We start from the raw sequence: 101,664 nt of genomic DNA, 5'->3' as shown, positions 1-101,664 counted from the left end.
GTGTTTTCATTTAATATTTTTTGAACTTCATTGCACGAACGCTGCATTCTTCAGGGTGCCGTTCTTTGACCGGCGCTTTTATAATAATTCATATGACAATAGATACTGTTTATTATTTAATCTGCTCGGGCGATATAGCACCATATGAACTTCAACAAAGGTCCATAATTTTTATATCTTATCTACATGTAATATATTCTGTAATAAGTTTACTCATTCTTGCTAATAATTAAAGCACGCCAGTTATAGATGATGGTATCGTAATTTTAAAAAGATTGTTTACTACACTTTGTACAAAAACATATTATACATGTGTTTCTGCAAAGTATATGAGACCCACCATAGTGTTCATAGACCATTTTTAGATGTTTTAAGTGTCTAGATCAAAAATCGGTAAAAACCATACTCTACATATATATAGTACTATGTACGTAGACTACTGAAGCATGGTCTATGGACACTCTGGTGGGTCATAACTATATAAACTGTAACTAATTCTCAGATCCCTGTGTATGAGACCCGGACACGTCCCACTGGTACTCCGTTATGGCTAGACCTACATGTACATTGTACATGAAATAATCACCAAAACTACTAAAAACTAAAAAAAAAGTGTGCGTTTTTACCTCTTAAAGTATTGTTTAGTTCCATGTAGAAGTGATAGCAAACTGTTTCCTGACGTGTCCGTCTATATTGTGAGTAAAACTATCAGCGCCCGGGATCGCGAGTCCTCTAAAAGTTTGACTAACATGCATACATATGTATGTAAATGTGATTTTTCCCCAAACAATGTTTCAACAAAAACTACATTTGCCACGTACATATGTAAATGATTCATCTCCAATTTTCTTTCATTCTGGCATTTTCCTCTCTCATACACTAGAGATTACGTTTTGTTGTTTTTATTATTACTAATAAGAAGGGGGTGATTGGGGGGGGGGGGGGGTAAATAAGAAAAAAAAGAATGAGAAAGAGGAAGATGGTAAGGGGGGATAAGGGTATGATGAGGGATGGAAGTATGTTGTAAAACTATATAAACTGCTAATTCTCAGATCCCTGTGTATGAGACCCGGATGCACCAAAACTACTAAAAACTAAAAAAAAAAAGTGTGCGTTTTTACCTCTTAAAGTATTGTTTAGTTCCACGTAGAAGTGATAGCAAACTGTTTCCTGACGTGCCCGTCTATATTGTGAGTAAAACTGTCAGATCGCGAGTCCTCTAAAAGTTTGAAAATGTGATTTTTCCCCCAAACAATGTTTCAACAAAAAAACTACATTTGCCACGTACATATGTAAATGATTCATCTCCAATTTTCTTTCATTCTGACATTTTCCTCTCTCATACACTAGAGATTACGTTTTGTTGTTTTTATTATTACTAATAAGAAGGGGGTGATGGTGGGGGGGGGGGGGGGGGGGGTAAAATAAGAAAAAAAAGAATGAGAAAGAGGAAGATGGTAAGGGGGGATAAGGGTATGATGAGGGATGGAAGTATGTTGTAAATGCATGCTTCCAAGCTGATATTGTGAAATACTTCTTCTCATGTGAGAATACAGAACTTTGTTTCGATCAGTATATATAGAGGATATTCCTTACGTTGTTATGTTTCGTCGAGTGTATGTTGACACTGTAAATAATTTTCACGTGTGCGAAGCATCGGTGAAAAAGATGACATATTACTTGTACTTCATCAAGATATTCATCAAGAAACAAGGTAGGCCTATATTCCATTATCGCATTTTGTACATCTTTATTCTGGGTGTGAACTACATATGTAAGGCCCACTGACAATAGTATGGTAAGTGTATATCAACTTCAATTATATGCGATTTTGCCGCTTACCAATTTACACCGATCGGGCACATTTAAAGGGAGGGGGTAGGGTAACATAAGATAATTTAATGCAAAATATTTATGCCACAGCAATTAAAAATGAAAAATTAATAGGAAAGATGCGCGTAATATTACAGTTTTGGTTTGATATTTCAAGAAAATATGTTCCCGCCAAAACGATATTTCACGGTAAATGCTGTGTTCTGATTGGTCAATATATTGAGTGGTATTTTCACTCGTGTGAACATACATGTATTTTCACCGTAAAACTAAAACGAAAGCCGATTGAGGTCATATTTACGTTGGGGAATTGGTTTATTTTCTCGTTATTACGAATTTTAAAGTGGTTATTACGAGAAAAAGTCATAATTACGGAAAAAGTCGTATTTACGAAAAAACAGTCGTATTTACGAGTTTTAAAAGTCTTTATTACGAGTTTTAAAGTCGTTATTACGAGAAAAAAGTCGTAATAACGGAGTAATCCAAGAAAGAAAGACATCGTCAATTCAGTCGATTTATCAAACTTCTGTAATAAACATTTTCTTGTGTCCGTTATGTAAAATTGGGGGTTTCAGTGGGTTCCGCTTGGAGGGCCGGCATCAACATACGACCAGGAAGAGTGATATCTTTAGCATCATTTATTGTCGGATTTGGTTCTAATCAGTCCCTATAAAATATACAAATAACACTAATTAACACACAATCGAACGCACTCTAAGTGAGTACACCCACACTTACAAAACTCTCATTTAGATTCGGAGAATTAAAATATTATTGAACAATTTCACACATCTCCACAACAAATACAAATATCAGATTACGAGTAAAATTAAATGGATGTTTGATATTATTATCAAACACAACAACCTACACACTACATACCACGACCAAATAATACAAAATTATCATACTCGATCGGCAATGATCGATCGAGGAAAATATATAAAAGGTTACTGATATATGAAAAATAGATAATTTACTGATTTAGAAAGATTGAATTAGATATTCCAATAATTTACATTAGCCTAAACTTATTTGTGAAGTAAAACCATTATTCACTTACCCCGTGTATGGCACAAGCAAGGACTTATATGAGAAGGATAAGTCACACTGGGTTTTTGGGAAGAACAACCCAGGAGCTTTTGTGTTTGTGCACTGACCGTGACGTTGGGCGACGACTGCTTTTCCTGTGATGTCCGCCGGCGCAGCCTTTGATGTAGCTTGCGGGTGCGAGGGTTACCGTCTTACTTTCTGAAGCGGGGTCGTCATTTCATGAGCTGTCGTATTTTTTTAACGAAAATTTAAGACATATATTCTAAAATTTCCGTCCTTAAAGCAAGTAATAAACGTTGTGAAATTTGATAAACTTTACATTGGTGTTTCGTTTGACTCGATAAGACAAGTATTTTTTGAGAAAAACGGTTTTTATTCCCGGTTAATAGGCGTCTCGCGTGGTGTTTAGTAATGTAAAGAGACAGACACGAATCCTTCTTACTTATAAATCCTTGGCAACGACGACAAAGATAATTGTCCTGTCTATCAAGAATCCCAAATAGAAGTGAAGAAAAGAAATGAAGTAAGGCGGGAAAGGAAAGAAAGAGTTAACGCGCATGTCGAAGTCAAGTGGTCAATGTCCGTAACATGTATATATACTATATGCATATCATGTCCAGTATGCCTAATCGGGGCCTACTATCCACTATTCCACATACAAACTTACACGCGACGAAACCGAAAGTAGACGCGGACTTACGGAAAGAAATACAAAACACTGACAAATTCAATTAATATAATAAATTAATAACATATTAAATAATAAATAAACATTCTCATTTACCAGGGTGTCACAGTTATACTTTTTTATCAACTTTATATTATACTGTGTGATCTGCAAGCGCATGTGCATAGTTTTAGTATATTTGAACATATGAATAAAAGCATATTTAATAGCATCGCCATTTCCGATACCCACAGCACTAAGAATAAACCTTCCAATGTGTTTTTCTTTCTTTCTTTTTTCAATTACTATATTCATTTCACTCCGTGCCTCATCCTCGATACTCCAGGGGTTCCGATCACTTACGATCTCTACACCCCTGGACTATCTCATCGTAAAACTGGAGGCAACAGAACAGAACAGGTAATTTAGTCCTTTGATGTACATCAAAAGAACCGTATAACGGTACACTGTGGTTGACTATGTGGCTTTGAAGTTGGGCGTCGCTCTCTCTGTAGTCTTCAAAGGAAATCTTTGCTGGTCTGTGATTGGTCAAATATTTTCAGCTGAGCTGCCTTCAATTTCACTATGAGATAGTCCAGGGGTGTAGAGATCGTAAGTGATCGAACCCCTGGAGTATCGAGGATGTCCGTGCCTAAGATGTTCTCCATTCCCTCCTGCTTGAATGCACCTGTATCTTTTGCCGTCAACATGAACCAGAAAGACAAAATCAATGTGTAGAATAAATTTCTCAGTGCTTTGACATATACAATTTTAAGTTTCTTATCTTTCGTTATTTAAGTCAATACATTTATTTTTCAATTTGGCAAGCATTTAGCCATGGTAAGGACCATCCTGATACTCTAGGGGCTCTTATCACATATACGATCACGTGTACCCTGGACTATCTAGGATGGGCAACAACGTAAATCATAAATATTTAATATGTAGCATTTCTATCTCCAATTTAAATGTAATTGTAAAGGACACGTGGAACGGTGTTATAGATTTTTTAACCGGTATAAATTTTTTTGTCGGTTCTGTAGGTCTAGTTGATCCTATTATCGTACAGTAATTGGGGGAAATAGTTAGGTTTTTAAGTTATAGTTGAACATTGTCAGTGAGTAGTTGTTAGAATTACAGAGGCTAATCTTTACTAGTAATGGGATTTGTCTGACACTATAGGTGGTAGTTGTTAGAATTACAGAGGCTTATCTTTACTAGTAATGGGACTTTTCTGATACTATAGGTGGTAGTTGTTAGAATTACAGAGGCTTATCTTTACTAGTAATGGGACTTTTCTGATACTATAGGTGGTAGTTGTTAGAATTACAGAGGCTTATCTTTACTAGTAATGGGACTTTTCTGATACTATAGGTGGTAGTTGTTAGAATTACAGAGGCTAATTTTTACTGGTAATGGGATTTGTCTGATACTATAGGTGGTAGTTGTTAGAATTACAGAGGCTTATCTTTACTAGTAATGGGACTTTTCTGATACTATAGGTGGTAGTTGTTAGAATTTACAGAGGCTAATCTTTACTGGTAATGGGATTTGTCTGATACTATAGGTGGTAGTTGTTAGAATTACAGAGGCTAATCTTTACTGGTAATGGGATTTGTCTGACACTATAGGTGGTAGTTGTTAGAATTACAGAGGCTAATCTTTACTGGCAATGGGACTTTTCTTATACTATAGGTGGTAGTTGTTAGAATTACAGAGGCTTATCTTTACTGGTAATGGGACTTTTCTGATACTATAGGTGGTAGTTGTTAGAATTACAGAGACTTATCTTTACTGGTAATGGGACTTTTCTGATACTATAGGTGGTAGTTGTTAGAATTACAGAGGCTTATCTTTACTGGTAATGGGATTTTTCTGATACTATAGGTGGTAGTTGTTAGAATTACAGAGACTTATCTTTACTGGTAATGGGACTTTTCTGATACTATAGGTGGTAGTTGTTAGAATTACAGAGGCTAATCTTTGCTGGTAATGGGATTTGTCTGATAGTATAAGTGGTAAATAGTTGCCGTGTTCGATTGATAGTAGATCTAATGTTGTACACAAAAAATATGTCTATAGACGATTAGCAAGTTTTTATCAATTTCCACAGCGCCGATAGCAAGTGTTTCTAATGCACTTCCAAAATATGATAATAATCTATTGGCAAATATGGTAAACATAGTATTATTCTTACAGTTTCTAGCAGAATATTTTTTTTTTAATTGTCAGCGTCAAAAAGAGAAATTTCGATAATGGCAACATAGATCTTTGTTTTATAAATTTTTATTAAAATTTGTAAAAATATCTTTCAGCTTACAAGGTACACTTACTTCTCCTGAAACATTAATATCAGAATGTTCCATACATAGACAACATTAGGGTAACTCATAGGTGTTTATGGCTTTCAACAAATTCTACCGTAATATCACTAAAACTTACAACAATATGATGTTCAATATTGGAAATAATTCGAGCTTCTGAATCACATGATATCTAAATAAATTAAAGGCCCACTTAAACTTTCCGGAGCAAAATTTAAAGGTTTCTTATAAATATTAATAACAAGAAAATACATTTCGATGGCCTAAGATGAGGTAACAACACCAAACATATACAAGATTTCCTGCATGATATATGACAACTGTGGAGATTCGTTTTGCTGTTTTGCGGTCAGGTACATTTATAATCGACTACCATGCGGTTTTAGGACGACGGTGGGAAACATAAGATGACCGCGTTATTAAAAATCATTCTTCTATTATATTTCAATTAAATTGTTTAGAAGATGATGATACGACTATTATAGACAGTTAACTAATAACTTTTGTGACTCTACAAAATTATCGATCTTGTTTTACATTCCCATTTTAAAATTTAAAAGCCGGTTCGGAAAGGTAGTGGATCTTTATTATATAATGATTTTTCTTGTTCTATTAATAGATATTGAACATCAATTTGAATCAACACATTAATAAAAACATGTGAATATAAGCATAACATTGTTTATTGAGCATGTGTATATTCTCTACACAGGTTACTTATTTCAGATGTGCATGGATACATGTACAGCATAATACTTAAGTGTGAAAATATAATGATATAATACAGATTATATCTAGACTTAATTCAAAGGTTTTGTGAAGGTATATAACATATATTTTTGACACTTAAAACTTCTGGATATTTTGTCTTAATCATCCTTATCATCAAATATCTTTTTTTTAATTAAGTCATTATACCATATTGATATGTATTTCCATATAAAATTTGTCATTAAGATAATAGAAGATTGAATTGAATGCAAATTGAGAAAATAAATATTATAATTAAAACCTATGCTATCTAAAAATTTCCAATACACATAGGGTATATAATATATAAATTGTACATATATACTGATATGTGTGTGATTCTTTGCAAGATATACATGTACACACATATAATTTCTTTTAATTCAACTTTTGACTATGCTGTACACTACTAAACACAAATTCAATTGTGTTGGCAAGAGTGAAATTAAAAAGATCCTGTCATTCATAGATACCAGGTAAAATTCCAGTAAAATACATTTAATAGCATGTATACAAACAGGAAACAAAACATAAACAAAACAAACATGACTATGTATAACAGCAACATCTAAGTCTGTAAATATGTATCACAACCAATTCAAAATATACCTGCATGTATACTACTTTCTTTCCATGTAGATCAGATCAATTAAATGTAAAAGAAAACGAGATTATCACAACATCAGAAGCTTCTGAACAATGTAAATAAGAAAAATATAGTATCTTAAAAAACAAGAGGCCCATGGGCCTTAACGGTCATCTGAGTACCTTGGCAATAATCATATAGGAAATTAATTAGATATAGTGTCATGGTTGCCATCTTCGATTGGGGATCAACCAGAGATGTAACAACACTTTGTTGGGACCATGTCAGGCTCCTTTCATGCAAGTTTCAGCCAAATCGAACCGGTAGAACTTGAGAAGAAGTTCAAAATGTGTTTTCAAGATGGCAGCTGTGGCGGCCATCTTGGATTTCGGATCAACCCGAAAAATAAGAACACTTTGTCGGGACCATGTCAGGATCATTTCATGCAAGTTTCAGCCAAATCGCACTGGTAGCACTTGAGAAGTTCAAAATGTGTTTTCAAGATGGCGGCTGTGGCAGCCATCTTGGATTTTGGATCGACCCGAAAAATAAGAACACTTTGTCAGGACCATGTCAGGATCATTTCATGCAAGTTTCAGCCAAATCGCACTGGTAGAACTTGAGAAGAAGTTCAAAATGTGTTTTCAAGATGGTGGCTGTGGCGGCCATCTTGGATTTCGGATCGACCCGAAAAATAACAACACTTTGTCGGGACCATGTCAGGATCATTTCATGCAAGTTTCAGCCAAATCGCACCGGTAGAACTTGAGAAGAAGTTCAAAATGTGTTTTCAAGATGGCAGCTGTGGCGGCCATCTTGGATTTCGGATCAACCTGCAAAATAAGAACACTTTGTCGGGACCATGTCAGGATCATTTCATGCAAGTTTCAGCCAAATCGCACTGGTAGAACTTGAGAAGAAGTTCAAAATGTGTTTTCAAGATGGCGGCTGTGGCAGCCATCTTGGATTTCAGATCGACCCGAAAAATAAGAACACTTTGTCGGGACCATGTCAGGATCATTTCATGCAAGTTTCAGCCAAATCGCACTGGTAGAACTTGAGAAGAAGTTCAAAATGTGTTTTCAAGATGGCGGCTGTGGCGGCCATCTTGGATTTTGATCGACCCGAAAAATAAGAATACTTTGTCGGGACCATGTCAGGATCATTTCATGCAAGTTTCAGCCAAATCGCACCGGTTGAACTTGAGAAGAAGTTCAAAATGTGTTTTCAAGATGGCGGCTGTGGCGGCCATCTTGGATTTTTGATCGACCCGAAAAATAAGAACACTTTGTCGGGACCATGTCAGGATCATTTCATGCAAGTTTCAGCCAAATCGCACTGGTAGAACTTGAGAAGAAGTTCAAAATGTGTTTTCAAGATGGCGGCTGTGGCGGCCATCTTGGATTTTGATCGACCCGAAAAATAAGAATACTTTGTCGGGACCATGTCAGGATCATTTCATGCAAGTTTCAGCCAAATCGCACTGGTAGAACTTGAGAAGAAGTTCAAAATGTGTTTTCAAGATGGCGGCTGTGGCGGCCATCTTGGATTTTGATCGACCCGAAAAATAAGAACACTTTGTCGGGACCATGTCAGGATCATTTCATGCAAGTTTCAGCCAAATCGCACTGGTCAAACTTGAGAAGAAGATTGAAATGTGAAAAGTTTACGGACGGCGGACGGCGCACGGCGCATGACGACGGACGAAAAATATAGTATCTTAAAAAACTTAAATAAAACATTATTTACTTTAACAATAAAAGCGATGATACTGTGCATTGTCAGTAATTGTAAACAAGGAATATACATTTTCTTTGTAACTTTAAAACCGACAACATTATGATAATATCACAGACATAAATATTAAGGACGGAATTTCATTCTAGTCTATCAGAGTTACTTCCCTGCATTTCACTCCCATTTCGATAAACCTCAGCCAATTCCGGTGATGGCCGAGGCTTGCCGAATGCTTTCATTCCTTCAGTACTGATAGAGTGATACAAAGGGAAGTAACTCAGATAGATCAGAATGGTACAGATATATCATTTACCAGCCTAAAAGGCACTAATGAATAGTTATTAAGAGATGAAACTTTTATATTAATTATACTCCCTCCCCAAAAGTGAAGTTAGCAAGGGTGGGGGATATAGTTGGCCTACTGTATGACAGTTTTCGACGTTTAGTAAAATTTACATATGAAATACAGTGTATTTTCTTTCAAAAGGACACAAATCCTTTATTACTTGGTTTGTTTGACAACTGTATAGATACCAATTTATATACGTAATATTTTCAAGAACATTTAATAAGTATACAAATATATACATAAGATACTGTAAATAGAAAAAAACAAACATGATAATTTCCACCATATCACTAATTGCTTATACCTTTCAGAGTAAGAATACAAAAAAATATAAATATTGCCAATCTAGTCTATAAATATTACAGACAAACAATAGCGTCCTTATTTGAACCACAAGTCTCTAAGCCTAATACTTGTTGAAGGTGTCAAATCTCTGGGTCTCTTGCTTAGACACAGCAAACTCTAGATTGTGTCTTAACACTTAACCCTTTTGAGTTGAGGTCTTACCGATGAAGGATAAGATCATTTATTTGAGCTCACATGATGGTCATCATGCTGACATACAACAGGCCTAGATTTTAAATTGGTTCCTTGCCCATTTTGTATTTAGAAGAAGTTGAAAATAGAAATTAAGTATAGCTAGTGCACCATGAATTATATAATGGACAATGCATGACGGATGGTGCCAACAAAACTAAAAGACAGTCACATTAGATCAACGAAGACTTCATCTCTCTTTATATAAAATATGCCAATCAATAGCTAAATAGACTACTGTGTAGACATTGGGAAAAAGTATCCCATATCTTTAAGATAGTTAACAAATAGCTGGAACCTGAACACCTATATCAATACCATTTAAATTACAATACCAGGTACATAAAAATGTTGATCAGCACCATTTTTACATGTCAAAATAATACTACCAGCCGAACTATTTTCAAGTACATAACAAGTTTGAATACAACATTTGTTGCTGATACACAAGATAAAGGTGAACATTAACTGAAGACTACATGTACATTCAAAATTCAGTGCAACTTAATACAGTATATACTGGTAGTGTGTTTCAACAGATTTAAATACATGTACACAGGCTAGAGTCATGAAAATTCTAACAATCAGTCATAGACAGGTTTGAAGCCACTTTTGGAAGTTCCCCCAAAGTTTACAGGAGCGTTGTTACCGACAGGTCGAGAGTTCCTGGGTATAGAGCCCTCTCCCTGAGTCAGGGCCAAGTACTGGGAATCATCATCCTCCCGGCCTGTTAGGGCAATGTTACGTAGATCAGGCATCTCGGCAAATGGCAAGTACATTTCTCCTGTAACGATGAAATCAAGGAAATAAATCATCGGTTCAAAAAATTTCTAACAACATTTATTTATTATAATACTAATTATGTGGGCCTATTAAAGTTCTCATTGTTTCTTTATTATGACTTTTCATCAATGAACATGTTGGTAAATATATACATAATGTAAACCAATGATTCCATTAGTTGTTTCCATTTCTAATTTAATTCCCAAACTTCCTTGTATTGATCTGTCTAGAGTTACTTTTTAATTGCTTTGAATGCTAAACTTACCATAAGGTAGTCCTTTTTCTACGCGGTCTTGCTCACTCTCAAAGAATGTTTCATGATTCTCCCAGTGTTTATCACAGGCAGCACATAGGAAGTTAGAATTGAAATGGCCGCAGGAACACCCTTGGAATTATATCAAGAATACATCATAATTACTAAAGCTATAAATAAGCTGATTATGTCTTCATTTATAATATGAGAGCAAACTATTTCTGTGATGAGCTTATAGTTTTAAATGTGAAATTTCTTTCAGAACAGAAATTAAATGTCATTTTCAAATCAAACCTGCAAAAATTTACATAAGAGTACCCAGTACTCTCTTAAATTATAGCTCAGTTTATCAGTTCTTAATACACCAAATGTGTGTGATACCAGGTATATGTTGGGTCATTTGCTGTCGACCAGGCTACACCGATTTGAGCCCCAGTCTGACTGAGCATTTTTCTGCTCCTACTGTAGATGGTATAAACACAAAGTGTAATGGTTGTAGACAAACCTCTAGATTTACAGCGTCTTGAGCCAGCAGCATCATGTTCCTCGTGTGTATGTTTACACCGACACTTGGCACGCCATGTACTAGGGTCAAAATCTCGTCGTCTTTGGTGCCAGAACTCGCCGACATCTTCTGGACGGGACGGTATCCACACAAACGCCTGACACTTACAACCACCCTGTGCACATTTCACTCGAATACTTTTTGCTGTAATAAATGTAATTTCATCACTTTATAACATACGCTTTGTACGTTGATTTCATAAAAAGCAAACTAATGTTTCCTTGTTAATTTGACTCCTGTTTAAGGTACATTGTATATCTAAGGATGGTGATCAAACATACAATTTACCGTCGATTAGTTCCACCATTAACATCATATATTATGATGTGATTTTTGTCACATATATCACATATCATGGATTTGATCATCCTAATTTCATGATAAGTGACAAATCTGATGCTATGTAAGCCATTTACAGTCAAACTAGAAAAAGTGGTGTTTACAGCCAAATGGTTTGACACACCAGCTAGGTCGAATATGTTGGGTTTGGCTATGTGGGATCCCATGATATCTTTATCCATCTTTATATAGAGGTGACAAAGACAGAGGCCAACTAGATTTTGGCACTCTTTCTAAGATCTTTAAGAAGAGAAGTTTTCTCAGAAGATCTTCCACCTCATAGATGGAAGAGTTTCCAAAGCAGAAGAGCTACAAATCCAGTGATCAGAAGTAGTATTATATGTAAAAGTAGGAGAGAACAAATCGACTTAGGCTCAGGCTTTACCTTCCATATATACAAAGAGAATGAAGTGAAATGTTCTGTATTTGAATCTGTTTCAGTGGAGGCCATGAAAACCTTTCCATCCACACTTACCTGTGTATTGAGCATGTTCTCCCAGTAGGTGACCACAGAAACACTTGGACATCTTGTTCACACGTTGACAGTCATGTTTAAACTCAGGACAACGCCATCCTATGTAGATACCTATAAATAAGATGGAAAATAATCAATGTTCATGTATTTACATTGTACCACATAAGATATTAGCCTAAATCAGACTGATGGATATGAAACTGATAAACGTATTATGACTAGTTGTTAGTCTGTATTGGTATATAAAAGAATTATCTGCCCTTGCGGGTAGGTATTGATTATGACGTCATCAGTTTATGAGTGTAAGAATCATCATACTTTTCTGAGAAAATGAAGTGAATTTTGCCCACAAAACAATGATGTCACAATAAATACCAGTCTGAAAGGGAAGTAACTCTGCAACATGTAAAGACAGAATAGCATTGGATGTACAGAAAATCATTTGATTTACATACACAATATCAGATACTGACTCAAAGAAGTATTTTCATAATACAGGAAACACAAAATGCAAAGAAAGTAACAATACAATTAAAACAATAGTCTGGACCAGACTACAAATGACTGCAGCATGGCCTTAGGCTGATTAACGTGGGTAAACGACGATGGTCATATCACTGGTTATTATCTTTTACCTGTCTTCTGAGCTTCTAGTGCAGCTTCTGTCTCCGGGTCAAACAGCTTCTTCATTCTAGGAGCAAAGTCCTGGTTCATAGCCTTAGCAAACGACACCACATCATAGTTTTTGGCTGGTTCTATCTTCCTCATGGTGTAACCTGAAGATGTACAAAACCTTGTCAATCTTGGCTCATCCACAGTTAAAAACAATTACCAGGGGTAGGCCAAGCAACACCATGCATAGAAACAACGAATAAAATCAATTAATTAATACACAAACATTTTAGAATTGAAAATTAATATAAATTTTACTGGTTGTGTTAGTGCTCGATCATTACAGTGGTAACTAACCTTCAGTGAATAAGTCCCCATTTATTTTTTTTCCATTGACGACTCACTTGTGCATGTAGTTGAAATAATACATTGTAAATATTTTCTCAAAATCTAACCTAAGTATTCTGTGTTGAACCTGTCTCCTATAATAATTTTATTCATTAGAGTTCATAGTGGGAGCTCTTCTTATATGCCACTATAGGGGTAGAGTTTAACAATTTTCTGATGGGTGTTACACTTCCAACCCCAATACTGATTTAGCTGCAATGCTTGAGATTATAATTAACTTGCTCACCCCTGAAGACACATTTAGACTCTTCTAAATCAAAGGCTAAGACCAGCCCATTTTGGAAATTCAAGAGTGAATGAGTTGAGAGCTATATTGGAGAGAGCAAGTAAATATATAACAAACTGAAAGCATTTTATTTCAACTTCATCTGAACACAAACAATTCTGATGTGTTTTAATATTTTTTGCTCCAAATGCTTGGAAAAAAAAAAAAAAAAAAAAAAATCAGTCAAAACTTTGTGTCAAGAAATCTGGGCTAATTAACTATACCTTCTGGGACCAGCATGCCTCCCTCCTCTCTCATTGGGATTGGCTGCATTCCCTTAGGAAGCTGCATAGCTTGTCGATTCCCACTCCCTCTCACGACCAACGCCTGGTTACCTGCTGTTCCTCGGCCAGAACTCTACAATCAAACATATATCACACATGTAAATGAAAAGAATAATGGTAATATCAGGTAAATCAAAAATATTACATAATGATCAGGAGACATAGTCTTGGCATGTTTGAAATACACATACAGGTATGTTTATTAGGCCAAAAAAATAATATGTCTGTTTAAGGTTACCTGACTGACCCTAATCTAAGAAAAAATTAAAGGTCTGGATTTCAGTCTCAGACTCCGGGTCTGGCCATTATTTTAGAGTGAAAGACACTTAAAAAAAATCCGACCGACCGACAGACCCTATTATTTTCCAATGTAACCCTAAACAGACATCTTTTTTTTGTCTTATTACTGGTATTTCTTTTTATTAATTATTTTTATTTTGTTTGAAACACAACCACAAAGAGTACTGCAGACTAGTAGACTTTATCATGCTGATCATAACGTTATACAGGTACAGAGACTGTCACAGCATGAATGCTATCGGCTTTAAATGGACCCCCTGGGGTTAAGTCAGAGAAATACCTAGGTAAGGTATCTACAATTGTAACACCTGACCGATTATCATCTCAGGTAAGGTGTCAACTCTGGTGGTGGGGTTTGGAAGGAGGGGGAATAGCCTTGTGATCACGACAATAGGCCTGTGTGCCTAGAGTTGCTACTGAATTTGTTAAAAGTATCACATTAGATATAGATGCATGTGTAAAAACTAAAATTAGTGGTATTTATAAGCAAGTAATTAACAATACATGTAGATAATTGAATTACACTGTTGAAGTACAATGTATCTGATTAAATACTGACTGAACTAGTAACACTCAATAAAGTCTCATAGACATGCATATTAATATTACACTAAATATTTTTAATGTGTGAAAAAAATAATCAGACAATTGCAAGTTTAAAATAAGACAGAAAAGCAACTTAGATTCTATATTTGATACACTGTCTAAGGTATGTCCATAGGTAAAAATCCCAGGTACCGGGTATCTACCACAGGTGTCTGCCCATTACCTGTAAATATATAAAAGGGAGGGGGGGGGGGGTATTATCACACCTGACTGAATAGTTTACCTATAGTTTTAATGTAGTGCACTACAAGTTTAAATGTTGCGTACGTAGACTAGTGCTCTCTATCATTTTATTTTTTATTTAAATTTTTTTTTTTTCCAAATTTTTCTGTATGTATCAGACATCAGCACAAAAGTCATTTATTATCTTCATTCAATTAATCATCATCATCATGCATCTACCCATTCTATATACAGCATCATTCAGTAGGCCTAATCATCATATCATCATTAACAAATTATATTTGATTATCATCATCACCACTCAATAAGCATCATCACTATAGCTGCATTTATGCACATTAACATTATCACTCAATTTGCATCATCATCACTCTGCTTAGAATATCATCACTACATACACATGCATGTATTTTAATATCATCATCACTGTTATCACAGATATCATCTTGTCATCAAACATAACATTACATATGACATCATCAGCCGCATCTATATCATCCATAAAAATGATGATAATTATACAAGGTCATCACTGTACACTGCCATTTATTATACAATAATTTAAAACACTGTCATTTCTTATACTGTAGAAGAACAGGGAAAATACACATTCCTATGGAGTGCTCCGACCAGGCATCGAACACAGGTCTCCGTAGTGGAAATCTACGGCTCTACCGACTGAGCCAAAGAAGCATGCTCCGTCAGCTGAGTGACAGAGACCGTATTTAACACTATGTACAAGCCACACCGACCCGCTCCTTTTACACTACTCCCCCTGTTTTTCTTGAGATTTCCTAAATCTCAACCCAAGACTCTTTAACCACCTTTAACCAATTCTGCAACAGGAGAGGAGAAAATGTAGCAGCCAGATCGGGCGCTAATGTAGAAGAACAGGGAAAATACACATTCCTGTCAAGTGCCCCGACCAGGAATCGAACCCGGGTTTCCGGTGTGGAAACCTACGGCTCTACCGACTGAGCCTAAGAAGCATGCTCCGTCAGCTGAGTGACAGAGACCGTACTTAACACTCTGTACAAGCCACACCGACCTGCTCCTTTTACAATACATTAGAAAAAATGTCATTCACAATGTAATTAACATGTACAATTTTGATGATGATGATGATCATGATGATAATGATGATGATGATGATGATGATGATGATGATGATAATGATGATGATGATGATGATGATGATGATGATGATGATGATGATGATGACGATGACGATGATGATGATGATGATGATGATGATGATGATGATGATGATGATGATGATGATGATGAATCAATCCATTGATTTATTTTTCAAGTTAAAGGTTAACATCATTCCAGATAGTTTCTTGCTAAAATCAGAGTAGGCTAACTTAGCCAGTACAATGAAATCATGAGCAATATCTATCAACAGTGAAAGGCTTATCTTGTTACTAAACTTTGAAGTTATCATTTTCAATTTATTTTAGAAACTTACTGAATTGTTGTAAGATCTTGTCATACTATTTAAAAGCAATTTACCTGTTTAGGCTTAGCCCCGCTTCCTGATTTCTGTGTTGGTTTCCTACTCATTTTGTAATATAAGGTCTGTTTTAACCAAATTCATCAATCACTCTTCTGTAAACTGCTTGCACTGTCCTCCATTTGTAAACAATCGTTGGTAGCAAAGGGAGCAAACTAAAATCAGGACACCTTACATTAATCCCTCCCTCAGGAATTAAAAATATATTTATGTCATGATTAAAACTACACCTGTTTTCTTTACTACTTTGAAATTACGGTTTGTCTGTACATGAACAGTAGATGTAAATAATGGCACTTGGAGTAGTCTAGAAGACAAAGATATATGTTCTGGTTACGGAGCGAAGCCTAGCGGAGAGTAGAAAAACTACGCCAGGCAATCCAGGCTAATCCGGATGTTAGCACTTCCCAAATAACAAACAAGCGCTTTCGTGAAAGCGATCAATGTCTGCAAAATTTTGCAGAGGAAACATTTTATCAACATTTAAGCAATCGAATATGGTTTAGAAAACGCTTAGAAACAACCCTGGCAATCATGGGATAGGATTTATGAGACTCTGCAACTTTAAGGAAATGCTGAGTGTAATATTTCCTGATACGACGTCGGTGTCTAAAAGACATTTTCGTTGAAGATCAAAGGACTTAGCAGAGGTAAAATTGGGTAGGAGTCGAGTCGTGTGCACGTTATTTACCACTGTGGTATGTACAAAAAAGATCGAGAACATTAAACCAAGGACATAGATGACAAATACGTCCTTGTTTTAACTAATTTTCGAACTTTGCTAGCGAAAGAAATATTAAACAGAGTTAAATTTTGTTTGACTTTGTAGTAGGCCTACCTTCTGGTAAAGACAAAAATGGCTTCACTCCACTTTATCGTGAATGCATTTCCATTTCTTTTTACCAAATTTTTGCATTCGTTTCTTATCAGATGTTCAATTTAGACTTAAAGCAAACTGAACAAAAAAACCCAGAAAAATAGAGGTATTAATGGAAATTCTATCTGTCTAAGGACGTATATGAGAAGGATAAGTCACACTGGGTTTTTGGGGAGTACAACGTAGGAGCTTTTGTGTTTTTGCAATGACCGTGACGTCGGGCGACGACCGTTTTCCTTTGATATCCGCCGGCGCAGCCTTTGATGTAGCTTGCGGGTGCAAGGGTTACCGTCTTTCTTTCTGAAGCGGGGCCGTCATTTCAAGAGCTGTCGTATTTTTTAACGAAAATTTTAGACATATCTTCTAAATCTTACGTCCTTAAAGCAAGTAATAAACGTTGTGAAAATTAATAAACTTTACATTGGTGTTTCGTTTGACTTGATAAGACAAGTATTTGTTGAGAAAAATGGTTTTTATTCCCGGTTCATAGGCGTCTCGCGTGGTGTTTAGTAGTGTAAAGAGACAGTCACGAATCCTTCTCACTTATAAATCCTTGATCTGTCTTTTGATTTTTGTAACAAATAAATTCTATTGTAATTAAGGACTTGAGGAATGGAAAAATGGACACCAGAGATGGGTTCAAATCTATGACATCTAAACGTTATACAGGTCCTCTACTGGTATAGGGTTGGATACCGGTACCCGATAATGATACACATATCGTTACTTACTAATTTTAAAAAAAATACTGGTACAGTACATACTACTTTAAAATGTACTGATACTATAATCAATATATGAAAATAATGAATACATGATTTAATGATTGATGAAATTCAACATTGGCTTTATTAGACGAAACCTCAAAATTAATTAAAAAAAGATTAAAGAACAAGCATACAAATCTTTCTATATCTATATATGATACGTTGTAGAACCCGTTTCCGGTTTTAACACAACGGTAGAGAGAGAATCTTACAGGGCATGTTTAAAAGCCTCCAATGTTGGGGGCACATACTACCTTTTCCTCTAAGTGGTTCCAGTCAATGACTGTACGCACAAAGAAGGAATTCCTGTATTGCTAACAGTTGTGTGTCGGTACCGTGAGGGGTTTTGAATTTCTGGTGACATTTTTTTCAACAACATTTGTGTTGATGTGATTTTCGTAATACTTAGCTTTGATGTTTCTTTTGGGTCGTTGTTTTGTTAAGTACTGATCTGGGGGTATTGATGGTAGCATCCCCTAGTCTTCAGTAGGTCCCACACTTGAATATGCCTGTACAGTGTGGGACCCATACATTAATAAGCTAGAAATGGTCCAAGGCAGAGCTGCTTGATATGTCACTAACAGATTCCATAACACCTCAAGCGTTAGTGACATGCTTGAACACCTAGAGTGGCCTAGCTTAGGGGTTAGAAGAAACATGCACGGCTTACTATGCTTTTCAAAATCACTCACGGCATATATATATAGTAGCTATTAAAAAAGACCAATACTTGACCTCACAGTTACGCCCTACCAGACACTCCCATACACTTAAAGCTAGCTTGCATACCAAATACATTACTGTAGAACTGATTCTCGCAAACACTCCTTCTTTCACCGCACTATTCAAGACTGGAACTCTCTTCCGCAAGATCTTGTAATCTCAAAGTCGCTTGACTCCTTCAAAACTCGTCTCTCATCTCTAATTTAATTATTTTCTTCTCTTCCCCTGTTCATAGCCACACCTTCAACAATATCGACATGATCTTCAATATGATGAAGTAGGTCGATTATTTGGTAGATGTAGATGTAGATGAGAACATGTAAAAGTGACTAAATGAAGGAGAAAGGCACTGTGTGTAATAAGAACATGATATTTAAGTATTGAAGTTCTGTGAAAAGTCTGCACAACAACTTGTGCGTTAACAATATAAAATAAAATGAATTCTATATGTAGTATGTTAGATAACCAGAATATTTCTTCAAAAGTATCAGTATGCCTATGGCCATTTTTTGGGTATATCGTTTCATCGATACCAGTATGGTTACCAGGTATCATACCGTTTTGTTCTTAACAGTATCTATCCCTATCTATTGGGTATCCATTGAGATACCCTACTGCATGGCTATGGGCCCTTTAAATTTGATTTGGTTACCTTTTGATTCACTGGTTTGTTTTTTTTCCAGAGAAGATGGCTGTAAACACAAATATCCATTCAAAGTTTGGGGAGCACTTCCACTCCAGCTGGGTATTGGAAGACTGTGAAATGATAGCGATGCCCAGTGGAATGGACGGCTGTTATCAGCGCCTACTTAACAATAAGGAGGTGACAGAATTACCTTTACAAGCTATCAACTTACGAGGACCAGCACTACCAGATTTTGATAATGACATTGTTACAACAGACGAACAAGAACATTTGATTAATGCCTTGCTGGGCTCCCAACTCAATATAGCTAAAACTGTATGCAGTTTATCAAATTTTTCAAAATCTTTAAACAAAAGACTTGTAGTCCTGCAGAGAATATATACAGCTGTTTCTGTTAAACATCATAACAAGTTATGTCTTACTTCTTCACAAAATGACAAATCTGAGGTAATAGAAGGCAGGCGACCGGGAAAAATGTTTGAGAATTTAGGAGGAATGGCTTCTTCTCCATCAGAATCACAGAGAAACACAGCTTTGTTGGAACTGGGTGTCAAAACGGGGTTAAGTTTGTTGTTCTCATTACTGAGACAGAATTGGATGTTAGCAGGAAAGTTGCAGCAGTTTTGTATCTGTAATGATATTTTACAAACGGCTATTTCTGTGGTATCATCTTTCCCGCCACTGTCTCTTGCCAATGAAGCTAAGCTCACCCATTTAGGTATTGAATCTTTGAATGATGTTAACAACTTCTTACGACAAGCAGCCAGTCCACAGTCAGGAGCCGATTTAGAGGGTCAGCGCCTCGCTTCAGAACTTATGATATCCCTTGCTGCTCAGCGAGGCTCACTTTGTTACGTTCTTGAGTGGGTTGATATGGCATTACATACATCTGTAACAGTTCTGTGTGACCAGAAGGGACAGGAGGAAAAGCCGGAGGCAGGGAAAATCAACTGGCAGTTCTTCACTAGCATCGTTACACAGATGATCAGTTCAGTGGTAATGTATTTTTCTGTCACAGATCAAGTTTTAAAATAAATGCATTATTGTAGATGTGAGAGTATAAGTGAGTTTTGTGAAAACAAATATCTACCAGGTCAATTTAGCCTTTAAGATTGCCAGTATTTCACTGTGGACTATCACAGGCATTTATGTCGAGCAAGAGCCAAAAATAGAAAACACTAGTTTCAGAAATACATTGTACCTGTTATCTTTGGACATGTAATTGACATAGATCTATATACATAAAAGTATGTATGAACATAATTGTAACTGATAAGATCTGAACTACCTAGTGCTGGGTTGTAAATTTTGTGATGTAAGAAATTCTATTGACATTATTTACAGGGAGGACCACCCACGTTAAGCTCTATGTTTGCACGGAATCCACCTGTAGATGAGAATGGACTAGTCCCTCTTTACCTAGCTGCCGTCGTACTGTTAGAGGAGGTATACTCTGTAATTCTACTGAATTTATTGCAAGAGATCTGATCAAAGATCAAATGAGCATATAAACAGTGTTGCACCTGATATTAGCCTACATTCTTTTAAGATATCCTTTTAATTTGTGATATTTTGGCTCTATGAATTCAATGGAGAGGAGTCGGATATAATTTAGGAGAAAAGAATGAGAGCACCAAACTCATGGAATAACTTTTTTAGGAATAATTAACTTTCAATCTGAAATCTTTAGTGAAATCAGTGAGGTCACGATAAAACTATTTTTTACATGGTTATTAATCAGACAAATTTTATACTGCATACCAATATTTTTGTTTTCTTTGTTACAGCTGTACAGTCTGGCTGCTGATTATGAGACTAATTGCTGCCTTGGACTTGATGAGAACTCCAATAACTCGATGACCTCCAACAGTAACATGGGAGGCAGCAGTGACGTGTTTATCTGGGGTAGTAACAGTAGTCACCAATTGGCTGAGGATCGACAGGAAAAAATACTCTCACCGAAACAAGCTTCAGCATTCACCGACTGCCAGCAGGTAGGCATTGATACTTTTCCTGCTCATTTGTACACATTGTCTACAGGTTTATTAATAAGTAGGCAGTTATTTCTCATATTCATCTTTTTCACATAGTCAGCAACAAGCTGAACTTATTCACCCCTGGAATTGTATAATGAACTGGTCTAGTCTTTGATTTAGAAGAGCCTTGGGTGTGAATTGGTTAAGTAGGTAGTGTTTTTCTTGTTCAACTTTAACATGTTCGGTAGTCATCAAGTTAAAATATGCAGGTATTTCCCAAGGTGTCTTTTCTTGAACTTCTGCTATATAAAATAAAAATCATGCATTGTATATATATATATATTATCAGTAGGATATTAACTACACAGTCTGTGTATAATTAAAGTACATTTTGTTAGAGTAAATGAGACAATGGTGGAGTGCTCATCTGTTACAGATCGAGGCTGGTCAGTTTTGCTCATTTGGTATCCACACCGATGGATCGGTCAGTGCCTGTGGTAAGGGTAGCTATGGTCGACTAGGTCTGGGCGACTCTAACAACCAAACTACACCGAAAAAACTCAACTTCGAACCCAGCAGGAAAATAAAGAAAGTGTCATCCTCTAAAGGTTCTGATGGACACACCCTGGCTCTGTCTACAGATGGTGAAATATTCAGCTGGGGAGATGGTGAGACAATACTTGAACAGATATAAGCAAAATAACAAAGACAATGAAATTTCTTAGCAAACACTATCACCCATCCATTGGCTCTTCAGGTTATCAGACAAACAGATATAGACACCCCCTGTGTTGGATACAGCATAGAATAAAAGAATTATTTCTTTTTGTCTAGTAAATACATTCATGTTTGATAAGGTGTTCAAATTTCTTACAAAAATAAACTTTTCAATTTATGTTTTGTGAAACATTTTTATTGCTTCAACAAAATAGTATGTAAAAATATGCACATGATGATGCATCTTCATATATTGCTGAGAGATCAATAGAAAGTCATTTCTGCAAAACAGTTTAATTTATGGGTATGATAGTTTTTATTTACTTTTGAATTCTGTAATTAAATTGTCAATAATGCCAAGTAAAGATACAAGTCATTTTGTGTATTATTCTGTATTTGCATATTACATAGTTATCTGCCCTTGTGAGTAGGTATTGATTGTTACACTATGTTTTCATGTCGAGTGTAACATTATATTTTCAGAGAATTCAACATAATTTTTGCTCACAGAATAATAAAGTCACAATCACTGTCTACCCACAAGGGAGACAACTGTAATAATCAAAGACAGAATAGTGACTATTGGCAGTAGACACTATCAAAGACAAGATAGATGTTATCTAGAGATTTCATGAACGCCAACCATGTTTTCATTTATGCTGTATGAACTTAGTCTTAAAGATAACATTACAAATGGTTCAATTAGCCATGGATTTATTATTGGTTTGTAGGAGACTATGGTAAACTGGGTCACGGGTCAAGCTGTACGGTTAAATACCCGAAGATTGTCCTGGGACCGCTGGCTGGAAAGGTGAGGATTGTCAGCAGGTTACTGTGATAATAATCTTAAATATTTGATTGATTGAGTTTTATATTGTATGCGATTACTATCTCCCTGGTAATAAGTAACTGTGAGTTAATTCTGTCGATTTTTTTGGTTTGTTTAACAATTTTGTTTTGTTGTTATTAGATTGTGAAGAGTGTATCAGCTGGTTATAGACACAGTGCGGCTGTGACAGAGGATGGTGAACTGTATACCTGGGGTGAAGGCGACTACGGCCGGCTAGGTACATATACCAATGATTGAATTTGTTACTTTTCTGATAATATATTTGAGCATTGTGTTGCTTTCATTAGGCAAATGCTTATATTACCGTATTTGACCCAATATGCGCCCAGGGCATTTAAAAAATTTTAGAAATGGAAAGGTGCTTAATAAGGCAGAATTATTGCAAACCTTTACAGTTTTGGTCTTTATATATGCCCGAGCAAGCCTCAAAAGGGGGAGGGGCGCTTATAGGGAAATGGGTACGTCTTGGGTCCAATACTGTAAATATTTTTCATTAACATTTAGTAAAGCATATCACATGTCGAGTTGAATTGTTTAACTGGTTTATGAACCTAGATAGTATTGAGTCACAACTTATCAAGTGGACTTTGTAGCGAGCCCTGCAGACTGATGTCTGTAATCAGAAGCATAAGTACATGATGGTATAACTAGTGGACCACTACCAGATGTAAAACACAGATCTTATTGCACTTTTTAACTTGTATTACAGGTCATGGATGCAGTAACGGTAAGAGTTTCCCGACTCGTGTGACTGAGATAGGCTGTGTAGGCCAGGTCAGTTGTGGAGGATCGCATACCATGGCCATATCACAGGACGGAAAACTTGTCTGGTCCTTTGGGGGTGGAGATAATGGTAAGTGTACAGATGGACAACTCCCTTTTAGGATGCTCTGCATATTTGTGATGTATATAGAGATTAGGGGAAATGCATCAAAAGGGCACATTTACCTCAAAATAGCCCCCATACATAAAGTTCACCAATGAATTTCTCAATAATTGCATAATAGTTTAGTTACAAAAATGTTATTGTGACAATATTTTGCTTAATTTTGATACATAAAATTTTTTAATTACATTTGATATGTGCAACAGGGTGCAGGATTTATAATAAATTTAATCACTGCCTCTGCCATAGATCAAACTCGAGACCTCTGGAGTATGACGCTCAACCAATCAAGCTAAAGAGAATATGTAATATTCCATAAGATTTCAATTTGTTTGTTTGTCTACAGGAAAACTAGGCCATGGAGACACCAACAAGCAGTACAAGCCAAAAGTGATTGAAGCGTTTGCTGGTTTATATATAAGGAAGGTGGTGTGTGGGAGTCACGCCTCCATGGCTCTCACCTCTACAGGACAAGTAAGTATAATATAAGGAAGGTGGTGTGTGGGAGTCACGCCTCCATGGCTCTCACCTCTACAGGACAAGTAAGTATAATATAAGGAAGGTGGTGTGTGGGAGTCACGCTCTCTACAGGACAGGTAAGTATAATATAAGGAAGGTGGTGTGTGGGAGTCACGCCTCCATGGCTCTCACCTCTACAGGACAGGTAAGTATAATATAAGGAAGGTGGTGTGTGGGGAGTCACGCCTCACTTACAGGACAGGTAAGTATAATATAAGTGGTGTGTGGGAGTCAGCTAAAGGCGTAGTTATAAAGAAGTGGTGGGGAGTCACGCTCTCTACGGACGGTAAGTATATAAGGAAGGTGGTGTGTGGAGTCACGCTCTCTACATAGTATAATATAAGGAAGGTGGGTGTGGAGTCACGCTCATGGCTCTCACCTCTACAGGACAGGTAAGTATAATATAAGGAAGGTGGTGTGTGGGAGTCACGCCTCATGGCTCCCTTCACAGGACAGGTAAGTATAATAAAGGAAGGTGGTGTGTGGGAGTCACGCAGTTCATGGCTCTCACCTTCACAGGACAGGTTGGCGTAATGTAATCATTGACAAAGTGCATGTAAAACTGATAAAAAAATCTCACAAATTTTGTTTGAATCGGGGTTATGCGTCTGTGTTTATTGTATGACAAGAATGCTTGTAAGCAATAATTTAAAGATATAATCATTTGTAAGTATGAAAGAAAAAAATAATATCACATGGGTCTGTCAAGTACATAATAACCTTCATGAAAGATTTTGTACTGTCAATATTTGGTCTATGAGAGGATATATAAGGGAAAATATAAAATTAAAAAACATATTTACTGGTACTCGCCTTCATCACCTATCAGAGACCTATGTTTCACCTTTAGAGATGTGAGAAAGATAGAAGTTAATTATAGCATGCTCTTACTCCTGCTATAAGAGGTCTTATTTTAGCTGAAGATTATAGAAATGTGTGACCGTCTTTGTTACAGCTTTATGCCTGGGGTTGTGGCTCCTGTCTTGGCTGCGGGTCTGAAGACTTTACTGCCCTTAAGCCTCGCCTGGTGGAGGACTTACAATCCAAGAGAATTGTAGACATTGCCTTCGGAGATAGTCACTGCCTGGCATTGTCACATGGTAGGTAGATGGTTCAGCTGTTTGAAAAAATGAAATGGCTTGACCAACATGAAATAAAGTGGTGGAGAAAAATACTTAAAATACTAATTAAAATTATATAATATTGATATATTATGTTCATAAAATGATTAAAGGAACGTGTTAGCTTTTCAGAGAATACCAAGTCAAATGCCATACAGGTCATTGTCAAGTGTTTTTTACAGATTTCAAACAATTAAGTTTTAGTAGTTCAGGATCATTTGGACCTATGTATTTAGAAATTATTTTGCTGAAGACCTCGAAAAGTGCAATTGAAACTTTTTGCAACATATGAATTTCATATGCTTAATGCTTTACAAGCAACTATTCAGACAGGAAAATATAAATTTGGTATAAACATAATTAACACTATAGGTTTTCTCAAGACATTCCTGATTCATTCCAATTCTTCCGATGCTCTTTTATAAATGTAGTAAATATTATTGCTCCTGCTTGACACTCAGTATAAAGGAAGTGGGCCACTGCATCAAATGTATGTATTCCTTTGTATTTGTTGACATTAAGGTGCTCACCTGGGGTAGTGATGCTATGTACATGTATGTAACAATGCTATGTATCCCTATTTGTAGACAGTGAGGTATTTGCCTGGGGTAACAATGCTATGGATTCCTATTTGTAGACAGTGAGATATTTGCCTGGGGTAACAATTCTATGGATTCCTATTTGTAGACAGTGAGATATTTGCCTGGGGTAACAATGCTATATATTCCTGTTTGTAGACAGTGAGGTGTTTGCCTGGGTTACGATGCTATGGATTCCTATTTGTAGACAGTGAGATATTTGCCTGGGGTAAAAATGCTAAGGATTCCTATTTGTAGACAGTGAGATATTTGCCTGGGGTAACAATGCTATGTATTCTTATTTGTAGACAGTGAGATATTTGCCTGGGGTAACAATGCTATGGATTCCTATATGTAGACAGTGAGATATTTGCCTGGGGTAACAATGCTATGTATTCCTATTTGTAGACAGACAGGTGTTTGCCTGGGGTAACAATGCTATGTATACCTATTTGTAAACAGTGAGGTATTTGCCTGGGGTAACAATGCTATGTATTCCTATTTGTACACAGTGAAGTTTTTGCCTGGGGTAACAATGCTATGTTTTCCTATTTGTAGACAGTGAAGTGTTTGCCTGGGGTAACAATGCTATGTATTCCTATTTGTAGACAGTGGGGTATTTGCCTGGGGTAACAATGCTATATATTCCTATTTTTAGACAGTGAGGTATTTGCCTGGGGAAACAATGCTATGTACATGTATTTATTCCTATTTGTAGAAAGTGAGGTATTTGCCTTGGGTAACAATTCTATGTATTTCTGTTTGTAGACAGTGAGATATTTGCCTGGGGTAACAATTCTATGTATTCCTATTTGTAGACAGTGAGGTATTTGCCTGGGGTAACAATGCTATGGGCCAGTGTGGTCAGGGCCACGCCCAGAGTCCCATCACACGGCCAAAGAAAGTCCTGGGTCTTGAGGGTGTTAGTGTACATCAGATATCAGCGGGGACCTCCCATAGTGTGGCCTGGACCTCGCTCCCCACCGACAGGTCTGTAATATGATCTTTCCCACAGTATGTGTGTAGTCCATTACTTATGCCTTTTGCTGTGGCTTAGTTCTTTTTTCTTTTATTTATAAACTCTTGTTTTCAAGGATATAAGATAATATAATGAAGCTTCAAACTCTCAATTCATATTTAGAACTTGAAAAAAATAGTCTTTTATAGGCTGACTGCCTTTTAATTTGGCAAGGTTAATAGTTTTCCATTAATTTTGGATCTGAGCTCTTTAAATATTTATAGTTTTATGAAGCTTTCAAAATGCAACATTATGTTTAAACCTGTATTAATAATTTTATTTCAATTTCCAAACATTTCACTACCATGTGTTAAATGTTATTAGGATTGTATGTCAGATATAACTGATGTATTTGTTTATAGACATGTAGTTGCGTGGCACAGACCATTCTGTGTAGACCTACAGGAGGCCACGTTTGCTACACTGAGATCATTCCTGGAGCATTACTGTGATGGCTTCGACCAGGATAAGCCGCCCAAACCCTTCACAACCAAACAGTTAGTACTATAAAGACACAAAACCATGATTTCGATCAGTTCAGTTAGGTATTAAATTTCACAAGTTTGGATGAATCCTCCAATCAGTTGAAATTAAAAATCCAGCAAATAGAAAGAACTATTATACTGTATTTAAAATTAGTGTCTTTTTAAATATCTCAGAAGTTTGTGGTATAACGTTGAGTCCAATAATGTCCCTATTTATATTGCAGTGATCATCACCATTTTGTCCAGCTTTGTCTGAAGATGTTGGGCACCCATCTGTCCCTGGCGGTAGCTGGAGGGATGACCAATGTGTTTCTGGGTCAGCAAGCTGCACCAATCAGAAATCTCCTGTTCAGACTTATAGACACTAACATGCCAGCTACCATACATGGGGTAAGTCCATAGGTTATGTATTTAATCTGCAATGTAATTATAATACACACATGTAGCTATGAATAAAATCAAAAGTTCTTCGAACAATATGAGAATTGTAGTATCAGAGAAAAATATGACAACAGGTCCCTTCCATAAGCAAGGACATCAGCATTTGTTTGACTAGTCTCCTATTCTTGTTCTTCTCTGAAGAATAGATATGCATGTCAGAAACTATAATTTCTACTGATCTAAGTATTTTATAGGCTATCTTTCAATATGTAATGTTATATTTGTGATGTTAAAAGAGACAGTGATTGTTTTGTAGATTGTGACAGAGACCCTTTCTGTTGGAGCTCCATTGCTGCTGCCACCCCTTAGGGAGAGAATGGAACTTCTCCATTCACTCTTACCACAAGGGCAAGATAGATGGGAAAGTCTATCACAAGGGCAGGTAAGGTACCATGGCATTGAGATAATAATAAATTATCATGGTGTTGAGATACTAAGTCTTTTAGTTATAAAAACATTGAGATGTGATTTGATTCTTGTCTAACTCATAAGTGAAAAACGGAAGAAAATAGGTTTTAACTTAAGGTAAAGTTTTCATGATTAAAGAATTAAGGTTCAAACAAAAATTACCCGGTAAGTTTTAGATATTGAATTTTGACAATGATTACCCCATTTGCATACAGTATGTAATGATCAGTATCCAGCAACTTTGAATTTTCATTCTTTTGTGCTGTTACTAAGAAAATCTTGAATCGATATGTTTCCTTAATTTTGTTAGCAAATGCAGCTAAGTATAATCCTGACAAGTCTACAGGATAACGGACACATCGCCTCACTGCTCGGCTTCACCTCTGACATGGGGATGGTGGCAAGTCCACGCGAGTTTGGTATGTCTGATCTTCAGCTGGCGGCTATCCTGATGAAAACTATCCTCCGGAATCTGGCACATGAAACGGTTAGTTCTGCATAAATGGTAATTGAGAAATGTCAGTGTAGTTGGTATAAGTAATTAGTAAATATAGTTAAAACTGTAGTTTTAACTTGCAAACTCTTATGTTGCTAGACTTTTTGCTAAACCCAGCAACCTCTTATACCAGGCAAAGGCCCTACAATTGATCTATTACATATTCTGTCTTTGCATATTACAGAATTAGCTCCCTTGAGTGTAGGTATCGATTGTTATGTCATTATTTTGTAAGCACAATTCATATCGTTTTCTCGATCAATACCTACCCACAAAGGCTGATCACTCTGTAATATACGAATGCAGAATGTGTTAATGATAGTTTATAGGAAAATTAAGTTAACACGACTTGATATGTTGTATAACAGGAGCAGATTAAGTTAAAGTATGACCTGATTTATTGTATTTCAGGAACAGTCCTTGAATGAGTATGAGAAGAATTTGGATAAACCAATGGAGGGGAATATACATCAACCCCTAGCACCCCCTCACCTACATATTCTGTTGTCTTCTCTACACAAACATCTACTGGCCTTCTGTTACAGTAAAGCCAACAATGACCAAGTGGTGAGTATACTCAGAATAGAGGGACAGGGGAGGGATTGGGTCATAGTGTACTCAGAGTGGAGGGAGAGGGACAGGGGAGGGATTGGGTCAAGGACAGGTGGTGAGTGTACTCAGAGTGGAGAGAGAGGGACAGGGGAGGGATTGGGTCAAGGACCAGGTTGTGAGTGTACTCAGAGTGGAGAGAGAGGGACAGGGGAGGGATTGGGTCAAGGACAGGTGGTGAGTGTACTCAGAGTGGAGGGAGAGGGACAGGGGAGGGATTGGGTCAAGGACAGGTGGTGAGTGTACTCAGAGTGGAGGGAGAGGGACAGGGGAGGGATTGGGTCAAGGACAGGTGGTGAGTGTACTCAGAGTGGAGAGAGAGGGACAGGGGAGGGATTGGGTCAAGGACAGGTGGTGAGTGTACTCAGAGTGGAGAGAGAGGGACAGGGGAGGGATTGGGTCAAGGACAGGTGGTGAGTGTACTCAGAGTGGAGGGAGAGGGACAGGGGAGGGATTGGGTCAAGGACAGGTGGTGAGTGTACTCAGAGTGGAGGGAGAGGGACAGGGGAGGGATTGGGTCAAGGACAGGTGGTGAGTGTACTCAGAGTGGAGAGAGAGGGACAGGGGAGGGATTGGGTCAAGGACAGGTGGTGAGTGTACTCAGAGTGGAGAGAGAGGGACAGGGGAGGGATTGGGTCAAGGACAGGTGGTGAGTGTACTCAGAGTGGAGAGAGAGGGACAGGGGAGGGATTGGGTCAAGGACAGGTGGTGAGTGTACTCAGAGTGGAGAGAGAGGGACAGGGGAGGGATTGGGTCAAGGACCAGGTTGTGGGTATACTCAGAGTTGAGGGAGAGGGGACAGGGGAGGGATTGGGTCAAGGACAGGTGGTGAGTGTACTCAGAGTGGAGGAGAGAGGGACAGGGGAGGGATTGGGTCAAGGACAGGTGGTGAGTGTACTCAGAGTGGAGGGAGAGGGACAGGGGAGGGATTGGGTCAAGGACAGGTGGTGAGTGTACTCAGAGTGGAGGAGAGGGACAGGGAGGGATTGGGTCAAGGACAGGTGGTGAGTGTACTCAGAGTGGAGAGAGAGGGACAGGGGAGGGATTGGTCAAGGACAGGTGGTGAGTGTACTCAGAGTGGAGAGAGGGACAGGGGAGGGATTGGGTCAAGGACAGGTGGTGAGTGTACTCAGAGTGGAGGGAGAGGGACAGGGGAGGGATTGGGTCAAGGACAGGTGGTGAGTGTACTCAGAGTGGAGGGAGAGGGAGAGAGAGGGATTGGGTCAAGGACAGGTGGTGAGTGTACTCAGAGTGGAGGGAGAGGGACAGGGGAGGGATTGGGTCAAGGACAGGTGGTGAGTGTACTCAGAGTGGAGAGAGAGGGACAGGGGAGGGATTGGGTCAAGGACAGGTGGTGAGTGTACTCAGAGTGGAGAGAGAGGGACAGGGAGAGGGATTGGGTCAAGGACAGGTGGTGAGTGTACTCAGAGTGGAGAGAGAGGGGACAGGGTAGGGATTGGGTCAAGGACAGGTTGTGGTGTATACTCAGAGTTGGAGGAGAGGGACAGGGGAGGGATTGGGTCAAGGACAGGTGGTGAGTGTACTCAGAGTGGAGGGAGAGGGACAGGGGAGGGATTGGGTCAAGGACCAGGTTGTGTGAGTGTACTCAGAGTGAGTGGAGGGAGAGGGACAGGGAGGGATTGGGTCAAGGACAGGTTGTGAGTATACTCAGAGTGGAGGGAGAGAGCAGGGGAGGGATTGGGTCAAGGACAGGTGGTGGTATACTCAGAGGAGGGAGAGGGACAGGGGAGGGATTGGGTCAAGGAGGTGTGAGTGTACTCAGAGTGGAGGGAGAGGGACAGGGGAGGGATTGGGTCAAGGGACAGGTGGTGAGTGTACTCAGAGTGGAGGGAGAGGGACAGGGGAGGGATTGGTTCAAGGACAGGTGGTGAGTGTACTCAGAGTGGAGGGAGAGGGACAGGGGAGGGATTGGGATCAAGGACAGGTGGTGAGTGTACTCAGAGTCAAGGAGAGGGGACAGGGGAGGGATTGGTGGACAGTGGTGAGTGTACTCAGAGTGGAGAGAGAGGGACAGGGGAGGGATTGGGTCAAGGACAGGTTGTGTGAGTGTACTCAGAGTGGAGGGAGAGGGACAGGGGAGGGATTGGGGTCAAGGACAGGTGGGTGAGTGTACTCAGAGTGGAGGGATGAGGGACAGGGGGGATTGGGTCAAGGACAGGTGGTGAGTGTACTCAGGAGGGAGAGGGGACAGGGGGAGGGATTGGGGTCAAGGACAGGTGGTGAGTGTACTCAGAGTGGAGAGAGAGAGGGACAGGGGAGGGATTGGGGTCAAGGACAAGGTGTGTGAGTGTACTCAGAGTGGAGGGAGAGGGACAGGGGAGGGATTGGGTCAAGGACAGGTGGTGAGTGTACTCAGAGTGGAGGGAGAGGGACAGGGGAGGATTTGGTCAAGGACCAGGTTGTGGGTATACTCAGAGTGAGGGAGAGGGACAGGGGAGGGATTGGGTTTTACAAGGCAGGTGGTGAGTGTACTCAGAGTGGAGGGAGAGGGACAGGGGAGGGATTGGATCAAGGACGAGGTTGTGGGTATACTCAGAGGGAGGAGAGGGACAGGGGAGGGATTGGTCAAGGACCAGGTTGTGGGTATACTCAGAGTGGAGGGAGAGGGACAGGGGAGGGATTGGGTCAAGGACAGGTGGTGAGTGTACTCATAGGGAGGGAGAGGGACAGGGGAGGGATTGGGTCATGGACCAGGTTGTGGGTATACTCAGAGTGGAGGGAGAGGGGGACAGGGAGGGATTGGGTCCGCAAGGGCAGGTGTGAGTGTACTCAGAGTGGAGGAGAGGGACAGGGGAGGGATTGGTCAAGGACCAGGTTGTGGTATACTCAGAGTGGAGGGAGAGGGACAGGGGATTAGTCAATGACCAGGTTGTGGGTATACTCAAGTGGAGGGGACTGAACGGTTGGTGAGGTGTATACTCAGAATGGAGAGGACAGGGAGGAATTGGTCAAGTCAAGGTGGTGAGTGTAACTCAGAGTGGAGAGAGGGACAGGGGAGGGATTTGGGTCAAGGGACTTGTGTTAGTGTACTCAGAGTGGAGAGAGTGGGGGACAGGGGAGGGATTGGGGTCAAGGACCAGGTTGTGAGTGTACTCAGAGTGGAGAGAGAGGGACAGGGGATGGATTGGGTCAAGGACAGGTTGCTTGAGTGTTACTCAGATGAGTAGGAGAGGGACAGGGGAGGGATTGGTCTCAGGGATTGGGTCAAGGACAGGTGGGGTGAGTGTACTCAGAGTGGAGAGGAGAGGGACAGGGGCGAGGGATTGGGTCAAGGACAGGTGGTGAGTGTACTCAGAGTGGAGAGAGAGAGAGGGACAGGGGAGGGATTGGGTTCAAGGACAGGTTTTGAGTGAACTCAGAGTGGAGGGAGAGGGGGGACAGGGGAGGGATTGGGTCAAGGACAGGTGGTGAGTGTACTCAGAGTGGAGAGGAGAGGGACAGGGAGGGATTGGTGGTCAAGGAAGTGGTTGTGAGTAGTACTAAGAGTGGAGGGAGAGGGACAGGGGAGGGATTGGGTCAAGGACAGTGGTGAGTGTACTCAGAGTGGAGGAGAGAGGATCATGGGAGGGATTGTGGTCAAGGACAGGTTGGTGAGAGAACTCAGGAGGGAGAGGAGGGACAGGGTCAAGGACCAGGTGGTGAGTGTACTCAGAGTGGAGGGAGAGGGACAGGGGAGGGATTGGGTCAAGGACAGGTGGTGAGTGTACTCAGAGTGGAGAGGAGGGACAGGGGAGGGATAGGGTCAAGGACAGGTGGTGAGTGTACTCAGAGTGGAGAGAGAGGACAGGGGAGGGGATTGGGTTCAAGGACAGGTGGTGAGTGTACTCAGAGTGGAGAAGAGGGAAGGGGGGATTGGGTCAGGACAGGTGGTGGTGACTCGATTTGGAGGAGAGGGAGGGGACCAGGACAGGTGTGAGTGTACTCAGAGTGGAGGAGAGAGGAACAGGGAGGGATGGGTCAAGGACAGGTGGTGAGTGTAGGTCAGAGTGGAGAGGGGACAGGGGAGGGAGGGTCAAGGACTAGTGGGTATACTCAGAATGGAGGGAGAGGGACAGGGGAGGGATTGGGTCAAGGACCAGGTTGTGTGAGTGTAACTCAGGGTGAGGGTGGAGGGGGTATACTCAGGGGGGACAGGGGTCAAGGACCAGGTTGTGGGTATCAGAGTGGAGGGAGAGGGATAGGGGGGGGATTGGGTCAAGGACAGGTGGTGAGTGTACTCAGAGTGGAGGGAGAGGGGTTGGTTGAAGAACCAGGTGTTAGTATAGATAGGAATGTGGGAAAGGGAAGGAATACCAACAGTAACTCTAAGTAAAAAATAAATATAAAAAAAGATAAGGATGTGATGACCAGAAGATGGGTTTATTTATATTGGAAACAACAACCAAATGGTCTACATGGAGAAGGGTGTACAATCCTAATTTCTAGGTGAAGGAGGCACAACTGTAACATGGGCAAGGTGTAAGGGGAAAGGTCCGATGGATACTTTGGATAATTTATTTGATAGTCAGCCTATTACCACTGTCAGTAATTCAGCAGTTAAAAATTGTTTCTAGTCACCATGATTCACATATTTAAATGAGAACAATAACATTGAGTTGCCATACACAAATGAAGAAGCTATTAGGCTCCCATATTCCCAGAAGCTGTAGTTTTTGTGAAAGAAAAGTTTGTGTATTACAAATGACACATCAGTTGTAATACAATGTTGCTGATAGTTGTGTGGTTTCCTTTTATCCAGATTGCACCAGCGATATCGTTGCTGCATCAGCACATGTTTCTCATGTTACCTGTGGCAGAGAACATTCTAGAGAAGGCGTGCAGTGTTCTGACCAATACTACCAACTCACTACAACTGGTCAACTCTGTCGCAGGTATGGACAGCAGTGAGCTGGAACATTTAGTGATATGTATAGAGATAAACGTGATTTAGAAGTTGAACTAACTATCGTGTATAATTGATGATATTTACATATTAAGCTTTAAAATAGGTGTTAATCTGAATTTTAAGGAGCCACAATGTATTTTTTTTTGTGAGGCCTGTTAAACATAATTTCGGTATATCAACATTGCCTGCTTCTATGGGATTGCTAAGTTTGTATGAGCTGATAAAGCCCAAACTACATCGATACCAGCATTGCATGTCTGGGATCAATTTTAAATGTTGCATGTCTGGGATCAATTTTAAATGTTATTCCTTTCCAAGATTCATGGTGTCTGTATATTATAATTTTGATTTTATCTATTATATAATACCTCATTTCTTGTTTCTATTCAAATAGAAATGGTGTACCTTATATTTATTACAGTAGATGTCATACATTTTTCGTTTTTCTCCTTACAGAAGTAGTGTATCAGTCCCCAGCTGGAGCGATGCTGTACCACATGTTACACTCCCTGTTGTTACTGCCAATAGACCGTGTCCATCCTCTCCTGCATGACCTCATGTCCGTACTACCAGTGCTCGATCGTCTGTGTAAAATGTTGCCTGTGATCAGTGAACTGGAAACTATGGAGCTGGAAGGAACTACTGAAGGTAAACATGGTTACTTTGACACAGATACGGTGTGTTCCATCAGATATCCATGATTATAAGACTCTTTAATATGGGATGTTCCATCCGAGGGTATTACTAAACGCAAAACCTATGGCTGAGGGTTTTATCTCATTAATGACTCTACATAGTCATTTTATGACTTATATCTCTTATTATTTATTAAATATTATTACAAAAGCAAAAATCTATTTATCTATCATACACTGGATAGAAGCGTTGTCATGTAGTAGGTATATTAGGTATGTGTTCAGTGTTAAAAAACAATTCCCATTTATCATATGGACTGAATTATATGAATATTAAATGCAATATTTCTTTCTTAATTCAGATCCTTCCAATCAGAAGAAGAGTGACTTGGACAAGTGGGCGTGGCTTGTAGACATGGAGCGGACCTGTGCTACTCTGATTGGCCAGTGCCTCGGTGGTATGCTTGTCGGTGTACCTCTGTCTACACAAGAGAAAAACTGCTCCTTCTGGCTGGAGAAAACTCTCTTTGGAAATGGACCAGAGATTTCCCCAATCCAGCTTGGTAAGTTTCAGACATTACATTTAAGATTAATTAAATTCAAGTGTTGCTATGGCTTAAATCTGTAGCTTTGAAAGAACAAAACTGTTAAAAGATTTAAAGTAGTCTTTGGTGGTTTGAATCAGTTTGTGGATCCCATGATATTTTGCACTATGTTTTCTATACCATATTTTTGCGCGTATAGTGCGCACCCGCGTATAGTGCGCAGGTACGTTTTTGAGTTTTATTTTGGAAATTTTTTTTTTTACAAAAAAATCTAATTTTTGCATCTTCATTCAAAACGTTTTGCATAGGCTCCAAACACTCTTATAGAACAAAATCAAACTCTTCCTATTGTTTATCAGTGCCTAAAACAACCTTCTGTTCATTAAAATTAACTGGCGAGAGGAGTTTGACACGATGATTGACACTTTGTTTACACAGTACTAGCGACAGGCCTAGTTAGCTTGTAAATTGCCGGTGACACTATATTGAGGTCTCAACAACGATGTTTTTACAATCAAATAATTAATCATACCTTGTGTAATTCCAAGTGGTATCAATCAAGTCTATTGTGTATCTGATGGGCATTTAGATTTAATTATGTCCAAGATATTAGCTGGAAAGCCGACCGAGCTAGGCTAATCAACCACAGGTGGCCGCCATATTTGAGTACTGACTGCACACTTACGTATTCTCAATTATTTCAATCAGTAGGCCCTATTGAAATCAAGATGAGATTTTACAGAACCATTTCAAACGATGGTAATAAGAGTGTATTTGACAGCCATACCATCATTTATAGTGCCGATTGGTCAGTTTTAATGTAAGAAGGTTTTAGTTTCGTATTTAATTTGCTGACTCTGCATGAAGCCATTACACTCACTTCCGTAAACATTTGCAAGTTCAAAAGTTTTCACATGCTGGCGAAATATATTTATAAGGTAATCAGTTTAATGTGACGAATCAATTACATACTTATACATCGTTTCAAGCTCCAGACTACATTTATTAAGCCATTTAGATTTGGAGATATACCTTACTGAAGATTCACGATCGTAACATGTGTCCGGTCATGAACACATGTGCTCCCAAAATGGACTTTCAAGAAATTAAAGATATAAATTTCAAGTGAGCTTTTCATTTTATATTGAATATATGCATTGAATATTGACTTAAAGATCCAAGTATTTAATCATAACTCTCAACATGTACAAAATGTTAGGCTACTGCACACTTTAGCTTGGACCTGCCGGTCGATGATCATGACTCAGGGCCAGTACTTGCGTATAGTGCGCACCCCAACTTTTCACTTGATAATTTATGAAAAAAAGTGTGTACGCACAAAAATATGATATTTGGAGCATAGCATTGCAATCTAAAGCAACATTACTTCTGATGTGGCAATGTCAAGGTGTTAAATGACTTATTCGTTCTATACATGGTTACAGTACATATTTGACCCTTGTTTTACTTTCTTTCTATCAGAAAAGTTTATCAGCAGTATATTAGAGTGTTCCCAAGGACGACGGACGGAGGTGAGCGGTTTAGAACAACTCGACTTAGATGCTGACACCATCTCACTGGTAGAATTATGCTGTGGTTTTAAATCAGAAGCTAACGACACCTTGTGGGAGACTATGATGGACCATGCCAGAAGACAAGGTAATTGATATCAAAATAATGTAATTGTATTGCATTAATTAAAAATATATTAGCTTTAGAGGGTTCACACATCAGCATTAGATCAGCTATTTTGTCTTAGGTGTGCTGTGTAAAGAAAAAAAACCAAAACATTGTTTTACAGAATTTATAATCAAGTTATTCAATGGTGGTTGTTTAAATCTGTCCGGTTTGTATCTGTTACTTTAATGTACTCCAAGATAAATCTCCCTGAAGACAAGTTATCTTCAATCTTTTCTATATATATGATGTTAATTACTGTTTCTGTTCCTAGACTGGCACACCAGTGAACTTTCTGAGGAAGTGGAGTTGGATGCAGTGTCGCGATGTCTGTTGGCAACCTTACTCAAGCACTGTAATCTCACCAAGGTGGCACTACACAAGCGCAGGTAGTACAGGAGAAATTATATTACACTACTCAAGCGCAGGTAGTACAGGAGAAATTATATTACACTACACAAGCGCAGGTAGTACAGGAGAAATTATATTACACTACACAAGCAGGTAGTACAGGAGAAATTATATTACACTACACAAGCGCAGGTAGTACAGGAGAAATTATATTACACTACACAAGTACAGGTAGTACAGGAGAAATTATATTACACTACACAAGTACAGGTAGTACAGGAGAAATTATATTACACTACACAAGTACAGGTAGTACAGGAGAAATTATATTACACTACACAAGTACAGGTAGTACAGGAGAAATTATATTACACTACACAAGTACAGGTAGTACAGGTAGTACAGGAGAAATTATATTACACTACACAAGTACAGGTAGTACAGGAGAAATTATATTACACTACACAAGCGCAGGTAGTACAGGAGAAATTATATTACACTACACAAGCGCAGGTAGTACAGGAGAAATTATATTACACTACACAAGCGCAGGTAGTACAGCGCAGGTAGTACAGGAGAAATTATATTACACTACACAAGCGCAGGTAGTACAGGAAAAGTTAAGGAGAGTTAAATTTAGATTTGAATGATTTTTAGATACAGTAGGCAGTGTAATTCATTCTTCAATGATCCTAAAGCCATATATCTGATTTCTTTTTGCTACAGTACCATAGGAAGTGTTGAAGATATCTTCCAGTATGTGTTTAAAGTTAGAAGCCAGCTGCATGAACTAAAACAGATGAAGAGTTTGTCTAGCAGTAAGGTGTTGGAATCACCTGTGTCTGATAAAACACCAAAACATGAGATCTCTGACTTGTCACCACGGGAAGCACCAGAAAGGTCCGAGGGCATTGTGAAGTGGTCGGAGGTGATGGATGAGGATGACGAGAGAGGAGATGATTGTTCTGAGCCTTTGTCAGGTCAGTCTTTATGATGTAAGGCAAGCTTTATTTAGGAAATCTCAACATTAGTATCCAGATTGTTATCTATGATTACTGGACAGGTAAGTTGATACTATCTATGATTACTGGACAGGTAAGTTGATACTATCTATGATTACTGGACAGGTAAGTTGATACTATCTATGATTACTGGACAGGTAAGTTGATATTATCTATGATTACTGGACAGATAAGTTGGTATTTAATGAATGTTTGCTATCCTTGTATGACTGTTTAATTGAGGTTTTAGTCAGTTTAATGTACTTAATCATTCAACTTTATAGTTGATAAGGTGACTATGAAAAATTTGACCCAGATAATTCATTAAATTTGCTGCTGTCCAGTTGGCATTCATACTCCCATAATTGCGAATTAAATGCTGTTCAATGCTTATACAATGCTTAAACATATACAATGCTTGAACTTTATAGATGATGAGGGCACTATAAAAGATTCGCCCCAGGTGATTCGCGAGCAGTCTTATGAAGATTCCTGCCTCGACTACCAACAGAGATGTCTGTTCCTCCTGCTGGGAGTCAAGGCCGCTGTAGCAGGTAATTACTTAAAAACAACTAGTCACACAACACTGTCAAAGTTTGCTTTTATGAATGACCTTGACCCAGTGTAAAGATTTTAATTTTAACTGAACATCACTTATAACATACATGTTGAAGTGACCATGGTTGTTTGTCCAGTAACTGATTGAAAGGAAAAGTTAATTAATTTTCAATTGTATATTTATGAGAGGAAACTAAACAGTGTATCTCAATACAAAATTAATTTTTGGTAAATTAAATCAAGATGAGATTTTTAATCTGCATCTAATGAATAAATATTTCACCAATCTGTTAAATGACCTTTGCTCTAAGATATCATCAGACTAACCTAAACATGTTAAATGCAGGAAGTGAGTAATTCAGGCCCATTTGGCCTCTTGTTGTACCTAATGTTACTTTGTCCTTTTACAGGTACCCCTACCCTTTCCTACAGCAATACATTTTCTGAAGAAGAAGTTTCTCTTCCAAGTAAGTGATTTCCAAATTTTCTCACTGATACCACAAAATTAAGTCGCTGAGTGTATAGTTATAATGTTCCATACCATGTCCTTTGCATGGTTTTCTTACAAAGTTGATGAATGCTAAACAAATTTGTAATGACATATTATCAGTGAAGAGAAATTCTTTCTTTGATCTTGTCATTTTGAATTTATAATTTTTAGAAGAATTGATTATGTTCTCTCATTAACCATTTGACAAAATATTTCTAATGCAGCAGATCCGGTCCATTTAGTCACTATAGAGAAAAACAAAACTATTAAAGGTCATTAACTACTTTTCAACTTATATCAAAATAAGGGGAAATCATCTATTACTATAATTATAGATTATACTAATGATATTTGCTGACATGTTTAAATTTTACTTGTAGAACAAAACTGTTCCGAGGTCAGTGTCACTACTACCCCAGTCAAGAGAAGGAGGGGCAGTGTTCCAGATTTGGTACTTAATTTTCTTTTTGATAAATAATACTTTTACTGACATTGAGCTTTTTCCATAGAAAATTCATATACTCTACTTTAGGAATGATCAATTCTAAGATGCCAATATTGAGCCATGTAACTTTCAAAACCTTGTCAGTTACGTCATCTCATTGGAACTCAAGATAGAATTATGGTAAAGTTTCACAAAAGTGAGACTACCACTAGTTCATCTTGTACAAAGAAGGATCAGTAAAGACCATGGAGTGTTGTAAATTGTATGCCAGGCATTTGTTATAGGTTTGATGAAAGCAAAATCTCTTGTACATATAGTATTAGGTTTTCTTGTGTTGTAGACAGAAGAGGAGAGCCCGAGACAGAGAGATGGTACATCTACACCAGTTTACAGTCCTGATGGTAAGTCTCTCCCATCTATTACACCTCATATATAGAGAATACACGGTTAGTATCTTACAATACAAGTTTTATTTTGGTACTTGATACGGAAAGCAGAGATGATTAGGAAAAACTTTGTCATCTCAGCTTTCCTAAATCTCACACAAAAATAAACCTTGTATTGTAAGATACAAACTGTGTATTCTGTTTATCCTACAACGATTTTCTTATAGATGACATTCAAATCAAAAGCAAATTGCTGGTACAATAGGTTTATATCCTCACTGATGTACTCCTTTCTTGAGGAATTCTATCATTAAAAGTTAATATCCCTTGAACCATTCAGCATATTGTTTTACATTATGGAGTTGAAAAATTTTGGCTGGTCAACCCATGGCTTGCCGAGGGTTGACAGCCAATATCTTTCATGAGGGTCGAGATATCCCTGTCCACTTGACAGACCCATGTTTGAATCTTTTTCTCCCATACTTAGTGGAAAAAACACAGAATTCCAGTTTGTTTCCAGCTATTTCATTGCGCCATTAATTATGTAGGAATGCGTAATGCGTCAAAATAGATGACGTCATCAACAATGCACACTGAGGTTACGCAGCATTTATTGATGACGTAACATTAATATCTAGCGCGTGTGAGCTGTCTTACACTCCCTATGCAATACAGAGTTATCTTTTCCCTAGCAACCACGGGATATCCCTGGGAAGTATGGGAGAATTAAATTGTCTGACATAGTTTAATGTGTTTCCTTTTTCCATTTCAGCGAGCTTCAACATGGGTTCCCTACAAAGAGTGAAGGAGATTTTGCGTCGGTTACGCTGGCAGCAGGAGAGGGCGACAGGGTCTGACATTACCAGCAGCGCTGTAAAGGATCCAGAGAAAACCTTCACTGAACAGGTCGCTACTGATGTATGTAAATTTGTGACGGGCGAGACAGGAGAATCTCCTCCAGGAACTGAAACAGAAGGGATGGAATCCAACCGGAACAATGACCCTAGGGAAATAGCAGTTGCACTAGAGCACCAACAATCTAGGGCAGAGGTAGGATAATGTAGGACAGGGTTAGAATTGTATAGGGCAGAGGTCAAATAATGTAGGACAGGGTTAGAATTGTATAGGGCAGAGGTAGGATAATGTAGGAGAGGATTAGAATTGTATAGGGCAGAGGTAGGATAATGTAGGACAGGGTTAGAATTGTATAGGGCAGAGGTAGGATAATGTAGGACAGGGTTAGAATTGTATAGGGCAGAGGTAGGATAATGTAGGACAGGGTTAGAATGTGTATAGGGGGACAGTAGGTAGGTAAGGATAATGTAGGAAGGATTGAATTGTAGGCAGGGTTAGAATGTATGGGCAGAGGTAGGATAATGTAGGACAGGGTTAGAATTGTATAGGGCAGAGGTAGGATAATGTAGGACAGGGTTAGAATTGTATAGGGCAGAGGTAGGATAATGTAGGACAGGGTTAGAATTGTATAGGGCAGAGGTAGGATAATGTAGGACAGGGTTAGAATTGTATAGGGCAGAGGTAGGATAATGTAGGACAGGGTTAGAATTGTATAGGGCAGAGGTAGGATAATGTAGGACAGGGTTAGAATTGTATAGGGCAGAGGTAGGATAATGTAGACAGGGTTAGAATTGTATAGGGCAGAGGTAGTGTAGGGTGAGATAGGGCAGAGTAGGATAATGTAGGACAGGGTTAGAATTGTATAGGGCAGAGGTAGGATAATGTAGGACAGGGTTAGAATTGTATAGGGCAGAGGTAGGATAATGTAGGAGAGGGTTAGAATTGTATAGGGCAGAGGTAGGATAATGTAGGACAGGGTTAGAATTGTATAGGGCAGAGGTAGGATAATGTAGGACAGGGTTAGAATTGTATAGGGCAGAGGTAGGATAATGTAGGACAGGTTAGAATTGTATAGGGCAGAGGTAGGATAATGTAGGACAGGGTTAGAATTGTATAGGGCAGAGGTAGGATAATGTAGGACAGGGTTAGAATTGTATAGGGCAGAGGTAGGATAATGTAGGACAGGGTTAGAATTGTATAGGGCAGAGGTAGGATAATGTAGGACAGGGTTAGAATTGTATAGGGCAGAGGTAGGATAATGTAGGACAGGGTTAGAATTGTATAGGGCAGAGGTAGGATAATGTAGGACAGGGTTAGAATTGTATAGGGCAGAGGTAGGATAATGTAGGACAGGGTTAGAATTGTATAGGGCAGAGGTAGGATAATGTAGGACAGGGTTAGAATTGTATAGGGCAGAGGTAGGATAATAGGATAATGTAATGTAGGACAGGGTTAGAATTGTATAGGGCAGAGGTAGGATAATGTAGGATAGTAGGACAGGGTTAGAATTGTATAGGGCAGAGGTAGGATAATGTAGGACAGGGTTAGAATTGTATAGGGCAGAGGTAGGATAATGTAGGACAGGGTTAGAATTGTATAGGGCAGAGGTAGGATAATGTAGGACAGGGTTAGAATTGTATAGGGCAGAGGTAGGATAATGTAGGACAGGGTTAGAATTGTATAGGGCAGAGGTAGGATAATGTAGGACAGGGTTAGAATTGTATAGGGCAGAGGTAGGATAATGTAGGACAGGGTTAGAATTGTATAGGGCAGAGGTAGGATAATGTAGGAGAGGGTTAGAATTGTATAGGGCAGAGGTAGGATAATGTAGGAGAGGGTTAGAATTGTATAGGGCAGAGGTAGGATAATGTAGGACAGGGTTAGAATTGTATAGGGCAGAGGTAGGATAATGTAGGACAGGGTTAGAATTGTATGGGGCAGAGGTAGGATAATGTAGGAGAGGATTAGAATTGTATAGGGCAGAGGTAGGATAATGTAGGACAGGGTTAGAATTGTATAGGGCAGAGGTAGGATAATGTAGGACAGGGTTAGAATTGTATAGGGCAGAGGTAGGATAATGTAGGAGAGGGTTAGAATTGTATAGGGCAGAGGTAGGATAATGTAGGAGAGGATTAGAATTGTATAGGGCAGAGGTAGGATAATGTAGGACAGGGTTAGAATTGTATAGGGCAGAGGTAGGATAATGTAGGACAGGGTTAGAATTGTATAGGGCAGAGGTAGGATAATGTAGGAGAGGGTTAGAATTGTATAGGGCAGAGGTAGGATAATGTAGGACAGGGTTAGAATTGTATAGGGCAGAGGTAGGATAATGTAGGACAGGTTTAGAATTGTATAGGGCAGAGGTAGGATAATGTAGGAGAGGGTTAGAATTGTATAGGGCAGAGGTAGGATAATGTAGGACAGGGTTAGAATTGTATAGGGCAGAGGTAGGATAATGTAGGAGAGGGTTAGAATTGTATAGGGCAGAGGTAGGATAATGTAGGAGAGGGTTAGAATTGTATAGGGCAGAGGTAGGATATGATGTAGGAGAGGGTTAGAATTGTATAGGGCAGAGGTAGGATAATGTAGGAGAGGGTTAGAATTGTATAGGGCAGAGGTAGGATAATGTAGGAGAGGGTTAGAATTGTATAGGGCAGAGGTAGGATAATGTAGGAAGGGTTAGAATTGTATAGGGCAGAGGTAGGATAATGTAGGAGAGGTTAGAATTGTATAGGGCAGAGGTAGGATAATGTAGGACAGGGTTAGAATTGTATAGGGCAGAGGTAGGATAATGTAGGACAGGGTTAGAATTGTATAGGGCAGAGGTAGGATAATGTAGGACAGGGTTAGAATTGTATAGGGCAGAGGTAGGATAATGTAGGACAGGTTAGAATTGTATAGGGCAGAGGTAGATAATGGGAGGTAGAATTGTATAGGGCAGAGGTAGGATAGGTTGTATAGGGCAGAGGTAGGATAATGTAGGACAGGGTTAGAATTGTAAAGGGCAGAGGAAGGATAATGTAGGACAGGGTTAGAATTGTATGGGGCAGAGGTAGGATAATGTAGGAGAGGGTTAGAATTGTATGGGGCAGAGGTAGGATAATGTAGGACAGGGTTAGAATTGTATGGGGCAGAGGTAGGATAATGTAGGAGTCAGTTAGAATTGTATAGGGCAGAGGTAGGATAATGTAGGACAGGGTTAGAATTGTATAGGGCAGAGGTAGGATAATGTAGGACAGGGTTAGAATTGTATAGGGCAGAGGTAGGATAATGTAGGACAGGGTTAGAATTGTATAGGGCAGAGGTAGGAATTAATGTAGGACAGGAGGTATAGGCAGAGTAGATGTAGAGTTAGAATTGTATAGGGCAGAGGTAGGATAATGTAGGACAGGTTAGAATTGTATAGGGCATTAATGGGCTTGTAGGCAATTGTGATTAGGACAGAGGTAGGATAAATGTAGGATAGGCAGAGGTAGGATAATGTAGGATTAGAATTGTATAGGGCAGAGGTAGATAATGTAGGACAGGGTTAGAATTGTATAGGGCAGAGGTAGATAATGTAGGACAGGGTTAGAATTGTATAGGGCAGTTAGAGGTAGGATAATGTATAGGATAATGTAGGACAGGGAAGGTCAGTTACAGGATAATGTAGGACTAAGTAGGATTAACTTGTAGAATTGTTTAGGACAGAGGTAGGATAATGTAGGAATGGGTAGGATTGTATAGGGCAGAGGTAGGATAATGTAGGACAGGGAAGGTCAGTTACAGGATAATGTAGGACTAAGTAGGATTGACTTTTAGAATTGTATAGGACAGAGGAAGGATAATGTAGGAATGGGTAGGATCATATCAGATAGGAATAGGATTGTAAAGGGCAATGGTAGGATTATGTAGAGCAGTGATAGGATAATAGGGTTCTGCAATGTCCCCTATTAATGGAGTTATTACTTAATTTGTGCAGGTATTAGGCGTTCACACTGGCGACAGTTCTAGTTAGGACTGGGTAGGATTGTGTAGGGTATTATTGTGTAAGAAAAGATGTGTCGGTTTCAATGTCTTTGTTTCTTCTTAAATTGTTATCTGATTAATGGACATTTTTGTGGTGTTCCCTATTGTTCTGAATGGCTGCTGTGTTATTTTATTTGGGTATCGTGGAAATAGTAATTGAAATGTTTATTGAAATTATGTATTTATGTTAAATTTTCTTGTTTCACAGTCTCGCCTGTATGCCCTGAATCAAATAAAGGAGTTGCTATCGACACAAGGAGACAAACAAGAGCTCGGTAAAGAAGTGTCTGACCTAACACCTACCACTCTACTCTGTTCTGCCCATATACAGCTACTCACTGGCTCATTCAGCTTCTGTGGACCAGTGGATAGTTCTAGTCAAGGGGCACAACTCTACCACTACCAGGTACAGTTTTGGCATTTAATTACGTCATGCAAGGATATGATTCATAAGCTTACCTCGTTTATGGACATTTAAAATTGTGCTTCTACAGTATTAAAAGATTGTACACTAAACAAATCTGTTTTTAGACAAAAGATATTATGGGAATAATTAATCTCAATCACTGAAAATGCAAAGTAGCATTTTTAAAGCAAAAAAATAATTCTGAACTTTAATACTAATAAGAATTTATCAATTTATTTAGAGATTTGATGAAAGAAAGAAATAATTTGTTAAAATAATCATTGGCTTTCAGGATGAGATAAAGGCTGCCAAGGCTAAAACACAGGAGGAGATACAGCTTGCTGTTCATCAGATCTATGAACTCCTAGTCAAGGCTCTCATACAGACTGACAAAATGGAGATTGTCGGTGAAGGTGAACTCTTAGATCTATTGATAAAATTCTGCTTCAAATTCTGGTATATACCACTTTAAGTTACTCAAACAGTACATCAAATAGAAATCAACATGATAAATAATTGGGTTGGTGCAATGTATTACAAGAAAGTATTTTATCTTGATTTTGAAAAAGTTGTTATACTGTAATTTGTCTATTTAACCAGTTTGTTTCTGTTGATATATAACAAGGCTATCTTCTGACATTCTTACATTGTTTTTAAGTTTTGAAAATCTCATATATTGTGAGGTTCACATCAATGAATTTGTAAAGATTAAACAGTGTAGTTATGTCGTGTTTATTCAGGAGTGCGTCTGAAGCTTCTGCTGTGGACAATCTACTCCCTGAGTATGAAGTATCGACCGGCCGATATCTCATTGGCTGTATCGTGTGGACTCCTGCCCCGACTACTGAGTCTGACCCACAGTCATACCTCCACATCGTCTATCATCCCGATATCTGGTCAGGGTCTACAGCACAGCCAGCTTAAGGTTGTGGTCAAGATGTCTAGTTCACATCTCCTTCGCCTCATAACACTCACATCAGGGTAGGTGGAGTAACTTTACAGAATACACTAGTATTTGTACTACGTTTAGCATACAATAATGTATAACATGCAGTGTCTGTGTGTACTTTCTTTCCTAGTTTAGAGTTTTGATAACATTTTGTGCATAGCATTATTCAGCCATGAAACAATAGTGACAATAATATATAAAACTAAATTTATTTTCATATTCTTGGTCTCACAGCAACCAGAAAAACATTGAAGCTTTCTACACAAGAAACATTTCATGTTTACAGTAGCTTGCTGACCGATGTTTATGATTTTAGCTTGTAAACTGCTAAACTTGGATCTGGTGTTATATGATCTGATTGTGTCTCAGGTTGTATGCTTGTAAATTTGGATCTGGTGTTGTATGATCTGATTGTGTCTCAGGTTGTATGCTGGTAAACTTGGATCTGGTGTTGTATGATCTGATTGTGTCTCAGGTTGTATGCTGGTAAACTTGGATCTGGTGTTGTATGATCTGATTGTCTCAGGTTGTTGTTTGATCTGATTGTGTTTCAGGTTGTATGCTGGTAAACTTGGATCTGGTGTTGTATGATCTGATTGTGTTTCAGGTTGTATGCTGGTAAACTTGGATCTGGTGTTGTATGATCTGATTGTGTTTCAGGTTGTATGCTGGTAAATTTGGATCTGGTGTTGTATGATCTGATTGTGTTTCAGGTTGTATGCTGGTAAACTTGGATCTGGTGTTGTATGTAATGGATAATTCCGAAAACCTGTCCATTATTAGAGAGAATGGATAGTACCGAGCCCGCAGGGCGAGGTACAATCCATTCTCTCTAATAATGGACAGTTTGAGGAATTTATCCTACTTAAAACCCATCATACCACTACTCACTACCTTGCGTACCCTGTTTCAGAATGGGACATCCCATTTCAGGAATTGCACAGGTGTGTCACTCACCTGTGACAAATAATGGACTAACAGTGTTGAGATGCATGCACAATCATTTAGTTTTACACCTTTGGAGGTACAACAGTGTTTTTGAACATGTCGGATAATGATATTACCTTGCCCGGCAATCATTTAGGGATGTACGCAGCTGTGATTCAGATGATATAACGTTCTAACTGGAGTAATTGTTTGCCTGTTTGAAGTGACCTATTTATTCGCACAAGGATAGGTGCATTGTCTAACTTTACATCAAATACATACAAGCAAGGTGAGTTTTCCCTACAATTTAAACATAACTGTTTTTCCTAAAAAAAATGACCATACGCATGTTATAGATATGATAAAACAAATCCATATCTAATTGCTATGATAGCATTGCACTGGTATACTGTGAAACCTGTCTAATCCGACACCGCGTGGGAGCAACTTGTTTGGTCAGATTATTCAGGGTGTAGGAAAGTCAGATATTGTTGTATACTATTGTTGAATACGGAACAGTTTCAAATAGGATGTAGGGAAAGCAGGTGTCAGATTAGACAGGTTTTGCTCTTAAGTATATTATGTTTAACCATAATCATCAGATTATATGTTATAAAGGATTGTGAGATATCTGAGCTAAAAAACTGCATATTATCCCAACTCAGTCAAGATTCTAGAATTCCTATTCCTCGTCAATTACAAGTTTTAAAAATATGTAACAAATAATAATGCAAGACTCTAATTATGTTTTTTTTTTTTTTAATTTTCAGAACAGTAACAGCTAGGAAGGGGAAGTCATAATTTCAATGGAGGAGTGAACATAAATGTAAAATTTGGGATTGTCAAATAAACAGTTTGGTTTTCCTTACAGCAGCGTTTTTTTCCTTTGTTCAAATTAGACTGTCCATTATTTTGGGGAATAATGGACAGTGGCCCTATAATAATGGACAGTGAGTTACATAATGGACTCCGAGGTGTCCATTATGTAATATAATGGTCATATACAACAAAGGAAACTTTACTAGCTGGGTTTTAAGATCTGATTGTGTTTCAGGTTGTATGCTGGTAAACTTGGATCTGGTGTTGTATGATCTGATTGTGTCTCAGGTCGTATGCTGATAAACTTGGATCTGGTGTTGTTTGATCTGATTGTCTCAGGTTGTTTTCTGGAAAACTTGATCTGGTGTTGTTTGATCTGATTGTGTTTCAGGTTATATGCTTGTAAACTTGGATCTGGTGTTGTATGATCTGATTGTGTTTCAGGTTGTATGCTGGTAAACTTGGATCTGGTGTTGTATGATCTGATTGTGTTTCAGGTTGTATGCTTGTAAACTTGGATCTGGTGTTGTATGATCTGATTGTGTTTCAGGTTGTATGCTGGTAAACTTGGATCTGGTGTTGTATGATCTGATTGTGTTTCAGGTTGTATGCTGGTAAACTTGGATCTGGTGTTGTATGATCTGATTGTGTCTCAGGTTGTATGCTTGTAAATTTGGATCTGGTGTTGTATGATCTGATTGTGTTTCAGGTTTTATGCTTGTAAACTTGGATCTGGTGTTGTATGATCTGATTGTGTTTCAGGTTGTATGCTTGTAAACTTGGATCTGGTGATGTATGATCTGATTGTGTTTCAGGTTGTATGCTTGTAAACTTGGATCTGGTGATGTATGATCTGATTGTGTTTCAGGTTGTATGCTGGTAAACTTGGATCTGGTGTTGTATGATCTGATTGTGTTTCAGGTTTTATGCTTGTAAACTTGGATCTGGTGTTGTATGATCTGATTGTGTTTCAGGTTGTATGCTGGTAAACTTGGATCTGGTGTTGTACAAGGTATAGTTGACCTATTGTGGACTCAGTTGACTAGTATGCTGACCTACAATGATGTTGCCCCTCCTCAGGACTCATCACCTGATAATGAAGATAATGGTTTGTATAGTCTTCTCTTAGTATTCAGTTCCCTTATCGAAAATCGGTCCAGACACCGATTTCTAGAAACAAAAAGCTTTGACTTCAGTCAAAACTTAAGTTATTTTCATTATGTAACCTATGTTGAAAATTGACTTTAGTCTGTTTTTAAACCAGAATTAGGATTTGAGGCATGAAGTTAACCTCATCAATGTCATGAAGGACATTGAAATTTGATTTACTATCCTGCATTGTTGTTAAATCCTAAAATATATAAAGGGTAACTCAGTTTTTACTATGAGCAGATTGTGTCATTTGCCATTTGAGTGTTTTCTTTGTAGTTGTAATTGGTCACTACCAATTTAGCTACATATGTTCACAATTTCTTTTTCTAACTGCATGTATACTATTAATGATTAAATCCAGGAATGCCGTACAAGGTGAAATCACAGATCCAGTTAGCCAACTTCATGCTATTTCTCAAGCGTGTAGCCTCTACCAAGACTATCTTGAAACTTCTTTCTTCAAAACGTTGGGTTTCCATGTTCCTTAGCCTTGCCCAACAGAAAAATGGGAAGAACTCGGGTATGTACCAGGTATTTTATGCCTTGGATAATATGTATTTATATATTTGTGCCATTATATTGTGGAATCTGGGGGCAGGTAGTGTTACCATGTCTATCCTTTTACATCCTGTATGTTCCCCTTTGATTTATGGAGGATCATTTTATAGACATTTCTAGTGATAAATCATCATTTACAGAAAGTGATGATTTTCTGTATTACATTTAACATTTATCAGAGTTTCTCATAGTTTGGTGTCAATGACCCATGGAACAGGTTCACATGGTTACACTGCCACAGTATCTACAATCATTGTTTAAGCATTACATGCAACAAATCAGGTGCTCTTTTGTTACAACTTGCTTTGATGTCAGTGATTTGTATTGTCAGATTTCACTGTTAAGATAATATTTGTCTACAGGTCAGGATACTGGATATAGTCTGAGGACCAGACTTATCTCTGTAAACCTCCTTGAGTCTGTCCTGTTATCATGTGATGCGAGCAGTGATAACGAAGATCACAAACAGGTACATGGTTATAAAATAAATGTGTCCATTACACCTATTACAACTGTGGGATCTATATATATACTGAAACCATGAATATCTTTATTTATAAAATTAATTTAGTTATACAATGTGTGACTTTTCTTTATGAGCTGAAGGTATTGTAAAATAAAATTTGAAGATCGTATAAAATGCATTTCACAGCCTTTATCTCAATCTGTAGGATTTCCCTTTATAAGGTGAATCAAAATGTTTTAGAATATAATAGAAAAACTATTTATTTATAGATCATAGAGGATATATTTCACAGTCTTGCTCTCAACATGTGGGATATCCCACAGCGTAAGGCTCTCCAGCAAGCAAAACAGAGGAAGGACACCCTCCTACAGAAACTGACAGACTGTGAGAAAAACCTCCATGATCAGGGACTGGAGGAAGACAAGACTACGATACAGACTGCTAGCTTTGACACAGAGAAATGTCTCAACTGTACAGTAGAGAACGCTCAGACCCTGGTACACAGTGGGGCAGGCAAGGGGTATGGGCTTGGTGTGACCCCTATGACTTCTGGCTGTTACAAGTGGAAGGTAGGCATGGAGTCTGGTTACATTGAGACCAACAACATGGTGATGAGGTTAACAGTCACTTAAGTAAATACTTGAATGTATAAACTACGTTTGGCGTTATTATATTTATTACCTTATTTAAGGTGAAAGGTCAAATTTACATATTTCCAGTGAATCAATTCAAGGTTAAAGGCCAAAGGTCACACACAACCAGTGCCATTTTCATTTATATTGTCAGACTGGTTGGACCTAGTTTTTGTTAGTGAATTAATGAAACATCTGATGATTCTATGTTAATTTCAGACGAACCATGACAAAGCTCTGATTGGCCTGTATCAGGGATTTATACATGAGAAATAATAACGTTTAAAAACGTTAAACCTGTTGGTTTGCATAAACCAAAACATGCTAGTATATATATGTTTGCCCGTTCTCACTTGATTGTGTTACACAGGTACTGATCGTGAAGGAGTGTAAGAACAATGAAGGGACGTGTGTGGGAGTGTCTCGGTGGCCTGTTAGTGACTACACCCACAGGAATTCCTCAGACATGTGGCTGTACCGGGCCTATAGTGGAAATCTGTACCATGGTGGCGAGACGGCACAAACATTACCTCCCTTTACACAGGGCGACTACATCACAGTACTCCTCGACATGGATGCTCGTACACTCTCATTTGGAAAAAATGGAGAGGTAGGAACAAAATGTAACCTTAGAAAGTCAAAGAAGCATGATGATGATTCTTTTATTAATACATGTTTGAAGGGTGTTCAAATTTTATGAAGATTTAGATTTTATTCATTACCGTAAATTTGGATATTTTGGATGTGGTCATATTTTGGCTTATTTGGCGTTTGGCATGAAGGCACCAACATTTTATCACACCAAAATTTGGCTACGTAATTATTTGTTTATATATAACGATTTTAATATATTGTCATGCCATCTATTAGGTATGTCAACACGTACTCACAGGTAAATTACTCGATCACTTTACATAAACATACATTTAAGGTACATTCTGTCAATCGGAAAAATAACGCTTTCTGCGCAAACATGTACATATAATTACATGTCTGACTATAAATCCCTTTTATTGAAGACCAATATTTCAAAATTGTCTTTGTATCAATAAGGCTTCAAAACTAGTCACTAATCAGTTTTTCATGGTTGCGGGATCTTTATGTATAGACAAAGTAAATCTTCATAATTGTTTTCATTTATCAAATCAAGTTATCGTCCAAAAATTATCGTGATATTAGCAAACACCTAATTTAAATGCACCAAAATTTAACCACTTATTTAGATACAAAAACACCAAATTTTCCCGACACCAAAACATCGCAGTTTACTGTATGCATAACATTACAGTGTATTTATAGAAAGTGAATAAATGTAGAATTTCCCAATGTACATGTCAATCTTATACACAATACATGTTCATGAAACAATATTGTGAAAAGTTGACTTTCAATCTTTCTGGAAACCTTTTCATGGGAACACCAAGTACAGACAACAAAATTAACTTGGCAGTGTGATCTGATAGCTTGCCAGCATTAATGATGAGTGTAATCTTTTGCAGGATGTGAAGCTAGCGTTTGAGGACATAGAGGCATCCGAGCTGTACCCATGTGTAATGTTCTACAGTAACAACCCAACAGAGAAGGTAAAAATGACTGACATGCAGCTTTGTGAGAGCACGAGGGACCTGTTACCAGGGGACCCCTTATGTTCTCCAGAATCTGTCGTCATGATAGAGGCCAATCTGAAACTGCTGCGATCTCTACACCAAACGCCAGCATGGAATAGTCACATCAATAAGAAGATTCTTCAACAGCTCAGCATGGTGACCAAACTGGAGAAAACAGCACCTGATTCTGAAGATGGTAATTATACACCAGGAGATTTCTAGTTGTCTGTGGATAGGTGATCCAGCAGGGGCTAACATATTTGCCTTTCTCTAAAGCAGCCCGGGCTTATTCGCAGATCAAATGTGAAAAGAAGCAGGGTCACCTGCACAACCATTTGGTTTTCTCTGATTATTTTGATTTCTTTCTTCATCCACAAACCTGGTTATATATCGGCGAAATATGCTGGTCCTCTGAAATTTGGTTTACACATGTTACCACTGTATTATAGAAAAAATTTGTCAGATTTATTTTAATTTCCTCTTTTTAGGAGAGATTGACAAAGATAAATCAGAAAATGCAGATTTAGGTGAAGACATTGATGAAAAGAAAGAAGAGAAAACAGAGAAATGTGATGATGAAAATGGAAAATCTGGTGGGAATACGGTCCTTGATTTGAAAGACAAGGATACACTACAGTTACTGTGTCATGAGGTTAGTGATATTATTGATGATTGTATACCTTTTTATACTGATCATATAGAAAGTATTAATAATGATAATGCAATTAACTGTCGTACACACAAGTTTGAATCTCAAGTGAGGCTGCTGCCAGGTACTGACTGTAGGTTAAAGTTTTTCTCCAAGTACTCCAGCTTCCCTCCACTTTCTAGATCTAGCACATCATTTAATATCGCTGTCTGTTTATAGGACATTAAACAAATCAATCAAACTGATTGATCTTGTATACTCCAGTTCCCATATAGCTTCTGAAAAATATCTTCTTTAACACTGAAAAATAACATTCCATTTGACAATGCGTTTCTCTGAATATTCTCCTGTTAGTGCGAAACTTTTCAGCCTCTCATCATAGATATGTTTCAATCTAGGTCTGGCCAAGCCTTGTTTTGATTGGTGGTCTTGACCCTGGACTTAAGGTCGGAGGTCGCTGTATACATCAGACAACATTTAAGACTGGGATATTGATGGGTGTGGCTCGAGACGGAGCTAACGCTGCCAAGGTCCAGTGGGACGATGGCGATACTTCATCCAGGTTAGTTCACCTAATAGACTACTAATCAGGTTAACTTCCTTCTGATCTTTGATCCAATTGAGATGGGCCTATCACTTTCCTTACAAGATACATTCTTTTAGATATATATCTTATATGAATTATCGCTTTTAATTTATTTTTGACTGATAAGATATGTGTATCTTAAATATAATTCTGTTTTTGTTAGAAATGAAAAATATGGATAATGATATAAACATTGTTGATTCTATCCTTTATGGACAACATATATGATATTTTATCCTTCTATATCAACAGTGATGCCCTGCTGTCAAAGTTAGAAGCGAAGGAACCTCTTCCATTTGATGCTGAATGCCTAACGGGTATGACCACTAGCCATCTTGAAGCTCTGGTTAAATTATCATCTTTAATGGATGAAAAACCATCACTGTCGTCGGAACCCAAACCTTCCCCAACAGAACCGTCTACCAACAAAGAGGAGGCTGCCGTCAGCTTAAAGACTCAGCAGCTTCAACAGCAACAGAGTGTACTGGAGGAAACTAACGCTTTGATGAGAAAACTTGACGAGGACATCGCTCGAGTGTTAGAAATGGAGATGCAGCAGTTAGCAGAGTTAGACCACAATGCAGATAAACGCAAGGCTCCATTAGTTACTGCCGAAACATTTGACGATTCTTCGGCAAGTAACTGTACAGCTTCACCGCAGGTGTTGTCACCTCGGGACGACATTATACCAGAAACCAGAGAAACGTCGGATATGGAACCAGATATGGAGTCCTATATTTCAATTCCAGACTCATTACTGTCTAAAATTCCTCAAAGTTCTTGCCCATCCTCAGTCTCAGAAAAGCTCCACACTGAAAAACCTCAGAGAAGTAACTTTCAGAAAGTTCCATCTGTCAGTACTGATGTTACTGTATTAGATGAATTACACACAATCAAAACATCTTATGTACAGGTCACAGCCCTGAAGGCTTTACACACTATCCTACTTAATAACAAATATATAGAGATGCTTCTGGTGCCCAAGTCAGATCTGTTGTCAGATAGAAATAAGGCACTAGTTGACGGGACTGTGATTCGCAGGGATGAAGATTTCAAGGTGACCCTAAGGTCGTTCATGAAGAGGATGGTTCAGTTAGCTCTGAGCCAGTCAGGACTGTTGAGGGTTTTCTCTGTGTTAGAACTAGAACGAGCTCATGCTGTTCTCTACAAGATTATCACTACATCCAAAGCAGAGGAAGATATCTGTATTTCAGAAGTCAAAGGTGAGAACGCTGTTATTGATTGAATGCTGCACTACCTTAACATTGTAGTTGAGATACTGACTCAGACAATGCATTGCATTGTTGAATGAGATATGTAAATATTATGTATTTCTTTCATTTGAATTGGTATGAGAATGTGATGATTTTTTTTATTATTTTTTTTTTATAGACAAAGTACTGAAAATGTAGCATTGGCTGTACACAACAACGGAAAATTGTAATATTCACAATGACATTGTTTTAATATCGCATTTGTGCTAATTTTGTACATGATCTTGAGAATGACTTGTTTACTATACTCCCACCTTGGGGACATTTTTTGTTAAGATTACAAATATAACTAGTGCCTTTGCGATGTTTCCTTATGATCTTGTACATAATCCTGTTAACAGAAAAATATGACTCAATGACAAAAGAAAGAGAGAAAAACTTCAGTGCTAAGAAAAAGCCCCAGGAATTATGTGACATGATTGGTTCAAACCAAGCACCATCCTCGACCCAGTTACCCAATATAACCCCTGAGGAACCGTCCAATCAGGACGAAGATCAGGAAAACTTTCAGCAGACATCAATTCTACAATATGTTAGAAGAGGGTAACACTAATATTGCTAACTCTTATTATCATAAAGTCATTTTTGTTGCAGGAAAGATTATTGTATTCCAAAATATTGAAGACGATCATACTTGTTGCCCAATTTCTTTTCACTGAATTTGAAATTTGTATAAAGTGATGTTCAGCTATCATATGGCTTTAGTGTAGTACATTTAGTTACGTATTTTATTTAATAATACAATCATTTGAAATTCAAGAAACCGAATAATTTTTTTTTAAATCGCCCTAATTTAGAAAAATATCATTATCATAGGACCTTAATTCAAACTGTGTTGGACATCATTATTGGATAATTTTACTTTTTCAACAATCTCAAGTGACAATCAATACACTAGAAAGTAGTAGATCTTAATTAGATAAACAAATGGCTTTTGTAGGTCAGATGGTCCACACAGTTCATTCTCACGACACCTGTTTAGTCGTCGCGCACGAAGGGAACGTTCTCAGTCCACAACAGCCTCGCGCTACTCACTGGTGCGTGTTCCTCCTGCTGCCCCACCCCTCAGGCCGTCTCCACCTCCACCCCAGAGGAAGCCTCCACACCTTCCCATCAGGACGAGGTCACCATCCCCTCCACCACCTCGCATCGCTATGTCTCTGTTGGAGATGGGCTTCTCACTCAATGCTATCAAGAGAGCACTAACAGAAACATGTAAGAATAATCAATGTTTGGATCTTACCATAAGATAGTTTGTGGTTTAGTACATATTGGTGCAAATTTTTGACATGGCAGACTTTTTGTCTTAACAGACAAGAAAATATGGAATAATGCTGACATCAATGTCTTACACTTACAGACAGAAAGATTAAGAATAAAGATTCGAAATCATGGGACATGATTATAGAGCAATCTATTGTTGGTTGCATTGATGAAAATTTAAATATAGGAAAAACTTCATCCATGACTTTCTTGAAATTTGAATACAGGTAAGAATTATTTTGTATATTCTTAACTTGAGTTTAATTCTTTCACATTGATTGAACAATTGAATTCTAGGCGTAAACAGAAATGAAGTATCTGCCCATGGTATAAACACCCTGGCCATGTGGATGTTGGAACATCCTCTTGATGTACAGGAGCCTGAGGAACCGGCCTCTAAAGTGGCTCGAGAATCTCTACCTGGACAGGAGACTTCGACCAGTAATATCATCAGTGAATCCCAGCCAACAGAGGATGACGTGAGGGATCCTTACAGGTATAGATAACGGGGTTTTGTCCCCATACCTTTGTCTTGAGACATTGTTAGCTATCAAGTATCTAGAACCTATAACATTTTTTGCCCCTTGAAGAGTTTAGAAAGAAGGAAAGCAGGTCTTTAAATGCTGCTGTACATTTCTATATGTCACAAGCTGTAGTCACTTTGACTAAACACTAAAATGTAGAAATAAGGAATACCACAGCCTCCCAAAATACCAACTCTGCACACCTGCCTACAATTGAAATTAAAGTAATTTCGAGAGAAGGCTAATATAGGCATTGCCTGTTGCACAATCCCAATTGTAATCATACAAAAAAATATTAAGAAATGGAAAAAGAAAAATAAGTAATGGGAACATATAGATCTCAATAGTTATTATTATGTATTCATAATAAATGGGGCCGCAGTGGTCAAGTAGTTTAAGATATCCATCTGGGTTTCGAGTTCAAAACCTATTTTGGGCAGTTGCCAAATACTGACCGCTGGTTTGTGGTTTTCTTTTGGACTACGGCTTTTCACCACTAAAAGACCTAGCACATTCTTAGATAACCCTGGCAGTAATTAGAATGTTAAACTAATGAAACCAAAACCAACATATTACAACTCCTCAGTTGAATGACAAGTTACCTACTTAACATAGTTTGGTCTTTAAACACCTTTATGTCTTTTCAGTATGTTATTACCTAGCCCTTTATGCCTTTTTAGTATGTTATTACCTAGCCAGGGGCGTAGGAAGCGGGGGGGCAGGGGGGGCAACTGCCCCCCCCCCCCCCCCCCTCCCCAGGACGGGGGGGCAAACATGTCTTTTTGCCCCCCCATTTTCGCCGACTGAAATTTTGTAAAAATGCTTATTTGAAAGAAAAAAGGGTCCTCCTACACATTTTTCGTACTTCATTTTAGAAAATTTTCCGCTGCGCGGCGCATTTCCTAAAACGTTCAAGCACATAATGTCAAACCTTAAATAGTAAAAATTCAATACACACGAACTAGACTAAAAATGTCCATCAAGGGATTCTATGCACTATTTTAAAAAATGTCTCTTAAAAGATCAATTTGTTTATATGTCTTAGCGAGACAATTAATTCATTTTCTTATGTTACACAACAATGTGCCGATGGTGTGAAGCCGGTATATTCCGATCGAGTAGGTTGCATAATGTTATGACGACACAATTATCATTTCTAAATGCAGGTAGCTTTAAATCGAAAAATTACCATGTTAAGAACGCTTTATAATCATTAAAATACATTGTAAAACTCATCTCAGCCATTCTAAATCGTAATTTTTTCTCGGGGGAGACCCCCGGACCCCCCAACACCAAATTCTCGCGCCCTTGGGCGCTCGCAAATTCATCAAAATGCATCGTAAAACTCATCTAAGCCATTCTAAACCGTGATTTTTTCTCCGGGGGAGACCCCCGGACCCCCCCCCCCCCCAACACCAAAATCTCGCCCTTTCGGGCGCTCGCAAAATCATCAAAATACATTGTAAAACTCATCTCAGCCATTCTAAAATACAATATTTTTTCCCGGGGGTCACCCCAGACCCCTAAAACACCAAAATCTCGCGCCTTTGACGCTCACACGCTAATTTGGCCAATTTTCGTATTCGTTAATTTCCTTTTAGCGTCCCCGCTGGCTATAAATATATGAAAAATTAACATAAAGCATATTTTACGTTGGGGGGGGGGGGTGTTACAAAATATTGAGGACCTTTGCCCCCCCGTTACGTTTCATCTTCCTACGCCACTGCTAGCCCTTTATGCCTTTTCAGTATGTTGTTACCTAGCCCTTTATGCCTTTTCAGTATGTTGTTACCTAGACGAATCTCCTTAGAGGACTTATTGAATGAGTCTAGTGATGATTCAAACGAGGAGCCAGACACTCGTCGTTCCCGGTACATCAGAAGTCCACGTCCAATCTCTCGCACACGTCATGTAGACATCAGGAGCTTTCTATCTAATACAGGTACTCTTTATCATTTACAGTTTAACAGATTTGATTTACAGTTTTACTGAACATGAATTTTCCACTTGTTTAGTGTGATATACAAGTTTTTGATATTGAGTACCAGCTAATATATTTATGATTTATTAATAAAAATGTATTCTCTAAACCAACTTATTTTTACAGTGACTTGATTTTGCATTCGTCCCAACTTCATCGGGTTATGAAATAAATGTTGTTTGTAAACTGATGACAGGAACCACTTCCCTCGATGAAGTTAAGAAATAGTGACATCAATGCCCATTGTTTAAGTGTACCTATGGTTGACACTTTTTTATGTAATAATTTAATTTAATGCATTTTAAAGTAAGTTTGTTTATGGTAGCAGGTTTGCAGCTATTTATGCTACATAAACCATTTAAAAATTTCTCTATACAATAGAACTCAATTTATTAAAGATCTGGATTACATGCATAAAATTTTAAATCCTTTCTTAAAATTTCATAATTACAGCTAATGATCGCGAGTTAGAGCGTTCAGAATCTTTACAAATTGGAGGTGAGGGAAACAGAGCGACAGACTTGTATGAGAGAATGTCTGAGAACCACGGACTAAGTGACACATTTGATGCCCTGTGTAGTGATATTAGTAATATGACTGACGACTTGTACAATCTGGAAAATATTGATGACCTTTTCCCAACACAGGCGGAGTCGACATGGGATCTCATGAATGCAATAGTAAGTACACTTATAATGGTGACTTATTCATCTTGCTCTTTGAAATTTCTTTTCTATCTCTTCTACAGGTCCTTGAACCAATAGCAAATAAAGTATTCTTCTGGAATCTTCTGATAATATGTAATTTTGTATAATAGGGAAAATGATAAAAAGCTGTTCCTGTCAATGACATTGGAGTCTTTTTCTTTGGGGATCTTTTAAGCTATGGCAAATAAAAGATAGCAACCAATTAGTAGCTCTTAAATTCAAAATTCACATTCTAATATTATCAAATGATCGAATACCATATTCTTATATGTATCATGAAATACTGGAATACCATTTTGATAATAACAGAGAATGGAGTTTGAGGCAGACCCTACTGTGGTGTGTGAACTCTGTCAGCAGGAAAGTGATAACATCCTGGGACACTTACTGCTGGCTCATCCTGGCTGTGGAAGTGAGTAATGTTTTATTATGTCAAAGTTAGTGTTGTGTTGATGGTCAACCATCCAGTGAAATCATGCACATAGTTATATATTATCATATTAATGATGGTATTGACCACAGCTTGTTCTCCGGCTTATACATGTACAAAAACTGAATAAATCATTCAAAAAAGGCCTACACCACTTATGTTCCGTTGTAACTTATAATCCAGAAAAAGGTATTTATTATAGTATTGTGGTAGGATTTTTGTATGTACAGACATACATACATGTCGTGAATTTCTGTTGGACCTTAATACAAATTTATTTTGTACTGTAATAATTGCAGTATACATTTGTAATTTCACAGGGACCTCATGTAACAGTGTGTACAATAGTAATGGTGTATTTGGTGTAAATGTGTGGCCGGCTGTTTGTGGTACGGTCTATAATCCCTGCTACGCCATGTGTAGTCAATGTCGAGACAGACAAAGGGAGCTTCATGGCGTCAGGGGAGGTAACTCTGACCAGGACCGGACAGATGAGCATGATGAGGCTGTAGGCAGCTCTACCCAGAAAGCACCAGATCTTCTCAATGCTGTAGACTACACAGCTTTAGGTAGGCTATTTATCACTTGTATTTGTATCATATGAAGAATCTAAAGACTAAATGAGTAGAACCTCGTTAACTCATTTACTGTAACTAGAATGTGCCAGTTAATTCAAGTATTTTATTGAGCCCGACTAAACTTTTCATTATAAACTTGAATACAAATACTCCGATAACTTAAAGAGTTACCATGGTCCCACAGACTTATAATTAGCGAGACTTAAAGAGTTACCATGGTCCCACAGACTTATAATTAGCGAGACTTAAAGAGTTACCATGGTGCCAGTTAATTCAAGTATTTTATTGAGCCCGACTAAACTTTTCATTATAAACTTGAATACAAATACTCCGATAACTTAAAGATTTACCATGGTCCCACAGACTTATAATTAGCGAGACTTACAGAATTACCAAGATCCCACCGACTTATAATTAGTGAGACTTACAGAATTACCAAGATCCCACCGACTTATAATTAGTGAGACTTACAGAATTACCATGGTCCCACTGACTTATAATTAGAAAGACTTAAAGAGTTACCATGGTCCCACCAACTTATATTTAGCGAGACTTACAGAATTACCAAGATCCCACCGACTTATATTTAGCGAGACTAACAGAATTACCATGGTCCCACAGACTTATAATTAGCGAGACTTACAGAATTACCATGGTCCCACCAACTTATATTTAGCGAGACTTACAGAATTACCAAGATCCCACCGACTTATATTTAGCGAGACTAACAGAATTACCATGGTCCCACAGACTTATAATTAGCGAGACTTAAAGAGTTACCATGGTCCCACAGACTTATAATTAGCAAGACTTACAGAATTACCAAGATCCCACCAACTTAAATTTAGCGAGACTAACAGAATTACCATGGTCCCACAGACTTATAATTAGCAAGACTTACAGAATTACCATGGTCCCACCGACTTATAATTAGCGAGACTTACAGAATTACCATGGTCCCACAGACTTATAATTAGCAAGACTTACAGAATTACCATGGTCCCACCGACTTATAATTAGCGAGACTTACAGAATTACCATGGTCCCACCGACTTATAATTAGCGAGACTTACAGAATTACCATGGTCCCACCGACTTATAATTAGCGAGACTTACAGAATTACCATGGTCCCACTGACTTATAATTAGCAAGACTTACAGAATTACCATGGTCCCACAGACTTATAATTAGCGAGACTTACAGAATTACCATGGTCCCACCGACTTATAATTAACAAGACTTACAGAATTACCATGGTCCCACCAACTTATAATTAGCGAGACTTACAGAATTACCATGGTCCCACCAACTTATAATTAGCGAGACTTACAGAATTACCATGGTCCCACCAACTTAAATAATGAGGCTTGAATGCAATTATCTATTTCTTTGATATTTCATCATTTTATTTATAAGGCTTTCAAATATGGTGACACTATTTTATCATGCTGACAGAACAAGAGCTACAGATGGGGTGCCAAGGGGGAACTCTTCTAGATGAGACAGACAATTTGTTACCAAAGCTAGGTATCACAGACTGGAAACCCTGCCCTGACCCCCTCAAATTCACTGACATGGATCCCTTGGGGTCTAAGCTGGTACAGGCTGCAGCCAACACTGGTGCTTCTGTGTGTATGTATTCAATCTTAAAATCAGGATTACAAATCATTTTTAGATTGCTACAGTAACTTATATTATCTTCAGCTTGTGGTGAAAAAATAAATTGTTTTTCACTCACTCATTAAATATATAGATTAACTTGGAGAAGGTGGAAATACTTGACTTGATAAAATCCTAATTAATTTTTAAAATTGCCCTTAAAGATGCTCACCGCCGACAGAGCATAAATGATATTCATCATTTGAAAAATAATTGGTGTTTAATCGTGTATATATCTGCTTAATAAATACAAAAAATAATATAAAATGATTTATTTCGCCTTTGGCGCATGCGCAATAAAATTAGAAGCTCAAACTTTTCAATGGTGGTAATGATGTAAAGTAAGTAACTTTTGTAACTGAGGAAAAAAACTAAATCGTCTGCTCCTGTTTTTGATAGTGAAAAAATACCGTTTGTCAGCGGTGGAGCATCTTTAAAGGATTTGAATTGATGGTAAAAGTATAAATAGTAAAAATGGTGAAAGAGTTTTGCACAACTGCCTGAGCATGAATCATATTACTAAACTTGAACCCTATCATTGTAACAGGGAGCTTGCCTCAAAAGTCTCGCCCAGACAGTAAGTACCGCACACTAGGAGAACAGGCTACCAACCTGAAGACACCACGTGACCGACAGATCGCCCTCCAGAGGATCACCTCGACCATGCAGGTGATGCTGGCACGGAGTATTGTGATGAAAGCTCTGTCTGTTCTGGCCAGTAGGTGAGTGGCATGAAATTGTGACAATATTACAACTGATTACTTTTATCTTCCTCAAACCATCATCATTATGCCAGGGGTTATTATCACTGCCATTATACTCACCTAGTTTTTTTCTTTTAAAATGCCTTCATTTTCACTATGACATAGTTCTGGGGTGGATATAATGAGTGATAGTAACCCCTGGAATAAAATGAATGCCTGAAAACAGCTAAGAGAACTATTGCTATGATGCCAGTTTCATCCTCTAGTTTGTCTGCAGCCCTTGAGTACATTGGTCTGTCTGATATTTGTTTCAGTGATTCGTCCTGTAGCTTACCTGCAGCCCTCGAGTACATTGGTCTGTCTGATATCATGGTGATTGTGCAGCTAATGTGTCTGTGTGCCTCTGGTAAGATCAGCAGTCCTAAGTCGGCCAGGACCCAGGACAGTTTACAACACCTCACCAAGGCTCTCGGCTCTCTGGTACACAACAACCAAGTCTCAATGAAACAGCTAGTCAAACTGTGTACACAGGTGAGAACAGTCTCGGATTGTAAGGTTAACGAGTGTACAAATGTCTTCATGTGTTTCATAACAAAGTTAAAGTATACATGCATCATGATATGTTATTAAGAATTCATAATATGAAAAAAAAATATGATGCATTTGATAGAATCTATTTAACATATCCTGTTCAGTTAAAATGAAACACATTTTAATTTATAGGATATCATGGAAACTTTATAGGCACCTTACTTGTAGGTTAAAGCTTTTTCAAAAGATTTCTTTTGTTTAATCTAAAACTTACAATATGGACATTTTCCTGCAATCAGAAATGTCAACATCAAGGATATGTGTTGTGTGCTGTGAATGTGAATTGTATATATTTGTAGGAATTGCTGTATGCCTCTATGGGGAAATGCAGTGGACATCGTAGCAGTGCGGGTGTGGTTCGAATGAAGATCCCAGGGACGTCCAAACTAGCTCCGTTTGAACCTTCCATGTTTACTGTGACACAAGCTCTTGTATCACTTCTAACTCGGAATGGATGGAACCACAAGATGTCTGACATGATGTCAACCACACACAAATGTAATTATTTAACCATTCAGATCAAAGGATGTGGGAAGATAATGAAAGTAACGTCATTTGAGTATGATTTGTCCTAGCTTCTGATGATTTTGATGTGATTACGGATGGACTGTATGACATCACAATCACTGTAAGGTGGATCTAACTGTACTCTGTAAACATAATTTTCTGTCTTAAAACATATTGATAAGGATGTCCATTTTCATTTTGAGGTCTATGTTTGTTCCTCTGAGTATAAGTATGAAAAAAAACCTTTGTTTCTTAGAAGTGCCATGGTTAGTCCCAAGCCAGTCTTAATAGAGGAAAAGGGCTATAGACTCCAGTTGAGGTTAACCTAAATCTTAACTTTAAACAACCTTACCAGCCTTAGTTATATAGTAGGATTAATGTTGCAGTTACCAGCTTTAGAAATAAGTATTAGCAAATCACAAAATTAAGCATGATCTGCGTCATGGGGTATGAGTTAAATCATCATATTGAAAAGACTTTACACACCCCAAACGACTGAGCAATTGGACATAGATTTGTCAAATTGCTTGTAATAAATTTAAATAAACATTGTAGGTATCAAGTAAGATCACTTGTTAGATATGAAGTCACTATTTATATATCCTAGGATGTTTATATATTGTATTTCATTGTAGTCCCTAGACCAGCTAGTGACCATACTGATTCCCCAACCCACCTAGACAGCCCCGGGGTAGTGCCCCCACCCCCAGAGGATGAGGGTATCCACCCACTACAGTTAATAAATGCCCTGGCTGGTTGTGTGTTGTCCACTAAGCTACCACCGTCACACAAGGAGTGGGCGGTCAAACAGCTGCTCCAGTCTCTGTCATCACACAGCGATACCACATCCCGACCTGTCAATCAAGTTGACCTTGGAGGTGATCTTCCCCACTGTCCGGTGTCCAAGCTCGAGGGACACCAGAACAGACTAGCTATATGTAAATGGAGCCAAAAGAAGTCAATGCTTGCTACCAGGTAAGATGTATACACTTTTTAAACATTGTGATATTCAGAGATGGTCGGTCTATTGGGGACAATACATTACTGTAACGTATGTAATATACGTAGGTCAAAGGTTTTACGATTTTATCTAAAAAGAAGAAAATTTAATGAAGGTTAATTAAGGTTTTTTGTGATTTGGCCTTCAGAGTATATTTGATTCAACCATTGGTCAATATTTTGTGAATCAAATTTCCACAATCTTAGCAAATGTCGCGCCATAGCGTGAAAATATCCTACAAAACTAGCTGGCTCTGATGGTATTAAAACTGAATACTTCATACTACATATACTATGATATTTTAATGAGCTTTAAAAATGAGACACATGAGTGTTTACAATTAGAATTTTAATGATGTTACCTTTTAAGAGGAAGATATAATGTATATTATTCAATATTCATTTACATAAATTTGTATTTTACCTTGGTCAGTGGCTATGATGGAACTTTACGTATTTGGAGCCTACCTAACAAGACCCATCAGTTCCTACAGCAGACTTGTGTGTTTAACCGCGGTGAGGATCTCTCGGGGGAAGACTTAGACGGTCATCTGTTAGGCAACGTGTGCTGGAGTGCTAATGGTCGCCTAATTGCAGGGTCAATGGACAATCTCATAAACGTCTGGGGAACTGGAGGTAGGTCATCTGGATATTAGATGGGAAACATACACTTCATTGAGAATATTAAAGTTGTAAGCTTTCGATCAACAAGATAATCTTGCCTCAACTTCAATTAACCAATGGTATAAGTTTTAAAAAAACTTTATAATACTCTGTTTTTAAAGTTAGAATTAATTTGTGTATCATCCAATTTTCATTTAAGATCATATCAAAGGATGGTCAATACTTTATTTCCTAAAACTATTATAAACTTTATTTATTTTATTTCGATTTTGAGACAATGTATATTATTGAATCACTTTTGATCGCCTGAAAGTAAATGCATGAGGGGTCTTAGAGTGGGAGTTCCCAAAGAAAACCCTAAGGATCTGGTAGGTAACCCTTACCTTTCCACGTCTGTGCTGGAGATTGGTCCCTGGTTGGTTAGATGAAAGTTGAGTACCTTAACCACTACACCACTGATCACCCTTCACAGATGAACTGTACCTTCCATCTTGTTTGTACCCAGGTTCCAAGGGTATCCTGGATGTCCAATGCCACTGGGTGTCGGCTCTGACCTGGCCCACCAACAGAAGTATGATCGGCGGCTGTCTAGGCATGACTGTTGATATTTTACTGGTGGGTAGACTTGATGGGTCCTTGGCTGCAATAGAGATTCTGGGAGGCTCAAGCTTCAACCGTAAAGAGCTGGAACACTGCAGGCGCAAATCAGGTAAACTGTAATTAATACTGAATAATTATGTAAAAATTATAAATTATTGAGCTTGCTTGCATGATCTAAAAAATATTTTCTATCCATGGACAGGGTGATAATATAAGACTCTTTCATATGTAGATATGGATATTCTACCCGAGGGTCACAAAATGTTGTAGAAAATAGTAATTTTGTTGACGCTGTGACGTCACGAGCCTTTATTGCATGGGTAGCCATACAATACAGCTTCAGGCGACATGAGTGTATTGCCCTGGACCGGCCAGTATTACACATGTAGGTATGAGAGAAAATTATGTTTGCACCTACCAGTAATCTGTGTGTTAGAGCCTTGACACTTAAATTTACTTTTGTAGCGGTGACTATGCTGGCATGGTACGATGAAGATAGAAACTTTGCTGCAGCCTACAGTGACGGAGTGGTTATCATTGCTAACCGCTCCGACTTTGAAAGTCCAGTGTCAGCAGAGGCACATCAGGTAGGATTGATTCACCATGTGGGAGCTTTCTATATAGACAGATCTTATTCAGAAACAGAAACTATACGTCTTTCTATATAGACGGATCTTATTCAGAAACATGTTTGATTCTGGATATTGAAAGTCAATGGTGCTATTTCCTCAGAGATACAAGACGGTCTCAGGCTTCGTGAAGAGATTTGCTTATAAATTAGTCTATATTTACCCCCAGATGGTTATAGGCAGGTAAAAACATATCGCCATCTTGGATTTTGAAAGATATCGTTTGTTCTTTTGTTGTTGTACAGGAAGAATCTCTTAATATTAATGATAAATGCACACAACCTGTTATGTGCTCATTTGATTATGAGTATGGTCTATTTAAACAATGCAGTTTACTTTGACTGTAAGGCTCCGATCATAATGTTTTTTTTACATCTTTAATTCAAGAAAATAAAAAATTAACCCGCTTTAAATTGCTGATTACTTACATAACAGGGGGACCTGTATGTCGCTATATCTCTTCTATTTCCTCTAAGTTGGTTTCATAAAAAAAAAACATAGAATATCAAATAATTTATAAGGAGTTAGTTTTGCATTCCTGTAAATCAATTTTATAGTTATTCTGCATATGAGTGAATATCAAGAAGTTTATACACTAATTATTGAACATTTTTGTGTAGAACTCTATCAATGGTCTTTCCTGGGACCCAACGGGACACTTGCTGCTGACATGTGCAGAGAAGGACAACTGCCTAAAGGTGTGGCGGCCTGGGAGGGAAGGATTGTCTCTGATTTACCTCCTACCTGACTCTGACCCGGTGTGTTCAGCCTTATGGTGCAGCGTCCCAGGCAAAGGCGAGACAAAGCACCTGTTGTTAGCAAGGTAATGCAGCCACTATGGGATAAATTTCACCATACAAGTTTTAAAGGACATTTCATACATACTTTAGTTTGAATGAATGATATTCATCATGGATCTGCTAGTAAGTGAGGTTAGGGATAGGGGTGAGTCTGAGAGTAAGGGGGGTCATCAATGTTAGCAGTCTTTCCATCCTTATCCAATTTAATACAACAAATCTGCTGTTGTTGTAAAATATAAACGGAGTGCCCGTAGAAAACCCACGTGATCGGGCAGGTGACCCCTAACCTTTTCACGTCCGTGCCGGGGATCGAACCCCGGCCGGCTATGTGAAGGGCGAGCAGCTTAACCACTACACCACTCGACCACCTATCACTGTTGTTGTCACCCAATAGGATCTGTTATAAATGTGTAGATGCCTTTTTCCTGTTGTAGTGGTAACGAGTGTGGGAAGGTAACCATGTGGACAGTGCCACAGATCCAGTCTACCAGTCAGACACAAATCACACCTTTTGGTATCAGGAGGGAGACTGTGTACGAGGTAAGTCAAGTGTCCTCACATATTAGGGGTACGGACAAAAGCCACCCCCCCACCTCCCATCCCCACCCCCTTTTGTCCTATACTCACATATTAGATGTGTCAATCTTATTGATATCGTAAGAATTCTTTTAACTTTGTTTGTTTGACCTTTAAGGCCCATTAACAACTAAGGTCATCTAGGGCCAAACTCCATTAGTATCAATGATCCAGACAGAATATAAACAATGATTGCATGTAAAAGATCAGGATAAAACAATTTTTAACAATAACACTTTTGTTATGTATTGGGTGATTATGAGGTCATAATCAATATATGATGTTGCATTCTGACAGAAGAGTCATACTGTTACTATCAAGTTGGATTTCCACTGTCTTCTCATGACTATATACAATGTACTAAAGACTAAAGTCTTCTATTCGTATCATTTGACATCTGCCAGGATTGAGTAAATAAGACAGGATTTCAGATGACTATGTGTATGTTCAATTTTAATGTTAAAAACTGAATAAAGATTACAAATAAAAAGAAAAATAATATCATAGAATAAAAACAACTGGCAGATTACTCTTTCATCTGGTTTGTTGGCCTCAAAGCTCGATTTCTATGACTATCCACAGAACCAGGACATGGAATGTATGGATGAAGTAAGGAGTCTAAAACCTGTGAGGACTTTACATGGACACATGACCTCTGTTACCTCTATGACTTTCAGTCCTGACGGACTGATGCTGGCCTCAGGGTGTACAAGGGGATGGGTCAATATCTGGAGCCTCTCGGTAAGTCGTTGTACTGGGAATAGGATTGTTAATATGGAATCAGAGAGTATAAAAAGTTCATAGTAAGAATGTGAAGAATAAAAATTGACAAAATAATCAACTTTATGTTGTTTGTATGCACATTCAGATTTTCTCATTGGTTGAGTTTGATTTTCATATCTCATTAGGAAAAAATCTGAATGGTGCAAAATCGTGACATTGTCTTATGAACATGGTTATTGCATATTGATTTAAATAGAATCTTACAAAAAAATATTGATGTAATTTTTATTGATTTCATAAAGCTTCAAAAAATACTAATTAATAAGTATCCCACATACATGTAACAGAATCATACAGTTTGCTTACAAATATTTGTTCTACCAGAATGAGCTAACTGATTGATATATATATTTTATCTTTTGTAGGATGGATGTTTACTCCAGACCCACATTGAGAATGGCATGGTTAATGATCTGTGTTGGTACGCTGACTATGGACTTGCTGTTTGCTTCAACAGAATCAAGGTCAGTTTATATGATAATTGTTAATAATAAAATCAGATCTAAATGTTGATTACTGCTAAATACCGTTTTTACATATAGTATGGTTATCTCCCATCGGGAAGGTATCAATTCAATTGTGACATCACTTTGTGTAGTTTTTAGCTCAACTAGCCCAAAGGGCTGTTGAGCTTATGTCATGGCCTGGTGTTCGTCTCTCGTCCATCTGTCAATATTTTCTTTAAATGGCTACCAGTCCTAAAGTTCTGCATGGAATGTAACCAAATGTGGCCAGAAACATTCTTTGGAAAGGACTTTGGAAAGGAGAACAGAGTTTGTATAAATTTTGGCTTTGACCCCAGGGGTGAGGCCCAATACAGGAAATAGAGGTACATGTATGTTTGTTAATCTTTTAAATCGCTACTAGTCATAGAGTTCTGCATAGATTTTGATTTTCTTAATAATAAAGAGCAGAACTGAACTAAAACTTTTGTTTTTGACAGGATGTGGTGATACTACATTACACGGCTGAGCTCCATCAGAAGTCGCGCTGTGTGGCCATGGCCAGGAAGAAACTCAAACAGCAAGGCATTGTGGGATTAAACCAGGCTCCCTGTCTACAGAGCCTCCTACAACAAATCCCCACCATGTTACAGGACCAGTATCTATATGAAAAGGTGATATAAGAACCTCAGCTCATAGCTGTTCTATTCTGCCATGTCATAAGGCCATATTGTTATTGGTAAATACCTGACTGTAAACCATTGTTCTAAGTCTAAAAGGATAATAACAAACCTGTGGGGACCAACAAAATATCTTGGTTATAAACATAATTTGTTATACTCATATCACAAACATCAATACCTTGTTTTGGAATGGAAAATACTATGTTATAACCATGAATTTGTTGTAAGCATGTTTGTTATAAATATGTTTTACTGTAGATTGTTTTAAAGTAAAGTGGGACTGTGACACGTATATGAAATATAATTATTTTTTACAAAAAATACCAATATATATGTTCTCAGTACACTTAAAATAAAAGGCTGAGATCCTTTTATCAACAATTATCCATCTTGTCTAATCCGTTGTTTTTGTTTGTTTCAGCCGATTGTGGTGTCTGGCCAGCAGCTGGTACACAGCCCATACCTACAGTGTCTGGCAACTCTGGGGGTGGGGCTATCTATAGAGTATGTACTGTGTCACACCCACACACTGTTACACCACCAGCACAGCTCAGAAGGTAAGATAACATGTCTGTCTATCCTGGGGGTGGGGCTGTCTATAGAGTATGAACTGTGTCACACCCACACACTGTTACACCACCAACACAGCTCAGAAGGTAAGATAACATGTCTGTCTATCCTGGGGGTGGGGCTGTCTATAGAGTATGAACTGTGTCACACCCACACACTGTTACACCACCAACACAGCTCAGAAGGTAAGATAACATGTCTGTCTACCCTGGGGGTGGGGCTGTCTATAGAGTATGTACTGTGTCACATCCACACACTGTTACATCACCAACACAGCTCAGAAGGTAAGATAGCATGTCTGTCTACCCTGGGGGTGGGACTGTCTATAGAGTATGTACTGTGTCACACCCACACACTGTTACATCACCAACACAGCTCAGAAGGTAAGATAGCATGTCTGTCTACCCTGGGGGTGGGGCTATCTATAGAGTATGTACTGTGTCACACCCACACACTGTTACACCACCAACACAGCTCAGAAGGTAAGATAACATGTCTGTCTACCCTGGATGTGGGGCTATCTATAGAGTATGTACTGTGTCACACCCACACACTGTTACACCACCAACACAGCTCAGAAGGTAAGATAGCATGGCTGTCTACCCTGGGGGTGGGGCTGTCTATAGAGTATGAACTGTGTCACACCCACACACTGTTACATCACCAACACAGCTCAGATGGTAAGATAACATGTCTGTCTACCCTGGGGGTGGGGCTATCTATAGAGTATGAACTGTGTCACACCCACACACTGTTACATCACCAACACAGCTCAGAAGGTAAGATAACATGTCTGTCTACCCTGGGGGTGGGGGCTATCTATAGAGTATGTACTGTGTCACACCCACACACTGTTACACCACCAACACAGCTCAGAAGGTAAGATAACATGTCTGTCTACCCTGGGGGTGGGGCTATCTATAGAGTATGTACTGTGTCACACCCACACACTGTTACATCACCAACACAGCTCAGAAGGTAAGATAACATGTCTGTCTACCCTGGGGGTGGGGGCTGTCTATAGAGTATGTACTGTGTCACACCCACACACTGTTACATCACCAACACAGCTCAGATGGTAAGACAACATGTCTGACTAAAATACCTTCTGTGTTAGCTTCAATTTTATTTAATGTGATAAAATGTCTTATAGCTGATTATTTTTACATTTCTAAGTAAAAACAAGAAAATTAAGTTTTATTGGTTTTACTCTATCCATTAATCAATGTTTCATGGATCAAATTTTGGAGATGAAAAAAGAAAATATCAATTTTAGATAATTTCTCCATTAATTTTCTGTTTGACATAGGCATGGGACCCTAGTCCTCATAGAGAAATCCCTTAACAGACGCAATCAACCATGGTCCTCAGGTGTCGGACCACATGGTAACGTCACCACATAGTGACACTATAATAAGTAAGATTATAAATGATTAATGATGATTTGTTTCCAGACCAGGATCTGCTAGTACCAGAATGGCAGTGGCTCCTGTCTTTCTCTGCAGCCATTAAATCTGCTGACGCCCTTACCCGCCGTACACAGTTCCCAGACTCCTTTAAAATCCTCAATAAGGATACCAGGAATGGAGGATGTGTTCCCATGGTAACTCATTTATATCAAATTAAGTATATCTACCAATACTACAAAACAGGACATTGGAAACCTTTGTCATTAATTAATATTTTTCATTGATATTTAATTTACAGTAAACTCATTATGTAATCTTGCTTTATCCTACACCTACCCAAGTAAATAGAGGGGTCTTACAATGATGTAGATTTTCTTTGCAGAATCGTTTGGTTTATACTTTTGAGAATCTTCTTTCTCTACTACAATGTATGTTACTAGTAATATTGTTTTTCTGCAACAATATGTTGTGTGTGGCTGATTGATCATTATGTTTATCAATAAATAAATCTTTGATGAAATTTGAGATCCCTGTACTAAAGAAATAATATTTATGTGAAGATTAAAAATCCCATACTTAATTACAGGACAACAGTTGCTGGGACTTAAACATGGACACACAGATCATGTTGTGGGCACTACAGCGTCCCGAGGACTGGCAGCTAGGGGGAAAGTGTGAGGTGTTCCTGTGGGGCAGTGGGCGTCATGGACAGATCTGTGAGGGCGGCAGGGCATCTTTTGTACCCTCTAAGGTGTCCTCATTCTCGTGTGCACAGAAGGTAGATTTTATCAGAAATTAGCATCTTTATTTGTGAAAGGATAAAGTTTGGTATGGTTCAGACACCTATATTAGTGGTATGAAAAAAAAAGAGTTGGCTAATCAGAAAGCCAGATTTAGTATGAAAACAAATAAAAATTAATGATATATGATTTAACAAAACAGACATCTGAACAGATCATACAGAACAGTCCACTGTCATTGCCATTATTGTCAAGGAAGTCAAGATTCCCTGTAAGGGCATATTGCCCACTAAGGAAAATACACTGCATCTTAACAAAAATTGGATTAAAATTTTGTAATTTTGCATGTTTTGTACTGAGAGTAAGTGTTCAAAAGATCAGTAAAAAGACTAATCAGCTAATTTGTTTTCCAGGTGGTATGTGGACAGAACTGTACATTTGTTATCCAGAACAATGGTACTGTGTTAGCCTGTGGGGAGGGTAGTTATGGCCGCCTAGGTCAGGGGAACTCTGACGATCATCACACCCTAACTGCTATCTCCTCACTCCAGGGTAACTAAGATTTTTGGATAATGCTGGGAAGATTTTTGGAGACATTTTGTATGCCTCCCATATGCAGTGGGTGGCATATAATAGTGTTATCAATGTCAGCCCCGCACCATCTTGTATATGGAGGCAGACATTTCTAGTTTTAGGAATCTAAGGGAACAAAGGGTTGAACCAAATTATGGGCTTCAATTCCTTATAATAAGTAGAATTACAGATGAATTTATTGCAAGCCTGCCAGGTATTTATCTTACGCAGATTTTACTACACTGAATACTACTTTGAAGACAGAATATTTCTTCCTTTACCAGGGTTTGTAGTGATACAATTGGCCACCTCAGTGGGATCAGATGGGCACAGCCTGGCTCTTACAGAGAGTGGAGAAGTGTTTAGCTGGGGCGACGGTGACTATGGCAAACTGGGGCATGGGAACAGTGATCGGCAGAGACGTCCACGACAGATAGAGGCCCTTCAGAGGGAGGAAATTGTGCAGGTAAGGGCAGACAGACATTAAATATGGAGGAAATTGTACAGGTAAAGTACATCAATAGAAATTGCAGAAGAAGCAAATTGCCTCAAAAATTATATATAATGCATGCTTTCTGACAAATTTTTTATAAAGAAGATGTAATTAGTTTCAGACATTCATAGTCATTCTTTCCAACGTAAGTTAAAACAGTTTAATCAAGGAGATAACGACTGAAAGCTGTTGTGTTGTACAAGATATTATTGTATAAAATTTGAATATGATATATATATATGATTAATACATACTACACTTTGTTTTGTAGCTTTCCTGTGGGTTTAAACACAGTGCTGTTGTGTCAGCGGATGGGAAGCTGTTTTGTTTTGGTAATGGAGAGTATGGACGTCTAGGACTCGGTAACATTGTCAACAAGAAGATCCCTCACCGAGTCACAGCACTGGATGGTTACCAGATTGGATTTGTAAGTTAAAATGTCTCTCAAAAAGAGTATTGTTTTCCATACAGAATTGTATTGAATGCATATTATTGATTTCAAATAAAATTATGATGGAAGATGAAATACTGAATGTGCCAACACATGCTCACTTGGCTTATTGAAAAAGTAGATACTGCTTAGCGCAGAATCAATATTTCTTGGTTTTCTATACAGAGTGTATTCGTGCAGGTTAAATTTCAGTTTCCCAATTCCTAACATTCTTTGAACTAATGTTTAAGATATGTTAATGAATTTCTGAATATTAAGCTGGTGTTTAGAATTTTCAGATTTCAGTGGAAACCCAAAAATAAGAAAATAACCCACCTGCGATATATAACAGCTTATACTGTATGTTATGAAAGTTATTTTGTCTCTACTTCCCAGTTCATTAAGATGAAATGTGTGTTGTATGGTACAGGTAGCCTGTGGGTTAAACCATACCCTATGTGTGTCAGTGGACGGTGCCAATGTCTGGGCCTTTGGCGACGGAGATTATGGTAAACTTGGTCTGGGGAACACAACGGGTAAACATCTACCGACCAAGATCGAGGCTCTACAGGGTCAGACCATTAAAAAGGTGGCGTGTGGAGCGCAGTTCTCTGTGGCTCTGTCTAAAGATGGCCGTGTGTTTACCTGGGGACAAGGTAAAAAATGTTTACCAATGTATAGAACCAGTCAATATAGCTGGATTTTACCATTTTCAGTTAACTGACATTGTCAAGTTTTAGGGGGATATAGATGAGGGGAGAGGGTTTGTAAACTCCAGACCTTGTGTATTTCAGTCAGATCAAACTACATATCCTAAAATAGGAAGATAGTTATGCTGGATCAAGTAATCATCTGTGCATATTGTTTTTCCACTTTATATTGGAAGATCTAAAATGAACTTTGTAGTCTTAAATTGACCACATTACATGGCCTTCCATCAAGTAATATGTTTATAAGTATTATGTTAGTATTTAGAGATGAAATTAGGCTTGGTTGAAAGAGAAATGTGTATGTAACTGTGTATCATACCTCCAGTATTTGAAGCCTTCATTTAGTTCATTTATTAAAAGTTACCAACTCTAACCAAAATACAGAGTTCCTTGAGTTGTATGAAGCCTTTCTGCTTTTTCATTTGATAAATATGTTTGAATTAAAGACCGCCTGATTGGCCAGCCAGAGTTCAGAGGGCGTGGCCACATGAAGCCTCAGGAGGTGACGGCCTTGTCAGGCTATTATGTGGAGGATGTGGTATGTGGTGCTGAACACACACTGGCACTGACATGTACAGGAGATGTTTGGGCCTGGGGTAACAACAATGAAGGACAACTAGGTATCGGCCATACCAACTCGCCAGTACGCGAACCACAACTGGTGCCCTGTCTCACTGGCAAAAACATCAAACAGGTGAGTTTTCTGTCAAAGGAACCGCTCATATATGAACTTTAGGATGGTTATGACATATGTGTACACCTTGAAGCAATTGATTTACGAATGTTTATAAAGGTTTACCTCACTATAAAATTTGATTCCCAGATATCTGCGGGCCGGATCCACAGTGGGGCCTGGACAGCCCAACCCCCTCCCCAGAGGAAGCCAGGTGTGCCCCTCCCCCTACAGCTTGGGATCCCGGAATGTATCCCCTCTCAGTACACGGCTCTTACCAGTATCAGTCTGGACGACATACAGGGGCGATTCAAACTCCTACATCACTTCTCTGACCTGATCTACTCGTCCTGGAGACTGCTTCCACTTACCTGTACACAGGTGGGTAATTAACAGACACTCAAAAGGACTGTTTTCACTTCTAAATCAGGTGCAGAACTGTATGGACTATACTTGGAAAATTTCTATAGTGCATATATATATAAGTACAAGTATATTGAATGTACTAATCAGATATAATGACTTTATGAATGTCATATCAAACCACTGGAAGACATTATCCCCCGCTCTCGCCTAAACAGGGGATACTAATTTGATTTTGCTCATCTGTCTGTCTCTCCATCTATCACACTTTCGTTTCCTCTCTAAAAACTAAATGTTGATTGATTCAATGAAATTTGGTCAGTAGTACGGCCAAGTTATTATGCATTTTAATTAGAAAGCTTTAAACCTGATCAGCTGATTCTGGCTAAATTTGTGCAGTGGATTCTCACAAAAGTTTGCAAACAAAATTTATTTCATTACCTGATGAAGTTAAAAATTTGTTACATCAATGCTTATAATTATTTTTTTTAGACTACTTGATAACATCAAATATGTTTAAACGTACGATTCCATTGATTTTTCAATGGATTATTTTTTTCTAAATCAATACGCATAGTTGACTGATTTTTTCTTATGAAGAAAAAGAATCTGCCAGTTAGAAAGTAGGATTTAATATGAAAACAAATAACATTTAATTATAAAGGGATGAAGCAGGAAATATAAATTTCTGGAAATTAATGACTTAAGAATAAAGTTCCACCCAACATAGATGTTCCAAAATACATACTTGTACTAGACTGTGCAGAGAGTAGCATTTTACATTTTACATTAGAGATATATTATTCTGTTGTATAGTCTGCCCTTACTCGGTACGAGGCTGGAATGATGGGAATCATAGATGGGAGATTACGACCACTTCTGTCCCCAAGGGTCTACACACTGCCCCTTGTTAGGGCCATAGGCAAGACGATGGTACAGGGGAAAAACTACGGCCCACTCATCACTGTTAAACGGCTGTCTACCAGGTAACAAATCAACATTAACAATTAGCCAGTCATGAGTATTGCTTACAATTCCATACAAAAGTTAGCATAAAGCTGTCTGGAAAACCTATTTCAAACTAATACTTGGGTTTGGAGATACCAAAACAATATGGGTTAAGTATGATATTTACCTTCATTTAGTCACACCTTCAGGTGGTTGTGATGTCACAAAAATCACATCAAAATTTGACATCACAATTACCGAAATGTGGGACCAATCGACGGTAAATGGTACTTTGCCTACATCGTATGTGTGTCTCAATATTGACATATTGGAGCTACAAAAGATACCAAAGTTCTTACATGGATGTGTTCCATAGAAAAACAGACGTAGTATATTGGTAGGGTTTAGTAAGTTAAAATGAGATTTTACCCACTCACATTTAGTCTAGTACTGAGTTGAAATACCACATTTTAACAAAAAAAAGATTTCCCTGATAAAGCAACATACTTCATAGAAAAAATTACTGAATGATTTGTTTAACTATTATTATAGGAGGTCTTTGATTTATCAGAGATAGAGAAGCTTCACACAAGATAAAACATTTGATAATTATTCTGATAAATTGACTTTTTGTGACCAGGGGTAAGAAGTGCAGGCCAGTGTTCTCACAGATTGCCCAACAGGTGGTGAAGCTCAAAGCAGACGACTTGAGACTGCCTGCACGAGCCTGGAAGGTGAAACTGATTGGAGAAGGTGCTGACGATGCTGGAGGTGTTTTTGATGATACAATTACAGAGATGTGCCAGGTAAGATTGGTTTTTAAAATGCTAGAGTTTCTTTATTTACAAATTGTTGTTACAGTTGACCTATTTTATGACTCAAAAGAGTGTAATATCACAAATCACACATTCCAACAATAATGGAGCGGCATCATGTTGACAAAGCAGGAACATCACTGTTAAGATATCAAAGCAATGATTTATTAAAACATAATGTTACTAAATAATGTCTTTGCAAATTACTGAATTGTGCTCTCAACTTAAATTGACTTATTGCCAGGCAGCCACGCCTCGTGCTCACACACTCATATGTTTCATTCGGTATCATAGTAAACATTGTAGCATACACAATACAAGATACAAAGTCACGTCTGATTTGATTGACAGCTGGTGATCCGTCAATGGAAGATTGATAAGGGAGATAATTCTTGATTTCATAATACATGCTATGATCAGTCTGTGACGTTAATTTTTTTTTTCGCTGCTAGTCCTTTGGACTAGTTAACCCCAGAATTTGACTTGTCCCACTATTTAATCACTAGTCCAAATTAAATACCCGTATACAGTCGATTTGCTTCATCTTTTGTGCCAAACAACAGTCTGGATGCATTTGTGAATGAAATTCTTACGAAATGATGCATCCAGATTGAAATAATCGCATACAGAATGCACTCAAAATGTGTTGCAATTGACCACCGCTCTTGTAAATATAGTATTTACAAATTTTAATACTATAAGGGTACTATTAGCACTAGTCCAGCAGTAAAATTACTAGTCGTTGGCATCGGACTAGTGCTTAAAGTCGCAGACTGTATGATATAAGATTGGGATACACAATGGTCATTAACAGGTATTGTTTGTTTCTTTGATAGGAATTAGAGACGGGAGTAGTTCCTGTATTGATATCAACTCCAAATTCTCAGAATGATTCTGGAAACAACAGAGATCGGTAAGTATTACCAAAATATCAATATGTAAAACACATCAGTACATGTCACTTTATAAACAGATTTTATACACTGTCTGGTCCAGTGTTCTTCCTTAAGGATTTATTCCAGCTGGTCCTAAGGACCGGCTGACCCTAAAAGTTACTGGTCCTGACTGAAAGTGACTGGTCCTAGACTTCTTACAAAGTTACAATTCATCCTTATTGTTTATAGCAAAGTTATAGTTTTACTAGTGTTGGAAATCGGTTTCAATTTTATGGTCGATCATCAGTTTTGTGTAACGAATCGATGATCGATTAAAATTGATTATATTTTTCTTTGGTCTCACTGAAGGCCGTGTACGTTTTCCAGGAAAATCGTACAAACTTTCTTCTACACATGTTGCCATGTCTCAGGTTGCTTATGTTTTCACAAATAAAATTACACTCCGCTGAATGTCTATAATACTTTGTATGCGTATGCGCTCTTCAATTCATTTGGACGCTTGATATTTAAAATATGAGCGAAATTACACACAAGCGATTGATTACAACATTTCTTGTGTGTTTTACTGATTGGCTAATCAGACACTTTCGTTTATAATGATGTCGGACAATTCTGACGAAATTTGATTTCTTACTCGGTTAAATACTCCAAACCAACGATACTCAACGAACTCGATTAATACTGCTACACCACTAAGGTTTACTAACAAAAATGGTTTACTAACAAAAATATCCACATATCTGTTTTATTATTATGTGCTCTCAACAAAGTTGACTGAAAACCAGAATATTGTTTTTTTGTTTTGTTCAGTTTTATCTTCAACTTTTCAACAATTCTACTGCCACTTTTGTTTTGTATATCCTCTATCTGGACCAAAACGTTGCCGGTCAAAGGACAAGTTACATGGCATAAATTGTCTGCCCTACTATAAAGTTGCCGGTCACTGGCAGATGGATAGACATTATTTTCGAACACTGGTCTGGTCACAGGTAATTAACCTTGTCCAATGTCGGTCATCATCTCAAAGACCAAACATTCACTATTTTGATTAAAAATCTTAAAGGTAATATACACAGTAAAATTGTTACTTTGATTAGACATTTGTCTACAGTCAATCTGCTTTGTGTCCAGATTGCTGTTGAATCCGTCCCTGACTACAGAGGAGGACCTGGCTTTGTTTAAGTTCCTTGGTGTCCTGTTTGGAGTAGCCATTAGAACAAAGAAACCACTGGACCTTCACTTAGCTCCCTGTGTCTGGAAGTTACTGGTCGGCATCCCCCTAAAACACGAGGACCTGGAGGAGGTAGGTACAGATATGCAGACAAAAAGGACGGCAGTGCTTTTCTTTCATACCTACGGGTGTAATACTAGCTGGTCTAGGGCAATACACTCATGTGGCCTGAGGCTGTATTGCATGGCTACCCATGCAAAAAGCCTCGTGACGTCATGGCGTCAACAAAATTTATATTTCCTCAGTAAAATTTTAACATTTTTTCACAAACTTGACTGGTTTTACTAAAATATATGCAAATAAAAGAATTTTTGTTGAAAATATCACGTAATTTCCATGTATAAAAAATTGACTTTCAACTGTGGATTTCTTCGAATTTTAATTCAAAATGGCGGGATATTATAGTTGTAAATTGCAATAAAATGTCGAGGTATGGGAGAAAAATACTCTTTCATAAGTGGATATGAAGGATAAGGATATTCTACCCTCAGGATCACAAAATCGGGTAGAATATCCCTATCCTTCATATCCACATATGAAAGAGTCTTATAATCTTATAATGGTTCTGTGAAAAGGAATTTCTAACATGCAGACACGAAGGACGGCAGTACTTATCTTAGAATGGTTCTGTGAAAAGGAATTTTGTTACAAAATGGGTTGATATTTACTATGTTTGGTTTGTTTGGTTTTACGTCCTATTAACAGCCAGGGTCATGTAAGGACGTGCCAGGTTTGTTGGTGGAGGAAAGCCGGAGTACCCGGAGAAAAACCACCGGCCAGCGGTCAGTACCTGGCAACTGCCCCACATGGGATTCGAACCCGCATCCCAGAGGTGGAGGGCTTGTGGTAATATGTCGGGACATCTTAACCACTCGGCCACCGCGGTTGTGTTTACTATGTAACACTAAGTTTAAAAGTACATTTGATATAGTGCACATGGGAAAGTAAAACAAACAATAGATTGATAGGTATAGATATGTGATAGTCAAAAGCAGCAGTGTTGGCTTGCGCAGTATCACGTAGTCTGTCATCTTGGGAGATGATATCCAAGATGAGCAGGGCGGACCCTGGACTTGCAGTTAATCAAAGCGGTCAGCTATCCAGCCAACATGATAATGCAGCAAAGCGTAAGGTTTGCGTTAGATAGGGATTAGAGATTTTGGGCCGCACATGCCTTTTTAATATATGCACAAAGGGGCGGGGAGCAGTAGGTGTTAGGTTGATAGGTATACTTGGATTTTAAGGTGTTAGGGGAGCCAGGCGATATGCGGGGGACTAGGAAACAACGATATGTAAAAACCAATGGAAGTACTATATAAAAAAACTAAATACCATGTGTATGTGTTTTGTCACAATTTCTAACATGCAGACAGGAAGGACGGCAGTATCTTATAATGGTTCTGTGAAAAGGAATTTCTAACATGCAGACAAAAAGGACGGCAGTACTTATCTTATAATGGTTCTGTGAAAAGGAATTTCTAACATGCAGACAAAAAGGACGGCAGTACTTATCTTATAATGGTTCTGTGAAAAGGAATTTCTAGCATGCAGACAGGAAGGACGGCAGTACTTATCCTATAATGGTTCTGTGAAAAGGAATTTCTAACATATTCCAAATCTTCTATAAATGTGTTTATCAGTATCAAGACACATGTTACATTTACCATAGTGGCCCTATATGTGGAACACCTAGCACAGGTGAGGAGAAAATGTAGTAGCCAGAAAAGGGCTCAAACATGGCACCTTTGAACTCTAGTTGAATGCTCTACCAATTTAGCTACATGGTTACTGATGTTCGACCATGTCCAGTCGTGCTAAATATATTGCTTTCCTCTGTTTTTAAAGCCTTCCCCTTGTAGACACATAAGACACTTATACCACTACTGTGGGTATTTTGTTGGTCGCCAAGTTTGTAACAAGAGAGGAGAAAATGTAGTGGCTAGACCGGACACAAACCCTGAACCTCAAAACACTAGCTGGATGCTCTACTGATCTGACTACCTGGTCACAAATGATTGTCTCAGTCCTTTCCATGCAGTCCCGCTACATATATAGCTCGTTTCTATGGAGATGTTGTTTAAATGCCAACAGCTGTTTCAGTAGCGTCTAGTTGTTTATGAAGGATGTTACATAGTTATATGTTGATCATACATATTTGTATAAAAGAGCCAGGTTATTGTTAATTCAATGAATCATTTTATTTATAACCATTGTTTGTTTACAGGTGGACCATCTCTACATACAGAGCCTGATTGGTATATCTGACATACACAAGAGTGGTGTAAACGAAACTAACTTCCATGAGGTACATATTTCTGTTCAGTTAAAAAAAAAAAAAAAACCTTTATTGAATACTATTGACCTATAGCCATCATGCTTCGTCCATTGTCATATGCTGTTCCTAAACTTTTCATTCAAACGACTTCTTATCAATAACTGAAAGGCCCAGGGTACTGACATTTGGCCTATGACATGCTGGGATAAACATCTACCAAGTTTGTACAAAATAATGACCTTGACCTTCATTCAAGGTCACAGGTATCAAAATGGCCAAAATCTTAAAACAACTTAATGTGTACTTCAGTTTTACTATATGATGTTTTGTCTAATTAATAGTCAGATAAGCATTAATGCTTGGGCCTCTTGTATTATACATTTTGCAACTATTAATTTTCACTATTTCATATCACTATGAAATATACGAAATATACTTGTAATTGCAAAAGATAACATTTTTAGCCCACCATCATCAGATTGTGGGCTTTTCAAATCGCTTTTTGTCCGTGGTCTGTCGTCCTTCCTTCCGTCCGTCCCTCCATCCGTCCGTCCGTTAACAATTCTTGTTATCGCTATTTCTCAGAAAGTACTGAAGGGATCTGTCTCAAATTTCATATGTAGGTTCCCCTAGGGCCCTAGTTGTGCATATTGCATTTTGGGACCAATCGGTCAACATGATGGCCGCCAGGCAGCCATCTTGGATTTTGATAGTTAAAGATTGTTATCGCAATTTCTCAGAAAGTATTGAATGAATCTGTCTCAAATTTCATATATAGGTTCCCCTAGGGCCCTAGTTGTGCATATTTCGATTTGGGACCGATCAACAACAAGATGGCCGCCAAGGAGCCACCTTGTATTTTGATGGTTGAAGTTTGGTACTGCTGTTTCTCAGAAAGTACTGAAGCGATCTGTCTCAAATTTTATATGTAGTATGTTTGCAAAAGTTTTAAAAGCAGAGAAAAGATCCCTCTTTCCATTGTCAGACATAGATCATTCATTGGTGGGCGCCAAGATCCCTCTGGGATCTCTTGTACTTTATGATATTAATATTAAGGTCATCTGAGATGAAGTCTCAAGTGAGGGTGAGATTTTAACCGACTTTACAATGCTCTTTCTGTATCAGCACTCAGGTGATTTTCAAGGCCTCTTGAACCTCTTATTTGTATTGCATTTGAACCTTTTTTTCATTATAACTTAATACCAGAAGCCAACTTGATTTGCACTCGAGAATTAGAAAAGCTACAAATCAACGAAAGCTGTATTCTTAAAGTAGAAAAGGGCAAATCGAGTTAGGCTCTGGAGATATTGTCATGAGTCTAAAAGTAACACTATTAGAACCATTGGCTTCCTTCCTTCCACAGTTCATTCCACTGGACACCTTTCTGGGACAGAGTTCTGATGGTCGACTGATACCAGTTATTCCTGGTGGAAGTACGATTCGTCTCCACTTCCACAACAGACGGGACTATGTTGAGGCCGTTCTGAATTACCGACTCCATGAAATGGACAGACAGGTAAGGTTATGTCAAATTTATGGCATTTGTAGTATGTATATTTTATATCAACAGATATAAAGAAAGATGATGTGATAGATATTTTCATTATGAAATAACTCCTTTGATCATGCTACAGGCACAAATTGAATGGAATCATTATATGCATTCGGCGATTGGTCACGTCTGACTTAATAAGCCCAGCCCCACAAAAACAACACTGACAGTCGTGATCACTAAGATGTAACAGGGTAGTATCATGACCTCTTTACTTACGCACCGTGTAAAGAACAAACAGCTCAATATTTTGAAGTTACATTTTAACTTTACATATAACCACAGCTTACAAACAGCTTGGTAAGTAAAATGTCGGGAATGCCTGTCAAGGAATTAAGCACTGAAAATTTAGTAAATTTGTACGGAAGTCGAGATTTTTCTTCATTCCGTCCCTCATCAATTTTAATATAAATTCAGCGGGGTTGAGTTCAAGTGAAAATGGTGGCACTCTCCCAAGGTCGCAGGTATTGCAGAGTCGTCAGACTTGTCACAGAACACATGAACAACTCTAGAACAAATAGTAATACCCTACCTCCACTTTGTTCCTGGTAGGGCACTGTATAGTATGGCATCTGGCTCTAATATATATTTTTCGGATAATATTCATATGTAAATGATTTGTTCTAACAACTATACTTAATAATCTATTCTCAAACCTCCTGATAATGTTTCTTCATCTATAAGTGGTAAAATGGAAGTAAACAACATGCATAATTCTTTTCAAATATACTGCCATCTTTGATTTACCTGAAACTGTGAAGAAACGAAACACTTAACAGGTCAAAGGTTTTGCAGTTAAAAAGGTTTATTAGGGAAACTGAATAAATGAAAACATCATTTGGAATTTACCCAAACTAAATTTCTAAAATTTGAGTTAAAAGTTCTGTGACAATAGGCTATATTTCTGTCATAGTATAAATTTGAACGAATACTTTTGTCCATTGACTGTACGAAACCGGGTGAGCCATTGAAATGTGCTTACAAACATGCTTCAGACATGAAGATGGGTGAATAAAATAACCGTTTATGTTAGAAATGTTGGATATTGTTGAATTTAATTGTAAATTTACTTGACATACATGACATAGTATTATTTGCACCTCTGGATGTTTTGTAACACTACGGTCAATGGGACAGAGTCAGTTTAATTCACGGACAGATCTGTGGACTATGTGTGGGGAACTGACATTATTGGAGGAAATTGGTGTGTTTATAAAATTGTCAACCAATAAATACAAGTGCTTGACTTCCAGAATAAATTAATCACTCCATTACATGCACTCATGTGTATAGGTGCACCGGTAACTAGGCCATCCACATTTAGAGAAAGTAATACAGCCGTGCCTTTCGAACTACTCCCCCGTCGATAGTAAACATTGCTGAACTTGAATTGTTCTTAAAATTAAAATGAGCCTGCTATATATGACAATTAATGAACATTACATTGCAAAAACACAATAAACAATTCATATTGTTGTCTTCATATAATAGTCTTCATGTAGTTGATGCTAGGATAATAACCTAATGATTTCTTCCCAAGAAGCAAAGAATTGTCTTTTTGTCTAATTTGGAACTGTTATGTTGACAGGCAGCGGCTGTGCGAGAGGGCATGGCATGGATTGTACCAGTTCCACTAATGACGTTACTGTCTCCGCGGGCCCTGGAACAGATGGTGTGTGGAATGGAGGACATGAATGTGGAAGTTCTCCGCAAAGTTGTCAGGTAGGGAGGATACATATGGTTATATACATAATTGTAAATGTAAACTAAGGTAAGGCATCCGGTAAGGCTAGTGATATACTGTATAGACAGATATTTTTACAATGATGATATTTTTGTGATTTTGCAGGTCATTACCAAGGTCACAAAATTTTAATCCATAAAACTTTAACAATTTGTAAATTTTATTTAGTTTAATGATAATATTAAATTTAATTCACTTTTGTTAAACCAAATTACAGAATTTTGATTTGCTAAAATTAGTCTCCTAGTTTTAGGTTCAAATCATGATAATTTTGACTTGCAAAGATATATATATATATCCTATTGATCATCAATATGTCATGATTTTGTGTTTAATAGATACCGCGGTATAGATGAGAAGAGTGATGTGGTACGCTGGCTATGGGAAGTTCTCGAGTCTTTCAGTAATGATGAACGTATCCAGTTTCTACGTTTCGTATCGGGAAGGACAAGATTGCCAGCGAATCCCTCCGATATTTCACAGCGTTTCCAGATCATGAATTCTGACAGGGTTAGTATCATCAGTTCAGTCTACATCCTTTATATGAGGACTGATTGATTTATACTGTAGCTTTGTGTTGAAGAATGTTAGCAGGTATTTCCTTTTTCAGCCATACTTTATTTTCACAGACTATTTGCAAAAGGCTGTTTTGTTGCTATTGGTTGCACTTTTCACCTGGTAATTAAACAACTTGAAGGCAAGTGACTTTTGCAAAAATGACAAAAGAGCAGTGATTCAGTACTTGGTGATATGGTAGTAACACTAGGGAATGCTGCCTCTCCATACAGTAAGAAGATAAGTAACAGAATTATAGTGTAGTAGGAGGACGATCCACCTCCTGGAAAGTCTGTCACTGTTGCATTCTTAGCCTGAGATACTCTGGCCCTGACACCACAAATGATCAATACTTTTGGATCAAATATGGTAAGAAACTGTAACTTTATGTTAAACAAGATGGTGTGGATTTGCTATAATTATTTACTTTCACTTTCAGGGAGTAGATTGCCTGCCTACATCACAGACGTGTTTCTTCCAGCTTCGACTGCCAGCCTATCCTAGTCGTGAAGTACTGGCTGAAAAGTTACGATACGCCATATACAACTGCCGGTCAATTGATATGGACAATTACATGCTGGCACGTAACGTGGAGAACGATGGGCCATCTGATGATGATGGGATGGATTACATGTAATATTTCCAGACAGGTGTTGTCAATTTAAAAATCATCTGTGGATATGGCAGAAAAAAAGTAATCAAAATGATTTTATATGCACAGATACTGAACATTGATTTATGTTTTTGTGGACTGTACACAAAGAGAAAGTTATGTCTATTAGTGATGTTTCTAGCATAATATTACACAGTACAGAATGATGTAGACTGGGCTTCAGTTAAACCAGTTAGAACATCTGTCTAGAGAAGATCTGGGTTTCTAGTCTTAATCTGGACGTTAAAGTTTTCCTTTTCTATTACTTTTAAATAATAATGCATACGACAGAGACGTACCGCAACGATTTGTGGTGATTGTGAGTGCAAATGGATTATTTGTCAGTCAAGCATGTCTGTACCTTTGATGTTGGAATGTACCGTATATATATTTTGTGATATTGGTGTGTTGTGTATATTTTTCTTTACTAAATTATTTTGGTATAAATGTACTAATTTATTTTATTTGATATTATTTAATAACAAGCTGTGATATCGCCAAGATTATGAGAGAGAGAGGTTCGTTTTCAAGTGAAGTTCACAACTAATTATGCATTAAGTATTTTAAAGGACTCGACTTCACATGAAAAATATAAGAAAAAGACGTTTCCTTTGTCCGATACTTAGTTCTTTCTATGGGCTTTGAAAGTTAGACATTGCTTCTATATAAATTTTAAGTTACTAAGGAATAAGATTTCCAGTAATTGTTTTTATATAAATTCTATGTTACTAGGGAGTAAGATTTCCAGTAAGAATATTCTTTTATTCACCACTTCTTCGTGCCTGCTACAATGAAGATTTAGTCCATTTTAGTTAAAAGCTATTGCCGTAATCATAACTTTGTCCTTGTCAAAAAACTGACACAAGTGTACATCAAAGTATTTAGAATTTTCTCTCATTAAGATGTGAACATTATACCCCCGCAACAAAAAGTTAAGGGGTGGGGGGGATGTTACACTGGAATTGGGTTGTACAGATTTTGATCAAATTTGGTACACGGAACCCTAAAGGGCTTCAAGCTGTAATCTTTGCTTTTTATCAGCTAAACTAAACATTGTCCTATCATCAGAGACTGAATTATTACAGGGATAACAAGAGGAAGTTATGGAATGTTGTTTGAAAATTTAAATATGATGAGTGAACTCAGTGAGGTTATAAAATGTATGGTGCATCAGTAACAATCTGTACTGCAATGTATCTACCAAATAAAACTTTGAACACATTTCATTTAGAATTTTTGTTGTTGCTAAACTGGTATCTTGGTTCTCAGGACTTTACCTTTGATTTTGACTTGGATGTCAAATGTGTTTAGGAGTCCAAATCTAAATTCTTTTTAAATCCAAGGATCCATTTCAATTAATTACACTTGTAATTTGCATGTTAATTCATAATACTGTCAGGGTAATAAAGAACTGGTTTCATGGACACACCAAGTCGCAGTCATATAAAGACAGATGCCAAGGAGACACTGCAAGTGACTATATTTCTGAAAGTGTTTTTCAAGATTGAATAGCATTTTAACAAAATACATTACAAAGGGATCAAATGACAGCAATTTTTTATTCTTCAATATTGCACAAAGTTATCACAAAATTACAACATTCCAGACACTGAGGCTAGACATGTATACGGTAGGCAATTACAAAATCAGCAAACAAATGTAGTTATAGGTAATTACAGAGATATCTGGTTATATAGTGAGATTATCAGGTTTTCATTGATGTGGAAGGTGGAGACATTTTTTAGTTAAAGAAAAACTGTAATCTCACATAAGCTGCAGTTACCTTTAGGTATTGTGTCTGTGAAAATGCGATGGCTGTACATGTGATAGGTATATAGGCTTTGGAGACATCATCAAAAGGTACTGACAAGATCACAGAACTGATCATCGTTCACACATGTTCCATGTTCATTGTACCATAGGATTTCAACATTTTTTTTTATCTCAAATTTGTCACTGAACTTTACTCTAAAAACCAAAAATGAATTTGTACAAACGACATGGTACATAATATACATGTGGAAAAAAATATGTGGTTCAAAAGTTTTTCAATTCCTTCATTTTGACTTGGTCTCTCTGCATGCATATTTCGGTATATTACATCCTATGATATTACAAGAAAAGACTCTTTAATTTATTTTTGGGAAATGTTTCATTTATATATGATTTTGGGACCCTCTAATTTTGGCAATTAATAAAGATAAAAAGGATGTATGAAAAAATAACTTTAGATTAATAACTGCAGTTATCTGCCCTTTGTAAAGGTACTGATGGTTAATTTATGATCATGATCAGTTTGCCTTATATTCAAAATGATGTCTTATCTCATAAAAATAATTACATAGAACTCGAGGGAAACGCAATATAAGTGTTACAATCAATTCTGGTTTCAGGATAAGATAACTCTGCATCAAGAAGGCAAAATAAAATGGCATTTTACATTTAAACTAATTCATCCCCGAAATTTGAAAAATGGAATATTCCAACATCTGAACTAGAAGAATCTAAATGTGTGTTTAGGGGTGACTAGGTTAAATAACACCCTCGTGTTCAAATATATATGCCTTTTTTTAACATACCAATTGTATTCCCTCAATACATGTACAGCGGCACACACTTTAATGGTCTATTACCATAGTAAACAGGGAGATAATTTGTTCAAATCCATATTAAATTATTTCATGGCACATGTACAGATTGAAAATTGGCATAAAGCTACATATATTCAGCATTGTTGAAAAGTTCAATTTGAAATTATGCCATATACACGACATTTGAATATATGTGTATTACACATATATTCAAACATACCTATATGTTTGAACATATTATATGGCATTACTTTTTTCACTAATTTGAATTTTCCAACAATGCTGAAAATATTTCAATTTCTAATGTTCTTGAAAATGACAGGTGTTCATCATATTTTCAATAAAATACATTTAAAAGTTCAGTTTGTTAACCGTTTTGTTTAAACTGTCATTGTCTACCAATTATGAAATTAAAAGTATCTTTAAATTAGAAAAAAAACTTCCCCCAACTTAGTCACACATTTACCATCATACTTTGTGTTACTTAATTAAGCTTTGCTAATTATGATGTGTAAACCAGTGTTTTTCCTGGGCCGTTTTCGTTTATTCGGAATAACCGGTTCGACCGTTTGTTAAAGTCAATATTTCAAGTATAAATCCTGACGGACCTGCAGTTTTTAATACAGGCTTGTGAGGGCTTTGTCAAGGCTCATCTGAAAACAATATAAAATCACCAGGTCCGTCTTTAATTAATAAACGAACAACTAGGTCCAACCAGTCAAACCGTGTAATCGAAAACGGCCCAGGGCATTTTGGGAAATTGCCACCTGGTGAAAATTGGGAAATTTTGTGCGATAAAAGTATGAAATGAAAAATTTTAACAGTGTTTATGGAAATTTTGGAAAAGGTAGAAATAAACAATTATCCTTCTCTAAGAATCAAGTGTAAGAATGTATACTAAAATACGACGTTCAGACTTGGGATTTCCGGAATTTTTTTGTTTCGTCACACAAAATAAGCGTCAACTCACTGATTTGGGAAATCGAGACTTAGATTTGGGAAAAAATAACAAGAAATACAATTGGGAATGGGGCCTTATTTCGGCCCCAAATATGTAGGCAGGAAAAACACTGGTAAACAGTACCCAGTATTATATATTTGCATGATACAGTTGTATTTTGTTGTACAAATCTTGGTTCTATGTTTCAACATGTATACATTTGATAATTGATGAATTGAGACATCCTTCAAGTTTGATACAAAACAAATAATACTGAAAATGTAAATTAAAACAACATTTGAACATTTGCAAAAAATCATTCTGACAATGTATTTATTACAATTGACCTGTTTTAATAATTCATCCCATTTGTCAACTAAATCCTTCTTATTCTACTGAATTACCTTCACATGACATATCACTTTGCTATTTTGGCCTTTTTTATAAACAGCAATTACCATTTAATCTCATCTGTGTCCACAGTATTTATATACTCAGAAAATTACAGATACACACAGCTACAGATGACCTTTATAGTACATGTACAATAATTAACGGTAAGTCAATTACCAAGCTGAAATGAAGCCCAAAGCAGGTTGTCGAACTTGCCTAGCTTTATGTATTTGTTAGACTGGCCATCAGACTCACCAGTAATATTAAGGGGGAAATATCTCTAAAATTTGGCTTGATTATATTTGTCTTAACAGCTTAAGTTTCAAACTGAGATGAAAATGGAAAAATCTGAAAAAGGCTGAATTTTATGTTTTTGGGGGAAATTATATGGAATTACATGTACCGGGAACCTATCTTCTGAAAGTCAAAAAGGCTGATATCAGCCAATCGGCTGAACAATTTCATTCCTGTTTCAAACTAGGGGGAGATAATCTAGTAAAGAACTCTGCTGAGAAAGTCTTACCAACAACTAATTAGGATCTGGTGGCCAGTCTATGTATACAAATTGCCTTTTCAGCAATCAGGATCATGACTGTATATGTAAATATATCATTCCTTCATGCATGATATGATATCAATGATCAGAATATTCCAAATTTTGAGTTCCATATTTATAATTTATTATAAATGCTAGTGATTATATGTATTTATTATTTAATTAGTTCCTTGTAGCCATAGCCAGGCCCGTAGTTCATGAAATGGTACCTTGTATATCTTTATGTTAAACCAGGAAAACTCGCATACTAGTATCATGGTACAGTGAGTACAATATGAAATGACAAATTTAGTCAAAATTTCACAAATATAATAAACCAGACTTTCCAGCAAGTTACAAATCACGAGCGTTTTTGTTATACTTTTCTGATGTTCCTAGTTCAGTAGATTCATTAGATTGATTAAAATAGGTTTATGCAAACAATTTGCATACCTAAATTATGTCAAATTAAATCAAAAATGACAAAAGATGAAAAGTTCAGTCGATCATGTTGGGTCACTTCCAATTAAAACTACAAACAAAACCAGAGAAAAAATAAGTTTAAAGTGTCATTGGCAACACAAATGATTTATAAAACTTAAAAATATAAACGATATACAAGAACATCTACATTAAAGGGATATTTCACAAGTGTTACAAGATTTCTTATAGTTAAATTTATTTTGTGTCATGTACAGCTTTTCATTTAATTATATGATCTTAATTACATTTAATCTTTTACGGCAAAATAATCATGGAAAAGAATTTTGAAGTAGAAAATTAATCGACAGATCTGACAATTAAGACAAGTTTGATCATGATTTATCAAAATAAAATGTTACTTATCATTAAATCAGTTAAGTCTAACTACCAACAAAATACTGGTACATATAATGTATGGGAAAACCAAAAGCAAATATATATTCTGTGTATACCAAATTGACAATAGGACAATACTAATGCTGAGAACACACGGAATCTAGCTGGATCTATTACTGAAGCACTTCCACAAAAGTAATGAGGCATACTTTTCTATTAGCCTAAGAAATTGAAATATAACTTAATTATTAGTATTTTAATTAGCACAAACTCTAAAAGACATTACCAAATAGGACAAAGGCAATTTAGACACTGCACATCGAGTAAGTCAAACTTCAGTAAAATATCCCTTTAAAACATCATGTTCCTATAAATGTAGTATATTATCACATTGAAATAATCCAACGGTAATTATAATTAATGCAGCTTGATGAACTCCTCCAAAACAAGGGGAACAACTCCTTGATACTTAATACCTTGTCTCTGTATTGACTTAGCAGCAATACATTTGAGAGATAGCTTGCTATTTGTCCTAAGAATCACAACTGCAACGCCTGATGTTGCGATTTCTATGGGCGTTTTTTGTTCGCCATTACAAATGTCTAGATGAGCACCGTTATTTATTAGAGCCATAAGGATATGGTGAAGAGTGTCAAAATCACTGATTGGGTTTGAATATTTGACGATGATGTGCAGAGGACTGTTCCTATGGCAATCAAGAGCATTTGGGTCAGCCCCACATTCGATTAGCAACTTTGTAAGGTTGATATTGGGGAAGTTCACTACATCATTCACATGGAAATCATCCACTAGAGTCGCACTGTCAACAGCCATGTGTAAAGGACTATAGTTATTCTTCAGGACTGGCTTATTTTTCAGAAATTTATACACCATTTTGTGTAATTCATCATTGACATTTGATTTCGGCACTTTCTGTGCTATCACAAGTAAATAGAGACATGTGTGTATATTGCTTTGGTAAATCTCCACAAGAGCATCCTTGTCTTCGTCTCCTTTGGCGATTCTTTCCATGTCGCGTTGTAATTCTATCACAGCATGATGAAAAACTTCTTCCACATTTTTAAAATCCAGATTAACCCCTATGTGAACCATTTGTGAAAAGACTTGGGCAAATCTGAGAAGATCTTTTGATATAGTCCTGCTGTTTCGCTGTCGAAGTCTCATGGCATGTAGCCACAACCCAATGCATCTATCAAATCTGGCACTGTCTGCAAAAACAGCTCCACGGAAAATAACAGGGTGCGGAACCTCTGGGTTATCTTCTCCAAGAATTCGTTCTCTAATAGCAAGAGATTCCATATGAAGAGCTCCAAAGTCCTGTCGAATTGAATCCAACTCGGCAAGAGTTTTACACTCGACACGATTATCATACGCTTGTACTGGATCACAGAGTGGCTTTTCAATAATGTCTTGCGGGTCACTATACCGCACGTGCATGGCTTCTCGAAGGTATAGAAACGCCTTGTTTATATCATAGTTTTCTTTGTCATTTGCGTAAGAGGCCCCTAATAGTTCTAGAGCATCAATTTTTTCATCACGTTTGCATTCAGGCAGTGAAATCAAATACTCCACAACTTCTGACTTACCACATTCAGCAGCGACAGTTAATGGTGTCATGTTGTGGTCATTTTTTAACCTGGAAGCACCAAACTTAACAAGTTCATGAACGATCTCCAAGTGGCCACATTCTGACGAGAAATGCAGGGCTGTCGCCCCACAATGGGCACTACAATCGGGATTCGCCCCATTCTCCAGCAAGTAAGTCACTACCTCCTTGTGTCCTTTGTAACTGGAGATCATCAAGCACGTGTTGTTATATTTATTTGATATTTTAAGGTCTGCGTTGTGCTCTATTAGATACTTCACAATGTCCAGTCTACCGTCGAAACATGCAGCTCTCAGAGGAGTCGAGTTGGTCAACGTCGGATGATTGACATCCGCACCATGATCAATCAACAACTTGACCACACCGAAATGACCGGCCCCTGCAGCGCACCATAATGATGTTGCCCCTTCAATAACAAAACCGTCAAATTTCACAACGCCTGTCTGTTCGATATCTACTAAGAAGTTAGTCAACAACACGGCTACTACCTTCTCTTCGCCATTTCTAGCAGCAATGATCAGCGGTGTGGTTTTCTGACCGTCTTCCTCGGAATGGTGTTCCAGCACCTCTTTTACGATCTCCCTTTCCACGTTCCAAAGCATGGCAAATATGCTAATTGCCATTCCATCTCGAGCTGAAGTGAATACTTTATGTTTCAGTGTTTTTATGACCTCTGGTGTATATTCAGAAGCCATGACTCAAGTCCAAAACACCATCAAGTGTTCACTTTGTACACAATCATCCTGCCTCGGCAGCCATACTGGTGCAGTTCAGTGCGCATGTCATACTAGAGTTACTTCCCGTTTCTCACACCACATGCGTTCAAGGCCCAGCAGAGACGGATTTTATTTTATCTCTTAAGCCTAGTCTTTGGCTATATGTCGAGAGAGTGTAGCTAGGCTACATGTACATATAAATTATTTGAGCAAGGATGAACAAATCCTACATGTAGTTATTATCAATCTCAAAAAATATTCGCTAGTAAAGTGAAGTGTCGCTTTTTAGCCCACCATCATCAGATGGTGGGCTATTCAAATCGCCTTTCGTCCGTGGTCCGTCGTCCGTCCGTCCGTCCTTCCGTCCGTCCGTCCGTCCGTCCGTTAACAATTCTTGTTACCGCTATTTCTCAGAAAGTACTGAAGGGATCTTTCTCAAATTTCATATGTAGGTTCCCCTAGGACCCTAGTTGTGCATATTGCATTTTGCGACCGATCGGTCAACAAGATGGCCGACAGGCGGCCATCTTGGATTTTGATAGTTAAAGTTTGTTACCGCTATTTCTCAAAAAGTGCTGAAGGGATCTTTCTCAAATTTCATATGTAGGTTCCCCTAGGACCCTAGTTGTGCATATGGCATTTCAGGACCAATCGGTCAACAAGATGGCCGACAGGCGGCCATCTTGGATTTTGATAGTTAAAGATTGTTACCGCTATTTCTCAAAAAGTGCTGAAGGGATCTTTCTCAAATTTCATATACAGGTTCCCCCAGGACCCTAGTTGTGCATATTGCATTTTGGGACCGATCAGTCAACAAGATGGCCGACAGGCGGCCATCTTGGATTTTGATAGTTAAAAGTTTGTTACCGCTATTTCTCAAAAAGAACTGAAGGGATCTTTCTCAAATTTCATATGTAGGTTCACCTAGGACCCTAGTTGTGCATATTGCATTTTGGGACCGATCAGTCAACAAGATGGCCGACAGGCGGCCATCTTGGATTTTGATAGTTTAAGTTTGTTACCGCTATTTCTCAAAAAGTACTGAAGAGATCTTTCTCAAATTTTATATATAGGTTCCCTAGGGCCCTAGTTGTGTATGTTGCATTTTGGGACCGATCGGTGAACAAAATGGCCGACAGGCGGCCATCTTGGATTTTGATAGTTAAAGTTTGTTATCGCTATTTCTCAGAAAGTACTGAAGGGATCTTTCTCAAATTCCAAGCATAGTTTCCCCTTGTACCGTAGTTGTGCATAGTACCTTTAAGGACTGCTCCATAATGCTTTTTGGGACTGATCGGTAAAAAAGATGGCCAACCGTCCGCCATCTTAGATTTCATTGTTGAAGTTTGTTACCACTTTTTCTTAGAAAGTACTATAGCGATCTGTCTCAAATTTTATATGTAGTGTGTTTGAAAAAGTTTGAAAAGCAGGGAAAAGATCCTCTTTCCATTGTCAGACATAAATCATTCTTTGGTGGGCGCCAAGATCCCTCTGGGATCTCTTGTTTGGATTTATAATTGATGGTTCTTTCGTCTTTGCAAATGTAGAGTTTAAATATATAAGGTACAACGCCTACTTAGAAATTACGATACGTACATTGGTTTACGTCAATATATTACATTTTCTTTCCCATCCGCTTATTTTAACGTCATTATCATTATGACGTCACAGTTGTCGTTCCAATGGCGTTTCCTTTCTTGAAGATAATGGATTGTTTATTTATTTGCATACGAAATCTCCAGAGATTTTATTTTGAAATTTTACTAAAAAATGTAGTGAAGCTTTGATCTGGATTCATGATCAGTTGGCAGTTATATGAGAATGAATGCCAATTGGATAAAGGACAAGCACGCTTCATTCAATTTGCCGCTGTCCAGTTTGCATTCCTACTCCTATAATTGCCAACTGAATGCAGTTCACAATACTTGATTTAATAAATTTCTTTTTATATCATTTTACGAATATGATGCTATAAACCTCTATCTGTAAAAATATCTTTATTTACGTCGGTATATGTAAAAATAGAATCTACATGTGGCTGATTTATGCCATTTCGTCTTTTCGTCTTTTCGCCCCGAAAAGACGAAAATTAAATATCTTAATTCTCGTCTGATCTACGGTGGCTGATTTATGCCATTTCGTCTTTTCGTCTTTTCGCCCCGAAAAGACGAAAATTAAATATCTTAATTCTCGTCTTTTCGTCTTTTCGCCCCGAAAAGACGAAAATTAACAAATTTAAATTTCGTCTTTTCGCGGCGAAAAGACGAAAAGTCAAACACGAAAAGACGAAAGTGAAGCACGCTAATTAGCGCCTTTAATTTTCGTCTTTTCGCCTTCAAAAATCTCGTCTTTTCGTCTTTTCGCCCCGAAAAGACGAAAATTACAAACCTTAAATTTCGTCTTTTCGTTTTTTCGCCCCGAAAAGACGAAATTTAACAAACCTTAATTTTCGTCTTTGCCCCGAAAAGACGAAAATTAACAAACCTTAAATTTCGTCTTTTCGTCTTTTCGCCCCGAAAAGACGAAAATTAACAAACCTAAAATTTCGTCTTTTCGTCTTTTCGGGGCGAAAAGACGAAAATTAACAAACCTTAATTTTCGTCTTTTCGTCTTTTCGCCTTTTCACCCCGAAAAAATACAAATTACAGATATACTTTGTCATCTATCATATACGACGGAGATTATAATGTAATTTCTAATGTACAATTATGATGAAGACCATGTCATGTATGTAGTCAAAATGTCTTTTCAAATAATACACAGTACATTGTACCTACTGATTGACTGTTATAATTAACTGTATTTGAGCAATTTCTTGGTACAAGTCCTTCCTTTAAACTCAAAGTCTTCACGAGTTGTCTTTCATAAATTATTTTGTTAACAAGTTTATCCGTGGGTTCAAACGCTTTCAAATAATACCCGCCGACAACTTTTTTTTTTCCAAGTTGTGTAGGGGAGGCAACTCCTGTAAGTATGGTGGCTGATTACGGCCATCTCGTGTTGTTGTGTTGTCGCCTTGTCGTGTTGTCGCCTTGTCGAGTTGTCGCGGTCTCAAACTGCGACAACCCGAGATTTAACAGTTAAAATGTCGACTTGTCGCGTTTTCGAACCGCGACAAGTCGACAACACGACAAGTCGACATTTCAAACACGCTAATTAGCGCGTACAGAATCTCGTGTTGTCGCGGTAAAATGTCGACTTGTCGTGTTGTTGAGTTGTCGACTTGTCGTGTTGTCGAGTTGTCGACTTGTCGCCTTCCTGTTACACATGCGCAAACAATGGATAACACTCGCCATATTGGATTGCTAATGAAAATAATTGTGTGCATGTGTTTGTAGCTATATGAAGATATTTGATAGCAATTTCTTTACCGAGAGTTGTCAAAGTATTTTTCTCTGAACTATGAATTTCAATAATTTGTTTTATTATATTATAATCGTGTAATAATGGTCTGGTCACGCCGTCTGATTAGTACGCAGTAATCGTCATCTGTTAATTTTAAGGTCACTTGAACCGCTAAGGCCTAATAGTTCGAAGGCCCGTTAATCCGAAAATTAGAAAATATTGCAATTTTATGGTGGCATATGTCTGCCATCGATTTGCCGACTTACGACTTAATAATGTCGACATCGTTAAGGCATTAAGTCGACATCATATCGATAGATGTCGACATAAACAGAAGAATATGTCGACTTACCACATGTACATGCCCACATAATGATTCCAAGATATTTATGTAGACAGTCGGTAACTCGGCGATTAATGTGTTTATGCTCGGGTGTGACACCGACTTGTCAGTTATTGATGTCGACATCTAAACTAAAAGATGTCGACATCTGGTCTTGAAAGTGGAAATCAAAGGCCACCCTTTCATAAAGCACTGTGTATATGCAGCAAAAGCCATACAGCAGAGATCGACGTTGATTGTTAATTAAAGTTTTTATTTATTTGATTTCAAAGCAAAAAACAAAAATTGTGATCCTGCACATCCCGGCCATGAAACTGTAGCCTGCGTGTACGTAGCTGTTAGCCCGAGCTAAGGAAGAGTACAACGAATTATTAATATATATAACCGTGTGTTGAAAATTCGTTTCAAAGCTGTGTGTGTGTTTTTTGTTGATTGCCATTCGTACCAAGTCCATGTAGTACATACCGTACTATACTATATTAAAAGAATGAATGAAAAAAAAATAAACAAAGATTTTTTTATGTTGTATTTTCTTGTGAATCCCGAAAAATACCAGTTACGTAATTTAAAAGCCATAAAGGTCACAGTACAGGTACACAATACACATTGGGAAACCAGCTTTACTTGTTAGCTTGGCCTGTCCATATATACATGTATATAATATACATAAATATTTACATCCGTCGATACACTTATATAAAGGCACAACGAATTTTTGTTACGGTCTCAATGGTCAGATACAACCTTTGGGCTAAAAATCCTCCAGGGACGCGGTTTTAAACTTCCAACTCGCGATACATCTGCATCTATTTTTTCGTAGTAAAAACATGCATTCTTTGTAGTCAAACGTAGTAAAAAAAAAAAGTCACGTGCTTGTACCACATTCATGCCATTGGCCGGAATATACAATTGTATTATGGGTAACTAGTGATCACGTGATTTTGTGTTTACTTCCAAATATGGTGATAGTTTGCTTGCCATTTCTTCGGGGGAAATTGATTTATTTGAAAATATTTAGACTCCAAAATGCTATTAATATTGCATGCATATCATTTTGACTTGCACATATGCACTGTTTTACTATAAATAATGAACTGAAATGAGTTGTAAAACTGCCATTTTCCCGTTTTGTAAATAAATGATACAATACGAATTGACCAATTCAATAGGTCTAACCGTCTAATCTAAAATCAGCGAAGATCGGCTACTCCCGGCTAAATTCGTAGAATTCTAAATTTATATTTATATGTATTATTACCTGCTTTAGGGTTCAGAACATATACATATAACACAGAGAAAATAAGATCTTCTTCAAAAGGCCTAATTATGTATAAATACCAGGTCAGAGAAATCACTCTATTTGGAAGTAAACACACACTCATGTGATCACTAGTTACCCACTAATACAATTCCATATTTATTTCAGCCAATGGCATGAATGAGATATAATCACGTGACTTGTTTTACTACGTTTTACTACAAAGAACGCGTGTTTTGTACCATTATGGGGGAAATCCTCCGCGGATCGTGGTTTCATTTCCACCATTTGAAATTGTTAGCAACACTATCAACACGGGTTTATGTGCTTACATGGCAGCTTCCCGCCTGGTAAATTGGGACCTAGGACCTAACTCAATATGCTTCGGTAGGTTCCGTACGAAAATGTATCATTTTGTTTGTCAGAATAACTCTTCATAGATTGAAAGGTCTCAAGGCCCTCTACCAATATTGTGAATTTCATGGCCCTGGGGTCTCGGAATTTTCCCCAGGGGATAGGGTCTGTACCATAGTTTATATAGGGAAACACATTTATGAGCATTATTTGCTCAATTTTCATAGGAAACAGATGCAATTGAATCAAATACTCTTCATATATTAAAAGGTTAAATGGATATCATCACTGGCTGATTTCATGGGCCTGATAGGCCAATATATGGTGCTTATATACAGTGTATGTATTTGTTTCATTCTTTATCCGAACTCGGGTGACCAATCAGAAAAAAAACATGCATGGCTGACAGGTGGCTATGTGTTTTGTTATTCCTGCTATATAGACTTCATTTTTAGTTTTCCCATGTTATAAAAACATTTCCTAGAGGAAAGAAAAAGGTAAAGAATAACAGAAATAGAGAAAAGATCCATCTTTTATTGGCATGATTTACATCGGTCAGTAGTGGGTACCAAGTTCATTAAAATTTTAAATGTGCAACTGCAGGGGCGTAGGAAGAAAAGGGTCCTCCTGCACATTTTTCGTACTTCATTTTAGAAAATTTTGCCGCTTTGCGGCGCATTTCCTAAAAGTTCAAGCACGTAATGTTCAAACCTTTAATAATAAAAATTAAATACACATGAACTAGACTAAAAATGTCCATCAAGGGATTCTACTATTTCAAAAATGTTTCTTAAAATATTATATTGTTTATATGTCTAAGCAAGACAATTAAATCAATTCATTATTTTTTAGTTAAACAACAATGTGCTGATGGTGTGAAGTCGTATGTTCAGATCGAGTAGGGTTGCATAATGATATGACGACATTCACAATTATAATTTCTAAATGCAGGTCAATGTAAATCGAAAAATTACCACGTTAAGAACGCATTAAAATCCTCAAAATACACCGTAAAACTCATCTTGGCCATTCCAAATCGTAAGTTTTTTCCGGGGGAGATCCCCAGACCCCCAAAACACCAAAATCTCGCGCATTCGGCGTTCGCAAAATCATCAAAATACATCGTAAAAATTATCTCAGCCATTCTAAATCGTAATATTTTTTTTCCAGGAGAGACCCCCGGACCTTCAAACACCAAAATCTCGACCCTTCGACGCTCGCACGCTATTTTGCATATTCATTAATTTCCTCTTAGCGTCGCCATTGATATGGATGTGTACAAGGATTATATGTAATGATTTATGAGAAAAAGTATATAAAGTATATATGGTTGTGTGTTGAATTAATCTCCCCCTGTGTGACCTATTGCAATTGTCTTTTGGCCGGCAACATCCAGTGTCTGTTGTAAACAAAATTTACAATCTTCTTAATAACCAAGAACCTCATACATGGACATGTTATTGGGCCATAGCATGCTGGGATGAAGGAATACAAAGTTTGTTCAAATCAATGATCTTGACCTATGTGCCAAGTCACAGGGCTGAGACATATTTATTTGTTTAAAAGCAAAACATTATTTATAACTGTGCATATCGGAATTCAGGTGAC

At 37.9% G+C, this 101,664-nt stretch overlaps 3 protein-coding genes across 5 annotated transcripts; 1 reads left to right on the top strand and 2 right to left on the bottom strand.

The window, feature by feature from the left end:
- Positions 1-9,910: 9,910 nt before the first annotated feature.
- On the bottom strand, positions 9,911-16,765 carry LOC138333341 (protein FAM221B-like). The gene is made up of 7 exons (XM_069281660.1): positions 16,425-16,765; positions 13,761-13,893; positions 12,887-13,027; positions 12,252-12,362; positions 11,378-11,581; positions 10,885-11,004; positions 9,911-10,620 (listed from the first exon to the last, which is right to left on the bottom strand). The coding sequence occupies exons 1-7, from the start codon at positions 16,473-16,475 to the stop codon at positions 10,421-10,423; spliced, it is 960 nt and encodes a 319-aa protein (XP_069137761.1). The 5' UTR covers positions 16,476-16,765; the 3' UTR covers positions 9,911-10,420.
- A 95-nt stretch (positions 16,766-16,860) lies between these two features.
- LOC138333339 (probable E3 ubiquitin-protein ligase HERC1) lies at positions 16,861-88,361 on the top strand. 3 transcript variants are annotated; one of them, XM_069281656.1, is made up of 77 exons: positions 16,861-17,075; positions 19,476-20,434; positions 20,783-20,884; positions 21,226-21,432; positions 21,851-22,082; positions 22,863-22,942; positions 23,102-23,198; positions 23,691-23,834; positions 24,214-24,341; positions 25,342-25,486; positions 26,904-27,075; positions 27,466-27,600; positions 27,813-27,978; positions 28,286-28,411; positions 28,748-28,924; positions 29,345-29,500; positions 34,302-34,434; positions 34,905-35,096; positions 35,446-35,646; positions 37,111-37,287; positions 37,580-37,694; positions 38,383-38,636; positions 39,089-39,211; positions 39,626-39,682; positions 40,086-40,156; positions 40,491-40,551; positions 41,309-41,586; positions 45,608-45,805; positions 46,098-46,218; positions 46,546-46,786; positions 49,475-49,608; positions 50,014-50,172; positions 50,573-50,679; positions 50,946-51,245; positions 51,679-51,918; positions 52,808-53,111; positions 53,404-53,567; positions 53,963-54,126; positions 54,403-55,373; positions 55,766-55,967; positions 56,365-56,639; positions 56,985-57,183; positions 58,993-59,153; positions 59,646-59,872; positions 60,209-60,311; positions 60,650-60,898; positions 62,364-62,540; positions 63,115-63,289; positions 63,586-63,802; positions 64,162-64,360; positions 65,005-65,344; positions 65,802-66,004; positions 66,498-66,701; positions 67,058-67,179; positions 67,842-68,044; positions 68,456-68,561; positions 69,180-69,338; positions 69,746-69,844; positions 70,324-70,497; positions 70,928-71,063; positions 72,531-72,679; positions 73,072-73,263; positions 73,639-73,777; positions 74,083-74,264; positions 74,563-74,718; positions 75,152-75,377; positions 75,878-76,125; positions 76,255-76,485; positions 77,284-77,453; positions 78,056-78,221; positions 79,067-79,143; positions 80,258-80,429; positions 82,582-82,662; positions 83,996-84,148; positions 85,773-85,906; positions 86,267-86,438; positions 86,923-88,361. In XM_069281656.1, exons 2-77 carry the CDS (start codon positions 19,481-19,483, stop codon positions 87,118-87,120), a joined length of 14,562 nt encoding a protein of 4,853 aa, XP_069137757.1. In that variant the 5' UTR covers positions 16,861-17,075; positions 19,476-19,480; the 3' UTR covers positions 87,121-88,361. The 3 variants fall into 3 exon arrangements, with proteins under 3 accessions (XP_069137757.1, XP_069137758.1, XP_069137759.1); XM_069281657.1 differs by lacking the exons at positions 16,861-17,075; positions 19,476-20,434; positions 20,783-20,884; ... (4 more) ...; positions 23,691-23,834; positions 24,214-24,341 and adding an exon at positions 24,357-24,409; XM_069281658.1 differs by lacking the exons at positions 16,861-17,075; positions 19,476-20,434; positions 20,783-20,884; ... (4 more) ...; positions 23,691-23,834; positions 24,214-24,341 and adding an exon at positions 24,479-24,531.
- A 314-nt stretch (positions 88,362-88,675) lies between these two features.
- LOC138333340 (protein fem-1 homolog B-like) lies at positions 88,676-94,816 on the bottom strand. The gene has a single exon (XM_069281659.1). The coding sequence runs from the start codon at positions 94,733-94,735 to the stop codon at positions 92,831-92,833; it is 1,905 nt and encodes a 634-aa protein (XP_069137760.1). The 5' UTR covers positions 94,736-94,816; the 3' UTR covers positions 88,676-92,830.
- Positions 94,817-101,664: the final 6,848 nt, after the last annotated feature.

Source organism: Argopecten irradians, chromosome 10 (assembly GCF_041381155.1).
Source record: "Argopecten irradians isolate NY chromosome 10, Ai_NY, whole genome shotgun sequence".
NCBI lineage: Eukaryota > Metazoa > Mollusca > Bivalvia > Pectinida > Pectinidae > Argopecten > Argopecten irradians.
This window is presented reverse-complemented; position numbering and strand designations above follow the sequence as displayed.

What these genes read in the sequence shown, in the direction of transcription:
- LOC138333341 (XM_069281660.1), bottom strand. Translation starts at nt 16,475, where the DNA reads ATGAGTAGGAAACCAACACAGAAATCAGGAAGCGGGGCTAAGCCTAAA. An exon ending in AGGCATGCTGGTCCCAGAAG is followed by an intron (nt 13,028 to 13,760) that starts GTATAGTTAATT and finishes GTACATCTTCAG; the next exon opens with GTTACACCATGAGGAAGATA. An exon ending in AGAACATGCTCAATACACAG is followed by an intron (nt 11,582 to 12,251) that starts GTAAGTGTGGAT and finishes CATTTATTACAG; the next exon opens with CAAAAAGTATTCGAGTGAAA.
- LOC138333339 (XM_069281656.1), top strand. Translation starts at nt 19,481, where the DNA reads ATGGCTGTAAACACAAATATCCATTCAAAGTTTGGGGAGCACTTCCAC. An exon ending in CTGGCTGTTACAAGTGGAAG is followed by an intron (nt 51,246 to 51,678) that starts GTAGGCATGGAG and finishes TGTGTTACACAG; the next exon opens with GTACTGATCGTGAAGGAGTG. An exon ending in CAATTACAGAGATGTGCCAG is followed by an intron (nt 78,222 to 79,066) that starts GTAAGATTGGTT and finishes TTTCTTTGATAG; the next exon opens with GAATTAGAGACGGGAGTAGT.
- LOC138333340 (XM_069281659.1), bottom strand. Translation starts at nt 94,735, where the DNA reads ATGGCTTCTGAATATACACCAGAGGTCATAAAAACACTGAAACATAAA.